We start from the raw sequence: 133,579 nt of genomic DNA, 5'->3' as shown, positions 1-133,579 counted from the left end.
CAATGTTCATGTAGGTTAAGCTGCTTCTTTTTATACTGCTGTTAAATCTGCCCATCAGGAAAACTGTTTTAGCATTTATTGGGAACTTGTAGGCCTGGCGGTACAGCTGGATCCTGCTTACATTTACACCCAAGTAAGCTCCAGTGCTTTCAAGCAGGGCATCTCGCTTAGCAAGTGTTTGGGCTCACCAAGCTGAAGGCCGGGATTCAAAGGGGACTTGGACTTCCCCTCTCTTAAGACCACACGATCCAGACCACTCAAAACCTGAAGGGGTTACAGCTCTCACTCCACAACATCTCTGTGATGGAATGGTGTTATGAAGGCCACGCTCAGGGAGATAAGCGTTTCCTTAGCCCTCAACAGGAGCGTGGGAAGTTTAAGACTGGCACCACCCTAAGGAATTCATGGTGTTGTGGCGGGCTGGCTTGGGAACTTAGGTTCAGTCTGGAGAGATTTCTGTCTTGAGGTGAAGCTAATAAACGCAATAGAACTGTATTGCACTGTCTCGTGGAGTTCTTTGGGCTGAACCTGACAATCTCAGATACAACCAAAGCTGCTGAAGTTTAAGAGTTTCAGAAGGGTTAGAATTTTGTTCTCATTTTAGGTAAAGAATTGCAATATAAATAATGGACATGCTTGCTCTGATCTTCACAAGAGTCATAGAAATATATCCAGTGTGTCATTTATTCTCTTTATGTTCTACTACCTACAGGTATAGCGTACTAGCTCAGTGCAGGTGGGCTGGCACCCCAGAAGTGGGAATAACATCAGCCATTATAAAGTAACGGAGGAGGCTTTGGGCTCTTCCTCAACTTTGGCCCAGTCATCAGCTCCTTAAAGAAAATGCAAAACCTTGGCTCCAGAAATGTCACAACTGAGCACGTGAACTCCCATTTCCATTCTGCTATTCAGTGTAAACCAAAACAGGTCATGTGGAACTGTGTTAAACGGAATGGGATCCCTGAATGTGCAACCCACTGAGTGTGGCTATTGCTGGTTTTTAAATTGAAGTTTCAAACAGCCATGAACTTTCCGAAAGAAAAACTCAACAAAAGTGACTCCGATAAATCAGGTTTAAACTGCCTCACTTTTATTACCTAAAGCAGGGGGTAACAAAGGCTTCCCTTAGTCTTTGTGTGACATGATATTCTCAAACGCAGGTGGGCCCAGAAGTGGGAGGAGCAAGGCCAAAACTAAATTTAATTTACAATTATATTAAATTTAAATCTTCCATATAGCTAACAGGATTACTTCTCATGTTTTTAACCATTTCCCCCTTCTGACGTGTGTTGCGATAGCAACTTCCAAGGTCCTCAGTTTATACAACTCCCAACCTAAGGAACAGCATGGAGAAAAACGATGTGGTGCCACAGAGCTGGCATGGTGTGACGTGAGGTAAAAGCACTCACACAGACCTCTCATTGTAACATCCAGACAGCTCACAAGAACCAACATGCTGGTTTGGGGCAAAAGTTACTCTCTGCCACGTTTTCTTCCCCATCTTCCTACCTAACAATCACCCGCAGACACTGCTGTAGTTCTTTCCTAAGCTCCATCTGCATGGCAGCCACCTGGTGGCGATCGAGCGCTTTGTCGCAAGACTGGTAAACGAGCCTGTAGCACAGGCTGGTTTGTGCTGTGCCTGGGTGCTGAAAACTGTCAAGCAGCTGGGCAGACACAACCGTTTCCAAAGACACGCACCTGGCAATGGCATGAAACTGGGTTTCATTGAATGTTTCTGTTTCTGGAACCCAGAAGCTGATGTCATGCACGTAGGTTGGTGGATGGAGGGAAAAGTTCTGGAAAAGGCCTAAATGCCCCCCCGCAAACTGGTTTGCAAAACGTTCATCTGAAGTCCAGAGCATGCGCCAGTCAGAAATTCTACATATGCACATAGCCAGAAGATCAAGGTTCAAAGAAATGCAAACAATCTCTTGATTAACACTTGAAGGCTGCCATGGAATGGTACTTATTGTTCCAACACAAAGTTCCTTTATGCCAGAATCAAAGCCCTCGCAGCTCACAGTCACACCATATTTTGGTGTGTGCAGAAAGAGTTCTGAAGAAGATAGAAAGGTATTCTGTGGACTGGCTTCTGGCTCCTGGTTCAGAGAGTTCAACTTAAAACCTGATGATTGGAGTAAAGAGTTTAATGTATCTGTGAGGTTTTTTATCAGGAGCTGCGCATCCCCTAAGTCTTTCTTAACTGCACAGACAAAGATGGCCTCATGGAAGATGGGGGGAACGTGAGCAGAGAGCTTACATTTTTTAAAGGCCAGCCCACTGAGGGCCAACAAAGTCCGAGAAGAAAAGTCTGTCTGCTTTATAATAGAATGAAGAAAAATCAACAGGGAAGGTCGAAGATAATATTGTCCCAAGGTCCAACTCAAATCACGATCCTGATCAGTTCCTTCCCAGTTAGGGAAGCCTGAAGGAAGAAACATCTCTGTGTCACTTTTAGTAGCCATAGACTTAATTTTGGAGTGTCTTTTGGCAACCGGAACCATCCAAAGGATATCTGCTGCAGAAGGAGAAGCAGAACTGTGTTCGTATACCAAAGGAAGTGAAGAATTCACCTTCTGAACTGGGAAAGATCTGCCGAGCTCATCAATTAGTTTTTCATTTATAGTTCTTACAGGATGCTTCGAATTAATATCTAAGTAGTTCCTAGTTCAGATTATAAAATATGTTAGAAAACAGTAGTATTAAACAAGGCAAAACACTAACATCAGATGTTATATTTTGAAAAATAGCAAATTATTGATGGAGCAGTAAATGTGAAAGCGCATTATGATCTTTAGCCCGTTCATTGGTATTATTCTAGTTTCTCAGATGTCAGTCCAAAATGCATCCAGATACTAAAATAAAAGTAGACCTCTTAAATGTTCTTTTTAAGAGCACAATCATCAGCTGAGTGATTACATTATGCAGAGATTAGGTTCAAAGGATTTGGAAATTCTACTGCATACCTGTTTATCTTATCTAGAAATATCTGTGGAACTTGGCAGGGAACTATTTTGCCTTCTAGCTCCACTTCGCAAATCAAAGGTCTTGAATGCAGAAATGGCATACTCTGGGTGAATATGTGATTCACAGCTCCTTCTATGCAGAAAGCTTTATCCTGATTCCTACAAAGAAAGCAGATGTGCTTGGAGGCAAATGAATCAACGTTTTTCATTTGCACAAGAAAAATGAAGGTGAATTAGCTGAACCAATTGATGGCAAACAAATGGAACTGAAAATCCAGAAGGTAAATTTTTGGGTGACTGAAACACTAGGCAAGATTCATGGTGAAAGGTGTCAACAGTTACAAGAACCATTTTTGTGAGACAAAGGAACTGTAGACCAACATATACAAAAATCATTGTTACAGAAGGCTATATAGGTCTGATTCCTTTCCAACCTTTTTATAGGATTTTACTAGAAATTTAATCTTTTCCTTGTCTCAGCTTGCTCCCACAAAGGCTTGAGAACCAAAAGGGTCACAGCTCTCTTCTGTTAGAGGTAACAGAAGTTTAAATACCAGACTTCCTTAGTTTTATAAGAAATAAAAGTATATAAGTATGTGCAGATCTCACCTACTGAGCTTGCATGGTGCTTCTCAAGAGAGAGGAGCTTTTGGTAATAAGGAACTAACTTGGGCAACATCTAAAATAGCACCTGGGATGGGATCAGCTGCAGCTTACCTGTAGCCTGTACATTTATATCCACCAGCATCCCTGATATTAAATGGCTGAATGCCGCTCAAGATAAATCCTGCTTCTGCTGCCATCTCCACGACTTGCCAGCTGTTGTGCCACTCCCGCACAGGGTGGTCTGCAGGGGTCCCCCCTTGTCCTCTGCAAAGTGCCACGTGGATCTCTCCTTTCTCTGCCAGAACATCTGCACAGCTGGAGCAAAGAAAAGAGGTGGGTAGCGTTGTCCTACAGCTGATGTAGCAAGCTGTCAGTTTTCTAAGAAGTCTATTATCTTGTTTTTAATAATTGCAGGGAAGTGGAAGAAAGTGAAAGGTGTTCTTGAAGAGGAAGAATGCATAGTTATGGGGCTAACTTCACTTCATTTCTGCCCTTCTCAGAAGTTTTTTTTTAAGCAAAGGAAAAAAAAGTTCAGAGTGCTATTGAACACAAGTTCAACTATGTGCCTTTGGATAGGTATCTGATTGCCCATTATGGAAACAAATCAGAGCTAGATATGCCCTACATCTGATCCAGATACATGGTTTTTGCTCTTATGTAGTCTTATCGGTAGACTTCAGAAACATTGTTTTACGCAAACATTTTTGCTACTGGAAGTGGCTGAAAAAGTTGCATACAGGAATAGCAACACCAAGCACCAAAGCCACAGAAATCCTCAATTATATTTCCTCTGCCCATTCAATGTCCTGTCCTGCAGCCCATTGTGCAAAGCATTTAATGGTAACAAAGGCATGTCTGTTGGAGGGCCTAAAAGGTAGATCTATCTTCCTGACATTTATATTCTGAGGCTTCTAGTGCAATATATAATAGTCCTGAAAGAAGCAGATACACCCACAGAGTGGAACAGAAAGAAGTACACAGCCTTGCTTTGTCTCACCTACAGAAAAACTTGGCAAGAAGCTCCCTGTTCTTTTTTATTCCCGCCTTTTTTCCACAATGAGGGAAATTAAAATAAATACGGTCAAAATTCCTCACAGCTGGCAAGAAGTATTCCTTCAGTTTTGTGCAGTTGACAGAAAAGTAGACTTCAGCACCTGGATTATTGAAAGAAAAAAAATGCATAGTTTAGTAGACAATGTTTTGCTGGTGAAGAAAATATAAGGATAATAACAAAAACGTGATGATGATGATGATGATGATGATATTGCTTCCTACCCCCGTTTACCTTTGTCTCTCAGAAACTGTATGTTGGACTTGGCAAAAGCTTGTCCAGATAGAGACTCCTCACTACCATAGCAGGTTGCAGTAATATGGATCTCAGTGCCCCTTTCTTCATACAAATGGACCGAGAAGGAGAAGTTTCCTTCCCCGACCAGGAGGAAACGTGGTGGATGAGGCAAACCCTGCATGGAGGCAAGGCCTTCGCCCTCAACAGCCAGAGTTCGGACTGCGGAAGAGCACGGGCGGACTCCTCCTTCGGTCCGCCGCTCCTGGCGCGATCAGCTCCACCGTGTTAGGAGCAGGAAAGGAGGAGCCGCAGCCCCGGGTCTCCACGCGGGTTCCCAGACTCACCGGAGAACCTTGTTCCGCGGCAGAGAAGCAACCGAGCGTCTCTCAGCCCCAGCCGGCAGGGCCCATGGCCAGCCAGCGAGCCGTGCTCCAAAACTGGCAGGAAGCACCCGCGGGTGCTCCTGGGCTACAGAAGCGCCCGGTTCTTCGCCGGGCCTACCTCCGAGGCCGCCGCAGGAGCGAAGCCAAGGAGAGCAACGCTTCTGCCCGGCGCCCTGAGCTGCAACAGACTGAGGGCGTTCCGCCGCCTTCACTCAGCCACCCCCGCACCCCGGGGCCAACAGGGTCAGGGCGATATCCTTCCTGCGGGGAGGGGAGAAGAGGACAGACTGACGCCCGGCTGGGGATGATGGGCATGGCAAGGCCGGAACAGCGCCCACCCCTGGCGGGGGCCGTGACAACAACTACTCCATTTTTAACCCCCCGCCATTTCCCTTCTGACCGAGACAGCCCCCCCTTTTATAAAACAAATTCACGGGGGGGGGGGAAATATCGCAAATTACACAAACTTCGCCGTTAGCTTGCTCCTTCCCATCAACCCCCGCTCCCTCCCCGTTGCTTGGAAGCGCGGTCGAGCGTTTTACGCGTCACTTCCGTCATGAGCGTCCCTAGCTTCCGGGGCGTGGCTTCTGCGGTTGCCATAAGAACGGCTTCCTCCCTCCATCCCTCCTCCCTTCCCCTCCCCTCTGCGCTTTTCTTTGCGGCGGGGAAGGCGGAGGGGGCGCCGGGCCTCTTCGGTAGGTGGGAGGGGGGCGGTTTATTTATTTTTTAATTATTATTATTAGTAGTAGTATTGTTATTCTCGTTGCGGTTGGCGGCAACTCCTTGGGAAGAGTGAGAGGGTAGCTGCGGTGGAGCCTCCATGTTCAGAAGCAGTCTGCCGTCTCTTTCTCTCTCTTTCTCCTTTCGTTCTTTCTTGGACAATGTATTTCGAGGCCTGCCTGGAGCGATAGGAGAGCCGAGGCTTGCTTAGCTTAAATCGAGCGTTAAAAAAAGCGTGGCGGGCGTTTAAAAAAGAAAAAGGAGGGAGAGGGGCTTGGCCCCAAGACCCTCTCAGGGGTCCGCGAAATCAAAGTGATTTGCCAGCCCTTGTTGAAAAACATTGCAAGATAAAGTCCCATCAAACAATGGTGAGAAGCGGTAGCTGCAGCAAACGTGTCAGCTCTAATTTTTAATGTGTTAAATATTGATAAATATAACAATATAACCCTGTATTAACAAAAGCTCTTTCGGGGTCCTCCATAATTTTTAAAAGTCGGGAGGGGTCCTGGGAGAAAAATCCGCTGGAGATTTTCTCCCGGCGCTTCATCCAGATGTGCTTCTGATGTCCCGGGGGCCACGGGGTGGGGGGAGAGGGAGAGGCAGATGCTTTGCAGGGCACCGCTGGGGCCTTCCTGGAGAAGAAAACTTGGCCCCACCCAGGTTACCGAATTTTCCTCCACTTGGGACCGTCCCCGAAGGGCACTTTGGCTTTTTTTCAAATGAGGGAGCAGCTCTGCCCAAAACTTTATTGGAAAAGACAAAAATGTGTGCCTTGGAGCAGGTCGTTTATTTCTGACTGTCACTGATAGGGCATCCTCCTTGCATAGCAGGATTCTCTTCGAGCTCACCTTTGGGTAAACCTGCGGGGGTTTGTGTCTGTGGGGAAACACCATAATTTAAGATATTAAAATACACGTTACCAACTTCGGGAACAAAACAGTACTTGAGATTCGAAGGGGTGGTTGTTGGAAGGAGCATTGATGGTTCCAGATGTGAAGCCTCACTTTTGCACAAGAGCAAGTATTTAAAAGGTTAGTAGGAGTTCTACTTCTGTGTTATTCAGTGCGCTGGCTCCAAGTAAAGTCCACTTTTGTGGGAGTTTGAGCCCTTCCTCTGAAGGGAGCGCATTAAATTGCCTCTCTGGAGGTGCCCTTAGGGCTTTCCTCCACCCCACAGTGCTCTACCCATCAGCAGGATGGCAAAATATTTGCTGGCCCCTTTGCAATCCCTCTCCTGCTTCTGTCCCTGCCTTTGACCACTTTAACACAGGGACAGCTAAAGACAACTTAGGTGTCTGTCTCACTCATGGGTGGTGGGCAAGAGGAAGGCAACGTCATGGAGACACGGCAGACAAAAGACTGGGCATGGTTATGCCAAGTTGGTGGGCAAATGAGGAAAGGCTCTTAGTGCCTGACTGTCCTGTCAAGATGCAGTTGTAGCAGTTTGAAATAAAAGTCCCTTATCCCTTGGATGCTCTGAGGACAGTGACATCAGCCCTAGCTGATGATCAGGAAATTACATCACAAACTAGGCTAATCGGGTTTTTTGGCTGCCTACTCCAGTTCCTCACCCCAGCAAAGCCCTTGGCACTTTTAACACCCATTTATAGCTTTCACATCTACTCTATTGAGGTGTTCCATTTTTCTGAGTTCTTGAAACCCAGCTCCAACTGAGAACAGGAAAAGTAGCAAGAAAATGTGGGATGTGGACGAGACCAGTAGTTCATATACCACCACTACCACTTCTGAATCAGAGGTATTTCTTGCTTCCAGATTTCTGGCCATTCCATGCTGAAGCCTTTGGAAAATTCACCTTTTCCCTTAATTATTCTCTTGGCCATCAGTTTGCTACCATTTTATCCCTGGATTAAAATTGCTCCCAAAGGACTTGGGTTAAAACCTGATCTTTCAAAAGCTAGTAATGTTGGTGAGTGGGAAGAAGTCAGGTGGATTTTGATGTTGGAAAAGCACAGAAGAAGGGCTGAGTAGCTTTTTTGCAGGAATGCATAAGTAGTGACCAAGCTGTAAAATCTAAAAGATCTCTTGTAGAAGCATCATCATCATCAAATGTTCTTGTGGGGCCATTTTCTCCATTTAACAATGACATAATTCACTCATGATGTAAAGCCAGAGGTAATCTCCAGTGCTTTTGAGTTGGTATATTGAGAGCGCATTGTGGGGACTTGTGGCAAAAAAGGCCGACAGTGTGCATCATCAGTTACCCATTGATCAGGAAGCAAACTGGCAAGGCAGCTCCTCATCACCCCCTCTTGCCTCCAGGGAAGCACTCTACTGCTGCAGCTTACCTCTGCATCTTTTTCTGGGTAAATGGGCACATTTCCACATACTGTAAAGCCCTGGATGATAGCCAGCCTCCATTTTATTTTCTAACTTCCATTTAAAAGTTAGTGTTTTGCTCTGCAGATGCCAGCTTCCCAATCCTTCTTTCAAAATTAAAAGAAAAAAAAAAGGCCCGACATTTGAGTCAAATCTGTACAAATTTGCTCCAAGGTAGATAATCACTATGTTCAGTGTTTACTGTGCTCAATAGGCTTACTCCCTACAGCCTTGACTTTATGTTTAAGTTCTGTAAAGGACATAGGGATTTCTAACAGAATCCCCATTTTCTCCTTTCTAACTACACTCCGTAGGGAGTGTTTGGATACAAGGCATGATGAAGTGGCATAAAACAGATCTAGGTTTCTGACACAGCAACTGCTTTCTGTGATCTGCTATACAGTACTTGGCCTGTTTTTCCGTCTCTTCTCAGGCCATGTCCTTGTCTTGCTTCTTTAACCCTCATCATGGCTGTTTACTCCGTGCAAATGGCCACGGGGAAATATGGACAGATTGGAACAGCACATCGAAGTTCTTCCAGTATGGCTGGAGATGCACCACCAATGAAGACTCATATACCAATAAAACTCTCTTGGGGAACTGGAATGAGGAGCGTTACGATATCCAGAAAAGGAAGCAACTCAAACCTCTCCCTTCCCAGGTCAGAGTGTCCTTTCAACACAATCTTGCTTGCTAGATGGCCACAAGAAAGGGTCGTTATTGATTCTCAAGTGCTTTGGGTTTAATTCTTTTTATAATTTGCAAATGTCTGAAGCCCAGACTTCAGAGCTCATGTAGAGTTGGATGTGATTTGCATTTTTGGTCAGTGAGGAAACTCCCTGCATAACGTGGGGCCAGGCAGTGGCTGGTTTCATGCATTGTACCAATCCAATGCTTTTTTCAAGCCATGGTTTGTTGAATAATTTACCATGAATCATGATTTTTTCAAACCACTGTAGGTGGGGTTCATGTATCACTCATACAAAAACCAAAAAATCCACATTAAGGTTTTGTGCTCTATGAATTCTCTTTCAGCCTAACCTATCACATGATATGAATCAAATGTGGAGGAAAAAGCATTCGAACCAGCTCTCTGGTCCCCTTATAAGACATGGGGATTCCAGTATAACAAAGCAATGGCTGTGGTGATGATCTGTAAACATTCCTGGATCTGCACAGCCTCCTATCTAAATGAGAGGTCACTTAAGAAATCAAGCATCCTGAAGAGTCTCATGGAGGACGTTAGCTATTTCATTCTGCATTAGCTATTTCATTCTGCCTGTTCTTGTTTTGTCTTGTTTTCTCTCTTCAGTTAATGGTTTATTTTCATTGGACGCCACTTTGCACACATTTTTTGGCAGCAAACCTTATTGAACATAGCAAGGCTAACTTCTGAGTTCAGGAATTTGGAGTTAATCCCTTCATACTTCTTGTCTTCAGCTACGTCGAACTAGAGTTCTGTTGGGCTCTGAGCCAGAGTGTAAACCGGTTTGCTTTGGGGATAAGGGCTCTTCTGCTTGAAGGTTGCCATGATTGAATGAAACTGCTTTCTTAACTAAGCGTGCGCTGACTCTGGGTTTTCCCTTTCAGTATGCTCACTACTTCGAGTCCACCTATGTGACAGACTATTCCAAGGAAATGCCTCGCAGCTTAAGAAGTAGGTGCACAACACTAATATGCAGGAACAAAATTTAAGGGTAAACCAAGGGCTTTTATATGTTTCCAAAAGATTGCTAGCAGAGGAGATAAAATAAGACAAATACGAGCATTGATAGCATGTGACCTAAGATATCCGGAAGGGTCAGATCAGAGTCAATAAATAGCTACCGCAAGCAAAGACTCTGGGACTTCAGGTGCACCCCAGCAAAGGACTACTGTACAGACAAATCAGTGAAATGCCCCCAGATGTGCAAGTGAGCCATTCCTCCCCCCTCCTCCTCTCAAAGTTACCAGCTTGTTTGGAAACAGTTCTGTTTAGTAAATGATAGGTTTCAGGATTCCAGTTAAGCACTCTCGGGAATCCAAATCTCAGGCTGATACAAGGGTCCAGGTGTGATTTCCCAAAGCCAGGAAGGTGAAGAGGTTCACTGTCAGCCAAGTACCGAAATTCCTGCAAAGCAGGGCAGTGCTTTGGTCTTCCCTTCTGGACCCCTTCTGTTAGGAGAAGCCAAAGCCAGGGCTGCCTTGGGCTTCTGCAAAGGGAGTTCAGTGTGTGGGTTAAATTTTGCCTCCTCCTCCGTGCTTTGCTTTCCTGCCTTCCCTTGTCCTCTCTCTGCTCTTAGGGGTTATGCGAGAGCCTCACTGGTTTCCTGGACACCAGCCAGAGCTGGAGCCACCTCCGATCAAGCCCACCGCTCGGTCGTGCTACATGATCGATTACGAGCCTCCGCACAGCAGAGCAAAGCAACGCTCTTTGGGTGACGGGAAGCTCAAGGAAGCAGAGGGGACCCAGCTGAAGCAGTAGGCAGCTCCAGGGCCACCTGAGGGGTGGAAGGCTCTGCTGAGAAGGTCTCCTTTCCCTACCCAAATGGTTAGAAGCTCGGCTGCTGGGCAGCAGCTCCTTAAATAAAAGAAATGTGCACCAGGAGACTCTACCTCATTCATTTTTCAGTTCTGGTTCCTTCCTAGCTTTCTCTGTGGCTTTCTTAGCAGTTCCAAAACTCTATTAAACCATCAGTTCATGAGTCTTGTCTTATCTTAGATTTAATTTGCCAGGAAGATTGAGGAAAGAAGCTACCAACTGTTTATTTGTTAGTAAAGAAGCTCACTTGCCTATCTTTGCACAAATAAATAAGAGCCAATTTGTCATTTCTGTCCTATGGAAAGACTTTCTTCAGTATAAAACGGGCGGGTCTCCGGGAGCATCTATTTTCTTGGTCCTGGGAGGAGGGCAGATTTTTCTTCCCTTGTGACAGGGATGCTGCGCTCAGGAACTTGCTTGAGTTTCCTTGGTCCATTCACTGTCAGGACACCATCCGAGGAGAGGGAGGAGGTGATGGTGAGGGGGTCCACATCGGCTGGGATTCTGTACTTCCTGTTGAACTCACGGGCAATGAAACCCTGTTCATCCTTTGTGGGGGAGAGGGAGAAAAAGCACTGTCAGTTTGTGAATTGTCCTATGGGATAAGCAGCATCTTGCAATTGAAAAGCCCTGGGTTCAGCTTTCCAATTTAAGTTTCTGGAATACTGGGTTAAGGAACATCCTCTCCTTGAGAACTGGATGAGTCACCCCCAAACAGCCTGGGCAATACGAAGCTAGACAGGTTAATGGTAAATTAGCCTCAGCTCTGGCCTCCTCTGCTTTGAAATGAAAGAATTAAATTAAGTGGGCCTCCCCATTTCCACTGCCACAGGCATCACTTTGAGACCCTTCCAGGTGTGACAGATATTGTGGCTGTGTGACCTCTCCAGGGGGCAGCCCTCATTTTGTCCCCCATTGCTGTGCCAGGCAGGGTCATCCCAGATGAGACCAACCTGGCGCTCCTCATGCTTCCCCTGGACTTCAATCACGTCTCCCCAGACCTTGACCTTTAGCTCCTCAGGAGAGAAATGCTTCACATCCAGGTTCACGGAAAACTTGTTGTTGTCCAAGTGCATCTGCTGACAAACAGTTTGGGTTAGGACAGAAAGAACATTTCATGTTTATCAAGGGTCAGGAGATTCTAGACAGAAGACTTCAACGTGTTCGAGGCCTCATTGCAAGCTTTCAGTGAATTGACCATAAGTTATAATTTGATATTCTATCTCCCAAAATAAAAGTCAGTTCTACATGTTACCATCCTTGTAGCCTGAGGACAGAGAAGGTGCAGAAAAGGGTCATTAGAACTGTCAGGGAACTTAAACTTCTTCATTTGATGAAAAGGCTAAAGTGGTGTGTATTTCTAACTTATAAAAAAAGATATGTAAAATTATACACATGAAAATGATATTTTCTGCCTTACAAAGTTAGAAGGGCCATATAGCTGACTGGCAATAGATCACGCCCCACAGACAAAATGCCTTGTTGGCTTAACTCCTCAAACTGATGGGTGTTTCCAAATATCAGCAGTCAAGATGTATAGTGTGGCTAGTTTGCCTGTCCCACCCAATGGGCTTTCTCCAGGAAGAAAATAACAGCAGCAGAGGGAGGACAGGAGGACTACAAATGAAAGAGACGGTTCTCTGGACCCCTTGTAAAATTTGCAGAGGCATCACGTGGAAGTTACCATGGTTCTTTCTGTTCCCTCACTGGGTTGGGAATATGCTTAACTAGATCAGTGAAAAAGGAGCAGATGCATTCTCATGACATCATAATCTTCATTCACTTTATCTTTGGGTAGGGTTTTTTTGTGGGTTAGTGTAGTGTGTGAACCCAGCATCTCTGGTTAGCATACCGTGCAGTATATAGTCCAAACCCAGAAAATGGTTAGTATAGGCAGTCCCCGGATTATGAACAAGATCCGTTCCCAAGTCTGTCTTTAAATCGAATTTGTAGGCAAGTCAGAACAGGTACATACAGTTCTTATTTAGTATCAGTCAGTCAAATGTTTGTTTAGTATATAGTATATAAAATGGTGGATGGCATTCTCCTTCCTTGAGCCGACGAACTGCTGAAGCTGCGCAATGTTTTTGTGAGCATCACAAAGTAGTACATGTGTTTGTTATTACGAACCATTGTGTTTAACTCAAATTTTTAATATGAATAGGCTTTATGGCAGTCTGTCCGTAAGTACAAGTTGCGCATAAGTCAGAAATTCTTAACCTGGGGACTGCCTGTATCGCCCACTGAGCACTTCGCAGCTTTCTCCCCCTCTTCCATCAGACGATGAATTGCATTCCAGCCTTCTGCTTCTTTAAAGACTCTTGTTTGTGCTAATTTATCCCCCCCTTAATTTTACCTCCCTTTTTATTATGTCTGGTTCTCAGATTGCAAGTAGCAAGCAAAGTATTACTTGTAATTTTGGGGCAGTACCTAGCCCTTTTAGGCTGTGCCACGGAAAGGAGCAATGTGCCTATCAGCATCTGAACAGAAGATACAGAAACAGTGCCCACTTCACAAATAAGTGAATCATTGGTGCGATAGGAGAACTGGATTGTCAGCAGAAGTTCTGGCTTACCGCTTCCTGGCCACGCTAGCTCGGGTGATGGGAATTGTAGGTCAACTTGTCTAAAAAGGAACCATTGTTGACACCTGATTTAAGTTGTTTTTGTCATGTATCCTCACACCCTTGCTGTACTACATACAAAGCCCCACAAAGGAAGGAATAACAGGGCAAGGATAACAACAGTTGGCAGGTGCCCTCCACCCGGATTCAGGCATTTGAGCAAGAGGAAGGTTTACCTCTGGGAGTCCACTGTCCAGCCAGCCAGTGTTCCTGAAGGTGAACGGTCTCAGAAAGAAGGAGCTGAGAGGGAAGGTGCCAGCGAACAGTTCAGATTCCATGATGGGCTCCCCAAAATGTTGGCCGAAGATGCGGCTGGGTGACAGGCTAGGGAGCAGCCGTCTGCGGAAGAAGGGGTGGTGAATGGTGACATCCATCTCCCCGAAGGAAACGGCGGGTGGCAGTGCATGCTGGCAAGCCAAGTGCCCAGGCTTTATATGCTCCCTGGTGCCAGGCAGTGCCCTGGCTGAACCCTCTCGAACCATGATGTCAGACCTTTCATGATCCCTGCTTTTCCATCTGCATCACTTGGCAATTGGCTGTAGATTTGTATAGCCCTCTCAGCGCCCGCATGGCGGAGGGAAAAGAACACAGTGAAATTCTAGCTGGTCAGCACAAAACCTTCTCTTCCCCCTCCTTTCGCTGGAAAAGAAAAGAAAAGAAAGACTCAGTCAGCATGATCCGCATTCCTGCTCCTTCAGCCACCAGTGCAAATCGTGGCTTTACTATCTTTGTCTCGGAAAGAGCACAGAGAACCTGGCATCTCACTGGCATTCGGTCATTAGTTCCACAATGGCCTCCTTCCTCACCCTTGGGCTGAACTGCCACAGAAGGCGACTCAAGGCCTCTCACTCTCCCTGGTGGAATTGAATCATCACGGCCAGATGAAAGGGTTGGCAGATGAAATCACCACCATAAAACCTGGGGATGTTGGCTGTTGGGTTAGAGAGCTTAAGAAAAGAAAGAAAGAAAGAAATGTAGGATCACACTCCAAATATCTGACCTCTGTTCTGAATGTCACCAGCAAGAGGGTAAACAGACTTGGATTCCAGTCTTGGATAGGATGTGGCAAAGACCTTTGACTGATAGTAGTTAGATGTGGGATTCAGTGGATCCAAAAATATTTCCTTCCTTCCTTCCTTCCTTCCTTCCTTCCTTCCTTCCTTCCTTCCTTCCTTCCTTCCTTCCTTCCTTCCTTCCTTCCTTCCTTCCTTCCTTCCTTCCTTCCCCAAAGCCCCCCACTCCTGTTGGCCTCACCATAGGGCTTCAGACACAGCCTGTGTCATCCATTTCAGCCTTGGGGACCACAGACAATTTGCTTCCTTGATCTCACCGCTGAGCCAAACGTTTTTAATAGGATGGTGAGATAGAAGAGATGAATCATTTTCTCCACTGGGTTAAATTTAAAACTCTTTGCTCAGGCTGATGAAAGACTACGCAAGGCTCCTGCCAGTCACGACAGCACCTCCAGCTGAGCACGTAATGAATGTTGTCGGACCAGTTCCCAGTCCCTCTTTTGTTTCCTCTTTCTTCACCCCCATCTTTGCAAGGGTGTAACCACTGTACCCCAAGCCAAGAGTTTCCTCTTGCCAGATCTGAAGTTATACTTGTTGAGTCTAAGCCCCATAACAAGGACATGACAAAATTTCCAGACAGTGAGAAGGACCCCTGCAGGACAGCTAAATAAAGCTTCCTTTGTTAGTAGATGCTGGGGGACCGGGAACAATGGCCCCCCCTCTAACGCTCTGCAAACTTCCCAAGCAATTGGACTGATTCTTCCTGGAAATCAGACCCTGGGTTCATCAAAAAAGCCATGGGCATGTTGGTAGAGGACCTGTCCATGATTACGTGGAAGTATGACCTGTTCCCAAGTAGATTGCTGTCCTGGTGTGCTTTCATTAGACAGTGTCAGTTAACTCAAGGAACATCTGAGTAAGCATGGATCCAGTATCAGCAATATGTGCCTATTTATATGTAACAGTGATCTAAATAAACATGTATTGTGACTTTGTGAAAGGTTGAGTGGACATTTAGCACCAGTTTGGTCAGATTTTTACTGTGAAAAAAGAGTTTTCAAAACTTTATACGATATTAGTTCTAAAATTACCTTTCAGGAGCCCTTTAAAACAGGGTTCCTCAACCTTGGCAACTTTAAGATGGGTGGACTTCACCTCCCAGCATGTTGGCTGGGGAATTCTGGGAGTTGAAGTCCACCCATCTTCAAGTTGCCAAGGTTGAGAAACACTGCTCTGTTATCTATTACTCTATATATTATACTCTGTACCAGTGTTTCTCAACCTTGGCAGCTTTCAGACGAGTGGACTTCACCTCCCAGAATTCCCCAGCCAGCCTTGCTGGCTGGGGAATTCTGGGAGTTGAAGTCCATCCATCTTAAAGTCGCCACGGTTGAGGAACCCTGCTTTAAAATAAATAAAGGTATTGTGTTTTGTTGAAAAATGTTATGGCAATAATGTTATCCGCTAAGATTATTCCTAGATGCATAATACATTTCCAGACTTAGTAACTGGCTGTTAGTTGCAGCATGACCTACCGAGGTAAAGATAAGATGCACTATGTCTTCCAGTGCAGGAGGTTAAATCCTGAAGTTTATGGGTGCTACAGCTACATCTAAGATGCGCTGAGACCTAGGATGGCATGAAACTCAAAAACCTTGGTACGATCTTCCAGGACCAGCTTGTCATTTGTAATGTGTCAAGAAACTGGATTTGTTTTTGTTTTGTTTCTTAATAGCCAGGTAAAAGAAATTAACTCCAATTTAGTTTTCTGAGGATGGTATCCAGTGACTCCCTCAAATATGGCAACGAAAGAGCTGAGAGTTGGTGAGAATTACCTACAGACAGCGACCGTTCACAAAACAGAAAGGGAATACGACACAGATATTTCTTCTTCCGTTGGTGAGCTGATTAAAACAGGTAGGAGGAGGAATCTTGATCTCTGCTTAATCTGTTAGAATGGTTTCACGTGTTTCAATTCATTTTCGTTTCGCTGCTTCGGCCTTTGCAAATGTTTTGTGTTTTGGGGAGAGGTAGAAGGCGGGAGAGATGCATAACCCTTTTCTTGCCCAGTTTTCTGCTCCAAGTTGAGCAGCGAAGCTACTTTCCTGCCCATCGACAGATTTCAAAACGTTTGTGGGGACATGTGCCTGTTGCACCTGGTGAACGTTCCTGCGAATTCAGCATGGCTGCCTGGACCGAAACGTTCAGGACGATGCTTTACCGCAGCTCAGAATTTGGGGTTAGGAGCTGGAGGAAGATGACAGAGATAGGCAGGAAGCTTGGCAAGAGGGGCTGAAATGTTTTTTAAGTCCAGAGCAACGAGATCACCCAGAAGAGGCTTAGGGCAGACACCTCCCTGATTCACTGCAATATAAGAAGGAGGAGGAGCTGCAGCCCAGTCGGACTGGCAAGATTCTGCTATTATTGCCAAATCCATTAGAAGTAGTTTTAGCCTTCCTGTGGAGTTGACGTCCTGGTCTACCCAGCGGGGCTGACTGGAGAAGAATTCATGGCTGAAAGAAGTCTCATTGGCTGGGTTCATGCCACACGCTAACCCAGCGTTAACCGAGCTATAGCTTATGGAATGAACTCAATTTTCTGGTGTACGCAACCCAACCATCAGCCAGTCATAATGCTGGATTTGCGCAGTGCACTAGACTGAAATATGGTTGGTTAGTGCGTTGTTCCATGTGTTTTGCGAATGTACTTGCTGTGTAGCCCAAGGGCACGCACTGTCTCTGGGGCCATCCTGTGACAGCCCGGGCCAGATGCTGCTGAAGCCAGCAGAGCTTCTGAGCTGTGGGGCAGAGGAAGTGGGGCAAGAGCGCTCTGCAGCGGCTTCAGCCGGCAAGGTAGACAGACAGGCTCCAATCTCCGGTTTCACTCAGTGTAAACAAGGAGGCATCTGTTGCCCCAGAGGATGTGCAGGAAGTCTCTGGTTTCTGAATGTCAATATCTTTAAAAGTACACACGGTGTAAAAATTCATATTAAATATGTTCTATATATTTATAGACATGATTAATTTGTAATTAGTATAGAATTAACCGTATATACTATATACCACATTCAGTGGTTTATAATGTGTACGGTACTATCTACGCACACAGGCACGCGGACAGTAACTTTGCCTGCCCAGTTTGGGACCTCTTTCTGCCTCCTGTTCTCTTTCCTTCACTCTCCTTTAGCTCTTCTGCGTTCTGCGTCACCAGCCTGTGCGCAGACGGCCGGCATGTTTGTCTGAGGCGAAGAGGCCTTGGCCAGGCCGCTCTGCGAAAGCAGAATTCCCCTGCGAGGCCAGCGGTTGTGAATTTGCACAAAGCCATAATGGGTTGGGTTGGTTTTTCCTTCCACATTTTGTGATTTATTCAACTAATTGTGGTGAAGGGAGCCATGGCTTCAGATGATGTGCAAACCCAATCCGTCTCTCTGCACGGTTACAGATGGCTGTCCATCAAGGACTTATTTGTGGCCACGGGAAACCAACCGTTGCACATGTCTTGGAGGTCAGGTCCAGCGCATTTGGGAAGCGCTGCAAGACGCCGAAGAGGGAGGCAGCCCAGCCTGAAGGATTGGCTGTCCCTCACCTCAAGTTGTGCGTTAAAGATACACGGGGCTTTGCACACTTCTGCAGGGTGCGAGTTTCCTAATGAAGCAGCCCCTTTGCCATGGCAACCTGGACAGGGACAGCAAACGCAGCCGTAATGAGACCAGCGGGGCAGCGTCGTCTCCTCTGGGAGCAGCTGCTGTCAGATTTGAAATCCAGGCGCCCCGTTAGAGTGCCCTGTTCCCCCAAGACGTTGCTGGTCCAAGAGGTTTGCAGGCACCTGACACACATTGTCAGGGGCGTCTCCCACCGCCTTCCAGTAGCAAAAGGATGTCTCTTGTGGGGAGCAGAGCCAGGAGCCTCCTGGTCCTCCCTGGGGGCTCAGCATTCCAGGCCCCGCCTGTCTATTTCGGTCCATCTTTTATCGCTTCCTCCTCCCGGCGGAATTTGCCTGATCCTGACGTCCAGGCTGGCCGCAGGCTTCCCAGGGAGCAGGCGTTTCAAGACAGCCATGGCTCAGCAGCACAGCATCCCACACGCCTACCCCATGAGCGCAGAATACGAGTTTGCCAACCCCAGCAAGATTTACGACCAGAACTTTGGAGAAGGTAAGGGGGAGGGGGCTGCCCCGCTTTCCCTTCCGGGCTGCCAGTTTCTTATCGTTCCAACGGTTGGCAGACGTTTCCAGCTCTGTGACTGAGAGACCTTTCTGAAATAGTTAATCTGGAATACAATTGCCCCCCACAATCCAGTATGCTAAAAAGATGCTTCATGAGCCTTGTATGGCTGGAGCCCTATTCTTATCAGGCCTTTGCTATGTGGGTTGTGTCAACGGAAAGATGGAGACCAGATTTGGACCAGCAGTGGCCCTGATGGAGACGTGGGGGAGCCCTGTGTTGGAGAAGGACTGTCTTCCTGAGCACCGTTGGTTGGAGGAAGCCCCGCTCAGCATCCTACCCATTGTCAATGCCCGGGGAGGGGGGGGAGAGGGGCAAGGGAGAGGGGACACCTCATTCTGGGGGTCCCAGCCTTGCGAGGTGTGCCAGTTGCCCCTGAGGAACTCAGTCTGTAGATGTTTGGACATACGTAGATCCTCCCACTTTGCTGTAGAGTCTGTGGTACAAGCATTTTCATCGTGCTGCTGGTTGTGTTTCATAGGATCATAGGATGGGGGAAACTTAGCCTCCCTGGCTGCCCCCCCCCCCGTCTAGCCTCTGCTTGTACATGAAGGAGAACTCACTGCCTGCTCGTTCCCTGTTGAATTCCTCACGGCAGCCAGGTTGCTTGCCGGCCTGCCTTCCTGCGGTTGGTTTTGCTGCCACTTAGGATTTTGTGGCCACATTCTTTAATCAGGAGTATCGCCTTTTTTCTTATTACTTGACTTAGGCGCCACCCAACTCTGAACAACTTGCGACAGCTCACAATACAGTAAAAATGCAATATGAAGAGGAACGAGGTAACTAAAAGACAAACTAAAATAACTCGTCTGAGAATAAGCCTCAGGATGATGAAAATTTGACCACGAGGGTCCACGGGTTTTACTTCTCCTTTGCGAGAAGCTAATAATAATTGCTGTCTGGCTGCAGACAAGGAGGTGTTTCTGCCCAGCCCTCCCCTCCCCTCCCGCCAGTCCTCCCCCCTCCATGGCACTAGCAGAGCTTGTGGAATGCGCTGGCAAGACGGGGCTTTAGGGAAATGCTGCTGGCCAGAGACACTGGGAAGCCCACTTAAGCGCTGGCAAGCCAAGCTGGCACGCGAGAGAGGCCCGGCTGAGACGCCCCTGGAAGGAATGTGGGAGGCAGCAGTCAGCTATGCTGCCCCCTTTGAGCCCCAACCAGCAGCCTGGAGTGGGTGGGGCTCTTGGCGTGAACCGGTTGAACAACCACAACTGTCTTGCCCAAGGAGGGTGGGCTCTTTGTGACCCCACTGACCGTCCCACGGCCGCCTGATCTTGGAAGCCTAACCAGGAGGGAGCCATGCTTTGGGGAGGCTGGCAAGGGGAGAAGAGCTGGGCAGAAGACAGAAGGCTGAAGATCTTGGGGCTCTACAGGGGGGAGAGAGATGGTTCCTCCTCCCCCACAGAGACCCCCAAAGCCAAGAGGTGGCAACGCATGGAATAGATGGCTGCTTTATTCGCAGTGTAGGTCCTTCTCCTCTTGGCAGCAGGTGGGCATCTTTCTCGGCTCTGCCAAGCTGCATCTCTAGTGGGAGATGCTGGGCACCGACTGAGAACCTTTTGCAAACAGGTGGTCTGCAACTGAGCTATAGTTTCTCCTCGAACGAAGAAAACCTTCTCTACCAGCAGCTCCACTGGAGCTATTGAAGAAGATGGTGGCTTTTCAGGTGGTTGCAAATGGCACGGGATCAGTTTCTTTGCTCCCCTCTTCCAGCGCTTCTGGGGAAACAGGCTTTGCAGGTTTTGAAAACAAGGACCAGCGTTCTGCAAAATATCTTGATTAGCCACGGAGGCAATGGTGGGCTTGAAGGAGCAAGTCAAGAGCACGGGGCTTGGTTTCATACTGCTGCTTCCCACCTGCAGAAATTAAAATCCTTTGATTTTCTCATGGGATCCTTTTTCTGCTCAAAGTTGTCCCCCGCCCCCCCGCATCACTGCTTTTTCAGCCATAGGATGAAAGGTAGAGAAATGGGCTAATGTAGAGGATGAAAATATAATCAGATCTGCTGACTTCTGGGGTTGCTTTTGCTTCGTTCTAAGAAGGAATATAAGAAATGTGCAAAGGGTAATGTAAAGTTTGACATTAAGCCTAACCTTTTCAATGTGACGCCATTCCTATCAGGCTGAAATCAGATTGTTTAGGACTTTCTGAAGTTCTACAAAAAATTGGTTTTGCCATGACTTTGTGACCTGATTCACCTGTCATGCTAAGCCATTGCTTCTTCAACCATGGTTTATAGAATAAACCATAATATATGCTAAGCCATGACCCTTGTTTCTTATAGGCATTTCCCCTACAGATATTCTGGCTCCAACCTTGTACCATGGTTACTATATCAGGCCTCGGATTAACAAACAGTTGGAACGAGGGATTTCAGAGGTCACCCTCAATGAACACAAATTCCAGGTGTTCCTTGATGTCTGCCATTTCACCCCCGACGAAATTGCTGTCCGCACTGTGGACAACCTCCTGGAGGTGACGGCACAGCATCCTCAGAAGGTTGACCGACATGGATTCATCTCCCGCGAATTCACCCGGACCTACATCCTCCCCTCGGATGCCGATCCCTTGTTGGTCAAAGCCACTGTGACCCATGATGGCATCCTGAGCATTGAAGTCCGGCGGACAGGGAAGGAAGTGAGGGCCAAAGTCAATGAGGTGAAAGTAACATGCCAAGAACCACCTGAAAGGAAAGGAGAAAGTTCAGGGGAGACATCGGATCCCTAAAACATCCTTCTAGTATGGCACAATTTGGCCAGAGTGAATAGGTGAATCTGAAAAGGGTCTTTCATGACCACCAAAGGCCATGTCTGGTTAATCTAATTGGCCTCATCTTCTCTTCCCCAGACATATAGGGTTTTTATTTCAAGAAGCCTTCTCCCACAGGACCCTCAGAACTGCAGCTTATTGGAATGCCACGGATGATCTTTTCAGATATCTCCTAACCTTCTTTCATCAAGATATAACTGAAGACAGTAAAGGCTATTGCACCAGTTTGAAGCCTGTGATATGGGTAAACCCAATTCTTTTTTTCATTTTAAATTAAAATGCTATAATTCCTACCATTTTTCAGCCAGCCTGGTAGGCTGATGGGAGCTGTGGTCCAACCCATTTGGAAGATCAATAGGTTGGGGAAGGCAGCGCTCAAAATATGGCTGGCATTGGACAGTCACCAATGGTTCAATCCTGTTTTCTTCACCAGAGCTAGCTGCCCTTTTGAGGTCGGCTTAGTTTGACAACCCATCATAATTCCTACTATTTTCAAAGTGATCAACCATTATTATTTCAGAATACTATAAATCTATTTACTGCCCTTTCTTTTGTTCCTGACTGCTTTTACTCATCTGTTGATGATGAAATGAGACTTTAAAATTAAAAAAAAAAATTAAAGCGAGGAACCTGTTTTCAGAACTATTGATGAATCGTATCTTGGGACAGGAAAGAAAGTAATTAAATGCAAACAGTTAAACGCAAAAAACCCACATCAACCTAACCATAAGCTAGTTGTCCAAACTTTTCATCCAAGCCTTTCCCTTTGTATGATTACTGGCACTGAGCAATTTTTTTCTGCCTCTTTTAATAGTAAAGTTGGAGTAACTGCATTTACGCAACTTGATTATGGTTATCGAATCCGCTGAATCATAAGCCGTACAAATTAGATTTGGACAGCCCACCAGGTTAAAATGTGGCTAGCCAGTTCGCAGCTCCCAGTTTCAGGTGAACACAGTCAGTCTCTGGGTTCATAGAGAAGTTTTAAGAAAGTAATTGTGGAAATTGTGTTCTTGTGAGCTCAAGTGCCTTGGGCTTGCCGACACTGTGCCTCGGTATCCTCAACTGTGATCTGGGTTTTTCTCTGTGTTGAGCCAACTGCGACCACAGACCCAAATGTTTGAATGGCTTGGTGCCGATGCTCAAGGGAATTCAAGAGCCACCACAGTATTTCTGCAGGGTTTCCAACCTTTTCTTTCCCAGCTCCAATGGGGTGAAAGCATTCTTTAGCACTGGAAGGCCCATCCAACTCACAGATGTTTGTGTTTTAGTGCTGTGAGAAACACCCAGCCATAAAACCACAACTGAAAAGAAAGCACATGTGGGTTGCATCCACTGACCCACATCATTTGGAAGGCTCATGAAATAACAACTTAGGCTGTGTGAAACATGTCCGCAGCGCTGCATTCTAATTATTTTTGTGTTTTTTAAACACGTTTTTAAAGCAAGCTTGTCTGTTTTTTGGACTTTCTGGATAGGGGGTTAAGCACAACCCCTACTGGAGTTCAAGTGGGCCTCTGATTGTGGGAGCATCTTCAGAAGAACTTTTCCTGGAGATCTGAATGGCTGGCAGGTTGAAAGCTGGAAGACCCTCAAGTTGTTTCCATAAGTTTATAAATTACTAGGATCACCCTCATCCCATTTTATTCCAAGAGCAATATGCCCGCAGGCTCCCCGTCCCACATTGGCCCTCACAAAACCTTGGCAGGGAGAATTTGGGGAAACATGGCGATTGGATTGCCAGGCAGTGAATTATGTGGGCCAAGTGAAGATTTAAACCCTGGTCTCCCAGTTAAAATTCAACATGTTATTCATAATAACGGCATTTAGGATAGTGCCACAGATTTGCACTGCTAGTTGATCTATTCACCTGTTGCGGAAGTTGGACTTTGCTACCCCTGAACTCCCAAAACTTTCTTGACCCCGGAAATCCTTATGAACTTCCCTGGCTGGACATGGCCCCCTCTCCAGCATGATTGCTGACCTCTCTTCTCCCACCTGGACCTTTTCCTGCCCCCCACCCCCAAGCTCAGGACTTACCTCTGAATGCCCACACAGGCTGGATTTTGTCAGGAAAGCAGAAAAGGCGCCCAAAGGCACTCTTAAGCCCAGGCCCCTTTTGTGCCCACAGATGTGTTACGAAAAGGGAATGTGAACAGGCAGCCAAGACTGGCTTGGCAGGGAGGGACAGGCTGTTGGGAGCGCCTTTCTCTTTCTGCAGTCAAGCTGAAAGGCGACTGCAGCCACGCAGGTCCAGAGTGGGCCCGAGAGGAGCGGGCTTGCAAAACCCGGTGTTGGTTTGCGTTTTCGAGTCTGGGCCCAGCTGTCCAAAACACACGGAGATGCCCGGCAGCCAAGGCCACTTCTGGGCCTACATTCATGGCTTGTGAAAGGGGTGTCGGGAGCCGATGTCCCATTCCTGTGCGGCTTGCATGGTGGTTCTGTGGTGCCAGTCAGAGCAGGAAGGTCTGTGTCGGTTTGTGCCAGGAGAAGCAGCCACGTCTCCTGTTGCAGCTTAAGATCTTCCATTTGATGGAAGCATTTATGCATGTCTCCTCTGAGGCTTCTGCCATCCTTTGTTCACCTGGCAGCTGCCAGAATCCTCTTTCTTCCTGTTAGCAAAGGATTATCCTCTTTAAAAAAAAACCTGGCAGGTGCTCTGTCTCCTTCCACATCCTCCATCTCCTGCCGCCTCGTCAAGAGCCAAATTATGGCGCTGTGATGAAGGACAGGCTGAGCGCCTGCTTTCTGGGCGTCCTTTCCAAACTGTCTAGGTCTAGGTTCGGGCTCAAGTGGAAGGGGCCACCTGTTAGTTTTCTTGGAACAGCCCCCCCCCTTAACAGCTGCACACAGTGCAGCGAGCCGCAATCCAGCTGGGTTTGCTCTCCCTCTGCAAAGCACAAACTTGATTGCTGACCGCCCTACTTTTTTCCTTTCCCTCATGATCAGGGGATTAAAAACAAAAGACGAGGAAGAGAGCTTGGAGGAATTGGGCACGTTGGCCTTGAGAAAGTGACTGGGGGGGATAGATGGGTAGGAGAGGATAGGGATCTTCATGGACCCGAAATGGGGTTGCTGCTCCCCTTCTTGCGGTCATGGAAGGGGCTCGGTTGCAGGAAGGCGATTCTGATGGGGAAATTCCCAGCAAGGGGAGCCACTCAGCTGTGGAGAAGACACTTGTCAGGTAACCTCACCTGCTAAGCCACACTTTGCTTTAGCCCTGGTGTGCACTGTGCAGGGGTTGGGCTAGGTGGCCTCAAGAGCCCTTTCTCACTTTAAGATTCATCCAGGCCACAAGTCAAGCATGTGAACTGACCCCAAAACTCTGGCCCCACTTAAAGGACCTCTTTGTATTGGGGAATAAAAGTTTGCCCGTCCAAACTTTTGGGTATGGCTTCTTCCTTGGGAGCGTGTCATCAGCAGGGGTGTCTGTACGTGGTCAAAAAAGTCAAAATGGCAGTCACAGCTGGAACTTCGATGGCAGCGTTGTGCCCACCAGCACGCCTTTTCTAACCCATCCTGTGGACACCCCGGTGCCACGTTTCTCACCCATCCTGGCCATGGCCGGGACAGCCCCGCGTCGCCAGTCCCCAAATCAGCCCTCCCAGCTGGCACTTTCCGGACCGACAAGGCCTCCCCGCCCAGCGGCCGAAAGGTTGCGGATGATGGGAATGAAAGCCCCGCGCGTCCAGGGGGAGCAGGTTGGGGTCGTCGCCGAGGGTGGCCCGCTTCGAGGCGCGCAAGCAGCCGGATCGCGCGAACGCGCAGCCCGCGGGGCCAGGCCGGACCAACGCCGCCGCGCGCTCGCGCGGAGCCCGGACCGTGGGAACCGGCGCCCGCCAGCCCCGGGAGCGCCAGCAGAGGGCGGCCGGGGCTCGGCGGCTCCTCGCGAGGAAACCTGACACCTCCGCCCGGCCCTCCCTCGCCCTCGCTCGGTTGCGATCCTCGGGGCCGAGCCGGGACCAGGAAGCGCTCGGTCCGGCCAAGCCGCGGAGGGCGCCGGCGGGCGAGATGGGGAACCGCTGCGGCTGCTGCGCCGGCGGGTGAGTCCGGACCGGCGGAGGGGGCGCGGCGGCTCCCGGCGGGGTGGGCGGGACGGTAGACTGCCTCGGGAGGAGGGGGCTCCCGGGCCGGCCCTGCACTGGAGGCGCGGAGGGGCACCCCGCCCCCCCTGCGCCACAGCCCCGCCCTGGAAACGGGGTAGACTCTGGTCATGCACAGAGTGCCTCGCCCGGAGGCGGCAACTCTGTTTCCAGAGCCGCCCCTCCTCGTCCCGCCCGCACCACGGCGACCCTTGGCTTGTTTGGGGGCTCCGGGCTGTGCGCTTTGGGGTTGGATCTGGGGCGTCAACGCGGGCGGCTGGCGAACGCCCTGGGTCGGGGGCGGGGTAACTCCGGGTTCGGCACTGTCCGAATGCAGCGGCGGAGCCCGGGGAGCGGAGCGGAGCGGAGCGGAGGGGGGCGCCTGCCCCTCCGCCGGGTGGAGGGGCTGCCAACGTATTGGCGGGGTTCTGCTCCTGGGCCACCCCCGCAAGTCGTCCTGCAGGCTTGGGCGACGGGTGTTTCAGTGTCTCCAAGAGCTGATGGGTGAGAGGTTAAGGGAACAGGTTTCTGGGGAGTGGCACTCGGGTCAGTTGGCGCTTCTCACTGGCGTGCACGCAGGCACACTGGCAGACACACTCCCGCCCGCACTCCCGCCGCTGCCCGGGAAGGAGACTCGAACTGGGGACTCCCAGCTGACTCTCTCTGGGAACAGCCGAGGGGAGCCCCGTTTGCCTGCAGAAAAATGCCTTTAGCTTAATTTAAAAGCAGTCCTGCTTTTAATGGGATGTGGCCAGACGGTGCCGGAACAGAGAAACAGCATCATCTACCGGAGTGAGAGATGGGCTGATTCTCCGAAGTGTTGTACTGGTGGGGAGGGGCTGTTAAATTCAGCAATTAACCTGGGGGGGGGGGAGCATTGCACCCCCCTTCCTCTGTTGTCATCTGGAATCCTCAGGAAGTTGACAACATTTTCGGTAGTCCTAGCTCAGTGTTTCTCAACCTTGGCCACTTTAAAGTGTGTGGACTTCAACTCCCAGAATTCCCCAGCCAGCCTTGCTGGCTGGGGAATTCTGGGAGTTGAAGTCCACACACCTTAAAGTGGCCAAGGTTGAGAAACATTGTGACCTAGCTAAACCCTCCACTCCTATCTATGCAACTCTGGAGAATGTTTTCTGTCCAAGTATTTATTTAAAAAATAAGAACCCAGGGCTTGCTGGTTATCTCAGCAGAACCTTCCCCTGTACTGTGAGTGCATTGGACCACAAGTTCCATAACCCTGAGGTTTGGGTGATGATGGGCAGTGTAGTCCAGCCAGTCCCGAGAGTGCCAGTTTGCAGAAGACCTGCCTTCCAGGACCTTGGCCCCCTTGGGTTCTAACAGCACCCAAGAAAGATCTCATGGGCAGAAGGCTTCCCTTGCCTTCTCTGTCCATCCAAGACGGATCGAGCTAATTTTCCAAACCGCAAATGAAGAAGAGACTGCCTCATCTGAGGAGGGAAAGCGGGTGGCGTGGGAGCCATGCTTGCAAATAACAATTAAAATCAACATTTCCCCAATCTCTAGAGCCCTAGACAACATATCCGTGTTGGCTGGAACATAAATTCAGCTTACTAATGGGTCTTTTCCATTTCCGTGCTCCGCTGCCAGGAATCTTCCCCAGTTTTGGTGGCGGGTTAGGGAATCCCGCAGTCTGCATTTGATTAATCGATTATAGGTTAACGGATTCAAAAGTGGTCCCAGAACTAAAAAGGAGTCTCAGTTAATGCGACAGCGGATTGAAGACTGCCTTTGTATTGGATTGGAGGTAGACCAAGCTAACGTGGCATTTATTTCCCAATGAAATCGGCGGGCCTTACTTCACTCATCCTCACCTTGTTCCAGTTGCAGAGCAATGACATGCTGTCCAATCGGAAAAGTCAGGGGATTTTTATTTCAATTTTTTTAAAGAAAAACGTCAGCAAAACATCTTGTTATAACATTTACACATTACGTAACAAAACTCTGCTAAAGCAGACTGGACTTCTTTAGGGAACCAAGGTATATTTCTACGGATGCGTTTCTCTCTTCGGCTTTATAGTCATCTGCTGGAGTCGTGGTTTGCACAGAGCCCTCCCTCTCCAGTGCCTGTCTCGTAAAAACAACCCCGCGAGAGAGGCTGAGGGAGGGCAACTGGCCCAGTTTCCCCAGAGAGCTGCAATAGCTGAGGATGGACTGAAACCTGGTTTCCCTGGTCATAGTCCAGCGACGTAACTGCCGCACTGGCTATTTATAGACGATGTTTGTAGCTGTCGCGCTGTTAATTTAAACCACGGGGCTGGGTTGTTTTGAAATCGTATTGACGCGGAATCTGTGTTTTTCTTGCTGCTGTTGCTGTGAAATGAGAACAGCGGAAGAGTCCTGCGGGGTCAGATCAAGGCCCCCTAATCCAGCCTTCTAGGTCTCACAGTGGCCTCCTGGAGGTCTGGGATGCTCACCAACCTGGAATGATGAGGGGCGGGGGTGAGATTCCCTTCCCACCATTTCCCGCAAGGAAAGCAGGAAGTAGCTAACCATCATCAGGATTAGTGGCTCTCGATCACCCATCTTCTGTGGACTGGTCTGGTCCCTTCCAAATGGGCTGCCATCCCCACATCGGGTGGGCGAGAATTCTACACACTGAGGGCAGAAGTATTTCCTGAATCTCCCTTCATTGGGTTTCCACGGATGACCCTGAGTTCTAGGAGAGGGGGAGAAAAGCTTTTTTGCCTCCCCAAGCATTGTTTCCTCTTCCTATCTGTCAGCCCAAGAACGTAGACCAGACTAAGGAAGCAATGCCATATAGGTCAGGAGTACTTTGGAACAGGTCTAGTGACAGAATCATGCAAGTCTGAATGTGCTTCCCCCTCCCTCCCTTCAGCTTTGTGTACACCAGGGAGAGGCTTGTCTGAGAGTTTTCTCACCTTATTTCCTTGGCCAGGGCTCAAGCCCCGCTTATCTGACTGTTGCCTTGGTAGCGGCTCTTCCCCCTGTCCTTCAAGGCCATTCCCTACATCCTCTACGCTATCCCATCTTCCTCCTCCTCCTTCATTCCAACCTAGAGTTGCAACAGGGTCTTCCCACGAGGAGTTGCTTCAGTCCCCTGACAATTCGAGTTCCCTTTTTCTAGCTCAGTACAATGCTTTTTTTAAGGAGTGATGACCAGAACTTACACATCACACTGTATGAATTCTCACCATAGGTGTGTTTATCAGGACACGGTTCCAGCAGCAGCTTTCTATTTGCTTCTTAATGATTCCCACATATCAATTCCATGGTTGGAGAACGGAGTGAGTGAAAAAGGGATTTCCTTCTTTTGGCCCAGAATCTTCCTGCGTTTCATTTCAGTGGAACTTCTCTCTCTGTGTTCTTTACGTGGTGCATAATTTTATATGCCTCTGTTGTCTCTCTTCCATTTTAAACAAGAGAGCCCCAGCTGCTATAGTTTTTTTCCAGCCTACTAGTTTGGTTGCCCAGTTTCTGCTCCTTGTCTAGATCTACCATAGCCTCCTTAAAGTGCAGGGATCATAACCAAATGAGGTCCCACCGTAGGTTTGCACCATCGTATCATCAGGTCTATTTTCTGTTACCTTCCTAATGATTTCAGACATGCAACTTGCCTCTTTGATAATGGATGCACACCGCTTCCGTCTCGGATCCAGTTAATTTATGGATTAATTTCATCTATTTATTTAATTAAATGTATTGTAGCTGCCCACTCCAGCAGTCTCTGGGCGGCACGCAGACTCTAATGAAATGTGTAAACACACGTGTGCCCCCCAACATGCATCGCTTCACATTTGTTGACATGACGCATTGCTATGATGATGATATTTTCTTTTGCAAATTCAGTAAAGGAAAAGCTTAAAGCTGGAGCATTACCCAAGAGCATCCATGGGAGGGGTCAAAAAAGTCAAGACGGCAGGTTCGACCGGGGATTGAAACCCGCCCCTTTGTTTATGTTCGTGGCATCTCTGTGCTTACCACTGAAGGATATTGCAATCTGTGGAAAACCCTGGTCTAGCTGAGCAGCATCCCACGGGTAAGATGAGCGTGCCAAAAGGGTGTGCACGTCTGCGCACAGCAGTAAGCCTCAAAGGGGCAGAGAACATTGTGCGTTGCATTCAGAGCAGGAGCAGCCAGAGCCCCTCTCTGCTTTCTGTCACAACTCTAGCTGGTCTCACTGGGGTGGTGGGATGGGGGCCGGAGTGGGCCTGCGGTCTGTCTCTTGCCTCGCTCTGCCTTCCAACCCAACACAAAGGGAAGAGCAAGCTGGAAAACTGATCCAGGCCGTTGTATTTCTTTGCAAACAGGCTTGAGATGCCAACGATTGTATTTAAGGCTGAGCTATTTAAAGCCCCCTGCTGCCCCCCTTGGCACGGACCTCCCTGCCGTTCTCTGCCCATCCCCAGTTCCTGTTTCCTAAAGGGCAACACGTTTCTTTGTCTTTCCCAGGAGATGGAGATGGCTGCGGGGAATTCTCTGCCAGCCCAGGGCCCCCCTCCCTCCACGCCAGCCAGGCAGGGTGGAGATGTCCCTGGAAGGGACAGAAATGGGGGGAGGGTCCGAGCTCCCAACCACCAAGGAAGCTAGAGAACAGCTCGCCCGGTTTAGAGGAGAGCTGACCCCTCTCTCGGCCTCAGCAGCCAGGAGTTCTTGCTCTCCCTTTTGGGCATCTGGCCGTGACCTGCTTGTTGCCAGCTGCTTCTGGATCCCCCGCCCTTCTTCTGGGTGGGGGGGCTCCTGGCCACAGTTACTAGAACTGGGTGTTTGTTTCCGTAGAAGGTCACCGAGCTGCTGCGTTGACTCGCTGCCCAGCTGCCCTTGGCATTTTGTGAAAGAAGGGGTGTTTGGATGGGGGACTTCGCAACACTGTCCCCATTCTCCTGCCTCCTCCCCTCCAAGACCCCTCTGTGGCTTTTTGCAAGCAGCTGAACACGACACGGCTCCAACACCTTAAATAGCCAAGCCACTGGTGTGTACCTTCTTGTCCTCAGTCCCTCTTCCTTTGCCAGGGCGTGGCGGCGGCGGCAGGCAACCAGGAGGTTGGAGGCAGAGCCTGAACACCCGTAGCCCTCTGGCAAGGAGGCTCAGAGCATCCGAAACAGGGTGGAGATTGTCAAAGGCCCTGTAAATAAGAGCGCTGCAGTGGGTCGCTACTTCTGGGTTAACAGCAACGCCAACGACAGAGCGGAGCAAGCGAGGCGTTTTTAAAAAACACTTTATTTAAAGCTATCCCATTTCAAATGAGCGTCCATCTCTCAGAAAGGACGGCTTTTGGCCAAGGAGAGCAAGGATTCCCTGAACTGTTTAACTTCTTGGAATCTCAGATCGTTCCACCCAAGTAGAGTTCATCCCCGAGAGGACACTGTTTCTCTCTCGCCTGCACAGAGCTGGTCTTCTCCTTGGCCTGGTGCCGTCCTTACATTCCAGGTTGTTTCACTGTCGGAGAGGACAGCCATCTTTGGAAAGAAAAAAAGATGGTGCCCGCAGGCAGGAGTCAGGAAACAAGAGCTTCCTTGAACCATCGTTGACTTTTTTCTTTCTACACACGCTGCGCCAAAGAACCAGCCTGTTGCTCCTGCATCAAATCTTCCTCTGCTTTTTGAGGATTAATCATATATAGCTTGATCCTAATTGCATTCCTTTGGTCTTCAGTCCTGCTGACTTTGTGATGCAAATGATCTGGCTTCTATTTTTGTTCTTCTAATCCTGTTTTCCTGTTCCTGGGAAACTCGAAACAGTTTATAGAGTTGAAAGTGAAACTCAACATGCAGCTATCCAGAAAGCCACCAGTTATGACCCAAGCTGCTGCTAAGTCCCAGGGCTGAATGTAGGGAGACTGAATATTGTAAGGGGGCGGGGGCGGGTAGAAAACTGGAAAATCCAAAAGGGGAAGGGAAAGACTGGAAGGATGAGCAGGAGAATTTCCTCACCGACAACACTTGGCAGCATGGCCAGCTCGCCAGCTTTCATATATATTTTTGCAAACTAGTGATGAAACAGCTGTCAGAAGTTGAATCATCTCAAATTCATTCATGCATCTTCTCTCTTTTGTGATAGGAACTGCCCTTCGCTATTCAAGAGAAAAAAAGAGCCCGGTAAGCAATATTGATGTATTGATTAATTTATCCCATTGACACGCCAAAGCGAGTCTGGGCGGCCAGCATAAAATGAGAACAGAGCAATAACTCTGTCATTGCCGTATGTTTGAGGTGGTTGGACAGACTTGACAGGGATTTGGGGGCGCAGCTGATGGGAGGACTGTGCAGGTATTCCTGACCAAAAGAAAGAAAAGGCAGAATCTCCAAGCTTGCTTCCAATTAGCTGCTGTGGGAGATGTGTCTTGCGATTTATGTATTTATTCCATTTGTACAGCCGCCCTTCTCACATACGTGGCTCTGGGCAGCTCACAACGGTTAAAAGCAACAGCAAGAGCCATTAAAAAATGTAAATAAAAACAACAACCGTACAACCGCCGTGAAAAGCTCAAGTTAAACACAAAACATAATCACCATCAGGTAAATACAATCAAGAAGCACTGTTTCTTAAATGAAGATCAGGACCCGGCCTGTTATTGGGTATCTGGAGTCTTGGGGAGCAGGTGGGGGTGGAACACCCATGACAGTTCCCTGCTGGCCCTTTGGGGCTCTCCATGTCCTAATCTTGGAGGACAGAGCCACCCAACCTATACCTCCAGCCCCCGAGGGACGAGGGGGGAGTTTGACCCTGGCACGGTTGAAAGATGGCCCAGATCCCAGCCCATAATGGGAAGCGTCCTTGTGCCCTTTGTCTTGGGCAGCAAAAGATGTGGGGCACGTGGGCCATCGTTCAGACCATCCTGGTTCTCAGGTAAACAGCTGAGCTGTTCTCCAGTCACGATCACTCGCCACTGACTCACATAGCTTATCAAGTAAGATAAACAGGGCCGGGGAGGGGGTGCATATACAGATGGGACAACGTTTCGGGGGCGAAGGAGCATCCGAGTTCAGCCTGTCTGCTCAGGCATCGTTTTCCGAAGAGGAAATAAGAGCTGCCTGGGGGAACCGATTCTTGCAGAGCACCTTTGGTGACCAGCAGGAGTGTTTGTGGAGAAAAGCAGAACGTCCCCACATTCTTGGGATCCTTCTGCTGGACTGAACGTTACCATGGGCCCTGTAGTCCAGGACACCCTGCGGCTTCGTGGGAAACGGCCCGCCAAAGGGAGGGGTCGGGGCCTTCTCAGGAAAGCGAGTTAAAAATTGGCAAAGGGCACAGGGAAGGCTCCTGGCACTCAGCTGAGGATTACCACAGCACCAGCAGCCCCATTAATCTCCACAGCCATCGGCTGTTGTTTTAAGTGGTTTTCTTTTTTCGTTGGGTTTACTTCGTTCGCCCTGAGAATTTTAGCTAGGGGGCAATTCTCTCTCTCTCTTTTTGTCGCTTAGAAACAAACGAGCAGCTATGAGTCTCCATTCACACAAAAGAATGCCTAATATATGACTTGAAAACTTGTATTCTGAGAACAACCAACAACACAATTTTGCATAATTTGCAGTCAGTCAAGGATTTTGAACCCCGAGATCCTTGGTCTCAGGGCATAGGGTCCAGGTGGCAAGATATGTTTCTGGGTTTAAATAAAGATATTCTTCTCCGGGTAATCTGTGGAAACTTCACTCTGCCCTCCTATTTTCCCAGATTTCACTAAACTCATGAGAATAGAAACTAACTGATTTCCTTCAATACGAAGCCTGCCACGTTCCCTTGGGGTTTTCCCATTCTATTCAGGTCGAAGGCTCCGTGTGATTTCTTCTCCGTGAGCTATGTTACTTCTGCCGTGATCAGCTCTTTTTCCCCTACAGGTACAAGAATCAGTAAGCGGAGTATACAGAGCCCGGAGATCAATAAGGTAAATTCCCTTCTCCTTTTTGTTTTATAATTAATTTTAATTGAAAAAACATTTGCAGGATGAGAACGTTTAAAGGGAAACGAAAATAAAGGAAGCAGAAGTTGTGAGAAGAGAATAGAGAAAGGAGAGAAACAGAAAAGAAAAAGAAAGGAAGTCAGAATGTAAAGAAAGGGCCTCCAATCTTCTTTACGGGGGTTATAAATGTGTTCGAATTTTATCCTCCCTCCCTAAGATTACATCATAGCTCCCAGAGAGAGACTTCCAACTGCAAGAAGTCGTTTCTCGTTTTGAAAGGCAGGGTGCTGACTCACTGCCGTATCAGCGAGTGGTTTCCTTGGGGTGAAAAATGCTCTCTGGCAGATCAGCTTTCCACCATTGCTCGCAGCCTTAATCCAGACGTTCAGAGTGCCACATGGATACTGACCGATTATAGCCGGTTAGAGGTGGCTGCATCCATCCGCCCCTTTTGCAAGTAGCGACCTGTTTTTTAGCCACACCTGTGCAGGGCTGCTCTTCCAGGGCATAGATGTTTTCTGTCTTGGGCACTTGTGCGTGGATAACCCTAAGGGACGGTTTTGAGAGGAGCAGATATGCCAGTTTCCTGGAGTGAAAATAACAAAGGGCCACGGGGCATTTGAAGAAGTGGAATGCAGTCCACTCAAGCTTATGCCACCCTCCCTAAACCTGGTGGTCCCCCCAGGTGCATTCCAACCCAAACTTTCCCATCCTAGCCATCTCTGGTCCCAACAAATTTGGCTTTTAAGATCCTGCAGGATTTGTTGTTTTCACAAGACATTCTGGAGAATTTAATCTGGAATGTCTGTCCTATGGAGCGCAAACCGTCTTCCTTTTCCCGGAGGGCAGAGTCTTCCCCAGTGTTTTGTGCTCCTGTTAACGAGCAGACAGTGAGTGCCAGTTGGTTTTCCACCTACTTCCACCTAAATGCTTGGCATGAACCTAAGTGATTTGATATTTCTCTGTGTAAGGGACTTGACGCTGCCCCAGTGTACGATGACGTGTCCGAGTTCCCAGTCTACGCCACCGTGAGCAAGCCCAAGAATATGAAGCATGATGAAAGCAGCGTGCACTACGCGGACATCCAGGTCTTCACTAAAATCCGGGAACGTTCAGCTGAGGAGGTGAAAAATCTCCAGTCGCAGAATGCCACGGAGTATGCCACCCTCAACTTCCCCCGAGCCACCCTGAAGTATGACAACAAGAACGGGACTCTGGTGTAAAACCCAAAGTCTCTCTCGCTATCCTACAGGAAAATTATGTCAAGAACTGCAGATGCTCGGCTGTTTTGCTTGGGAATGCTCAGAAAGACTGCCATCTGGGTCAGGTCAGAATGGACTCATGGGAGCAAGATATTTTCTTGGGTGTGCCAAGAAAATTAGCACTTCGGGCAGAGTAAGAAGTGGTGTGTCAGAGGAAAAATGGCTTCTTGTATCATGTTACCAAGCAAGATTGTGGGGAGACCATGCTGGAGGATGAAGCACAACTGAAACTGGAAAGGACATAATGTTTTGTAAGATTTTTAAAAGCTTTCCATAAGCAATAATTGCAGGATTTTGTTATATCAAGAGGGGTTGCTCTGAAAATAGAGTCCCCCCCCCCCTTGGGGGAAAAAGCACACTACAAAAACATTTTGAGCTGTCTTAACTTAGACATTTACTCCCATTGGCAGCAAGAGGATTATTCCCTGGGAAAGACTGTGTGAAATTTTGTGTGTGTTGGAAATTCAGGGCATACTTCCATCTGTGTGGAAGAAATGGGTACGAATTTTCTTTGTCAGTGTAAGAAGTGGATAATTCCTTTGGCAGCTTAGCTCGTGAAAAAACAATTATCCATTTTCTCTGATGGAAGCACCAGGCTGAAATAGCAACCCTGGCCCTGATTGCCCAGGGTTATTGTGGAATGGTCTGTGAGGCAGGTTTTGAAAGAGAGAGAATTCCCAGCACGGTTTCCGCGCAGTTAAATTGATCCAGGAAAAGGGCAATTATGATGTAAAACTGCGGGTTCCCCACATCCTAAAATTAGCTTATTTTCAAGTAAAAGATGATCAGTGCACCCTCCTGCTGTCTTGCAGCGTGCATTTTTGGAAAGGAAATGTTTTGGAGAAGATGTGGGGTGAGGGCTTTGGCGGAAGATCTGAGCTGTTCATCTTTCTTCTGTTCTTTTACATGGTGAGGTAATTGACATATAATTCTTTGAAGTCTCATCATTGCAGAGGCCACAAGGTTCTCCTTGGCCTCGTAACATCTGGGACACAAGGAAAGGCTGGCGTTAGAGGTTGGCATCATCAGAGCTGCCACCGCTCCAACCTGGAGCTTCATCACTGCCCTGCTCACCCAGCCTCCCCGCTGTTGCCTGTTTGCCATCCTCCTCTGTCTCATTTTCTGGCTCATAGGCCGAACATTCTCCCAAACAGGGCTCAGAGCCCAACAAGGCAGGCTAGTCCACTAGAAGGACAAACTTTGGGCAGTCCTTCTACAGCCTTCTGGCCTGAAGACAGCCTGCTCTTCAACCTCTGAGGACAGCTGTCCTGTAGTTCTCTTGTACCTCACCTGTGCAGGAGTTTCAGCCTATGGAAATGAAGTGCATCCATCATCTTGCAAGGGCAGGGCCAAAGAATGACCTACTGGGCTCCTGCGTCAACAAGAGAATGACAATATCTGGCCAATATTGTCTGTGGTTTGCTGTCCAAGGTCCTGCTTTCTCTTTGTATTGTTGTCTCCCAAGCCATCCTGCTTCCTCTAGGGCTCCATGCTCATTGTGGAAGCAGGACCAAGTTTAGGAGAACAAGCATCATTTTATCTTGATCCATCATGGGTTTCCTGGTTGAGAAGAAGAAAAAATGTTGAGTTAGAGCATAGTCATGTCCCTGGAGAAAACTGATGATGCTAATCAAGGTATCAATGGCCAGGCTTCAGTGCTACAGCTAGCAATCCTATAAATACGATAGGAGGACATATTAGCTCAGCATTCGTGTGCCCCAGCTGCCAAGGGTTAGACAAAGGGCACCAGTTTGCCCACGTTAGGTGCTGGTTGGCCTGCCTGGAGACCCCAAGAATTCCCTCCAGGGCCTTCCTGCTCTTTGGAAGAGACTAATGTCTGCTCCCCAGCATCCAATAGCCATGTGGGATCTGGGGAGGGTCCTATTCAGAATGGCCTGGGGAGAGACTCCATCTCCTCCTTGAAGCTACTACTGCTCAGAGACTCATCTTTGACTTGACTTGTACATTCACTCTCTCTCTCTCTCTGAACTGGTGTGGATCAGGCAATGGTGGTAGAGCCAAACAAATGGTAGTGGTGAAAGGAGAGGTCAGCAGAGAAGGGTGACCACTGGAGACATAGACACAAGGGGTAATCCTGTGGTCATTGTGCTTACAAAAAGAAATGGGAGCCCTCTGGACCACTCTCCATCCCTTGCTAAGCCAGAGAATAGACCCATCAGCACTCCCCAACTCCTCTAGAGCTGTGGGATTAAAACTCTCCAACATTTGGAGGACATTCAGTTGGAGAAGTATAGCCTAGTAGGTATGGTAGATGCCAAAAAGACTTGCAATGTAGAAGAGCGAAACAGCACAAAAAAATAACTTCATACTGTATCGCTTTGCTGTTGGATACACACTACTGTTTAACTTCAAAATATTGTCACAAATAAGTTGGTTTGTCAGGTTTGTTTGTTTTTACAGCTAGTGGAACTAGGAATGGGAGGTGTGAAATTTGCTTTCCAGCTCCAACATTGGATCCTGTTGAATAAATAGGGATTTGAGATCCATCGGTCTACCTACTGTGGAAGGTAGAACAAGAAAAGTTTTCCATGGTCCATATTTTATCTGCAGTCACCCACAGAACTCTTAGCCTGCAAAGGGGTCTAGTTTACATGTTTGGCTTTGGAGGTACAACATATTGAACAGATAATCAAATGCGTTGTGACGAAACAGAAATAAATTGCTCTAAGTATCGGCGGTATTAACATTTTTAGCAGGCACTAAATAGAAGAAACATGATCACTGAATGTGTTCTGAAATTGTTTTCCCCAGTAACGTGTGTTTATTATTTACACTGAATTTTATCAGTCATGAAGACAAGTTTTCTGTGTTTATTTATTGAACTGGAATGAGAACAGGTTAGAAATTGGGATGTGATCTCTCAATGCTTGACAGGCTCGAATATTGTTTTAAAATGATCACAGCGCTAGCCCTCAAGGCAGCAGAAAGAATCTAGAAGATATTGCAAAGGGCTGTTTTTTAAATTGCTATTTATGGCTTTAAGAGGTTTACTCAGGATTTTGAATATTGGGATTCCCAGTGACAAGGCGATAGTTACATTTAATTTTAAAATAATTTGGTGACCAGATAGGGCATTTTGGTGCAATGCAAATGAAATACTGGAGAAGACATAGAGCTGCAGAAGCTGAGGTATGAGGAACTCCCCCAACTTAAGATAAACTACCAGTTTGTTTAATGCGCTTTTACTCAATGTAGTTATTTTGGAGCATGAACATAAAAATAGAGCACCAACTCCTTGGAAGAGCATCGCAACTAAATGTGGGAATATCACACGCAATTCAGTGAATACTCTTTTTCCAGCACTGAATCCCACTTTAAGGTTGCTGATTGTTTTCAAGCCAGTTTATGCAACGGGGTTGCAGAAACAGCACAAATAGGTCCCTTTCCAGAGAATTAGGCCCTGTAAACCATACGAATTCTATGTTAATGCAAGCAGGCCAATCCGTAGTTAACGTCAGCTTAGGAAAGGTAACCATGCAATAATTATCCTTCAAGGTTAGGGTTAATCTTTAGCCAGCCGTACTGGCGTGTTATGAATTGCTCAAAAGTACTTCAGCTTGAATGGCCCTCTGAGCTCCGTGGTGAATGTATGTGGGTGAAATGTTTTTCTAGGACATCAGAAGGGATGTTAACTTTCATTTGATGTGGCCCCGTTGTTCTTGCTCGTGTTTACTTTCACACATGCTTTTCCTAACAAACAATTCTGGATCTCAGCACAAGCTGTTTTCTCTTGCAAATACGTCGGAGGAGCTCTGGACAGTTTCCACCGGCAAAACGTAATAACACGGAGCAGTTACTCTGTTAAACATTATATGAAGGAAATGGGTTCCTGGATCATTTTCAGCCGCTGCGAAGCTGGAAAGTAGTGAAATCTGTATATCCCCTCCTTCTAATCCTCAATATTTGTATAATGAATAGTGGAATAACATTAGAAGTCATGCTAAGAGGAACATTTTCTGGAAAGTATGTCTGTGTCTTGCAAGGTACGTGTTCCTCCTCCTCCTCTCAGTGTTTATAGAATTATTGGAAGTAGTTAATAATTTCCTGGCTCCTGGTGCGGGAGCTGCACTTTTTATTACAGAGGAATAAATATTTTTATAGTTAACCCTGGAGGCTGCGCTGGTTTCATTGTGGGGCGGGGGGGGGAACGCCCTCCGCCCTGCGCTGTTCATTTGAACCTCGCCATCGGGGGGGGGGTCGGCCGTCGGGTCCACCCCTCCGCTCCTCTCTCTGCCTGTCTTAGGACCCGATGTGAGGGCTCAGAAGGGCGCCGTGGGCACCGGCCAGGCCGACCGCCAGGCTCCGCCCGGCCTTGCGGACGCGGGTCAGCAGCTTGCCCCGTCGAGAGGGCCTGGCGCGCCGGCCCCGCCGCTGACCTCCCCTCCCTCCCCTCCCGCTCTCCCCGCGACGCCTCCGCGACCCTCTCCCTCCGCTGCTTCGCGGCCTGGCAGATGCCGAGCAGCGCTTCGGGTCGGGGGCTGCCCGAGGAACGGCCCCGGCCCCGGCCCGCGCTCAGGCGGAGACAGCCCCGCTTCTTTGCGCCTGCGAGGGGGGACGGCCGCGCGGTCTGCCCCGCTGGCCGCGCTGGGGGGCAAAAGGCTCCCTCCCGCCCGCTGTGGGTGTGTGTGTGTGTGTGTGTGTGTGTGCAACCACAGACAAGGGGCTGAGCCTTCTGGGCACGCAAACCCGGGCAAGCCGGAGGGGCGGCTCCGGAGCGGGCATCGCCAACCCGCTCGCGCCCTGCAGCTTCGGGCGCGCCGGACGGGGGCGCGCGCACAGCCCGTCCCCGATCGGCGCCGCGCAGTCATCCTCGCGGTGATGCGCGCCCAGGCAGCCTGCCTGCCGGCTGAGCGTCAGAGCGGGGCGGGGGGGCGGGGGGGGCAGTCTGAACTCGGGGGGCTTTCCGGAACGAGCCCACCCTGGGGCCACCAGCCCCATCATCCCCAGCCACCTAGCCGGCCGGCGGCGGGGAGGAGGGGGTTGCGGTTCAGCCTCCCCGGGCCGCCAGGGGGGGCCGCGGCGCCCGTCTCCAAGGCAACGGGAACGCGCTGGGATGGCGGGCCGCTCCCGGGAGGCGACGCAGCCCCTGCGGGCCGGACGTCGCTTGGCCGCCGGCGGGGAGTCCCCGAAGGTGGGTCCGGGGAAGCGCCTCCGCCCGGCGGGCCAGCGCCGGGTGCCCGGGCCGGGCCCCCAAGCCTGGCACCCGCGTGCCCCGGCTCTTCCCCTGCGGGGGCAAGCCGCTTTTGGGAGAAGGGGGGCTGCTTTTGCAAAATTGCAAAAGTTCGGGGGCCCCAGCAGGGAACGGATGGTGCAATATTGCAAATGCAGAAACTTAAACGCAGATCCTCAAAAAGTTGTTTCGTTGGGCAGTGGATGTAAAGGTGAAACGAAGGTGTTGGGTGGGGGTGCTCTTTTGGGGGAGGTGGATAGTTTGGGACTGGCGATGTTGTGTAACCGGATTTGGTGCGGCAGATGTTTCTGCTTTTTTCCCCCGTTGCAGAATGTCATGCTTTTGTTATATTTCATTTTTCGGTGTTGACCGAGTGGATTTCTGTGCAGGTCTTCCAGTGGGAAGCTTTTCAAAACGGCTCCTATGAATAATTGGGGGAAAACGTGGGTACAGTATTAGGAAACTTAAGGATGACAAATGCACGTGTGTTGCTGGGCAAGTTAGTCCTTCCTATTTATTTTTATTCCCCTGATAGGGAGCATTTTAGCTCAGGAAGCATCAGCATTTGACGCCTCCAATTAAAGTGTAATTATGAATTATTAAACTGTTAAATTTAGGGCTTTCATATCAGCGTGGAGAATAGCCTGCAATATGTCAGGGTTATTATTTAGGCTTTTAATTTATATATTTTTTCTTTTCTGTAGAAAGCAGCCCTTAAGGGAGGCTCCCTGCATAGAAACAGCCCTGCATAGAAACAGCAAAGGGCCAGAGATAAGCTGTTGAATAAGGCATAAGCTAACTTTTACAGATGCAATTCTAATTTTTTTCATGATGGTGGAATATAACTTCAAAGATGGAAAAGGAGTCCTGTATGCAACAGATAAAGGACACAAGTTAGGGAAGTGATGCTGCCTTAAAGATCTCCTGTAAAACAGCGGTGCTAGATAAGATTTGAAATTTAGGGGCAATTTTTCAGGGGCCTCCCATATTCTCAAAGGAAGAACGAGTTTTTGTCAATGTACAATCTGGCCGTAAATATAAGGATCTAGTAGCACAGATCCTGTGTATGTAAATATAAGGATCTGGTAAACATAAGGATCTGTAAATATAAGAATCTGGTAACACAGTGTTTCTCAACCTTGGCCACTTGAAGATGTGTGGACTTCAACTCCCAGAATTCCCCAGCCAGCTGTGCTGGCTGGAGAATTCTGGGAGTTGAAGTCCACACATCTTCAAGTGGCCAAGGTTGAGAAACACTGTGGTAACCTCACCTTCTCAGACTAACCTATGTTATTAAAGGGATCAGCTTCACAGGGGTCTTCGTGAGCTGCAGTTCACGAAGCTTCTGCCTTTTAACCAAACTGGTTACTCTGAAAAAATGATGCCACCAGAGTCTTCCTGAGGTTCTGCCACCATAGACTAACACGGTTCTCCTGCAACATCTGCACTTCACACGCCTGCTTTTTATTTGTTGCAGGTGGCATGGACAACTCAAAGTCTTTAAGACTGAAAATGTACCTCTGCTTGCTAGGGCAGCGCTGCATCCTTGCTCGTCCAGGTGTCTGAGGACCAACATGGAGACCCCAGGTGGGGAAGGCAGAGCTTGTAATCCATCACAGCCCAGGGAAACTTCTGTAAGTCTTCCAACAATTAAGAAATGAAAGGTTTGAAGGATAATGATAATACTTTATTAAACGTCTATGCCCCCCAACTCTCAACAACGGTGGGTGACTCACAACAAAGAAAGAGATAACAATATAATCAATAAAACATAGAAAATAAAGATAAGATTATGGTTGAGGCTCACCTGTTTCCTGGCTTCCTACTGATGGGGACTCTTGGTGCCTCGTGATACCTAAGTGAGTCTCCTCTGTGCCAAGTCAGTATATCTCGAGAGCAACCCGCTGATGCGCACCCACAAACACCTCACCAGATATTGGTTTGGAGCAGAATATTGCCTGGTCTCACAAGGCAACTCTTAAATTCTTACAACCAGACTGTGTATTTCAGTTTCTAAGATAACAGACAGAAGATTCGGAGTGATTGCTGAAAGTACCCATTGCACAGACTGTGTCTGAACAGGGAAACGAAGATGCTTGGTAAGGGCTTGGTGGCAGAAGGATATATTTTATTAGCCAGCAGAGGTCATTATCCCCCAGTTGTAATTTTATATTTTAGGTCACAGGTAGCCAGTCCCTGGTGTAGTAAAACCACTGCTTGATTTCCTTCATTTCTACTTATTTGTGGCTGCATGAACCGGTATCTCTGTCAGTGTAACTTTTACAGGAGTACTTTTAGCTGAATCTTTGAAGTTTTTTTTAATTGGAATGGATAAGATACTATTTGGAAGGAGGAGGCGTGGCCCTTATGTGGAATTTTTTAAAAAAGCATTTACTCTCTAAAGGAACACACAGTTAGGGTCTTCTGAGCTTCTCCTACCTACAGCTTCATCTGCAAATTCAAGTTCTGGATATGTTTTGACCAAGATCATAACTGTATTAACCGTGGATGTAATGGATTCCTGTCCAGAGCCAGAGGTTGGACCAGATCATCTCTAAGATCTCCTCCAACCCTTAATTCCATGATTCAATGCTTTTTTCATCCCGTGTTGAATTTTCAGATTCTTCCACCATGAAGAAGAAGAAGAGCCAAGAGCTTATCTCCTTGGGTTCTTTTCAAAATGGGTTCATGTTCTTTGCATAGAAGAACACGTGCTTTTAAGGCCTAAAATCTGTGTAATACGTGAAGGAGTCCTGAAGGTGCCAGAAGGTTCATTCTCATTCTAATCCATTTTAATTCTAATCCAGATGGTGTCTTAGCTTGGCAGGCTGCCTGAGAAACAGCCATAGGGATCAGTTGTTTAGGGCTCTGATTCCTAAATGGGGTGAATACCCACGATTTAACATTGACCTAGAACAGTGTTTCTCAACCTTGATAACTTTAAGATGTATGGACTTCAACTCCCAGAATTCCCTAGCCAGTTATGCTATGCTAGGGAATTCTGGGAGTTGAAGTCCACACATCTTAAAGCTGCCATGGTTGAGAAACACTGACATAGAAGATGGCTCTAGACTTTGCTCTCTTCCACATGGGATGCTGCCATGCTTAGTGTTCTTACATCTCTTGTGAAACAGCAGGAAAGTCATACCTGTGACTGTCTTCATGCCAGTTCCTGCTCAATAAGGTTTTCGGAGTGGCCTCATGCTAGGACTGGGGTTTAATATTTTCAATTATTTTATGGCCTTGCCCATTCCCGTTGACACAGATCTCTTTCCTAAGCTGGCTAGAGTAGCTTTGCTCCAATGACCTCATTTATTATGACTTCTGGAGATGAATGAAAGGTTGCATTGTCCCCTGTAACTTAGTGGCAGAACCAGCTCTCCAGAAAAGGTCTGTTTTTGTTTGCAAAGAGCAGGGCCCAATGATATCTCACCTAGCAGATGCCGAGACCCGTTTTTCAGCTTCTGCATCTTAAAACCAACTTCAGATTTCAGGGCTTGATCCAAGGCTACGTCTTAAGACCTTTGAAATCTCAGCCTGGCTGAGGAAACACCAATTTGAAGGAAGCAAATCATTTGGGGAAAATTGGAGTGTAATTCTGATAAGGCTTGTTTTAATGGGATGATAAGAGAGGGAAGAGAGGAGAGCTCTGTTGGTTTTTGGAGGGACGTCTGCCGGTCTGCCTCAAATCAGCAGCAAGTTTGATATACCACAGTTCTGGAACGATAGGCTTACGAGGTCAGATATAGGAGGTTAAGAAAGGCAGTAGCTGGTGAACCGTCCACAATATTGTTCAGCTCCCGTGTAGTGAGAACCTCCATGCATCTTATTTTTCAGTGAACGCATCATCCTAGTTGATTCTGCTCCCCAATGGTAAAAATGCCCCAGTCTTCTTTCTGTATGGAATCACATTTTCAGAAAAAGAGTTGTTTAGGAGTTAGTCCTCATCTTCAAGTGACATCATAAGCATCCTCGCGGGGAGTCAGTTAATGAGATGTGCGTTATGACATCATGAAGCAAACACCATGACTTCATGATATTGGAATGGGTGGGGTTTGCATCACGGCTTCGCTGCATGCCTCTTGTCGTTTTGATGTGCTCTTGGGTTTGGTGTAAACATCTGGGAGTGATGGAGAGCCCTAAACTGACATCATACTTTGAGAGCAGTTTAGTTCATTTTCTTCGGGGCCTAAATGTAAAACCTCAGAGCACGTCAGCTCATCAATATTGCCTAGCCTGCTCTGTTGTGTCTACAGCAAGAATCTTGAAGGATTTCAGAATTTATGGGGGGGAAAATAACCATTTTTAAGTGCTAACCCACCTAAGTGCTAAGAACTAGAGATGACTTGAGAGACAGCTGTCCCCTGTTTACACAGATAATTCCCTGGTGTCTTGTACTAATACGTTCAATTTGGTTTCATTAGCTACGACTCCCTTTCCCCCAGATTGTATTAGAAGGGGGACTTTTGACATGCTGGAGTTGTTAATGTTTCAGTGTTGGGTTTTGTGGACATTTTTACTAGACGATAACAACATCCTTTTGTAATATGATACAGGCTTTTGTGGGAGGTTGTTTCATCCAAACATCATAATTTCACAAATGGTGAAAATTGTTTTCTCTCTCCTGAGACCGCTAGCTCACATTTATTTCATGAGAAAAGATTGTGAATAAATGTTCAAGCATCCTAATTTCAGAAATGATGAAAATTGTGTCTAAATGTTCACCCCTGGTTCATTGAGACATCAGAAGTTAAGGAATGGAGATCTGATAGGTTTATTTTATAATATTTTATGAAGTTACTGGAGTCCACGTTGCACACAGACACGCGTGCATAGATATGTAAAGAATTAAGATCTATCGGTTCAGTACTTGGTCATAATAATAGTTCTGCATATTGATTTTAGGCAATAGTTTAAAATGCAGGAGTGAAGAATCCCAGATTTCATTTTTTAAAAATCAATTTCTAGTCCTTCTGTTGTCAGAAGAACTCCTTGAAAGTTGACCACCGATTCTGCTAAAAGTTGCCAAAGATACCATCGATGAGGATCGACAATCCCTTCACATGGCCTCATTTCACTAACCCTTATTAGAGTAATCAGAATAAACAAAGTGAGGCCAACATGTGGAAAAGTGTAGAATTTATGCAATCCTGTGTAAGTCCTGGACCTTTCTGATATGATAAAAGTTTGGATGGCGTGAACAATAAAATGTATTGCCTTTATTCCAGAGGCATGGGGGGGTTCAGAAATCAAGATAGTGGCCACAACAGTGCAGTTGGACCCCACCCCACCCGTTTTCTACATGCATTGCATGTGCGCTGCCGGTGAGGAAGAGGCTGCACAATCCTTACCATTATCTTGACTTTTTTTTAACTCCATCCTGCGGACTCCCCTGATTTATTAGTTTCCCCCCCAGTTCTGTGTAGCTTCTTCTCTTTGAGGGTCTGTCAGGAAGCATACTGGAGAGCGAAGCCTCTTGACTTCATTGAGTCTTTCTTTGAAGCAGCCCTGGGTCGGCTCAGACTGGAACACAGAGAAAGGCTCTCCTGGGGTTGGCGGATTGAAAAAAATGTACCGTCAGCCTCACATGGCGAAATGATTAACCAGCCCCTTCAGTGGCTCTGCACAGGATTATTCCAGGGCTGCCCCTGATAATTCCCCATCTGTTTTTTCAACCTTCCAGGCAGCGCTGAGAGTCCCCCCCCCGGCCCCCAGCCCATTTTGTTAACAAAAGAGAAGCAAAGCAAGTCATTCCCTGGGCGGAATAGAAGTTTCTCTGCATTCTCACATTTTCAGGCCACCAGTGGCTCCAAAATGTGGCTAAGAGGCTGGTTGGATCTCCTTTTACTTCCTGAGTCTTGCTACGTCCCACTTTGGTTACTGTCCCATCTCTGTACGGAGGAACAAACAAACGCTTTTCTACGTGGAGTTACATTTATTAGCACCATGTAGCCTCCACTCTGATCTTTTGGTTCAGTTCTGTTTTTTAAGCGTTCCAGAAAAGGAAGCGTGTTACTTAGGAAATGTGCAGGAAGAGTTAACAGGACAATATTGCCCCAAACCATTTCCTACTCTATTTCTGTGGGTTTTACTATCAGGATACACAAAAGTAATATCCAAGCCTGAATCCTTTCTGGAACGTGATGGAAAGGGGCAAGGAGGCCAATGGCAGAACGGCCCCTGATTTGTTCTGCTCTCTTTGCTGAATGGCGATTTCCAAATCTGAACTAGGGAATATGTACAGAACCATAGTTGGCCAAGGAGCGCCCTATAACTAACTCTTGCATTATATACAGGTAGGTCACAATTAGTGCAAGTTCCAATAATGCAATATTCGATGTAGTGCAAATTGTAAATTGATACCAGCTCGTGTTTAATGCGACCTAAAATTCAGTTAACACAAGGCTAGTCCGTGCATGGTTGCAGTTGGGGTTTTAGACACTGCTAATCTTTGTGTGTGCAGAATGGAGGAAAAAAAGATTCTGTCAGAGGAAAATAGTACAAGTTTTAAAAAGAGGCTTGTTATGACATTAGAGCAAAAATTTGATGTAATGGAGTGACATGAACGTGGTCATAGCAATGCCAAAATAGGATGAGATGTTAGAATGCCTGAATCTGTGGCAGAACTTAAAATAAAATTTATTTAAAATAAGTAAATAAAATGTATTCATTTAGCACATTTCTATGGTCGCCCATCTCACTAAACGTGACTGGCTGGCGTACAACCAATAATTAAAACAATATCACATCTATTAAAACACTTTAAAAATAAATAAAAACAAGTTGAATAAGGTAAGAAAAACAAGGCTGCGGGAGAACACCCATCTAAACACAATACAACCATCACGCAGACTCCCAGGAGATCCCACGCCTAATTTTGCTTTCTCTAACTACTCTGTGACTTTGTTAACCGTAAATTTAAATTATAAGTATGTTCTTGTTATCCCTTACTGTAAGAGTTCATTAATATACATAGCCAAAACGATGTACACAATTCTTCATTGCCTATTTCGGTCAAGCTGGAACGGATTCCCCGGTTTTCCATAGAAATATCACTTGGAAGAGAGTGCATTCAAATCATGAGACCTGCCTGTCACGCGTCCTGAAGTTCAAGAGGTGTTGATCAAGGAGGCATATCTTCTGCTCCTTGCGTCTGCACCGGGGCTAACTTTCAGCTTTTTGTTCCGGAGTTTCAAAGTTGGAAGTCACGTTAACCTTCTGGCAATTTAATTTTTTTTTTACTACATTCTCTTCTTGGGCAAGGCTGTTTGGACCTTCCCCCCTTCCCCTCCCCTCTTTCCTTTAAGTGCTCGCAGCCTCCTTGCGTCAGATGGAGAGGCCGGCTTCTGGAAATAAGTTGCAGATATTTTCCCCGTCCAGTTCCTGGACTGGGCAGGATACACTGGAGGGTTTTTACAGGAACAGATTGGGGCGACATCTCCCCGGCTGCTGCCCCCGTGGCTCCCGCCGGAGCATGCCCAGTGCAAGCCTTGACTTGGGGTCCAGCATCCCGTTTGCAGTCTGGGGCTGCCCCTAAGGGACCGTGGAGGAGGCTTCGGCCAGCTGCAAGTCTTTGTCTCGGGGAGAAGGAGCAAAAGGGGGTGGTCTCCAAGGCAGCAGGATTTGCTCTGCATGATCCAAGAACTCAACCCTTTGTGGGGGGGGTCTTTCTGAAACATGCTCGCCGGCCTGGCCCGGGGAACGTTGTGGGATGTCGTGCACGAGAGCTTCACGGAGGTAAAGGATACTTGGGCTTCGCTGCCCGGCAGAGCTCAGTTCCTCTGGGGCTGGAAGGGGGGTGGGATGTGGGGTGGGGGGAGAAGTCAGAGGAGGGGGGATTAGAGGGCTGGAGTGGAAATGCTGAGCAGCTTCACCAGCGCTTTGCAAGGTATCATTCATTTGGTGAGGTTGTTTAAATCAGTGTTTCTCAACCTCAGTAACTTTAAGATGTGTGGACTTCATCTCCCAGAATTCCCCAGCCAGCATAGCTGGCTGGGGAATTCTGGGAGATGAAGTCCACACATCTTAAAGTTGCTGAGGTTGAGAACCATTGGCTTAAGTAATTCCCAGGAAGCTGAACATTCTTTGCTGTTAGGTTCAGTGCTTATTTTTGGGGTTGCACCAGCAGAAAACTGGTGTAAGAGAACGGGCAAGTTCTCACCAGCATTGATTGGTGTTTGATTTGGGACTGATAATGCTTCAAGTCTTTGTTTTCCCAAGCCAGCAGCATCCTTAGAAAACATTCCTCTAGAAATATGTCCACGGATATTATTAGCTGATTCACATCCATATCCTGAGCCTGGTTTGCTCACGAAGAGGTGCCTATCGTATTGGTTGGTGGCCAAAGCAACTTTTGGACATCCACCTCTTGTCCTGTTTGCGTGCCTGATTGTCTGAAGGGGATTCCTGTCTGGTTCCTAGGTTTAACGAGTTGGAGTTGCACGGTCTCTCCGTGACAAAAAGCCATAGGTTGAGGACAGGACCGTTTCCTCCACAGAAATACCGAAAACCCCATTTGGCATCCCAGCAAGATAGGAGGAACGGTTACGGTCAGTTGCCCGGAACTGTGCTTAGCAAAGTCATGATGAAGATGGAACCTCCAGGAGATCTAACTTTCAGTTGACTTTGTTATCCCTGCTGCTAAAAGGCGCAGAGGCAGCTGATGAACCTCATTATAAATCTGCTCTGTTTCCAGGTTTTGGGGTTTTTGGTTAAGCCCCTCCATGTTATCAGGTCATGTACTTTGGACCCCACAGGCTCACCCTTCACTGATTTCTGAAGCGTTTGACTTCACTTTACAATTCCTTCACTTTACAGCAGATACCACAGTTAGTTTGGCTTGTTCTGAAAAGAATGTTTTCCTCCATTTCTGTTGTAAGAACTTCAAGTAAGGGGTAGGAAATAGGATAAAGATGTTTCTGGTCTAGCTTGTTCCAGCCTTCAGAGCGTGTTTCCTGTGGAGAACCATGAGCTCCTACGCCTTGCATTCCCGGATTTTCTGCTCGTTCCATAAAATCAGCCCAGACATCTTCAAAGCTTTGGGCTAAGTGTGGAGTTTTACTCTGGGTGCAGCACGGACATCCTTGGGGTGTGAGGATAGACTTGCCCATCTTTTCTTCAGTTGCTGGGGATTAATGGGAGTTCACTTTGTCAGGGTGTTTTAAGCAACATGGGAGAAGTGCTCCGAACCCATTGAGTCAATCCTGAAGGCTAGAAACGTAGGACTTAGTAAGAAGGCACACCATTAATCATGGTGACGGAAAAAGTGCTTAAGTGCGTTGTACGGCAAGGAACATATGGCTCCTTGAATAATCCCCATCTTGTGTTTTCATTCATTCCAGCCAAAATGCATTTAGGGCCCTAGGAAATTTGGCAGCCCATCTGTGGCTGAACTTGGGAAGGCTGATGGGCCAATTCCCTTTGTTCCTACTCCTTCCTGCCTTCTGGTGGCCGTGGGCTCCGAGCCCACCCTCGTTAACCCACAGGGGGGGCGGTCACAGAGCAAAAGAGAAAAGGGGTCTCCTTGCCTTGTCAGAGGGGGGTTCGTTTTGCAGCTCCAGGACCTTATTTTCAGGATGAAGAGGGCAACTACACCTTACATCATGCCCATGTTTTAGAAAGTGGGCTTACTGATGTCACTGTTCTGGGCTGTGATGCCCAGAGAGGTGGGCAAGAAGGAGGAGGTGGAGGTTACTAGTAGTTGTACCCTGAGCAAAACAGGAAAAATCCTAACACGGTGTAAACAATTTAACAATATAATAATTTACAATATTAGGGTTAATTCTGGCAATGCCATTATTTAAAGCAGCGTTGATAATGTCACTAAAAAGAAATGTTCTTCCAGCTTCCTAAAAATGCTGAATTTATAAATATTTCAAAGGTGGTTTAAACCCAAGGAGATTGGGCTCAAAATATAGTTGATTCCAAAGAGAAGGAGCTGGATGGGAGAAAGCTCTGAAAAACAAGGTGGAAATTGAGATTTTCTGTAGCATCTCAGCCCTGTTTGGCCCTGTTAGAATTTTGTTCACTTTATGTGTGGTTTAAAGATGCTTTCCTGCCTTGAGTGTTTTGCACTTGTAAGTTCACACAATGCCATGTAGATGCTTTGCCATCCGTTAGAAAAGAAGGTTTTGCATGCACAGATTTATGCCAGATAGATTGAGGATCTTTTTAATGTATTGGGAGCGCGTGTGTGGATGGATGAAGGACTTGACTGGGATCTGTAGGTTCTGCGTTCAAATCTTTCGCTTTCGAGAAAGGAAGAGATGTGAATGTGGAAAAACTAGTAACCCTATGGAAGCTTCCCATTGCAGGCGAGCAGAGGTCTGAGAGATGAAGGGTGAATTGTGAAGCTGCTGATTATATTTATCATGATCTTGTGACTTGGGCATACACAGAAGAAGGGGGAAGAAATTATTTCTTTTCCTTGAAGGAAGGAGAAGCCCTAGATAACAAACATGGGATTGAATAGGCGCTTAAATGGCCTTTTTGTTTTGCTTTTAACTTTTTTTTTTTTTTGGAGATTATGGAATTGGTTGAGATTTCTGGAAAAAAGCACCCCCTTTAATGATTTCCAGTATTTGGAGTATGGAAATAGTTCTGAAGTCTGAGAATGAATTGGTTGATAGCAAAACCAGACGTCCCCTTTTTAAAAGCTCATTCTCCCTCCAAGTCTGTAAAACTAGCTGGATGGAAAGGTTTTGATGAGATGAGATTTATCATGTGGAAGAAGCTTTTTAATAAATGAAGTTGTCCTGCTTTGGGACATTTCAACTTGTTTGACCACTAAGGTTATATATCTTAGTCTGTTGGAGTTGGGCAGCCAATTCATTTAAATAAATAAACAAACAAACAAATAGCTTGCAGGCTGAATTCAGCTTGTGGTTCAACAGGCACAGATTGATAGAGGTAGAAGACACAGACCTTTCTAGAGGTTTTGTGGAGTTAAATTTTTAAAGACCTGATCTGACATTTCTCATGCTTGAGAATCTCTCCAATTTTCTAAAGTGAATGCAAGAACCCCATTCATAATGTCCTTTACCGACTTCAAGAGGTTAATTGCTGAATTCGACAGCTGAACCTTAGTTAAACCTGCCGCTGATTGTCTCTCCTTGGAAACAGGCTAAAAGTCAGAGAGAAAATGTGCCAGCTATTTTTAAATTTGCAGAACCTGTTGCTAGGCACTGGTGCGTGCAAGGTGGTCTGGTTGGGCAGTGGGAAGCATCACGGATGGCGAGAGTAAAGGATTCCCTTTGCTCTCCCCACAGCCATTATGCCACGGAAATAAGACCCAGAGCATGAATTGGAGCATGAATGCTTCCAGAGAGCTTTTGTACAGCAGAGATCATCCAGGACACGTTCTTTCTCTTTAGAATAGGTAGACCTATAACCAATTTTTTAAAAAATGATATATTGTCAAAATAATATAGGAAATAGATCATAAATCAAAGAACCAAATACAGGCAGTGAAGTACAGGTAATTATAACCAGTTTTAATGAGCATTGGCACTTGTAGTTCCTCAGGCTAAATGTTTGGGAATCAGGAACATTTGCTAACCTTCTGCACGCAACTCAGAGTTTCATAGTCTTTTGCTATCGTTTGGACTTTCCAAATTCCAGTATGATGGGGGAGTCTGGAAGTGGATGTGTGTGCAAGCAAGGAGCGTCCAGAACACGAATCTTGGACTCTCCAAGGCTCATCCCTGTTACGCCTATTTATACATGGCAGGGTTAGATTTGAAAGAGTCCATAATGGCTCACCTAAGTTTGGAAAGCAGATTGTGACTAGTTCACAGCTGGGGCTCTCCACTGCCATGTCAGAGGTGCTGAATGGCCAACCTTGGCAACTTTCAGTTGCATAGACTTCAACTCCCAGGATTCCTCAGCCAGCCAACCCTGAGCAGTTGCATTGCTGGAGGCAACAGTGAACATGAACCCATCAGAGGCAGGGGAGGTGATCCGCCTCTTAAAGAGGAGCTTCAAGCGTTCATTTATGATAGACAAAACAGTAAGCGAGAGGACAGATGCATCGTGAGATGTGCCTGATATGAGGATTCCAGTCCTCAGTAAGGTTATACCTATGGTTGCTTGATATCCATGCAAGGTTGGATGAAAATGAGTCTGTCATACAGACTAAGATGTCCAAAGTCAAGGTAGAAAAGTGGAACATGCAAAGAAAGGCTGGCAGTAGATCCAGTAGGCTACAAATCCTTGTCATTCCTCTGCACTGTTTTCTTGGGATGCTATTTCCACATCACCTTGTACCTGCTAAGATTAGTGGCGTGCACACGGAACATGCGATTGGCCTTGTGCATGGGGAAAGAATTGGTGCCGATGTCCACTATAAAGATGAAAAAAGAAATCTAGAACCCTTAAAAGGATAGCATTCGGATCTACATGTTGGTGGGTTTCACGTAAAATAATTAATGGCGGAGAATTAAAATACTGGCCTGAAGGTATTACAAGATCCTAAAAACCAGCTGTGCAAGACAGGCCTTCTGGGAGATTCATATTCCCCACCATAAAAAGAACAACAGGCAAAGTTTTAGACGGAAGCTACAGATTAGTTCTGCAGAGAAATCTTCCCCGGGGGAGAAAAATGATGAGATCCAGGCTAGACGCAAACTGACATGATTCCGCTTTCACTTGTCTGCAGAGGTCTCTGAATCGTATAATGTTCCTTATCTTCATTAATAATCCCCATTATGGGTGTGCCTCTTTCCTTTTATCCTTCTCGGTTTCCTGTGATTTCCATGCAGAGGGGCTAACCAGAATGGAACATCTTGGTCATGGTTTAATGTACAAAAGAAATCTGTAATTAAAAATGTCAAGGAAGTACGCAATTTAAACTAATTCATTAAAAATGCATGGGAGAGATTTACATTCGCGTGTAAACGTTAGATGAAAAGCTTGCAAATTTGACCTGATTTGCTGGCAGACAGGACTATCTCGGTAATTAAGGCTCTTAGACCAAAGGCAGTGACGGAGGCATTGCCATTATTACCGAAAACCGAACTGCAATATTTTTCTCTTTTTGGATGTCAGACCTGAGCAATGACATCTTGAGCAGCTTGGTCAAATCCAGCCACGCCAGCTGTGTGGGAAAAGGATGGGATGTGCCATTTCTTCGTCATCTGCTTGGAGTGGGAGGAACAGGATGGCAACATCAGTGCTTACGGAATGCAAGATACATTTTATTTTCAACAAAGATCCAGCCAGCCTTTTATTCTGCTCCAGGGAGCATATGGAAGCGTTCTTTCCGCTATATTAACACACTTACAGTTTGAGATGTGCAGAAGTTATAAATAAAGAAGCAATTGCCCTAAATTCTGGTTTTTTTTTCCCCGCATCTCAGAAATCTGGTGGTCTTTCCAGTATCATGTGGTTTTCTCCTATCTGCGCATTTAACACCACTCTGCTATTCTTTCTGCATTAAACTTTAATGTCTTCTTATTTCTGTCGCTTGTGAATCTCTCAGCTGTCACCGATGACAGATAGCTGTTCCAGTAGGAATTTAAAATCTCCATACCGTCTGGCAAAAATACTGTAAATGCTGAGAGTTTTCTGCACTCATAATAAACTAGAAAGTGCTGCAGGAAGTCTTATTCTGTGAAGCAGGGTGAATCTCAAACTATTAATTAAAGTCTGCATCAACTTTATGAGATGAGTCTCTTTAAAAAAAGAAGGCTATGGAAATAAGGGAGAGGTGGCTTTTAAAAAGTTGGATTTGTGGTGTAATAGAAAACAAAAAGTATTTTAATAAACATGTGGATTTATTTTTCCACAGTGCAAATACATTTTAAAATCAGTGGGTCAAAGCCTTTTGTTTAGAAGTTACTAACGTCAGCAGGAAGAGGAACACAGTACAAATGGTGTTTATTTAAAAATAAGTCAGAGTTATTTGGTATAAAATGTGTCCTAATGATTTCACCGAGTAGCCTATTTATTTACTGTATTTGTTTAACCCAGTGTTTTTCAAACATGGGAAGTTTAAGGTGTGTGGACTTCAACTCCCAGAATTGAAGCTGGCTAGGGAACTCGGGGAGCTGAAGTCCATACATCTTAATCTTGCTGAGTTTGAGAAACACTGGGTTAATCCATAATGCTAGTTGTTCCTGCAAAGAACCTTGAAGCAGTGTAAAAATCTAATCAAAACCAGAATTAAAAACCATCAGAAGAAACACATGTGGAGGGGAGTTAATGGCTGGGGAAGGCCAACTCTACCAGGGTAGATTCTTAAGGTCCCTCAGATGCCTCAGCATTGGAGTCTGGGAACTGCTTGTAGAAATCAAAGGCAATTTCCTGGGTGGCCACACCCTTTCAATGGACGCTTCTTCTGGAGACAGGCTCCATCCAAGTCCCTTGGCTTGTAGGAAGCTTTAAAAACTAACACCGACGTCTTGAACTGAGCCCCAAATTAATGTATTAACCTTTGATGTTGCTTTAATACTGATACAACCTGCTGGTCCAAAGGGCTGTTGCATAGCTTCAAAGGTATTCTCTCCTTCCTTCCGTCACATGGATATTGCAATACGGCTCTGCGTGGTCATCCTCCACGAGACGCCAGTTCTCTAGTTCCTGGGTTTTCTGCATTGCAATGCTTTGCATCAGTTTGCCATGTCTCAGCTTCTGGATCCTCCGCTCCCTCCTGTTGAGGGTCTCCAGCAGATCCCAATGGCTAGAGAGTAGTTTTCTGAATGGGGCTGAGACTAACCCTCCTGACCTTATGACCAAAGTTCAGTTTCGCAAGGGTGTATTGATGTGCTGCTGCTGTCTCCAAGTTGGGGGGACGCAGGCAGTGCTATGTTGGCATGCAAAGCAGTCTCAAGATAGAGTTCCTAGGTTGCGCAGAACAGTACATGCCCAGGATACAGCTGGGTTTGAGTTGTGCTTATGGCCTACGAGCAAAAATAGATTGGAGGGATAGCATGTCAGCATGGATATGGGGTTTTGGACTGGATGTTTTTAAACTTTTGTTCTTGATGTAAAGAATAGGGGTTTCCTTATGGTCCTCTTAAACAGTGCCTACTGCAGGTCATTAGCTTGCAAACTCCTACAAGGAAACAGAGCATGCCACCCATTCTTTGCCAGTTTGCTCCCCTGCCTATGCAGAACTCCATGCGCTGTCCTGCATGTGAGTCCCGTATTTTTGCCATTAGGCTAATGCTTACACTACATTTGGTAAATCATGGTGGCCTTACTCCTTTTTTCCAGCAACAGTTGCAGTCCTACATCGCCTGGGTGAATTCACAGCTAAAGAAGAAGCCAGCAGTTAAACCAGTGCAGGATTTGAGACGCGACCTCCGAGATGGCGTGGTCCTTGCCTCTCTCATTGAGGTTGTAGGTGAGTAGCAATGTTGCAAAGATATTCTGATGGTTTTCAACTGCCCCTTCCACTGGATCAAGTGGGCGGAACAGAGAAACCGTGCAGGAGAGAAGGGTACTCATAACCGTTCACCTCCCACTCACGCTGGCCGGGGAATACTGGAGGTTGAAGACCACACATCTTAAAGTTGCCAAGTTTGAGAAACACTGTACTAGCTTTTCGATGCTCCCAGAGGAGAACAAAATATATTTTATACTCACAGTGGCATCCTAAGCCAAGGGGTGGCCAAGGCTGGCCATTATCCCCCTGGTAAACTCCGAATTTGCAGGGAAGTCTTGCCCTAAAATTTTGCTGCTTCTCCTTTGCAGCTGGAGAGAAACTGAGTGGCGTGGAGGTCACACCCACCAACCAGCAGGCAATGAAGGAGAATGTGGAAAAAGTCTTACAGTTTGTGGCATCGAAAAAGATCCGCATGCACCAGACATCAGCTAAAGGTGAACCCCAACCATAAGCTGGTGACCTTGAAGGGCCTGGATCTTGTCCTTGTGCTTCTCTTGCTGAGGATAATGAAATGTGGGTGCCAGAGAGAGATGAAAGCCGTGTGCTTTTCCACTGTGCCTGCGGCCATCTCATGATTCGCGAGGAACGTTTTGGCTTTCAGACTTGAAGTTCTAGCTGCCTTGGGCCCTGGGGTGTAGGAAGGGAGGCATGATGGTGTCAGTGAAATCAGGGAGGGTGTGACTCCCTGCTTCTTCCAGGGGTAGAAGAGTACTGCCTTGCAGGTTTAGAGGCATCAGCTGGACATCTCATGAGCATCAGGGGGAACCAGTGGTTCCTTGAAAGCATTTCTTGTCTTGCTCAGTGAGGATGTGTGCAAGAATGTAGGTGTCAGCCTCGTCAGAGCTCTCACATGCCTCAGAAAACAAGTGACGTTGTGCACTCCTACAATGAGCAGGGCTCAGCTCTTTGAGGATCTCTCAATGACTGTATTCTTTGGGGGCTTATCCCAATGGTTGGTGAGCACCGTATTAAGCCTGTGCAAGAGAAAAAAGAAGTCTGGATGGAGTGCAGCAAACTAGCTTCCAACGTTTTCCCGGTGCCTTGCAATTGTCTTGCACGTGCGCGCACACACCCACCCGCCCTGGCTGTATTTGTTTTCATGATCAGGGGGAAAAAAGCTTAGTTGAAGCCTAACAAAGTGATGGAAAAGCCACAATGGCCTCTTAATTTCTACTTTTGAGGTTTAAATGAACATAGTGGGCCTACAGCAGTGTTTCTCAACCTCAACAACTTTAAGATGTGTGGACTTCAACTCCCAGAATTCCCCAGCCAGCATGGGGAATTCTGGGAGTTGAAGTCCACACATCTTAAAGTTGCTGAGGTTGAGAAACACTGGCCTAAAGTGTCTTGATTTCAGCAAGGAGAGCTGAGGAGCTAGGAGGAGAACAGAATTATGGGTGGTGGCTCAGACATTAATGCTGTAGACTTGGCCAGTGGCCCTTTCCTCCTGTGCTGCAGCTGAGCTGGAAGTTAATGAGCTCATGTGCAGAAGGGTTAACAGAAGTCCCATGAGTCCTGGAATGTCCTTGGTCGAGGTCCCAATGCATAGCCTCGTACCAGATGTGTAGCAAGGTGCAAGGCGAATATTTCTCCCAGCTTTGGATAAGGCAGGTGGAGAGAGGGGCCTGGAAGTTGCAACAGAAAGACAAAAAGCAGGTGGGTTTGCTCATGGCCGACCCCAGCGTTCTCTGTGAATGGGCAAAGAGGTGCTTAAGATAAACAACTTTCCCCATGCATCCAACTGTGTCCCGGTTGGCATGAGAACAGTATCCCATAAATTCCTGGCAGCCATCGAGAGGGCCTGATGCCATGTTGTTAAACGTCTTCCCTGTATGTAGAAACCCATAGTTTCGTTTCAGGCTCTTCCTTCGGTTGTGCTCACCGAACATTGATAGGGGGCACAGAGATGTTACAAAGCACATGGGGCTGACCTAAAAATACCAGCTGTAGACCAAGCTCCCTCGTTTCCTGCACTCCTCCAATAGTATTTGATTCAACTCTACTGTGTCCTGATAGCACGGGACCAATTTTGCAGAGCCATTTGGCTTGACTGGATGCCAAGGGAGAAGGAAGCATGGATTGGTATCAACACACAGGATGGTGTGTGTCTTTGTGCACTAAAGAATAAACGAGAGGGTGAGAAGGTATCCTAGCGTGGCTCCATCATGGGGGGGAACATACTGTAGTGCCTCTGTGCTGCCCTTCGTGAGTTGAATGACAGCTTCAGATTCCTGACTTTGGCTAGGTAACTGCCATTTTGGTATGGTTTCATTTTCTAGACATTGTTGATGGGAACCTGAAATGCATCATGAGGCTGATCCTTGCTTTAGCCGCTCATTTTAAGCCTGGCTCCAGCAAGATCACTTTGTCGAGCACCACAGAGAAGAACTCTGGGGGAACTGGAACGTTGTCGGCCTGTCACAGGCCTTACTCGGCTGTGGCTGTCGCCCAAGGTGCGGTGGCCGCCCTGGCAGAGGTGCGCCAGGATGTCTCCAGACTGGGTCGTGATGTCTTCCAGCACCGTCAGAGGTAGGTGTTCTGCCTGGGCTTGCAGCAACAGTAGGCTTTCCTGGTGGGGTTTCGCCAGTATTTATTATATCTGAGGACCAGAAGCCTGGTGAGCTAGGGGTTTTTGGTTCCTCTAGGAAGTGTAGTGTCTGGAGAGCTAGGTTCCTCAGATACTTTCCTGGAGAGCACCTGTTTTAGACTGGGCAGGAGACCCTCCTGTGCAGGAGAGGGAATTCACCTCAGTTAGTAGAGGGGAGAATTCCTCAGTTAACAGAAAGAAGTCAGTCGTAATGATCACCCCCACGATCCTGAAGGATTTGCTAATTTTGGTCCATAGGTAGTTTAACTGCAGAGGAGGCACCGCTACATTTTAAAAACTCCTCTTTTGAGACAAACCACCGGATGCAAGGGAAAGAATGCAGCGGGGCATGGTTGTCATCTTCGATTGACCTTTTTGACTCTTCTTGCACCTCTTCACGGTGCAATCCTTCTCTTTAGGAACAGCAGCCTGGAAGGAGAGATTGAGCGACCGCACTGGAGTGTTCGCGCGCTCGTCCAGCAGTATGAGGGACAGCAGAGTGGCCCTTCAGAATCCTGTTCCTCCAGGTAAGAGATGGGCTCCTTCTTTGCTCACTCCTTTATCACCCTCGAGGTCCTGAACTAATTTCTGAAGATGAGCAAGGCGGCTTGTGTGCACTCCGCGAGCTGCAGCCTCTCGAGATGGAATCACCATGTTGCATCTTTAGAACCTCTGCTTCTGTTCTTCCCTTTCTCGTGAATAAATAAATACACGTTTGACAAAGGTCACTTGTTTACTGAAACAAAAGAGGCACATCTTTCCACAAATCACATTGGGAGACTTCTGTTTCTCCGCGCCTCATTCCCCTCAGCTTTCAGCCTCACATATTCCCTACTTTGGTGTCTTCATGCCCTTTGTTTCCTCAGATGGTTCTAGAGATAGTTGTGAACCTGCACAGAAGGTCTTTGTTCAAATGACTGTTCCCTGGGATTTTAAACTGGGAGATCCTGTGATTCTGTTGGCTGGAATTCAGCAGTTTTCCTAGAATTCCTTGGCTTCTGTACCAGAACATGGGGAAGCTCTTGACCCTGATTGGTGTTCTCATCATTCCCGCCCGCCGTCACTCACCTCTGCTACTTTGTTGGGGTGCCCGTTGCTTTAAAGCCCTTGTTGAAATCCTTATTCAGTCATATCTTCTGAACCCAGATTGTTACTCTTGAGTCGGTTTGCCAATTTGCATCCTGTGTTGGTCTCTCGGCACTTTTCTCTGTAGGCCAGGTCTGGGTTTCCATGATATGTGGATTCCCGTTTTTTGGGGAGGGCATACAATTCACCAGCAGGTTTTTAGAAGAGCTCCTACAAGGGACTTATTTTGCTCTGGGAATCATGAAGTGGGGGGAAAAATCAGGAGGAGGCTGGTAGCATCTTTTCTGACGCACCCCATTTGATAGAAAGGCAAAGGCAAGGGAGAAAAAGAGTTTTTGTTGTTGTCATGGAAAGCATCTGGGGCTTTAACCATTGTTCACGCTGCCATGATGTCCTCATCTGTAGCCTTTCTTCAGACTGTGGCACATCCTGATCTCCATCTCATGTGAATTTGCCCTTCCCGGGCTGCTAAACGCTCAGATCTGCTCAATTTCCTCGAAGCCCCAAAGTTCTCATCATCCCTTCGTGATAGAAAAATGAGAGCTCCCCACAGACTTTGTAAGCAGGCCTCTTGCCTTGGGGTATTGGGGCTTAGGGCCAGTGAGTAAAAACTGCTTTTGCGTAGGAATGGCCTTGCTTTTGTGGCTGTGGGTTCAGCGGAACTGGGATGGTAATTGAGGGTTGCGCCAGGGATGTGGGAGAGAGAGACAGACCCCTGGCGCAGGAGATTGCAGGATGTGGTCGTGGGGTGTAATTGTGGCTTTTGGCTACAAAGGCCCGGCCGAGAGGGCTGGAGGACATTCGGTGTGCTTTTGGACAGGAAAAACAATGTCTTGTTTCTCTTAATGGCTGGTAGGACTGCATGGCTGTTATGCAAATCTCATGGATCAGCGGCACATCTGAATTGCACGAGAGCCAGTTAGAGAGAGCTTAGCTTGTGCATGCATGTGGTGCAGCCTTGGGATCAGTATCCTGCAAGCAGTCCTGTCGCAGCCTTTCCCGCACTGCATTGCGCTCGCTGGAGATGTTCAGGTGCCTGCTTTTTCCCCTCGCTTGGGATACATAGACATGGCCACTGATCCTGAAAGATGGTGGGTCAGTTAAGGTCGTTAAAGAGATGGGGCCAGTAATGTTGCAAAAGCCAGTTAGATCATGTTAACACCATCAGTGTACATCAACGTTTCTTTAAGCCGTTTTAAAGAGCAAGATGTGGCCTGTGGTTGGGAGAGTAGAAATGGGTCTTAGGTCTGTCCATCTTCCTCATGGCAAGGGAAAAAGGAACAATTTGAGACTTTGCTGCTTGCCTAATGCTAAGACAAAAGAAGGTGAGGTGATGGAGTTGTAAATGGAGTGCACTTTTAAGACAGGCATCCTTTAAAATCTTCCAGGAGATCAAGTGGATTAACACCTCTGCAAAACTAGAACTTCTCTCGCATAGCCCAACAATATCAGCTTCTCAGATCATGGAGAGGCAGGAAATAGAGCGTGTTGGTTACTGCAGAAGCCCAGGAAGATACTTTTCACCCAGTGGTGTGGGAATGATTTGCCAAAATACTTGTGTTTTGCCCCAGGACTTTGATTTAGCATCCCTGGGCTAACGAGAGCCTGTGTTGACAGATATACCCTTCCGAGGGGGCAGAGATGGTGTCTGGGCACAGGAGCTCATTAAAAATGGCATGGTGCATTTCACGGGAATTAAAGGGAGTGGTCCAGAGCCCTGGCTCCAATCCCGGTTGGATAATTACAATTTCCCCCCCCACTGTTCCCTCTGCTGTTCTAATTGGCAACTCTTCTGCTCCTCTTTTTCTACCCTAAACCCTGCCAGAGCATTGGTAAACAGCGAGGGAGAATCTCAGTAGCCAGCAATGTAGCGTTTCTGGTGTCTTGGGTACTTTGCAAAGGAGATGGTGGGTTTCCCTGTCCCCCAGAGCTGTTTTGGTGTGTTTCTGTTTTTCCCAGAATGTGACATGAATCGCATTTCTTAATCCTTTGCGTAACAGAGATGATACCCTGTTTGTGCGCTGTTGAACTCTTGCCTTGATTGTGTGTTTGGGGACTGTGAACGAGGAGTTCCATAAGGATGGCTTTATGAGCTCAGTGTAACTCTCAGGGTGGCCTGGAAGGTCTCCTAAGCACAATGCATCTCCTGTAATCCATCGTTCCCAGCTTTCCCTGTTCAGGGTTAATCTGCCTCTGCCCTTAAGGTTCCTATGCAGCATAAGTAAATGCGTTGACAACATACCTGCAATTTATGTATTTCTTTGTTAGATTTATAATCTGCCTTTTCTCCAGGAACTTAAAACAACCCTGATGGTTTTCCCTCATCCATTTTTTTACTCCTAATAACGACTCTTTGAGGTAGCAAGAATAGTTGGCCCAACATAATCCAGGGATCAAGAGGGAATTTGAGCCTTCGTCTTCCCAGATCTAGACCAACATCTCCACCAATACTTTCCCTTGACTCTTTCGTTGTAGCTATTCCACCATTCAGGAATCTCCTACCTACTGGCTTCAACCCACTCTGTGCCTTGGCCCTGGAGCAGCAGTGGGAGAAGAGGAACACATCGTTTTTTTCATGTTGTGTAGTGACTTGTCTTGGCTACACAAACAGGGAGAAACTCTGGGTCAAGAGGAAACTAGTGGTGACTTACAATCTCAGATGGTCTGAGGTTCCCCAGGATTTGGGGGAGCTTTGTGGAGTCTTCCTCTCAAGCACTTTGCTCAGGATTGACAGGTTTGATCCCAACTGCAAATTTCCTAGAGTTTTCCTGATCTTCCAGGGTTGAGGAGCAGGTGGAAAGGCTGATGGCCCATTAGGAAGTAGGTTGGAGATTGTGTCAAACTGGAGTAAAGACCTTGTTAATTAAACCACCCAGTGTTGGTGGCATATAAACAATAATAATTCCTCTTCTTCTTCCCCCCTCCTCCTCCTTCGTCTCCTCCTCCCTGGAATTGTACATGCCACGTAATTAGATTTTAACGTGGTATCTCTAGAATGGGAGATATCTCTCATCAGTTAAAGAGTTGGGAGAGGCACTTGGGATGTCACTTTTCCCAAAGTTGTGGTCTTGCCCTCCCCCCCCCCCCCAGTGATCTTTTTTAAAGGCTCAGCCAATTCTCTTGGCAGGTAGAGATGTGGGCCACCATTAGCTCACAATATCAGTCGTCATAAAAATCATTTGGATGGCAAGATGAACATTTCTTACGGCTGTCTTTCTTTTTGCTCGGATGTCCCAGACCTCCTTTTGCCTTGATGGGCAGCGTGGCATTTCTGCTGGTCTGGCCCAGCCACCCCTCTTTTTTTGTGGGGGTGGGGGAGGTCTTAGGAATGACCAGTGCTGGCAGTTGCCAGTGGGGAATGAGGAACGGAGCGTAGCTGCAGACGCAGGTTATTTCATTTCTCTCCAGCCTTGCTTTACCCAGCTGTAAAACGTGGACGGGGCATCTCATTGGGACTTCGAGCCTGCTGGGCTTGAAGAAACCTTGGGTGCAGCCTCACAGCAAGGACTAACGGAAGGAGAAGCTTGCAGGGCGGGAGGGGGGGCAGTTTCTGCAGAGTCCATTCCAGCACCTGATGCCGCTTTGCATCGAGATGCCAGCTTTTCAAATGACGTTGCACTCGGATTCAGTGTGGGTTGCTGTTTATGATACCACAGGTCTGTCTGTCTGTGCAGAAAGAGGCCGTCTGCACTTCCTGCTTCCCAAATGGATGTGTCTTTCTCCTCCCCCAGGAGAAAATAACCCAACTCTGGCAAATAAGTGGCTGGAAAGGGCGTGTCTGAAATGGAGAAGTGCTCCATCTGTTTTGCATCCGCGCAGGGGCTTTGATTCTCTGGGCCCGCCCCGGACGGGGAGGTGGGTGCAGAGCAGACCCTTTGCACCTCAAGAACACGGCGCACGCGGCGCGTATCTCCCCATCCTGTTATTCCACACGGACGCCTAAATGTTTTCTTGGTGTTGGCGTTTCAAGGAAGGGGAGGCAGCAGACGTGACTCACGGAAGCGTTGGCCAAATCCTGCTGCTTTTCCCATGCAGCTCCCTCCCTTGCCCCCTCCCATCGGCCGTCCCTCTTCCCCACCCTGGGCTTAGACATCTCCGAGAAGCGCCGCTGCCTTGCACAGCCCCAGTGACAGCAGGAAGGAGAGCCGCGGAGAGCAAAGCCCAAAGCCGCACACGCACACGCGTTCCTGCGGGTGTGTGCCCTCACGCCCCCCGGGGCTGGCTAATTGCCACCCGACCCGTGCTTGAGCCAGAGATTCCACCTCTGAATTTGGGCTCTTTTGCGCGGCGGCTGAGAACGGGATTGGCCCAGGATGGGATGAGAAGAAGACCGCTCTCTTGCTGCCAGACCGAATTTGGGCATGCGTCAGACCCACAACGCAACAGTGCAAAACAAACAACAACGCAGCGGCCCCGTTTTGGGTTTCTCTCTCCCTGGCACACTGGCGGGGGCACGCTGATTTCCACCCGCTCCTTCTCAAGAAGTGGGGCTGCTGCATTCCGTCTGCCCGCCACGTCTCGGTTCCCACGAAGAAACCTGGCAAAGGTTTCTCCGTCAGGTTGGCCCCAGCCAACCTCCCTGGCGCAGAAGGGCCAGGCTGGTGGAGGGATGTGGCATGTGAAGACCGAGGCTCGCCAGGAGACGGGCTCTGGGCCAGAGCCAAAGCGGGAACATGGGAGGGAAGCCGGTGAAATGGTGAGCCCCCCCGGCACTGCTGTTTTAATGGGGGTGGGGGGAGGACGGACGGCAGGGGTGAACGGATGGCCGGGGGAGCAGGTCGCTTGTGAAAATTGGCGAGGGGGGCTTGGTGGCCCTCCCTCAGCTGCTGTTCTGGACCGTTTTAAAAATTCAGCAGCCAAGCTACTCTACGGGATTAAGCAGGGCTGTTCCTTATGCCGTAAATTGTGCTGAAAATGATTTCATTTCCTGCTTTCTCTGCATTTTTAGCCCTGGATGATGAATTTCTTTTTTCCCCGAGAGATAAATGGCAAAAGCCTCTTGCCCCCCGCCCGCCCCCCCAGGGCAGTGATGCAAGGACCTTGGCTTTCCCTCCTCCTAACCATTTGGTGGCAGGAGGAGCGGTGATGGATGCATGCAAGGGCTTGAGCTTCAGGTGTGGCGGCTTTGGGGAGGCCAGCGGTCAGTGGTGGCACGGGCAGAAGTCCTGGGGAGCCAGGTTGGTATCGGGAGCAGGTGTGCCATGGGGGTGTTTCTATAGTCTTGTGGTGGCTGCGTGTTTTGCTGAGAATTCTCTCCAGGTCTCGGTGGAAGAGGAGTGGGATTTCGGTGGGCGAGCGGTACCAGAGGTCTTCCATCCTGCCTGTTGAGGATGGAAGACCTCTTTTTTTTTCCCCTTTCGCTTTATTTTCACCTGCTGGAAATGGCTAACCCCTCCGGCAGCTGTATTGCTGTGGCTTCTGGCAGACTGTTGTGCAGAAATGAAGCTTACATACTCGATCTTTTCTTTCCTGTTAACGCAAAACGGGGAGGGGGGAGCTGGTGGTCTTTGCTGACCTTTTAAAAATCTCTTTCCTCTAGACTAGGGTACTATGGACACGGCATTGTTGCAGAAGGAGAGATGTAAAACCTTCAAGGTATTTGCGTCTCAGAGCATCAGAAAAAATCTGTTTCCAGGGGTAGCTATGGCCCTGAAAACTCGCGGGCAAAGTATATGCTGCACCTGTGGGAGAAGGTCCCATTTACCTGGGTGTCAGCTGTACTTTCTGAGGGTCCCCGAGATTGTCTGCTGCTTCCTAGTTCCCATTGCGCTGAAGATAGCAGCCTGCAGCTTAGTCCAAACGAGGGGGGGTTCCAGGGGTTGATGTGTAGAGTGCAAGAACTTGGTGTGGCCTCTTTTGAGTTGCAATTTCTGGCCTTTGGAGCTTGGTATGTAGAGAGCTGGGCTGCTAGTGTGGGAAACTGGGTGTAAACCACTGGAGGCAGGTGATCTGTAAGGGAGACAGCTGCGTGAGATGACTTTTTGAACTACAGAATTTGAGCCCTGAAAAATGTGTCGCTTTTTCACTTAGAATGGGACATTCTAACAACCGGCCATCCTCATCGCCCTGAAGGGGTGAGATGCTTTGTATATTGTTCTAGCATGTGTATGTGCTAGGAGGCCCACACACAACACACGCCCGCTCACGCTCCTCCAGAGCTCAGCCGTGGGAGCCAACTCTCACTCTTGGGAAGACCAGGAAAGAGCTGGGAAAGTATTTTTTATCTTTGTTTCTCGCCTCTTTCGTTTTGTTAATCCCTTTTTCTCCCCTTTTTCTTTTGTTTGGGGTACCTTTGTTTCTCTGTCTGGGAAAATGGTACATTAACTCTTGCTCACACTTGCAAGGAGGAATTCTTTGGGGACGCATTAAATGGGTCAGTGCATTTCAGATGCCTCTCGCTGTTGTCTGGGAGATGCATGCTCAAAGAACCCTAGGGTGGGGAAGAGAGGTGGAGGGTGGGCTGCTCCTCTGGAGTAAGCCCCTGGAAATACTGTCCCCCTCTCTCTCCATTTATTTATTTTAAGCCTACGTTCAAGGCGAAGGAGAGGTAGGAGTAGAAATGGCATTGCTGATCCAGCTGAGTGTATGCATGGGGAGCAGGGGGCTTGACTGGCAGGCCTGAGCACCACGGAAGGAGACAAATGGGAGAGCGATCTCCTGGAAGACAGTCCTCTTGGAAAGCCCTCCTGTGCCCTTCCCCAGCTCCCAGTCCATGAGCTTCAGACTGCTTTGACCCCTTATGAAAGGAGGAGGTTAAAAGGAAGAGTTTCCCGTGAGCCTGGCTTGGATTCCTGGGGACGTGTCCGTATTATTTTCTTGGCAGCTGTTCACCGTTTCCTTCTGCCGGGTGTTTCGTGTGACTCCCCCCCCCGCACCCCTGTGTCTTCCTGGTGGTCTTCCATTCCAGTCTCTCCAGGCCTGACCACTGAGCCTTTGGGGAGTCCACCCAAGGTCACTTGAGGACTGCCAGCTCCTGGGAGGAGGAGGGGGTCTCAGGGTAAAGTTTCCTGCTTGTATTGGGTGAACCTGTTGACCGGAGGGTGGTCTTTGTCTTAACTGAGCTTTTTTTGCACGATGCTATGATTTCAGGTCCAGGAAGGTGATACATTCAAATGGAATTGGTGTGCATGGAAATAAAAACCCCAGTAACCCTCTTTTTTGTGTGGTCCCCACAGCCTCACCTCCCCCAGCCCTATCAATAGTGCAAAGAGCGAGTCCGGCACTACACCTTCCGAGGAGAAGGCAGGATTTGACATTGGCCGTGAAGAAGAAGATGGAGAAGAAAAAGCAGGAAGAAGAACAGGTAGGGGAGAGGATTGTCCTAACTAGAAATCGGGGGGTTAAAATCATTTATTTATTATTTCGATTGATACGGCCGCCCATCTCACATACGTGACTCTGGGTGGCTAACCACCGTTAAAAAACTATATAAAAAACAAAAAACACATAAAAACCATACCAACACTAATCAACAACTTAGATGGCTTTTCCATCATTTATTCCGGCGCTCTTTCCTGGTCTGGATAAGAATGTTGACTAGCTGAATAAGGTGAGCCCGTTTAAAAATGCTTAGTCGACTGAAAGTGGTTCCCCCTTGATCTGGCAGCGCGCTTTTAAAAACAGATACGGTCAATAGCACGAGCATTTATTGGAACTGGATCTGAAGGCGTTTCTTTCCTCTCCAACAAGCGGAGATGCCTGCTGGGCAGCAGATGCGTCCCACCAGAACAGAAGAAGAACCTTCCGAGCGATTGATTCTACTTAAAGATATATTTAATATCTTAGGGCTCCGGCGTGCCTTTTATCGGGTGATAAAGCCAAGCGAAGTTAGGCTGGCTGACACTTTAGGGACGATAACCCACGATGCTTTCCCAGGCCTGCAATCATCTACTGTGGACAGAGCATGCAGTTGGTTTAGAGAAATGTCTCTTTCCTTCTTATGAACACAATTAACATCCACGGTGGATGCTTTCAAGGCTTTCAGTTTTCCTGATGTTGTCCTTCAGAAATAACCCGACTTTCTCTTGGCACTGACAGATTTTGTAGGGGGGAGCTGGGTTAGTCTGTGGTAGCACCTTTTCTAGCTCACCAATTCATTCAAAGGCAGAAGCTTTTGTGAGCTACAGCTCACGTCACAAGATGCATAGAGATTCGCTTCTTCCCCAGACCCCATTTGACTTCTGGCATGGCTGGGAATCGAGCCGTTTCTCCTGATCCCACGATCTCTGAGGAAGAATGGGGGGTTCTGGGAGTTGAAGTCCACACATCTTAAAAGGGCTGAGGTTGAGAAACACTGTTATAGACAACTGCATCAAGGTCCAAATCTTCTTTGGTTTTCAGTCCAAACTCACAGTGATCAAGGAGGTGGCTGAACTGCCTGCAAGGAGACTCATTGGTTGAAGCCGTGGAAAGGAAAAAAAATTGTCCCCCATGTGAAACACAGAGGGGGAGGCCCTCAAAGACAAGGCTGAACTCCCCCCCCCGCCCACATCTGAATGAGTCTGAATTTGCCATGCTCTGAAGCTAGAATGGAGCCTGAAATGGAAAAGTTGGTTGGAGGTATTGGAGAAGAAAATGGTTTCAAGTGGGATGTTGAAGCCATTTTCTGCAGAATTGCTCTCGTTCTTAAGGGGAGCTTTCAAGCTGTTTACTGCTTTGTTCCACTGACTTTACAACATCCCTGTGAGGCATGCTTTTTTCATGAAGGGACTGGCTGGGAGAAGCTGAGAGATCATTGTTTGGTTGGGGGCATGTAGTGAGCTGATGGTTGCATTGTAGGCTAAACCATGAACTTCTGGACAAGCCGTTTGCACTCTTACAGAGCAGCCTTGCATACGTGTTCCTGGAAGTAAGTCCACTGACCTCAGTGGGGTTTGTTCCTGAGTAATTGCGCATGGGATCCCAACACTGGGCGCTGCAACTCTCTGCGTAGGCCGCTGGTGGACCAGCTTTGGATCTAAGAACGTTTTAGGGTTCCTAGAGAACTGATGCTTGGCTGGCATGATTTGACCTGAGGGATCCATCTCATATTCTTCTGTTGATGATTTCCATTTCTGTAGCACTACTAAGTGAGTATATTAGCTGTAATTATCACTGCAGCTCTAATCTCTCAACCCGGTGGGGTGGGCCAGCAGGAGTCCCATTTTACAGACAGAGATCTGAGAAGATGGCTGTCCCCGAGAACAGAAGGCAGTTTTTATCCATGTCCCTGAGATCAAGCCAAGTGTCTAATTGTCTGAGCATGGAATAGCTAGCCAATTTACTAATGTACATTTTACTAGTGTAATACATTTTTACTAATGCCATATCGCAGCTGTAGCCTCTTTGCATTTTAAGAGGAAGACAAGAGAGGGAGGAAAAAAATTGGGATATTGGTGGTAAATCAGGTACAAAGGTGGTGGACTGTAAAATGAATACACATGAAAATAAAGATATCTAAGGACTGAAGCACAAATCTGTGATCTACTTCTCTCTCTCTCCCCCGCCTCCCCGTTCTTCCTCTGCTCCCCAGAGATCTGGAGCCATGCTTTTCCAGAGTTAGACCACCGACATGTTGTTTCCCTTGTAGAAGAAAATGGCTCTCGGTTGCCTGCTGAATGGTCGCCAAAGTGTCCTGCCCCAAGTCTGGAAACTTCATGGGAGGACCACCTCTTGGAGCAGCAGGATCACTTAGAGAAAGAAATGGAAGAAGCCAAAAAGATGATTTCTGGATTGCAGGTATCTGCCCCTTCCTTTCTTCCTTCCTGGCTGCCTCCTTCCCATAAGATGGCCCCACAGATTCAGAGCCTGGCTGGATGAACCCTCTTGGCCATTTTTAAAAGGGACTTGCACCCACCCCTGAAATAGATAGTTCGAGAAAGAGAGATGATTTGGAGAGAGCAGACGGGCTTGTTGTTCTTTGAATATCGATGCTGAGTCTCTCTCTCTCGGACACCCGTCCACTTGCTGCAAAATAAACATTCCCAAAGGGATGCTGACTTGCACGCTGAAGGATCTTTGTACTTCCTTGCACCACGAGATGTGCATGACGGTTTCCCAACTCCCTTCTGTACATCCCGCACAAATAATAACTGGTTGTACTCTTTGCGGGTGAACTATAATCTCTATAGAGGAAACAACGTCTTTATACCAGGGCTGCCATCTTGCTGAAGAAGCTCGGACTTGCGTGTCAAACGGGTGCCACGTCCAGGTTGCTCTGCTAAAAAAGAGCAACAACGACAACAGTAAAAGTGACAAACTGAAGGCTCTGCGGAGTGTACAAGATGAAACCCTTGTCCAGTCAATAGCTGATGAGTGCCCTGGAATTCAAAGGGTTGCCTGCTGGGTTTTTAAGGAGCCTGAAGCGGCCGAGCCTGTTTCCAAACTGTGGAGCCCTCTTAGGTGCCTCCCTGGGAGCCTGGCCCGGCGTGGCTCCCGCTGGAGAGCAGGCGCTCTGCTCCTACTTGTAGCAGAGGCCCCACACAATCTGAACAGTCTCCGCTGGTTTTGAACTGTACACGCTGATGCCCAAGGCGGCAGGCACAGGGTACGCAGGAGAAGAGACCCTTTCCAGAGGCATCCACAGGAGACGTTACAGGCTGAAAACAGAAGACAGGGCTCTTGGACGTCTGGGTAAAACCGGACTGCGAAGTGCCCTCTGAGATCATGCCTCCTTCTCCTCGGACGGCTGAGGGAGGCTCCATGGCATCATTGCCCCTTATCTCCCAGAAGAGGCGACTGATCCTGCTGCCCAGGAAACGGGGGGTGAATAGCCAGCCTCCCTGCCACACCTCAGATCAGTCAGAATTTGAGGGCAGTTCCAGGGCTCAGCATGTCCCTTTGAGAATCTTGACAGGCTGCCGTCCTTCGTTGGCTTTCCCGCTGGGAAATGCCAGGCCTTCTTGGCAACGGAGGATACAAATGGGTCTGCCCATGTGGCATGCTGCCAGTATCGCCCTTCCCTGAGCTGCAATTCAGATACTCCAGAGGGTGGCCTTTGTGTTGATCAGCTGCATTGGACTGGCCAAGGAACAGAAGTTTGCATTTTTGTTGCAACGTTGGTTCAATCTGTAAATTCAAGGCAACCTGTTGCTTTTCATTGTCTTCTTCTGGCCTCCTTTTTCTTGTCTCTGGAATACAGGGAGTCCTTGAGTTATGACCATTTGTTCAGTGACCGCTCAAAGTTACAATGGTAGTGAAGGGATTTACGATCGGTCCTCATAGTTCCAACCGTTGCAGCACCCCCATGGTCATGTGAACAAAATTCAGGTGCTCGGCAACCAGCTCACACATATGACTGGTTGCAGCGTCCCGCGGTCATGTGATCACCATTTGTGACTTTCCCAGGGGGCTTTCCACAAGGAAAGTCAATGGGGAAGCTGGCAGGGAAGGATGCAAGTCACTTGGGTAAATCTCCCCCTACCTTTCTTCGCTCACATGCACCACGGCCTCCTTCCCCCCTGCGCTCACATGCACCCCGCGCCCTCTATCCCCAGCCTTCCTGAGCTTATGCTGCACTGCAGCACCCCGCTATTCCAACTGGTGTCCAGGCTGTACCAGGCCTCCCAGGGCCTCCCCCACCCCCCTGTGGCACCCCCGCGCTCTTTGCCTGGGACTCCTGCTGCTTCCCACTTAATGACTCATGCATCTTGGGTTACCACAACAGCAGGGACTGCCAGTATTGCCATTGCTAAGCGATGCAGTCATGTGACATCGTGCTTACAACTGCATCACTTAGTGACGGCAATCCCGGTCCTAATTGCTGTTGCAACCTGAAGACTACCTGCAAGGCTGATCTAGCTCAGTGTTTCTCAACCTCAGTAACTTTAAGATGTATGGACTTTATCTCCCAGAAGTCCCCAGCCAGGATGGTGATGGACAAGGCAGTCGCGAGCCACCTTTATATCATTTCTTTGCACTAGTGCTTCCCAGTCTTGCAGCTTTAAGATTTATGGACTTCATCTCCCTGAATTCCCTAGTCAGCATATTGTCTGGGGAATTCTGGGAGATGAAGTCCACACATCTTAAAAGTTGCTAAGGTTGAGAAACACTGATCTAGCTGATACTGTGGACTATGAGCTCTCTTTCTGAGAGGAATTGCAGAGTGTGGATCCTTATGGATCTTAGGTGGGAAGTCCTCCCCCCATTAGGAGGACTGAATGCACTCAGTCATCCCAGAATTCTGATTGATGGGAAGGGAGATGGAATGGCAGATGCTGGAGGAGGGACTGACTGGCTAACCAGGAATGTTCTATGTTGCAACTTGTGGTTGCAGGACCCTCTTGTAATAAGTTAAAGGCGGTCGCCTTCAGTGTATTTGCCCTGACATTGGTGGCTGAGCTGCAGCTGTTAACCTGGAGTGTTTGTGAACATTCCAACTGTTTGCAAAATGGGAGGAGCTTCAGCCAAAGGATTGCGTAACAAGATAGGGAAGTCAGAGGACCATCTGGCGTGGAGGAGTCCTTTCAGTGGTGGCCCCTGTCTTACAGAACAACATTCTTCCTCTCCTACGGTTGGCCCCAACCCTCCTGGCCTTTGGAGTGATGCGTTGGAGCCCCGATTGGACAATGTGTGGTGGAAGACTTGAGTGAGGAGGTCCAAGGTCACTGGGAGTCGGAAAGGAACCTCAAGCATCTCCTCAGCCCGCAACCTGAGTGTGTCAAAACTAAGAGGATGAGACTGGCACCACCCTAAGGAATGCAGAGTGTTTAGTTGTGGTCATTGGGGGTTAGAGTTAGTCTGGCGAGATTCTGTCTAGCAGGTGTAAGCTAATAAAGTAACTGAACTGTTCCTGAATTGTCTCGCTAAGTTTCTTGGGCTGAACCGGACACAATGGTGTTATTCCATTTGGATGGCCATTGCATTATTTTAGTATTGTTGATTGGTTTATGTACTGCGGTTTTGTATTTTTTCTGTTAGGTTCCGTTGAGCTTTGGTTGAGTTGAGTCACTTTGGTTGAACTGGGCAGCCTAACAAATGTTTTAAATTAGTAAATAACTGAAGGAACATATCAAGTGTCTTAGACACGCTCCTGGAACTCTCCCTGATGCTAAGGAAGATGTAGGTATTCTGCCGCCTGAAATTGCTCCGTCGGCCACCCAAAGAGCGCACATACCATCTGGGTGAAGGCCGTGGCCTTGATCCTCCCACCAGCAAACTCATGATGCTTTAGGAACTACATGTATGCTTTTGAAATGGAGATTTATAGTCACTTCTTGGTCACGTGGGTTTCCTATAGATGCTTGGAGTGAGCATGATGTTCTTCTGCATGAAAAGCATGTTGTCTGCTATGAAGCTTCAGTATCTCCATGTTTATCACTTTGGACCATCAGGTTAATTATTATCCAGTTTTTAGATGGTTGCACCACTGCTTACTGCCTTAGAAGCCCCTGGCTGTACCACCTTCCATTGTACCACTTCCTCCTACTTCCACATGTAAAAACAGTTAATACTTTGGAGGGTCTCCATTTATGATGAAGGTAGTTCTCTCCTGGATAATTCTCAGACTTGATTCCAGAAGACCCTTGCTTGCAGAGGTTCTGTCTGGTGCTTTCCTTGCTCAGTTTTGATTTTGAAACTGCTTCGGAAGACGGAATCCACTTTTACGCCTCTGGGTCTTCCAGAGAAGGTTGAATTTCTCTTGGATGCATTTCCATGGAGGTGTCTGGCTAAGCCTCTCGCTCTTCGCCCTTGTTGTCCTGCCAGGCGTTGCTGCTCAATGGGTCGCTGCCTGAGGATGAGCAAGAAAGATCACTGGTCCTTTGTGAACAGGAAGCCTCTCCTGAAGAGCAGCTGGTGAGCCTTTTCTCCCGAACCTCCTTCCTCAGACCGTGGCTGGGAAGGCGCTGGGAAATAACTGCTTCTTTTGGTCTTCAGATCATAATCCGGAGCCGCCTGGATCAGAGCTTGGAGGAGAATCAGGACCTGAAGGTGAGAGGCACCTGGAGATGGAAAATGCGTCTTGGGCTCCTGGAATGTTAGGAGACTGCTGTGTCCAGATGTGCCAGTTTTTGGAGATAGCGGGGAAACTGTTTAGAGTTGGCCTTTGTAACTCAGAGGCTAATGCTTGGTGGAAGAAGATGGGAGGGGTAGGATCCATAAGAATAACGAATGGCAAAGGGGGTCATGAGGAACAGGAGAGGGTCAAAACTTCTGAATTCTTCTGTGGGCCTGACAGATATAAATCTTAACAAAGAAATGCCATTTGGGGGTTGCAGGGGAGGGGAAACGAGAAATTCCCTTTGCTGGCCTTTTAAGATTCTCAGTGGAGCATCGCAAAGAGAAGAATTTGGGGCTCCAGCCTGGAAGCAGAAGCTGCGGGAGCAGCGAGATCCAGTGCTGTGAGACAGCCCTGCCTGCCCCAGTGACCTTCACTGATGCAGAGAGGAAGGAGGGGTCGCTGTAGTGAAAGCAGCCCCCCCCCCCCAGGTTCAATGGGAGGCGGATCTGCAGTATTCGATCTCCTCCAGGGAGTGTGCAGATATTGACCGCAAGCCCAGAACCGTCTCACGCTGGGCGTTCTTGGCATCTGGCCTAAAGGGCAAAGTGGGGATGGGGGGCGGGATTGAATGCAACCAGGATTGCAACCAGAATCAAATGCAACCAGGGGAAAGGGGCTGACCACCGCCTCCTTCCTTTGGCTTCATTGCAGAAGGAACTGCAGAAATACAAGCAAGAAAGCCGGAACCTGCAGGGCGTGAAGGTGAGAAAGAAAGCTTGCAATGGAGAATGTGGGGGTGGAGAAGGAAGCAGGCGGTCTTTGGGGTCTTCACCTGCCAAGAAGCCCTTGAGAGGCCCTCCCTGGGTCTGCCCTGCCAGGGAAGGTGGGCAGAAGATGTCAAGGCCTTTTGGTGGTAGTGGCCCTGCCATGGCCCCTTCTCCTCAGAGATGTTGGCATGGTTCTCCTCTGTAGCAAGCACCTTGCACAGATTCAGAATCCTGTTCCCCCCCCCCTTTTAATATTTGAATTGTGTTTTAAACCTGGATCTGCTGGGCGTTACTGCTTCGTCAACCCTGTACGCCGTCCAGAGCGTGTTGCTTTGGGGCTGCTCATAAATGAAGTACAGAAGCCAAACAGATAGCAGGGGGTGGGGTGGGGTGGGGTGGGGTGGGGGGGCGCACTTACCGATGCTCTTTGCAAATTCCATCTCTTGGCCCAGAAACAGCAACATAAAAGCTCTGTCTGGAAAGTAGCTGTTGCAGCTTCTAGCGCAGGACTTCTCAACCTCCTCAACTTGAAGACCGATGGACTTGAAGTTGAAGTCCACCCGTCTTCAAGTTGAGGAGGTTGAGAAGTACTGTTCCACGGTCTTCTGAGCAAAGCCTTTTGCATCTTGTGGGAAGGTCGCCTTAAATATCATCTCTGAGGATTCCCAACCTCCTTTCTGCTCATGAGAAATCCAGGATATTGGGAGCAAGAGATTGCAGGTCTTAAAAGTTTGGGTCTTTTTCTGGACCACCCTTTCCAGAGGGCTGATGTGACTCTGCGTGAGGTGTGTTTAAGCCCCCTTCTTTTTCTCCATTCGGGAAGAATCAGAGTCCTTTCTGGGTTTAGTGAGTGAAAGAAAAGGTTCACTACTTGTAAGAAACTCCACAGCGTAAATACGCAGGAAGATCAGCAGCTTTTCTCCGGTCTGACATCTTGTCTTAGCATCTCTGAGTCTTTTGCTCATGCGTAGCTCTCTACAATCCTCTGCTGCTTGGTGCCTTGGCTTTTTCTAATCAGTGGTGTCATCCAGGGCAAAATTCGAGTGACAGGCTAGAAATCGAAGAAATAAGTAAATAAAACCAAGCCAGTCTAATTGAACTTGCTGGGGTCACCTCTTAAAAAAAATAAATAACAGCCCTAGACAAAGAGATCAAAATGGGTCAGTGAAAACCACAGGAAAAGGGGCAAGTGGGCAACCCTTTAGCGTGGATAATGGGGGCGCTTGGAGCCTTGAAAGTGGTTCATTTATTTTCCCAGGATGCCCTGCAGCAGCGCCTGGCCCAGGAGGACACTCTGATGCTTCAGATGAAGCAGGAGCTGCTGAGAGCGAACCTGGACAAGGAGGAGTTGCACAGCCAGAACGTGAGTGCGTCCTTTGGTCTGCCCGCCAGGCCTGCTGATGGAGGGTGAGGGCTGCTTCTGCTGAAGATGGAGGGTCTGGGGCACAGGAGAGGGCTGCTTTGCACGGAGGTCTTCCCAGGTTCGGGTCCGGGCATCTCCAGGGGGAGGAGAAGGGAGGCAAGGCTCCGTTTCACAGCTGAGCTCCTCCTGTGGAGGGTTTGGGAGGGGCAGCGTTGCCCCCCACCGGTGCTGGGCCAGGGAGCAGAAAGGCAGGCTTGGGATCTGTGCCCGGGTTCTCCAGCCTGGGGTTGCGAGCTGCGTTCCCAACTCAGCGTTCACATCTTGCTTGTGCAGGCTGATCTCCAGAGGAAGGTGGAAGAGCGGAACCGGCTTCTGGCAGAGTATAAAGTAAGGGGGTCTTCCTCTCTTCCAGGGCTGAGGGAGGGTCTTGGGAGCCTGCAACTTCCAGGGGACCAGGGAATCCCTTCCTTCCAGCTTGCTGAGTTTCAGGCCAGAGAGGGCTCCCCACCAAGATGGCCAGGCGCAGAAGTCATGCTGCTGCAGTGGAAACCCTTGGCAGCCTCTCACTCAACCTTCCTGCGCAGTCTGTCTTTCATGCCTTCTGGGTCGCAGCTTCTGCCCCCTGGAACAGCCCCCCTCCCCCAAGATAGGCCTGGCTTGCCCCTGACCACGTTCAGAGGAGCTCCGAAACCCTGTCCCCTCCCCAGGCCTTGCGTTAGAGGGGGCGGTGTGTCTGATCGCCTTGTGAAGGTTGCTTTCCATGGGGGTCTTTCTGTCTGGGTTGTTTGCTTTTCATTGTATTTCATGGTCCTTCTCACGGTACGCTCTCCAGCGTCGTCATCAGATGCATGCATTTCTAAAAGAAAGAAAGAAATGCAGTCAAATCCAGCCCCATTGGCCCCGAACCACTTTCCCTTCAGCAGCATTGTCCACTTCTGGTTGCTGTGCTTAAAACAGCTGATCTCCTGCCCTTCAGCTAGTGATCTTGGTCCATGTTCTGCCCCCCCCCACCGTGCTGGGGTAGCCCCCCAACAGCGTATGGAGGGCTGAGCAGCGAAGGACCCAAGGCAGCTCCTTTGCACTGAGCGCAGCTCCAGACGCTGCTCCCTCCGAGGTGAGCCTCCTTCCCGTGCTGTCGGCCCCAATCCTCGCTCTCTTGCAGAAGGAGCTAAGTCAGAAAGACAGGCACCTGCACCAGCACCAGGCCAAGATGGAGGAAATGCTGCGCCAGCTCTCCGAGGCAGGCTATCAGCAGGTATGGGCTGCCCCCACCTCCCCGTTCCCTCCTTCCCCCTCCAGTAGTGCCCGTTTGCTGATCGGCATCTTCCCTCCTAGGCCGAGCTGGAACGAGAACTGGAGCACAAGGAGGCCCTGCTTGCTCGCTGCCTGAAGAAGGACGTGGAGGAGGTTCGTAGTGCTCTGATGTGACCCGGGTTTGCTTTTGCACCAACCTCTAATTGTGCAGCGCGCTATAAAAGGGCAAGTCACAGTGACTCCGTCAGTGCTGATCCCCTCGGTTTCCCTCTCGGAAAGGACAGGTGTGCAGGCCAGCAAAGACGTAGCTTGTTCACGAAGGAGGGTCATATCTTGAATTATTTGGGAGAGGGGTGTTCCTTGCAGAACGGAATTGCAGAGGGGCCTCGAAATCCGCGCTGCTCCTCTAAAAGCATCCTTTGGTCACACCAGGTCACCTGCAGAATGTGGTGACAGACAACGCTGGGCCTGCCGGCCATATATAGCTCCTTAGCTAGCTTGAGAACTTCTGCTAGCGGGAGGCCCTTGCGACCCAGGTTCTCTCCTCTCTCGCAAAGCAGGTGATCGTGTATGGCAACCATGGGTCTCAGAGCAACGGCTTCCTCCAGACATTGGGAAAAGGAACGGCTTCCACAGCGCACCGAGGGGTATGTTATGCTCTGACTTTGAAGCCTGGCGGGGGTCCTTTCCCAGGGCTTGTGAGAGCCCCTTTGGCTTTGCAAGCTTTGGGGGTGGGCGAGGTCTCAGAGCCTTGGGGTGGGTGGCGTCTACCACCGCCTGCTTCTTTCGGATCTCTCCTGGCAGACCAGTGACCTGCAGCTGGTGCGCGAGGCCCTGCGCAGTTTGCGGAACAGCTTCAGCGGCCACGACCCCCAGCACCACACCATCGACAGCCTGGAGCAGGGCATCTCCAGCTTGATGGAGAGGCTGCACCGCATGGAGGTGCAGAAGCGGCAGGAGAAGAGGGTAAGGGGCCTCTCCGGGTCAGCTCGATGTGTTTTGGCCTTCCTGCCCCTGAGGAACGCGTAATTTGCGTGTCTTCCCAGAAGCAGCCCTTACTCTGGGCTTAGGTGGGCTCCGTGAATGTCCTTGCGGTCTAGAGTGCCTTCTCCTGCCATGGAGGTGGGTGTGAGGTCTGCTTGAAGTGCACACCCGTGTGGAGGGCCTGTCACGTAAAAGAGTCTCTGCTCTTGGCTTGCAGGACTGGTCTGCCAGCCGCTTGGCCTCGGATGGACCTCTTGGCTTTTCCCACCGGATTTTCCTCCTCCTGGAGCTGTGAAGACAGCTCAGCTCCTGTCTGGCATCAGGGGCTCAGAGGAGCTACTGGGCTTGCTTTCCCCCTAATGCCCCCTGTTTTGCTCCTTGGGGTGGCTGCGGGTGGTCACTTTTAGCAGAGCTGGGTGGATGTCACAACCCTACGTGGCGCCTTTGTTTCAAGCAAAGTCCTTGAATCAGGCCAACCCGTCCATCAGGCCACCCATCTTCTCTCCAGTGGCCCCATGTTGGGAGACCCTCTTGTGTTTCATCAGAGGGCACCCCGGAAGAACCACCCCAAGTCCTGATAACCCTTCATTTTAATCCAGAGTGCCGGGGACTTGCCATTCCCCAAATTTCCAGTCAGCCTGTGGTTACAGCCTCACGGTGGCTCCCTTTGGTGGGTCCCAGGGGATGGGCCTTCTCTGCCGTGTCACCCGCCTTGTGGGATCTTCTCCCCCCAGAAGTGAGGTTCGCCCCATCCCTCTCACCCTCCCGCACGTCCCTCAAGACCTGGCTATGGGATCAGGCCTGGGGATCCCAGGGAACTGGGGAGATTTTGCGATGGCTCCCTTCTCAATACGATCCCCTCCTGTTTTGTGTGCTTTTACGGTTATTTTTACTTGCGATTGGTGTTTTATGTATTTATTCTTTTTAATGGTTGTACGCCGCCCAGAGTTGCTTTTATGTGAGATGGGCGGCGATAGAAATAGGGTAAATACAATAAAATAAATAAATGAATGTAGCTGGGGGCTTCTAGGTGGCTCTGGGAGCGCCAGGTCTTGGTTCAAGCAGCGAGAACCCAGTCGCTGGCCAGGCCTCGCGCACCTCCGGCAGGAGCAGGGCTTTGGTTGCATGGTTGTGGGCGCCGTCTTGACATTTTTGACCCCCCTCCGGTACTTCTTGGGCTCCACTCAGGCCTGAGCGTTCCTCTGTCTGTCCCTCATCCCTCTCGCTTTCCTTGTGCAGGTCCGGGGGAAGTCGCCCGCAGGCCATGCGGTGAATGAATACCGGGAATCCTGGCCTTCCAATTCCAGTGAGTGCACTTGGGAGGGTCCCGTACTCCTCTGGGAAGCGCCTGGCTTCAGGAGCCCCACGGGCATCGCCACTTTCGGAAAACGGGGCAGGCTTTCCTGCTCCCCTCGGCCAGCCAGCCGGCCGTAGCCTCCCTCTTTCTTAAATCGTGCATGCTTGCTTTTAGCAGCCTGCCTGGATCCTGCGATGAGCACAAAGGGATCTGCCACATCTTTGGGTATTACGGCCTCCTGAACACCTAGTATGCCCTGCCGGTCTTCCAATGACTCTGGGCGGTTTACAGGTGGTTAAAAACATTTAAAAGGAAGGAAACAATACCAAACAATTTTAATGTTTAATTTAATTTTGTTTCTTAATTGAAAAAGAAGCAGGTAGCCGTCGGCTATTCTGAAAGGGGGCTGCAAAGTGGGTTTCCGAAAATAAGCTGCCACCTAGTGGCCCTGGGCGGGAGTGCAGCCTCTGCTTGCCTCCCCTTGTGGTTGCAAGCGAAGGATATTGATTTCTTTCTAGCTCAGCCTTCCCATTTAAAAAACCAAAAAACAAAAAACAAAACCCCACATTATCTGCACCCAAACTGCTCATTTTACGATTCCTTTTTCAGCCCCGAACGGAATTTCAAAATGTGGCGAACTACAGAAATGACCGCTGCGCTCTGCTCCCTCTCGTAGTCCAGGGGGAACAAGTCTGGGCTGCCTGCTCAGAAAGGCTGCAGAAATGAACAGTGTGCAGCCGGAAGAGAAGCGGCCTCTTGCTGCCCTGTGGCTCAGTCTGTCTTCCTCTCTTGGCAGAACTGCCTCATTCTCACAGCACCCCTGCCGTGGGCAACAGCGCCTGCACCAAAGTGCTGTACTTCACGGATCGCTCCCTCACCCCCTTCATGGTCAGCATCCCAAAGAGGTGAGCCAGCCACCCCTCAACCCCAGGATCCCCTCCCTGGGACCCCAGAATTGGCACCCCTGTGGGATTCCCCTCCCAGCACCCAGGCGGACACCCAGCCTGGTAGCAGCCTTCCTCTCCTCTTGCGCCTTGCAGATTAGGAGAGGTGACGCTGAGGGACTTCAAAGCAGCGATCGATCGGGACGGGACACACCGGTACCACTTCAAAGCCCTGGATCCGGAGTTTGGCACCGTCAAAGAGGAGGTAAGGGGGCACCTCGGACCAGCCCCTTCTGGACGGGCTGTGGAAGTTGCCCGGCACTGGGGGATGTTTCTTCCCCTGTAAGTGCTTGTGCTTGGCTCTCACCAATGGCGTGAAAGCCAAGGGGCAGGAAAGTGTGTGTGTCTGTGCATCTGTGAGCACAAAGAATCATACCTTGCAGCACTGAAAAACAAGAACTTTGCAACAAGCTAGAAAAGCGGGCCAGCTCTGTCTTTCCCTCCAGAGAGCTGCAGTGCTGTGAGTCTTGAATCAGCGTGGATCGCGTTAGGAGTGAGATTCTGTTTCACAAGAATTGTGGCAACAACCCCAGTGCCTGTCCTAGAGAGGGAAGGATTAAGGAGAGATTTCAGGCCAGTTCCCAGTTAGTGGCCGGTGGCCGTGGGCTGCTCCGCATAATGGTCTGTTGACTCAGGTCCTTCTTGCTCTTCCTGTAGGTTTTCCACGATGATGATCTTATTCCCGGGTGGGAGGGGAAGATTGTGGCGTGGGTGGAAGAGGACCACGGGGAGAACTAAAATCTTCGCTGGCTGCTGCTGGACGTGCCAGATGCTGACCCAAAAAAACCCACACAAGTGTTGATACGTGTGATTCAAACTGCCAAAAGAAAGGAACAGGGATGAGCTGTGGCCTCGAGCAAGGACGTCCAGCGCATGACAGCCACACGCTGTCCCGTTCAGTGCTTTCAGTGCGCCACCTCTGTATTCGGTCAGGGATGGACCTAAAAGATGTGAGTCTTTGCGGTTCCATCCTGCTGCTTTTGATAATCTGGAGAAGTTCCGTCGGCGATGGACAGTATTACAAGAAGATTTGCACGTTTGCGATGGCCAAAACTAGAAACTGTTTTCCAGCGCTGTTGTAGCTCCTGCCAGCAATTTTTTCCAAGGAACTCTGTGCCCAGGAGCCTCTCCTGCAACATCAGGCACCAGCAAGATCTCCTCCAGAGGACAAATAGCTTGTGGTCCAGATCAAAGAGGATCTACTTGACAGCACTGTGTTGGAGGGGGCAGGATTATTACTTCGGCTTTTATTGTTTTGCATTCTGGTCTTGAAACTGTCCTTACTTTGTTTGAGGGTCTGTGTGAAAAATGTGGTTACCCTTTGCTTCACCGCCCACGTTCCCCTTCTGGTTTTGCATTGGGAAGAAGACCCCAAGCTCCACATCTCTGTTTTGACAGGGACCGGTTGGCACAACACGATGTTCTCTGTCCTCTTTTCCCTCTGGGGGGTTTTTTGATTAAGTCATCACCACCAGCATTGGGGGGAAGGCAGGCATCTCTGGTTTTCCATAGCTTGGTTTGAATCCATAACATTGATTTTTGCACCCAGTAGCTAATTTCTTTTCCCATCGGCCTTATCAACCGAGATGGGCAGCTAAGAGGTGTGGTGTATGTTAAACTTTCATCAGATAAACTTCCACAAGGGCATTACAACAAGATTTCTAGAAGGTCTGTGATCTGAAGCTGTTGCACACAACCCCAGCAATTGTAGGGTGGCTTTTTGCCCTGCTGGCTCTTCTGCTTACAGAAAATAACTCATCTGCCTTGTTTGCCTCAAGCAGAATATTAGTTTTGCCCACCAGTGCTCCACCCCCCCCCCCCCGTTTGCAATGGTGTGCAAAACTGGGGGTTTAGCTTCAGGAATCAGCCAGCTGGTGACCTGAGCTACTCCAGGAGCTATAAGCAGAGAACTGCACCAGCCAGACCTCAGACATGAAAAGTACAGAACACGTGCTTTGTGGATAACTAGAGTTTGTACAGAGTTTGGAGATACATGATCCAGTATTCCTTGTCAGCTTCGTAGGAAAGCATGCCTGGACAGATGGAGTGTTTGGGGGGAATGTTTGGATACACGGAGCGTTTGCAATTATTCTGTACAAGCCTCAATTACCGTAGTTTCTTATGAGCCAGTCAGTAGACCGAAGTCATCACAAGCTTAGACTCTGTAAGAGGCCATTGTGACGTCATGCGTGTGACATGACCTGCCCACCCCGTGCAGAAGCCGTGACGGCACGGTACTTTTCCTTCAGTACTCTCTGCCTGTTTTGGGGTCTAAAAGGCTGAACCAGGAATGGGGAAGTACCCTGTTTTCACATCCTCGGCCCTGCTTGAATGAAAAGCCAGCGGGGCCCAGCGAACCCCGGAATTCGCTTTAGGCACCCCAGCGTGTCGCCGCATTGGTTGCTTGCCGCTCCACCCTCCCGAACGCCGCGGCCCCAGGTCCCGAAGCCCGCGTGGCTGCTGGCATGCCCCGGCCGTCGGGATGAGCGCCCGCCTGTCCAGCAGCCTGTGACCTTTTTGCGGGAGGCTGAAACTGAAAAAAGAAATGGTGTCTTTGATCATTTTATAGATTTGAACATGTCCTTTGGGTAAACTTGTTCCTGTTTCTTGGAATCATTTTGTATTGGTTTACATCATTGTTGAACAAGGACAGTGTCTATTTTTATACCTGTGCGAGTGTTTTTTTCCCTGTATATTTCCGCACATTGTATTTTATCCATTTTTCTAGGAAATGCAAAAAGGCTTTATATGGGCTTCCTGTTCATGCCAACTCGTATGGCTCCCATAATTAGCTTTATTTTGCTATGAAGGTATGTTACGTCCCCGGTGGTTTTCTATTTTGCCTGTTGTTTATTGTAGAGACAAGGTGTATATGCTTGTCCTCCGTGTACAGAAGAGCAGTAGTGCCTTTTGAATGCCTGCGTTCGTTACCCTCTGTACCTGCGTTAAGCCTTTGAGTCCGATCCTTGCTGTTCAAAATAGGAACTTTAAAGCTGGCTTTTGGGAGTGACAGTTTATCAGTGGGCAGGGGGATGTTATTCCTGAAAAAATACTTCTTTGTGACTGGTTTTGCTGTTGCATGAATTTAGTGGGTTGCAAAGAGATAGCATGGAGTCACTGTTACTTTAAAAAAAGTTTATTTCAGCAAGAGATGTGCTTTAAGGTCAAAACTGTACCTTTTTTAAAAGAACATATTTTATTTAAGTTTAAATTGAATTAGTACTTCCTTATCCTGTGGCTTATTGCCAGAAAGGGGAAAATAGGGGGAAAAGAATTGGAAAGGTGTTTTATGACCAAATTTGCATCTTTTATTTCCATAAAACGAAACTCATTTTCTTTAATCTGTGTCTCTGAACTTTGTTCCTGAAATAACACAAACAGTGCCGCGTGACTGGTTTCGCATCATTGGCTCTCCCTTGGCACCATCCCCAACCTGTCTGTCCTCGAGATGGGTTGGACTGGAACGAATCTTAATCCTTGGGCCAACCCGGCTGAGAATGATGGGCTTTTTATCCAGCAGGAGAGCAGGCTTAGGGAGTGGGCCTTGCAGCCTCGAGTGCCTTCCCCAGTTTTGTTCATTTGCTAAGCTGGCAGGGGCGGGGAGGGAGAGACCAGCACATCTGGAGGCCAAACAGTCGGGGAAGCCCAGAGAGGGAACCCCAAAAAGGGGGCTTACCACTCTACTGCAGTAGGCTGGGGAATTCTGGGAGTTGAAGTCCACCCGTCTTAAAGCGGCCAAGGTTGAGGAACCCCGCGCTAGCCATCTTGGCAGCCTGGGGAATCCTGGGAGTTGAGGTCCAGATGTCTGAAAGTCGCCCGGGTTGGGAACCGATCCCATGGTCTTTTCAGCCCCTACTCCGACTACAGTTCCCAGAATTCCTCGGGCAAAGCCCTAACAGCTGGCTCTAAATCCGATGCACCACCCCGTGGGACAATTCCCAGGCGGCAGAAAAGTGCAAAATAAACAGGAACAAAACGGCCCGCCATCGGAAGGCTTCGTTGCGCGAAGCCGCCCGGCCGCCCAGCGCCGCAAAGGCAGCCGCAGCCGCCGCCGCCGGGGAGGGCGCCACGAACGGCCTGGGGAGCAGAGCGCGTGCGCGGCCGGGGAAGGCGGCACGGGCGGGCTCGGGAGCAGAGCGCGTGCGCGGCGAGGGAGGTCGCCTCGGGTCAGGCCGCGCCGGCCGAAGCCCCGCCCCCGCGCGGCTTGACGGCCGTTTTGCGGCCCCGTCGCGCGACGCCCCGCCCCTCGGCGCCGCACGGCACGGCGCTGCCCGCCCGGGGGGGAAAAGGGAGGTCATTCGCTTGCCCGCCCGCCCGCCTGACAGGACCGGGCAGCCGCCGCCTTCCTGCTGGTCTGCGCCGCTCGGGCCGGGATGTGGCGCGTGCCGGCCAGGCGCGTGCTGGCGCTGCAGGGCGCGGCCCCGCGGGGGGCCCGGCTGCCGGGGGCGCGCGCGGAGGGGCCTCCGCGGCCTCGGCGGGCCCGCGCCTGGGGCAGCTGGGCCGCCGCCGCCGCCCCCTCCTGGGGGGCCCACGGAGGAGGACGAGGCGGGGGCGCCCCGCTGCTGCCCCCCCGCGCCCGGCCCCCCGCGCCCCCCCGCCGCCACTGGTGCAGCCACCCGCCCCACCAAAAGGTGAGGCGACGACCCCGCCCCCGCCCGCCCCCTCCCCATTTGGCTCCGAGCGGCTTCTCTCAGCCTCCGCCGCGGGTGTCTCCGCAGGGGCCGTCCCGGCTTCCTCTCCGGGGGTCCCGCCCCGTGAGGAGCCCCTCCGCCTGCCGTGCCCCCGGCCCCCGGGCGTCCGTCGCCCTGCCGGTGCCCGCCGTGCCGCGGCCCTTCCTGAGAGAGCGGAGGGGCGTCTCCGTGCCTGGGCTCTTCCCCCCGGGGGCCGCAGCTGCTTCGGAGGGAGACTCGAGCCGAAGCTCTTGCGGGACGCGGCCCCCCCGGGAAGGGCTGCGCCTGATCCTCGCTGCCCCCTCCTAGGTGCCTCTGCCTGCCCTCTCCCCCACGATGCAGATGGGGACGATCGCCCGCTGGGAGAAGAAGGAAGGGGACAAGATCAGCGAGGGAGACCTGATCGCAGAGGTAGGTGGGGACCCAGAGCCCGAAGCTTCCAAGCCAGCCGATGAGCGGGGCCGGAGCTTGGCCCTGGCACCCTTTTAATGAGAGAGCATCGCTAATGCCGCTTTGCTGAGCGCCTCTGAATCGGCCTTTGGTTGTGGAGGAGAGCCTGTTTTTCACTTTCCTGATGTTTTCTTCTTACCGTTTATGGCTGAAGTGGGAACTCGACTTAGACTTGGACAGGTTTGGTTATAATGTGGAGTTGTGAAACATAATTCAAGGGAATTGTTGTGTGTGTCTTAAAGGTAGAGACAGACAAAGCAACCGTGGGGTTTGAGAGCCTGGAAGAATGCTATCTGGCCAAGATACTGGTACCTGAAGGAACACGGGATGTTCCAATAGGATCCATAATCTGCATCACTGTGGACAAGTGAGTCAAAGTGCAAATGTTTCCGATATCTTTTTTTTTCTCCTTTCATTTTTCTTTACCTCCTGTAGCATTTTTGTTAAATTATTCCAGTTTAGAATAACCTCCCTGCAACTTCTCCCTTTAAGGGTGCCCATTTTTCTATTGATTTAATATTCTTTTTCAACAGCAAAACATTTCCTGGACCTCTTGTGTCCTTGCCTCCCATCTTCCAGGTTTAAGGCTTGAGGGGGGTCCTGGTTACGTTGTTAGTGGTATGTCACCCCTTTACGTTGGCTTAAGGTCCCTTCCTTCTTTTAGGCCTGAACTTATCGATGCCTTTAAGGATTATACGTTGGATTCAGCAGCTGCCGCCCCATCAGCCTCAGCACCACCTCTGCCTCCTCCAGCAGCTCCCCCAGCACCAGCAACTCAGCCATCTGCACAAGCTCCGGGCAGCTCCTACCCTCCCCATATGCAGGTATGATGCAGATCCCAGTTTTTATTCTTTTCTCTCCCACTGTCCTTGTGGTTTGTTTTTTTTTAATTTCCCTTTTAGCTTTAGACCCATAGCTAGGCTCCAGACTCAGTGCCAGCCATGAGCCGCATTTGCTGTGGGAGCAGGGGAACAAATGAGCTGTTTTGATGGACTCTGGTGGAAACAGAGAATGAAAGGCTGCTGTCCAAACCTGGATGGAACTAGCAATATCCATTGAATTTCTTTGATTCCTGCCATGAAAACTGAAACTCAGAATTCAGCTGTGTTGGTTATATAATTAGAATGTTCCCTTGCATGATGCTCATGTCTGTTTCTCGTCTTCAGAGGAATTTCCTGTTCAGTTAAATGCCTGCAGTACATTTTATCTCTTAGTTGTTGTTTTTTAACAGACGCAAGGAGGACAGATATTGGGCAGTAGTGCTGGGTTTTTAAAGTATGTAACAACAAAGCAGCTGCACTTTCCACTCTCCTAGATTCTTCTTCCTGCCCTCTCTCCTACTATGACAATGGGCACCGTTCAGAGGTGGGAAAAGAAGGTTGGTGAAAAGCTGAGTGAAGGAGACTTACTGGCTGAAATTGAGACGGACAAAGCAACAATAGGTAAGAATTTCTCCATCCTAGACCACCAAATTTTTGAGGGTAAAGGGCACACACCATGGACAAGATCCCCTTTTTCATCCTTACAACATCAGCTAACACAGCACTGGATAATACTGCCATAGCGATATTTGAAACACTACTCACCTGCCTCACAGGGTTAGATATTTGCCCCCCACCCAAAAAAAAGAATTCCAGATTGTTTGCCTCGTGGATGGCATCTCCAAATTTCCTAATTTAAAGGATAGTTTGCCAATGATAATATTTTCTGGAATGTCTGAGTTGGTGCAGAGCGGACTTACTCCATCTCTAAGACTGGTTTAAGCGGTTCTTTTCCTCTCCAAACTGCATATTTCTCTCTCCTTTTAAGGCTTTGAAGTGCAAGAAGAAGGTTACTTAGCAAAGATCTTGATACCCGAAGGCACCAGAGATGTCCCCTTGGGAACCGCACTCTGCATCATTGTGGAGAAGGAATCTGACATTCCTGCTTTCGCAGACTACAGAGATGCTGGGATGGCCGATATCAAGCCTCCTGTGTTGCCACCTCCGTTGCCACCAAGCCCTGTACGGACAACCTCCAGAAGGCTACATCGGGAGGGAAAGCAAAGTGTGGGGGATGCCAGGTTGATTTCTCAGAGCCCCAAAGAGATTTCCGCTTCAGTTCCTCTTGTGCAAGAGGCTTTCTTAGCTGGAAGTGGCCTCTAGTCTTGGTGCAGAGCAGATCCTTACAAGGATTGTTCCTATGCTTTCTTTTCCTTCCTAAAGAGAAAGAAATCATCTTTCTAAATGCTACCAAATAAAAAAGCTACCTATCCACTCAAAAAAAATGTTCATAGCAGGGGGGTGTTGAGGCTTTTGTTGAGAGGCGGAGACACTTTTAGAGAATTTAGACTGAATAAGCAGGCTTTTGTGGCTTGCTCCCATTAGCATTCTGAGTTCTGGCTATGTTTGTGTGAACACAGTTCTGACAGGCTGTCGTATATTGGACTAAAGGACTAATGCTCGATCCCAGACATACGCTCATGGTGCAGCAGAGTCAAATAAACTTTGGGATGGTGGGGAATTTCCAAAACGGTCCATCTTCTGAACTCTGCCTTTTTCCCTTTCCCAAGATGACTGTGGCAGCTGCTTCGTCCCAGGCTGCGGCCCCTCCAGTCAAGACACCTGCCCATAAAGGGAGAGTAATAGTGAGCCCTCTAGCAAAGAAAATAGCAGCAGAGAAAGGAATTGATCTGTCACAGGTGAAAGGTGAGTGATGTCTTTTCTGAGGTCTCATCAGCCGTCCTCTAAAATGGTTCGCTTACCTGTTGTGTAAGAGGTTTTTCCTTGCCCGTCTCATCAGGTACGGGACCAGATGGACGGATCACAAAGAAGGACATTGACTCATTTGTGCCATCTAAAGTTGCCCCAGTGAGTAGCCCATTGTTTGTACCGACCTCCACGTATAGCAGGAGCTTATCCGCAGAGTGTTACCTGGGCTAGGATTTAATTTGGAGAAGCTTCATCCTTGGGGCATGTGAGAGAATCCAGCAGTGGTGCCACCTCCTGTCTTGAGCTGGCGTTCTTTCAGAGAACCTTCAGTAGGAACATGATGCAGACACAATCTTTTGCCTGACTTTCCAAATGGAGCCAGGTGGAGTTATATACTAGTAAATCTGCCAAGGATTTGCCTGTTGTATCTCCATTACTTTTTTACAAGAGGGTGCGGGAACACGTGAAGGTCCGCAAGCTGTAGGGCAAGATCTGGCTAGAGCAAAAATCAGGCCAGCTTTTTCACTGTCATCGCCAGTTGTGATGCCTTTTTTTGCCTCCCCCTTCCACCAATCTCCCAAGTTCCTGTCTGTCTTCTTTTTTTCAACTGCACTGAGTTTCTTCTGCTGAAAACCTGCTGTCAAGTGCACGAATGGGCTTTAGGGGATTTGATGAAGCAGAGGGGAGAGTTAGAAGCATCTTGTAAACTTGAGAGTGAGGAAGCAGCAAGGGGTCTTTGGTACAACTTTAAAGCTCTCCTGAATTATGTATTTATATATATTTATGTTTTTAACGTTTGTTGTGAGTGGCCCAAGTTCCCACATTGGGGGGAGATGGGTGGGCGAAAAATTTAATAAATAAATAAATAAAAAAAAATCAAATAACATGGAACATCCCAAGCTCTCCCTCCATTCTGCCAGCCGGCCCTTTGGCTTCTTCATTGGCATGCTTGTATTCCCACAGGCCCAAGCAGCAGATGTACCAGCTCCTCCAGCTGCACGAGCAGTGGCTCCATCTGTCCCCACAGGTGTTTTTACCGATATTCCCATTAGTAATATTCGCAAGGTAAGTCAGGCCCTTGGTGCTTCTCATCGTGGGTGGGTGGGTGGATGGATGGATGGATGGATCGGCAGGCCTTGAAATCAGTGCTGACTCCTGGCAACTGCCTGGACAAGTCTCTGCAGTTTTCTTGGTAAGGTTTTTCAGAAGTGGTTTGCCATTGCCTCCTTCCTAGGGCTGAGAGAGGGACTGGCCCAAAGTCACCCAGCTGGCTTTGTGCCTAAGGCAGGAGTAGAACTCATGGTCTCCCAGTTTCTAGCCTGGTGCCTTAACCACTACACCAAATTGTCACTTCCTTGGTTAATAGCAGTCCTTTTAAGTGAGACCCGAAAGGACTTTGGGATCACTTCTGTTCAGTCCTTGTAGAGGCTGGGGCCAGGTTAACACAGGAAAGTTTTAACTTGGGGGGATTTCCAAGGGCTTGCTTTGGAGCTGCTAACGGGAGGGAAATTGTTATAATCAGACAGCCCCCCCCTCCTTTTTGGGCATTTGCATTCAAAATGTTAATCAGGCCTAAACAGGACAGGAAAAACAGAAGTAAGAATTAGCCTGAAGTGATTAGACAAAGCTGAGATCAGATACCAAGTATTTGGAGGTAATTCTTGACTGATAGTTGGAAGTTAGCTTTTCTGGGCATTTAAAAATGCTGCATTAAGGTTCCCAGCTTTAGCATGGCCCTGCTTTTGAGAGAACAATGTTAAAAGCAGTTAACTTCATTTTAGGTAATGTTAGCTTCTTACGCAAATCCTGCTGTCTTTGCTTACAGGTGATTGCCCAGCGTTTGATACAGTCTAAGCAAACAATACCTCACTATTATCTCTCTATCGATATAGACGTGGGAGAAATATTGGTGCTGAGAAAAGAACTCAATCAGGTAACGTGCTGTGTGGAGAGGTGTGCTGCTTTAGCTCGTTAGGATAGCAACAGATGGCTGTTCCTTGGTTTGCCTGAAAATAAGCTGATTCACGAAGCAAACTGGAAGATTATGTGCATCTAACTCTCCATCCTTCCAAATAGCTAGCTGTGGATATTCCCACAGGTCTGCATTTCTAGGAATCTGTAATCTGAGATTTGGAGAGTGTAAGGGAAAGATAATTGATTCAGGGCTAATTCCATAGGAAGACACAAGTTTTATAAGTAGAAGCAGGGGCAAGTAATACTTACTAATAGCATAAATCAAATTAAGCCCTTGGGCTTAACAGTAAAACAAAATCATTCCTTTCTAGCAACTTGGCTTTGAGAAAAATGTGCGCATTCAATTTGGAAAGCATGGGAACAGAAAGAATGAATGGAGTGCTATAGTTTTCTCGGCTCAGTAATTCTGGTTGCGTAATCACAATTATTGTACTTCTGGTGGCAACACGATTATGTACATCTGGCTGTTGGTGTTCTTGACTTGGGTGCCTTCTGGTTGTGAGGACTTCCAGCTGGGACATTGCTGAAAATCCTGGGAGTTGAAGCCTATGTTTCTGGAGGTTCCCCAGGCTGGGGACAGTGGTTCTTTGATGACTTTGTGGATTGATCAATTTGACCAGTGTTTCTTCCTTTGGCTGTTCCTCTGCAGGAGATGCCACAGAATACCAAGCTTTCTGTCAATGATTTCATTATTAAAGCTTCAGCTCTGGCTTGCTTAAAGGTGCCTGAAGCGAATTCTTCATGGTTGGATACAGTCATTAGGCAGTAAGTGCACTGGGGTGAAGGTTTGGCTCCTCGTAGGAGGCCGGTTGGAACGTTGTTACAAGAAGCATCTTGCAGTATTTGCTCAGCCTGATTTTGTGAGGGTTTGCGGATTGTTAGAGATGGACGCCCTTTCTGTCTTTCAGAAATCACGTAGTTGATGTGAGTGTTGCGGTCAGTACTCCAGCAGGACTTATAACGCCAATTGTATTTAATGCGCACACAAAGGGGTTGGCTTCGATTAACCAAGACGTTGTAGTGTTAGCAAGCAAAGCACGGGAAGGCAAGCTTCAGCCCCACGAGTTCCAGGTGAGCAGCCTTCCTTAAACTCCTCACTGCCCTCGGGCATTTCGAAGGAAACGTTTTGTAGACTTGATTATGATGGCATTTTTCAGGGTGATGCTTTTTCCTTTCCCGGTTCACAACCCGCAACGCCAGTGATTTGTAAAGCAGCCTTAAGGTGTGTGTTTCTTTACAGGGAGGAACCTTTACAGTCTCAAATTTAGGAATGTATGGCATTAAGAATTTTTCGGCTATAATCAACCCACCACAGGCTTGTATTTTGGCAGTTGGTGCATCTGAGAAAAGGCTGGTCCCAGCAGATAATGAAAAAGGGTAAATATTTCTTTTTACAAATATTTCAGTGGGAAGTCAGCATCTGATGAAAAGGGGGATATTTATCAAAACGTGGAGGAGAAAATACTAAACATAATAAGCAGCTGCTTTGGTAATTATAACTTGCACTTTACTTAATATTTAAGAGGGTTTTTCCCCCCCAACTCCAGTTGTGAAAGGGACAGATGTTTTAATGAATAATGAATTTAAGACCAGAGATAGGAAAACCTCAGGCTTGTGAAATCAAGTTAAGTTTTTATGAAACTTTAGCTCAAGCTTAAAGGAATGCACCATATTCAAATTAGTAGCGTGCAAAACATTTCAACTCTGAAATATTCTTGAATTTGAAACAATGGTTACAACCTGACCTGAAGTGTTCAAACTATTGTAGAAGTGTTCTGAGCTCAAAACAGCCATTTCAAAGCTAGAAAATTTCTGGAAAGCCTTTGTGAATTCAGAAACTTTGCCCACCTTTAATTAGAAGGGGTAATACTCTTTTTATTATTGTTACTGTTAAAACAGGTGGCTAGTATGAATGCAAGTTTGTTTAAAAATAAGTAAAATAATGAATTATAATTGGTTGGCTGAAGTCAAAAGTACACACACAGATTTAGGCTTTTTTGTAGTATTTGTTTTAAATGTTTTGATGTTTATGTCTTTGATTAAATCAGGAACAGAGAAGCGTGGCACCAAATCAGCGAAGTGGACCTAATAGCCACCAAATGGAATTGGTTCAAAGAATAGGAACGCCAGCCTAATGTTCTTTATTAGGAAAATATGAATTATTTATTTTCAGATTCTTGGAAGTGTCTTGTTTTTCTACTTTTCTGAAAACATATGTCAGTCCAGTTTTGCCTTTCTGGCAAGGATACGCTTTTAGGGTCTTTTCCCCTCTTCCCACAGGTTTGATGTGGCCAACGTCATGTCTGTGACACTCAGCTGTGACCACCGTGTTGTGGACGGAGCAGTTGGAGCCCAGTGGCTTGCAGAGTTCAAGAGGTTCCTGGAAAAGCCAGTCACGATGCTGCTATAATTTCTCAAGGCAACTAGACTTTGGCGACCTAGTCACTTCATTCTAAAGAAGCTATTTATATATCTAAGGGTTAGACTTTTAAAGAAATGTTTCCTTCTTTATTTTTTAAAAGAAGCCTCTAAGTCAATCTATAAACAGTGGCTGGTAATTTTTATTACCGGTTATAGAGATTTAAATGTTCTGCAGGTGGCCTTCTGAAGCCAAGTCCAGCTATACAGTAGATGAATTTGCAAACTTTCCCCAGCTGTCGAAAATCATGTGGATGTGCTTCTGATCACGATGTCGCAGGGTATCGCGGCCTCCCCCCCCCCTCCCCCCGCAGCAGCTAGATGGCTCGTTCTCCATGTTCAGTAAACCAGGGATTTGAGATTAGGAGAGCCAAGAAAATAAAACATGAGCCATAGGTTTGTGAGAGTTTAAATTTTCAGCAGAAAAACATTGACCCTCTGTGAGTGTGCTCTGCTACTGCAAAAAAGACGGTATCACCCGGGATGGAGTAGAGCAGCTGACATTCCAACATGGCAAAATTCAGCTGTTAGTCAGGCTTTCTAACAACAGGAATCCTTTTAGTGTGCTGCGATAGAAAATGGACATTTCAGTCAGACCACCTAAACTGAATAGTAGTTTCTCTCTGAAAACCTTCTGATGATTTGCCTGCTGTGAGTTTCCGTAATTTAAGCATGTGTTGTTTTGCTTCCTTTCTAGGTCAGTAAATGCTGTTTTACTCCAAGCAGAAGTCATTTGTTAAGGGAACTGGTGAAACTGGGTTCAGTTAAAGATAGGCAACATATGGACTTGTTACAGATTCTACCATAGGTTCCTCCTTGCCCTTCTTAATGGTCTGGCCAGGGCAGTCTGGGACGGTCCTCTCACTGAAAGGAATGTGAGGGCACAATTCCATCATTTAAGCACGGATTGTGTGCAGGAATGTGAAAAATCTTTCCTTTCTAACAAGTTTGAGTGTGCGCTTTTGTGAAATGCCCTGTCCCGTATGTGAAACTGCTGTTTTGAGTGCAAAATGGGCTGACTTAAGCTTGAAACACTCCAGAAATTCTCAAAATCAAACCATATTGCAGCTGCACCCTGCCTCCAGCAGTCTTGCATCTGAAATGGGGTGTTTAACTCAGAATAGCTGAAACGAAACATTTTGCACACTTCTAATTGTGTGAAAGAAGGAAAACCCTGATGGCTTGTGAACACTAGCCCAACCAGTTGTGAATTAATTGTGCTTGAGTTCCACTGAAATCAAGGGGATAATTAGGCACAACTGTTTCAAATTCAAAGGAATTACAACAACCTTCTGCAGGATCTGGCTGCTATTCTGGAACAGCTTTGCTTTCTTGTCCATCCCAGGCTCAAAAGAAACAGAATTTCATCAGTCATGTAAATATATAAAAAGCTTTGCTAGAAGTGGGATTTCTTCAAAACACTGCCCAGTCACATCTATAATTGTGCCCAAGGTGCAGAGAGGCACTAATGGGAAATGCCTCTTTTGCTTTCCAATTTTAAAAAGTGGATCATGTAATTGCTAAGTGATGTGACCTGAATAGCCAAGTAGGCCATTAACCAGTACGCCCTGTGTTATTCTGTATCGCCAGCACTTCATTGTCTCTTGTCAACTTGCGCTACCAAATCCACTACAGATATATACATACAATTAAATATTTTTCTGAGAACTAATTTGTTGATTTGGTTGTAATTCAACCTTTTGGTAAGAAAAGTTGTGCTTAAAGAGTCTTAATTTGGTTACACGTTGGCTTGTTAAGCCAGCTGAATTCAATTAAAAGTTTGTTGTTCATTAGACTGCTCTTCCTTTTCCCGACTACTCCTTTTTTGCTTAACTGTATGTGGATATTGAGTATAATAGTTTATGGGCAAAAATGGATAAATGCCGTTATCCTGCCAAGTGGGAAGACACTTGGCATTTCAGTTCTGGAAGGCCTGTGCCACTAACTCTGGAGTCATTTTGAATGTTTTTAGCTATTTTTAAACCCAAGTGAACTAAAAGCTAGGAAACTCTGTTCCTTTCTAATATTCCAAAACTCAAATGAGTCTTTTGTAAGGAGTATCTCCTTTCAGGAGTGTCTGCAGGGTATAGTAAAAAAAAGTCAATATGGCAGCCATGATAATGTGATCAAAGTTATGCCCATTTTTACGGGATGTGCAGCTTCAATCATAAACTCGCAGCTGTGGTCTTGAAATTTTTATCCACACCTTGCAGATACCATTGACTCCTTTTAAGTATTCTTTAAATATTGAAGGTATATTTATGTTAAAATGGCAAAACAACATGGATGGCTTAAAACAATACTGTAAGCAGTTACAGAAACAAGTTGGCTTTGGATTCAAAAGATCAGTGTTCTAAATGTGTTCTTTTTTAAACCACCCATATAGTATTTCCCCTGGTTCTCTAAGAAAATGTAAGCTGAGCACTGGGACTACAGAAAGTTCTCAGAACTGTTAAGAAATAATTTAAATCCAGAAATGATTGAAAACAATAGTTTTTCCTTTATTGTTTCAGTTAATGGGGGAATTATTCAAGATATAAAGTTCATTTCTTTGTTAATCAACAGTTACACTGCAGTAGAAACTCTGCCTTCAAAACAATGTTCAGAGTAAATGTTAAAACATGTACTTAGGAGTGCATTTTTCTCCAGACCATGCTCCCAGTTTTTGTATCCCCAAAGGACAGCAAGAATTTCAGCCTTAAAACTCAGAAGTGTAAAATACAGGCATGAAACCAGTACACTTAATATTAACCTGCACAAAATGTTGAATAGGAAGTGCTGAATGAGGACATGTAAGTGTATCAAGAGAAGTGGGGTGTGTATGTATTCGCACACAATGGATTGGCTAATGTCATTTTCCCTTGTACACAGGCATTGTGATGAGCAAGACCCCCTTCTTCTTATAAAAAGTTGCTGAGGTGGTTTCTTCATCCACAGGCTCTGGAAGATCCACCTGCAGTCTGTATTTTTCAAGGCACTCAATCAGGACATCATCCTGAAATGGAAAAGGAGATTCAGGGAGGCGCTTGAGAGTCACACGGGGCTGACTGGCAAAAGGGGGGATAACATGCAATTTGTAGTTGCCTCACCTTAGAAACACTCAGGTTACACTCAGACACACAGCAAACGTCTGGCAATTCAATTTTTAGTTCAATTTCTAGGGGCTTCTCATTTGCATCCTTCTTGGTAGTGATTTCATAGGCAGGCTTGTACACCTCTGGCCTGTTTGTAGTGGAAATCTCTTCAATTAGATGCTTTTTGGAAGATGCGGGGTTCTCCAGTGGCAGAATAAGGCCACTGTTGTCCTCTGCCATGAGGCTTCTCAGTTGGCTGAGTGTCACTTCTTCCAAAGATGATTTTCAGAGACGAGTTCAGACAAATAAATGGATCATATTGTTATGGAACGAAAGGGTCAATTAAATGCCCTGCCTGTTCTCCCACTTCAGGGTGGCTTTTGGAAAAGCAACTCCCAAGAGGGCAAAAATCTGTCTCCCTTTGTTTGCACAGTGGTCTAGTCACGGTTCAGTAGAATTGTTAACTGACAAAATGAAAGCTGCCACAATTGCACAGTTCATAAAATAAGGGAATACAGCACACTTCCGTATAATGTATATGCACACTTCGACGCTCTCTCTAGAGAAAGCCATTCTCATCTGTTTCAAATAAAGATGATGCCTCTTAAGGTAATACTTGCTAACTGCAATATTTTATAAATACTTGTATTATTTTTCGGATTTCTATACTGCCCTCTCATAAGACTCAGGTGACATCTAGAAACAAATTCAGTGAAGTCATTTCTGTTAAAATCAGTATCAATTCACTCGATTCATTAAAACATTAATATTTGCCCAATGTAAATTGTCGGGTATCAACTGCTCATTTAAAAAGGATGGTTTTCAGTGCCTTATGAAACGCTGGAGCTAGATGCCTTCGGGAGGCAGCGTATCCATGCAGTGGGGACTGCTACGGGGAAGGCCTACCCCCTAGTCCGTGTCCCTCTTCTCATGGGGACAGAATCCCCAGAAGGTCCCCTCTGAATACGTAAGATGGGCAGAATCAGGCTGGATAAGGCTGTCACCCCCGGTTCCCCCCACCCCCCTGGTATGCCTTGGAGCAGCATCTTGAGCGTTACTTACCTTTGTTGGAGTCCTTCTGGGACAAAGCCAACGGGGGCTGTTCTCTTCTCAAGCTTTCCCTCATCCTTTCAAGGCTTCCTTTCAGTTTAAATTTTGCCACACTACAGGGGTGGGACAAAGTGATGTTATAATGTTCCTCAATGTACGTGAGTGACATGTTTATCAACCGATCCTTCTCTGGTGGGTCATCCTTGACTCGCTCAAGAACAGATGGATTGTACGCAATATCAAGGATGCTGTAGATCTCTACAAGAAAAGCAAGCACAATTATTCCTTCCCCAGTATATCCTGCCTTAGTTTACTATTCTGCTAGTTGCATCATGTAAGTTTCATTCCTGACATCTCACTCCTGTCCGTTCCCAATATCTCTTTGAAAGGGACAGAGCAATATAATACCCTCAAATAAACCTTCTGTAGAAATAACTGCAGTATGTGCAAGCTAGCTAAAATTGTGTAATAAAGATTACCTGAATTATCCGATAGTGCCTCCATTTTGCCGGGACTCAACAGAACTGGCTCTGATGATGATTTGGGAGCAGGGATCCTATTCCAACTGCATAGATTTATGAACAGGCAGGTTCTGGTAGGCTCCTATGAGAAAAGAACCAAGCAAGCAAAAAGCTACATGATTTATTAAAGCAGACAAATTCATATAACCATCAATCAGATATTCAAGCAATCTCTCCTTTACCACTTCATCGACTGAAAAGATGATAGTGCATCTGGAATATTTCAACTGTCTTATCAATTCCTGATGCAAAAAGAAAAATAGTAAATTCTGAAGTTGTAACAGACAAGAGAACACGTATCAAATGCGCATGTACAGCTAGCATGCTGTGCATTATTTTCAAGTCAAAGGAAGGTTTGGCATTCTGCTAAGGGCAGAAATGGTATCTGACCCAGTTGCTCAACTGGATACTGACGTACCAAGATGCAGGTCTTCAGGCACATACATGGCTCTGGGGGAGCGTAATACTGCTTTGCATCCTTTAGTTGCTGCTGCATGAACTGGTGATAACTTTCAGGGTTGTTCTCGGCCATGTCATCCAGCATTGCCCACAGCTGAGTCGCTGTTGTAACCATCTCCTCTGAGCTGCAAAAGGCTTCCATGGTTGCTCCTTAATAGCGAAAAGATGTTGCTGTAGAGGCTGTACAGGTAATTGAAAGTATTTCAATCCAAAGGTCTTCAGTGATGCTGCAGGTCCTCTGTTGGTGGCGTCAAACCTAATTGAATAAAGACAAACATGGTTCTCCTGCCCCCCTCAAGGCTTTCATCATTAGCCTCTAATGTAACTGCGTGTGCGTGAATGAATTGGGCCAAGCAGGCTGCCTGCTATGTGTTGTTCTGGTGGGCCTCCTGGTCTAGTTAAAACCTCACCAGACTGTACAGAAATGGGAGCTTTATTTTCCCCTATTTATCAAATACATGCTTTGCCTCTACCATGCTTGATGCAGCTACGAAGGCCACGAAATAAAACCGTAACACCACAATTAACCCTCTGAAAGGCAACCACCATGAAAAAACTCATGAAAGACGCTAAGGGGCTTTCTGGCGCTGAGTGGACTTCTGGAAGGGCCCGGTTCCCGAATCTGGAAGTCCACTCCTCTTAAAGTTGCCAAGGTTGAAAACGCTGCTCCGGAGCCTTAAAAAGCTTGATTTGGGCATCATCCAGTGGCTCTGGGCCTGGTGCCCCGGTTGCCAGAGCTTTGTGCAAGCCCCGCACTCTTCTGGCAAGGGTGCGACCGCGGGCCACCTGTTGAAGAAGGAGGGGCGGCAACCGGAGGCGGCGGCGACTGGATTGGCTTTTCGGACCCCTTTTCTCCCGGCAGGTCCTAGGAATGGCGGGGGGATGTGTGTAGCTTGGAGAAAGCATCTCTTTAGGCCCTCGCCCAGCCCTCCCCCGCTTCAGCCCGTCCCGGCCACGGATGATGGGAACTGCCCTCCTAGCCGTCTGCAAGGCGCCGACTCGGCCAGGGGTCGAAGGCGCGCGAGAGGTGGGGACTTCGCCCCCATCATCCCCAGCCGAAGACGGATTATGGGAGAGCCGTCCGGGCCGCCGCGAGAGCGCCGTGGCGCGAAAGACCCACCCGCGCTGGCGTTGCCAGGCGGCCACCCGTCGCCATGGCAACCCCGGAAGCGGCCTCGCCGGAAGTGGCGCCGCTGCCGCCTTCCGCCGGCCCGCTCGTTCGGCCGCGCTCGCGGGTTCCGGGGCCTGGGCGAGCCACGGTGGCGGGACGGTGTGAGGCACGCTCCCGTCCCGGGGCCGGCGGGGAGGGCGCGTGAAGGGGCGCCGGCCGCGACGCGGGGCCTGGGCGGAGCCGCGGCTTCCCGCCGGTGCTGGGTGGCCTCCCGTCCCTCGGGTCCCCCGCCCGACAACCCCGCGAGGTAGGTCCAAGCGGAAGCCCCCGGGGCCGGTCCCGTCGCTCGCGGCCCCGCAAGGCGGATTCGGGGACCGGGCCCTCGCACCGCTCGGCGGGCCACAGAGCCACGGCCTGCCCTTCCCGGCCCGCTGGAATCTCCGCTCCGCGGGGTCCCTTGGCCGGGCCTTCCCGCCTCCTGCCGGAGAGGAGACTCGCCGCTCCAGACCGGGGCACCGGACGGCCCTCCCCGCTTCCGTCCTTCTCCTCCCTTCCCTTCTTTTCCTCCCTCCCTCCCTCTTCTTTCTTCCTTTCTTCCTTCCTCCCCTTCCAATTCCCTTCCCCTTCCCCCCTTCCCCTTCCCTTCCTTCCTGGCTGCCCTGCCCCTCTCCTTCTTTCCTCCCTCATTTCCCCCTTTCCTTCCTTGCAGGGCATTTGTTCGCCACCCTTTTGGCGCGGAAAGGATGTCCCGCATCCCTTTGGGAAAAGTCCTCTTGCGGAATGTCATTCGCCACACGGACGCGCACAACAAGGTAAGGCAACAGGTGCCGGCTTCCTCCTAACGGTTCCCGTAAAAAAGCAGCCCGACTTGTGCCTGTCCTCAGTGGGTTTCTTTGCCCACCTCAGATTCAGGAAGAGTCAGAAATGTGGAAGATACGGGAGATGGAAAAGCAGAGCCAAGAGATACACGAGAGGACTCTTCCGAATAGTTCCAGGTAGGGTCTTGGCACGCTGGTAAATGATCCCTCTGCTCTGAAACATCATTAAAGCTGTGTCGCTCACAGAACACTGGCAGATCCTCTCTGCATCCCCTCCTTGGTCCTGCTTGCTCTGTGCTTGCTTTTATTTGGGGGAAGCCTGGCCCAGCCTTCCCATTTGCTCTTCGGCTGCTGCCTCTGTCCCTAAAGCGGAAGAGAGTCTGGCCGTTTGAGCCCTCTGCCTTGTGGAATTGGGAAGGGCAGAACTCCTGTTTTCTCTAAGGTGGAAACTTTTTTAAAACAGTAGAGCTGCCTCTGGGTCAAAAGGTGGCAGTCCTGGCTTAGGGAAGAACGCCAGCTTCAGGGAGAAGTTTTTTAGTTCGGCCCAAGCTGCTCTGGTGGTCCCTTGGCTTATTCAACTGGATGTCTGTAGGGCAGCCAAGGTGGGTGTGCTATTTGGTGGACCTTGTTTCTGACGCCTCCTGCTAGAGAAGCTTCCCCCACAAACTTACAAACCCAACTCTCCTTGTCTCTGCGGCAGCCGGATGCGTAGCGATGGGTTTGATGAGGAGAGCCAGCAGGCCACCTGGAGGGCAAGGAACGTGCCGGTTATGGCAGTGACCATTGAAGATGACCTTCGCCACGCCCGGTACTGGAACAAGAAACTCTACGAATGCGAAGCCAACATGCCAGACAGGTACTGTCCCACAAGTGGGAGGTTTCCTGAGAAAAATAGTAATTAAGATGACACAGGCCTCTGTCTCAGTGCAAAATGTTACTGGAGGCAATGGTGGAGGGTTTTTTCATGTTGAGGCGCTCCCTGGGTGGAAATTGCTTCAGTAATCAAAACTGAGGCAGCTCTGCAAAGTGAGGCTGCGTACTTCGCGTGCTGCCTACAGGACACCGCTTGGCAATAGCTTCCCCAGGTGGAAGGACGTCTCTTTGCCAGCCTTACCTGGAGATGTTGCAGACTGAATGCAAATGGGATTCCATCATTTTTCTGTATGTCTTTTCCCAGGCCATGTTTCCCTGGAGAGCAACACATGAGCACTGTTCCACTTCTGTTGCTCTTTCCATCGGCAAACCCCTTTTTGCCTTCACAGCAATACAAATAGGAGTGCAGTCACATAACATTCACTACCACCATCTGCAGCCTAAAGAGGTGGAGTCCAGTAAAGTGGTGTCATATGACTTGCTTGCAAAATAGGCTATGTGTAATCTTCATGTGCTTGGTCCTTTTTTTTTTTTTTTTTAACAGATGGGGCCACAGTGGCTATAAAGAGTTGTATCCAGAAGAATTTGATACAGACAGGTAAAGCACGAGTTTGCCTTCAAAATACCAAAGTCCTGAGTGGTTCCCTTTGGACATTAAAATGGTCCAGGCCTTAGATTTCTGCATTCTGTCTGCCCCTTTCTTTACGTGGCACAGTCAGAAATGTCTGCTTCTACACTAAATACCTAAATTTCCCCATCCCACCCTGGAGGAAAATGGGTTAGTTCAAATGATCCAGGTTCAGACTCTGGTTTTTGGCTTTGTTTTGTCCACTAATTAAAATTTCTGGGATAGAGGAGCATGTGAGTTCATGGACATAACCTTCTGTACACAAAGCCTCCCCGAATCTCTTCTTCAGTTGCCAGAATAGGGCAGAGACACCTGAAATATACCACAAATGGTTTGATAAAGCTACTTCACCTCGTTTTGTCCAATATGGTCTCCAGCTTCTTGAAACTGAGCTGTATCAGAGGGAAGAAATGCCACTATGAAGTGTTAATTGGGCTTAAATATTTGCAGTCATGGTTCAGCTAAAAGAAGCTCAGGAACCTTTTTTTAAAAAAAACATGATTGCTATTTTTTCCAGTTATTAACTTTCAAATAAGATGCCCCAAACTGAAACATATCTTGGTTGTGTTTTGCAGTGACCAGGAGCCAGATGAACAAAACTCTGTGAATGGGAAAAGAAAAACTCAGTCAGACAAACAGTCTTCTGTGAAGCTGCATAAAAGGAAAAAGGCCAAAAAGTCGCACAAGAAGAAGCAGAAAAAGAAATCTCACAAGAAGAAAAAGAAGAGGAGACGAGAGCCACTAAGCACGGTGGCAGGTTCTTCCCAGGAGTCTGAATGTTCGGAGGGAGAGCCCACCAAGGGGAGGAAGCAGCGCCACACAAAGGGCAAGAAGGCGTCAGCCGAGCCTCCCGCCTCCTCCCTGGGGCCAGGCAGCGGCTCTAGCAAAGTTAGCAGCTGCTGCTCCAGCCATTCCAGGGACAGTGACTCAGAGAAGGAGCCGGCAAAGAAGAGGAGGAAACGTCACGCTTCCCTGTCCGAAAGAGCGGGGGAAAGGGCGCCGGAGAAGCGCAGCAAGAGGAAGAACTGGAAAGTGGCGGCTGATGAGAATTCCGAGGACAGCTCAGAGGAGGATTAGGACCAAGCACGGGGCAGGCTGATTGGCTCTGAGACAGAGCTTTCCTCCAGACACAGCCCTGCTTGGAACGAACTTGGATTTGGTTCCACCGGCAGGGGCGGGGGGTCATTTTGGTTTCCCACGGGCCAGAAAACAGAGGCTTAGATTCCTTTGGCCCACCCCGGATTCCACCCGGACAGTCCTTTTGTTCACATCAGGATGAACCTTTCAATTGCAAAGTTCTGCTCTTGAAGATGGCAGGAACAGTGGATGATTTCGGCTCCACTTTTCCTTTAAAAAACACCTGGAATTTATTTTTTAATTGCTAAGATCTACAGTTGAATTGCAATAAAGCATGAGGGAGGGAGGTGAGATGTCCCCCAAGCAGGCAGGCAGATATTGCTCTCTGATTTGAACGTGTCCTCTCCTGTAGAGAGCTACATGGTAAGGGACAGACTGGTTCAGAGAAAACCACACACCCCACTGTAACGGACTAGTCATCTTGTGAAGAAATGGAGACTACTGCCTCTCCATACCTGGAAGAATGCTGGTCATCCTATCCATTAACTTGCCATTGTTACTAGATCATGGTCTCCAAGCATCCCTCCTTGTTTTGGCTGGATGAGTCCTCTTCTTAAATTATCTCTTGCTGCAAGAAGTTAATGCCAGAGAAAACGGAGCGAAGGCAGAGGGCTCGGCTTCTTGTAGCCATTGCTTATGCAGTGAATAGGATGAGCAGCGGGAGAGGAACTATTATCTTTTGTGTGCAGTATCACTAGATTAACATTTAAGATACAGAATTGCAGCCTTAAAGAGTTATGTTGTGGGTTGGATTTTTTTTTTTTTTTTGCAAAGCTCTTCATGGCTCTCTAATGCCTGTTAGGTGGCCATAAGAGGGCCGTGGAAGGACTCACTAAAGTACACTCCCAGCGTGTAGCCCAAATCACACCTGCTTCCTACCTCCCCAGATACTGCTGTGAATTGCAGTTCTGCAAAAGAGACGGGGCTCCCTGGCAGAGTCCAAAGCTTCCTTAACACACTGTACTTCACAAAATATGGGGGAAGCCATGCACTTCACAAAGTAAGAAATTTGCTATATAATGCCTTTACTCATCAAAAAGTATGCTAAGCAGGACTGTTGAAAACCTACCGCAGAACTGTTCCCTGTTGCTGCCCATCCCTATTTTTCCTTCAAAGTGTCATAAAATACTTCAACATTCTGCCAGAGCTTTGTTTTTAACATTTTTTTTTCCTGGTCTCCCCAAACAAAATTGTCCATCATCAAATGGCCATGAAATGATCCTGTTCTAAAGGTTAGAATGACATGCTTTTGGGGTTTTTTTTTGTCCTTTATGGCACAGGGATATAAAATGTATTTTTGGAAATAATTTGTTGCTATGAGAAGCAAAGCCATTGAAGTTATTTCTATGAAAATCAAAAAACCTATTTTTTTATACATGAAAAATACTGGCATGAATCAGTTTAAATGGCCTGCAAGAATAAACAATGTTGATTTTAGCCAAAAAGGCAGGCAGTCTTCAACTGCATTTCTGATTTGGGTGGGGAAAACAAAGGTTCTCGGGTTACATTCAAAGGAAGCGCATCTGGCATAGAAAAGAACAAATCCAAAGGACAAGCAGTTCCACAGCGTGGATTTCTTTGTATCTTTCATCAGCCCTTTGAAAAGGCAGCATTTGACCTGTTACTCTGACTGAAAACAGCAGGTGGCTTTGCACAGCACTATAGGCTGAAGTGCAGTTTTCCAGTCTGTTGTGTGAATTTAGTCCATATGGTTAGTTTATGGGTTGATCAATTGTGCGAAGCCAGGCAATGAGATTTATTCAATAAACGGTTGCTCATTTAATTGCGGATCATCACATTGTACAAACATAGCCGGTGGCGGGATGAAGTAAACGCCTGACTGACATTCCCCAGCGCGACTGTAAGGCTGGATCAGAACAGAACTGGCTTGTGCTAAAACCTTAACGGAGAATAAATTACATCTTTCTTGGACTGATACCAACGGCGACTTCAGACCCAGCCAAACCACCCTGTGCCGCGTTACTGGATCGGATCTTTACATCCCCGTGGGAAGAACAGACGGGTTGCCATTATCTCCTTTAATTTTATCAGCGGGCTCATCCAGCCCCCGGGTGCCTTTACTCCCGCTCTCCCGCCGCCGTAGAAAAGAAGTCGCCGCGCCGAGTCCGCTCGCCCGGACGAGCCTCCTGCTCTCAGCCGGCGCGCGCAGTCCGCGAAGCCCGCCGCCCCGCCGGCCGCCCCTTGGCGGGCAGGGCCCCCGCGAGCCCGGCGGGTCAGTGGCCGCCCTTCTGCATGAGCTGCGCGAAGCGGCTGGTGACGGACAGGGTGGTGTCGATGAAGCGGTTGACGCAGTTGGCCAGGCAGGTTTCCGTCCGGGAGTCGAGCCTGGAGCCGGGCTTGTCCACGCACTTCTCCCAGCAGACCTCCATGAAGCTGTGGACCTGCGAGGGGAGACCGCGCCTCGGTCAACCGCCCGCCGCCCGCCCCCTGCCCGGGCCCGCCCCGGCCCCTACGCCCGGCCGACCTCGGGCGCCCGGGCCCCCACGCACCTGGGCGGTGAGGCGCGCCCGCTGCTCCTCGGCCGCCACCAGCCGCTGCAGCTCCGCGGCCTCGGCCTCCTGCCCCAGCTCGGCTGCCATGAGGAAACCGCCGCCTCCGCCGCCCAGCCAGGAAGTCCCGCCTCCTGCGCGGAGCTTCCGCTTCCGGGCGGGCCGATGCCCTTGTTCGCCTCGGGCAGGATGGCGGCGGCGCTCTGGCTGTGGCGCGCTGGGCTGGGCAGGCCTCGGGGCGGGCGCGCCGCGGCCGGTGAGTGGGAGTCGGGGCGGGCCGCCCGGCGGGCTTCCCTTCCGACGGGCGCGGGAGCCCGAGCTCCTGCTCCTGGCCGCCAAGGGCCGTCCTGGGGGTGGGGGGGTAGAAGGGCGTCGCGTCACGCTCCCCAACCGGGCGCCCGCGCTGCTGCCCATCCGAGGCCTGTGGGACGGCCTTCGGGTGGGGCCGCTTCTCCTTCCCTTTGGCCGACCTGGCTGGAGCTGAAGGGGGCTCCTGTGAATGGGACCCTTCTCGCGGCCCTGGCGGGACGCCTCTCCCCCCCCCCGCCTTTGACCCATCTGGAGTCACGGCTGCGTTTCCCGCTCCCCTCCCTGCTGCTTCCCAGCTCGGTGACCCAGGAACCCCCCTCGAGCCAGGATGCGCGTCGCTGCTTCCTCAGTGAAGCAGCAGGGAGGAGAGGCTGAGCGTCTTTGGAGGGAGGCCGAAAGATACGGGCAAAAGACGGTTGCAGATCAGGTGCTCCCGCAAGCCCCCCGAGGGGGGCCTGCACCGTGAACAGGGGTCGTATTTTAAGCCAGTGTTTCTCAACCTTGGCCGCTTTCAGATGTGCGGTTTTCCTTGCTGGCTGGGGAATTCTTGGAGGCCACATATAAGTCCACATATCTGAAAGCAGCCGAGGGCGAGAAACGCTGTTTTAAGCCAACGGAGCCTCAAGCCATGAAAGATCCTGGGTGCCTCTGCCAACTCCCTGTTTGCTGTGTGGTGCTGCATTAGCTTAAAGCTGCTGCAACCTTGGCAGGTGTTGACCTTGAGCAAAGGGGAGGTTTGTCAGGAATCTGCCTCAGGAGGAGTCAGAATTCATCCCTCTAGTTTGGCCCTGCCCAGATAGACTTCAGGCAGCAGCTTTGCCTAACTGGAGTTGAGCCAAGGGTTATACCTTGGAAGTTTAGCATGCAAAGAACGAGCTGCCTTGCTGCCCTATGTGTGGTTAACATGGATCTGCATGAGCCTAATCATTATTTTTCCTGCTCACGTGCAACAAATTTCTTCTCTGGAAGGAAGAGTACAATACAAACGTGCAGTAAGTGTACTGCAAAGAATCAGTTCACGTACAGATTCTGTCACCTAACGCACTGAACCATAAACTAATTACTGCAATCACATTTTAGTGTTGCATGGTGTGTGAACCCAACCCATTTGTTCAGTGTATGGTTTGGTGTGTTGTGCAAACCTAGAAGATTGGGCTAAATTCAGTGAGCTGAGATTTAGTTAATCAGGGCTAAATGTGTAGAAACCCAGTCTATGACATCCTCCTGCAGCCTGGTGCTGTTCAAATGTGTTGAGTGTGTGACCCCAAGGATTCCATTCAACACGGCCAAGGCCACATTGGCAAGGTCTTAGGTGCACTTTTCCATCACCTAACAGTTTGGGAAGACTGCTCTGTGGTGTTGGAATGCTTCCAGAGTTACCGCAGAATTGGAATTTGAAGGACATCCAGTTTTGTCTGTTACCTATCTTCGCTACTTGTCTCCATTAACTTATGGGCTGCTTCACACTTTCATGTTCAAGTGATGATATATAGATTTGGGGCACTCTTTTCTACACTGAAGTAGTCCTTAGAGGATCCGTGGTGCTATCAAGGCTGCTTGATGCTTCTGGAACCCATGTTTCTGTTTGAAGAAGGCATGCTTCAGTAGATAGGCAAGCTGCGGTTTCTTCGCTGCATCAAAGCTGGTTTTTGATTCCTACACTCTACAGCTCTGTCAAAGGGCTTTTTTTATATTTTAAGGATTGTGGTAATGTGTTTTCATAGTGGGTAATAGGCGTTAGTGGGATGTGGAGATCAGAGTGTTCTTATTTACAGAATGAAATGCATCTATTCTGTCCACAGTTCTCCTGAACAAGTTTCTCTTGGCCAGACCAGTTGCTGCTTTGACTACACCAACTGAGGACTATCATCATCAACATCATCATTATCATCAGACATGTAAATTTCACACGTCTCCCAGGAGTTTTGGTAGGTCTCTATTCCTTTTTTGTGTGTTTGCTTATTAGTATCATGGTTCATTGACCCCCCTCTCAGAGGGTGGGAAAAGAAACAGGAACTTCATAAATATATACACTCTTCTTCTCTGTGTTACGGTGATGTTTATTGTTATAGTACTTTTCAAGTATATAACCTGTGCTTATTTCTAACATATCTCTGTAGCTTAACAAACTATATAAACATTTCTTTATAGAGCTCTTTAGCAGTGCCTTAACTGTCTGGGGGTCTCCCTGATTCACACAGGTGTTCTTTGTCACAGTTTTGATATACTCAGTTGATACAGGTAGTCCTTGACTTACGGTAATTGGGACTGGAATTTCTATCGCTAAGCAATGTGGTTGTAAAGCGCGATGTCATCTAACCACATTGCTTAGCGACAGCAATCCTGGAACTCCCTGGTGCTATTGTTAATTGAATTCCACTGGTCATTAGTCGAGGACCCAATCCAAGCCATTCTGGGCTTGGTCCCTCCCAGCCCTGAGCCTTGGTAAGGTAAGGGACTGCCTCTTGTTCAACTCTTCCCACCTGCCTATCTCCCCCCACCGTCTCTGCCGTTTTGGCCGTCCTGCACCCTGCCTTGCGGGGCAGCAAGCAGCCCCAGAACTGTGCAGCTCTGGGGCTGCTTGCCACATTGTGGCTCAGGGGCTTCTTGGCATGCTGTGGCTCTGGGGCTGTAAGAAGCCCCTGAGCTGCAGTGCAAAGCCCTTGGAAGCCTCAGCCACCCCAGCCCAGCACCACAGCACAGAGCCACAGCACCTCAGGAAGCCCCAGCTATCTCAGCAGCGCGGTGTTAAGCTGCAGCCACCCCAACCTAGTCCCAGCTACAGTCGCCCTCGCCACCCTGCACTCTGCCACCCCAGCTGACCTTTGCCGTCTTCTTGCTCCCACTGTTGATGAAGCGTGCCCGCCCTGCCCCTTCGTGAGGCAGCTGCTGGCCACATGGGGCTATCTTCCCCAGGTCTCGTGAGGAAACCACCATGCACGGCCTGGGGAAGAAAGCCTTGTGCGGCCAGCAGCTGCCTCACGAAGGGCCAGGCAGGGCATGCTTGGTCAGTGGGAGCAAGAAGATGGTGAAGGTCAGCTGGGGCGACAGGAGCCACCGAGTACAGACAGCCAAAAGGGCAAAGATGGGGGGAGATGGGTGGGGGGAGTTGAAGCACCCCTACAGTTGTAAGTGCGGGCGGGCTGCTAAGTGCCTGAATTTTGATCACATGACCACGGAGGCGCTGCAGTGACCATAACTTTGGAGACCAGTCGTAATTCCCTTTGTTCAGTGCCGCCATAACTTCAAATGGTCACTGAATTAACGGTCATATGTCGAGGACCACCTGTAGACAGCTTTAGTACTTTCACTGCTTGGGGTCACTTTTAGCCCAGAGAAGAGGATGGAAAGAGGGAACAATAACGTTTTGCTCAGCTTCTTGGAATTCAATCACTGTTGTCAAGCTGTCCTTGTTTCTCTGGTCTCTCCGTTCAAATGCAGCAGTCTGGTCCACTGGGCTTCTTTGTTGCTCCTGCTTGTTCCTGCTAGGTCCTCCAGCTACTCCTTGATACACACAAACCTCCAGTCCATGCAGTACAAATGCTACCTCTTCCGTTGCCTAACAGATCCATCCCTTTTATATACTTTCAGCCAAAGGCACCTGCTATTCTCAGGCGTCCTCATTAGTCAGAAAGCTTCTAAGGGTCTACACTTTGCATGGTTTTGGCAACTAGGAAAAAAAAGGTTTCACTTTGTGACTGTTTCACGAATTTGTCCCAGTTGGGGTATCTGCCACACATGCCTCCTCCAACTCCTTGGTATTTTTTGCTGGAGTTAAAAACAATAACAACATCACCTCATTCTGGCAGGGAGAAGATTGAGATATGCTGGAGCCAAAATTCTTTAAAAATTGGGCTGACCAAGTATTTATCTGTATTATTCTTTTAGACTTTCTCCTATCCTTTCCTGCAGCCTTGGGCAGGTTCAGGTCTATGAAAAGAAGAGAGTAATCGTATAAGAGTCAGTGGCAGCCTTTAGACACCTCCAAAAATGGGCTGCTGGGGAAAAAGACTAGCCCTGTGTTGGATTAGGGTTCTTCCAGAGGCAGCTGGGAGCAGAACCCTGCACCGTTAGGACCCTGGTCTGGTTCTGCAGAATTGTTTTCCATACTTAAGACAGACAAACCCAGAGTTTCCAATCACACAGCAATGCATTGTAGTCCTCATAATCGCAGAAGACAGCTTGGGAATGTAAAGCAGGAATCTAAAAGACCAGGAAATTAGAGAGGAACAGTTTGATACAATTTCAATCTTCTGCTGTCTCTTACTCTTCTTCTGCCAGCCTCTCTTCTTTTTGTTCCAAATCCTCATTAGTAAAATCTGTTTTTTTAAAAGTCCTCCATTTAGCTAAGGTGTATGTGATATTGTTGTGCAGACGGTGTTCTCTGATTTTATGCCTGCCTGCTAAGTTAGCATCTTTTGATTCTGAACTCAGACTGTGTGGCAGACAAACACAGGGCATGCTGAACAATAACCCTGAAGGTTATGGATTCAGGCCTCAGTCATTGATTCAACAGAAAATCGCCATTTACTGTTCTGTGTTGTGAAAAGAAATCCATTTCATGTCTTCTCTGTTTGAGATTCGGTGTTCAATTTTTTTTGCTGCTTGGGATATTAAATAAGTGTTTGTTACAAGGTTTTAAATTAATGAGTCTCTCTCTCTCTCTCTCTCTCTCTCTTTTAATGTCAGGAGGGGCTGTATTTAAAGCTTACCAGGATTCCATGAGGCCTTATAATGTAATTGTTCGATAATAGCAACATGAACAATAACAATAATATAATTCTTGTATGTCGCCCAGTTTTCAGCAACTCTGGGCAACTCATAACCATCAAAGAAATTACAATAAAATCAATAAAAGATAAAGATAAAAGATGGCAAGTGTGATGATGGGAGAGGTCTCACGCTCCCTGGCCAAAGGCCCGGGTGAAGAAGCAGGTCTTCACAGCTCTTCTAAACAACAGCAGGGCAGGGGCCATCCGGATCTCAGGGGGAACCTTGTTCTGGAGGTTTAAATTAAAGGCCTTTTGTCTAGCAATGAAAGCCTGGTGTGCTGGCTCACGGTATCGATTCTTGGAAATCTCAGACATTATTTTGTTTACTATAAAGAAATAAAAAAGCAAGTTTCTAGTCCTCATGACTATGGACATAAGTTTGGGAGTTTTGGCACATACAGGCTGGGCAGGCAAAAGCTTCCAACAGTCAGAAGGCCAAGTTTCTAGAGTCCCCTTTTGAAGGCCGTCTGCCCCTCTTTTTTTTGAGCTCCAATTATGGTTTTTTACCAAAACACTCTCAAGTGTCCCTCTTTTGGTCGTACATTTATGCTTAACTGTCAGCTCCCTACAACACCCAAACGAGGTATGCAAATATCCACTCCTTGGATTCAGAATATGCCTGCGGCCAGGTGATGAGCCATTTCCATCAACTGTTGTCATCTTCACAATTTGGGCTTCTGATTTCCTGGTGGGGTCAGGCAGGGAATGTTTTTGCTGTGGGCAATATCGCTGCCCGCCCTTGTCAGCTTTGGATGTCTCTGCAGCAAGGCTGGGCTCGCACATCGTGGTTGGTTTGGGCGTAGCATTTGTATGGTAGCGTGTCAGTTGTGATTTAAAACCTAGTATGCCACGGGAACCCGGCCGTGATTTTTGTCTGGCGGAAGTTGTCCTCACCCAGCCGTTTTAATAACGGTGGTTATTTTCAGCTCCACTGAACAACTGTGCTTTGTGGCTTAGTGCAGCGGATGAACCGAATCCACCGTTGTGTGAAGCTAGGCCTCGCAGTGGGGTTCTCCCCAGAGGCGGGCTGTGGGCTCTGGCTAAGCCTGTTTCGCAGAGTCTGCTCAGCCTCAGGATGTGGAGAATCGCTGGGCTCTCTCGGTTTCAGCTTTTTGGTCCTGCACTTGGGGAGGCTCAGTCAGTTTAACCCTCTGTGCGTGAGGCTTCAGCGTGTTTCATTTTAATAGGAGGGGGACCTATTAATTTGCTCCATGCATTCTTACATTTGCACACTTGGAGCGTTACTCCTAGCTCTCAAGCCAGCCGTTTCTTGGGCATTAAAGTGCTGCATCTGTCTGCAGCTGGTTCAAAGGCCGCCTCTCTACACTGGACCAGCGAGCGAGCAGTCAGCATCCTCCTGCTTGGACTCCTGCCAGCAGCCTATCTGTATCCTGGAGTGGCTGTGGACTACTCCCTGGCGGCAACTCTCACACTCCATGGTCACTGGTAAGTCGGGAGTGAAGCAGGCCCACCAGACAGCTGCCTGCCGTCTCTTCAGTCCGGAGGGTGGGGAGTTCCAAGAGAGGAGCTGTCCTATGGAAAGGGCTGAGCCGGGGGTGGGGTGGCGGGGATAGTCTAGTGGATTTCTTTAACATCTGCTGGATGTACCTTTTTCTGGTCAGTTCCCCCAAGACACCATCATTAAAACTTTGGAGAGTTACAATTTCTAAAATTGCTATAAACTCAGCAGTAAAGCAGCCATCTTATAAATTATGATCTGCAACCAGCAGTGAAAGGATGTGAATTTAGTGAATTTGTTTTAGAGAAGTTGTTACAAGAGAGACGAGATAACACAGATTTTCCTGGGAAGGGGTGTAATTTCACTTACAGGGCAGTGTCCTGCCTCTTCCTTCAGAAAGCAAATATATTTGGCTTTTGCTAGAATAAATATTTGCTAAGATCTTGTACCATGTAGAATTAGTGGGTTCTGGGTCATCTGTGTGCCCTTGGTTGACACTACGTTAGCACCATGTTTGACACCGGGCATTTGGAGAACTGGCCTCTCTTAGGATTGTAGAACTTAAAAACATGAGAGTCATTCTGCAGGCTCAAGATGATTATGCAGAATTTCAGGGGATTGAGTTTCAGAGTTTCGCTGGCTCTTTGTTTCCCCTTTCGACCAGCAGAAGTGTGTGGTTTGTGGGGGTGAGATTAAAGAATACAGGCATAGTTGAATGCATCTGAAGTTACCAGCTGTGCTCTAATACATTTCTTAGCATTGTGCTCCTGAATCTTAGACAGGGAGGAAATGATGTGAAAGCTCCCTCTTGGCTTTCAACAGTGCAACCCCAGTCATTTGTGCAGGAGAGAGCTTGTAGGGGTCATCCTCTAAAACAATTTTTTTTTCAAACTTGGCAAGTTTGAAAAACACTGATCTAAAAAATAGCGGATAAGGCTGCAAAGATCCATTTTGTTCACACTTCCATTTAATTAGTTAAATGCATTTTCTCTGCAGTTGTAATCATTTTCCCCTTCTGCCACATGGAACATTTCAGTCTGGTAACCTCTTGAAGCAGTCAGCCAGTGCTGTGCCCAGGGCATTTCAGGGCACAAGCTTCCCAAGGATTTAAGGTTATTCTCCTCTGGCTAGAGTCGGGGGTAGGCGGGGAGAGCAGCCTCTTTAGGGCAGCCCCTTTCGTGTCCCTTCAGGCTGCTCCCTGTGTCCAGCAGCAGTGGGAAAAGAATTTAGGCCTGGAAATTGTGAAGAGGAAGATCTTGAAGGCAGGTCCTTCCCACAAAGGCTGTTGCAATACATTCCTTCCTCTGCTCAGTGTTAGCCCCAAATTCAATCTGGGTTCCTGGAAAGGGTAATGCCTTTTTGTGTGTGGGCAAGAAAATTTCATTCTCAATGGGGAACAAGAGAACAGTGACTCAGTTGGCCTTTTGCCATATTTTGACGCCTGGGGCTGCCAAAAGTGAGTTAAGACTTTCAGAAACAAATGGTTTGGGTTTCTGCTTTCCCCCTTGCAGGTTTCCCTGCCTTGTTTTTGGAAAGCCCTTTGTTTCTTCTACAGTGTCCCCTTGCTTGAGCAGGAAAATCTACCCCCTTCCCACAAAGCAGGGGGTTCTTCTTCTGTTCCCTTTGATCGTTTTAATCCCCTTGTTTGTGAGCTGCATTTGAAGAGAGGCCTTTAGGGTCTTCATCCCAGAACGTAGAGGTTGCAGGCCAGCAGGACTGGTCCCACGGGAGGCTCAGGGCGGGCCTCACGTTCAGTCAGGTAACCGAACAGCAGGCTGCTTGCTCCAGGCATTTTTAACATTCGTTTGGAAATCTGCCTGCCAGTAACTGAAATAGGTTGTTTCGTAGTCTGTCCTCTGGGATGACCAAGAAAATGTTGTCCTCCACTTGTCTGCTTCTTATCACATCCCCCCTCAGTCAACTTCTCAAGGCTAAATGTGACCAGCAGCTTCAATAGGACTCAGTTTCTAGTCCCTGGTATTCATCCTGCTGGCACTTCTCAGCATTTCTTCTACTTTTGCCTGAATCCTTTTACAATGTGGTACCCAGAAGTGGACACGCTCCCCAAGATGCAATTTAAGTACGATCACACCCTGTGATTTACAAACAATATGTGTACTGATGCAACCAAAAATTAAGTTTGCTTTTTCTGCAGCTGCATCACGCTGTTCCCTGAAGTTCACAGCCACTCTTTTCCAGTTACATAATTTCTTTCCCTTTCTCTGTTGACTGGCATTGCATTTCATCATTGTTTACATTCACACTGTCTGCTGTTACAGCAGGGGAATACCCAGCTCCTCCCTCAAAGTAGGGTTTTTTCCCCCTTCTGTAGACTAATGTTTGGTATATTGTTAAATTTATTTCTTTATTTTAAATTTTTTGGCTGTCCAACTCCAGTGGAGTATAGTGGTGAAGGCGCCAGGCTAGAAAGGAGATGGTGAGTTTTAGTCCTGCCTTAGGCATGGAAGCCAGCTGGGTGACTTTGGACCAGTCCCTCTCTCTCAGCCCAACCCACCTCACAGGGTGGTTGTTGTGGGGAAAATAGGAGGAGGGAGGAGTATGTTTGCTGCCTTGAGTTACATATAAAAAAGGTGGGAATAATAATAATAATGTATTGAATCTAGCTAGGACATTTCTAACACTGATTTTTAGCAAGCAAATGCTCTGGGGCATATGCCTGACTTCATGGTTCTGACTTACAAATTAATGTATATGTTCATGGATAAGCCCATCCTCAGATAAGCCAACTCTCAAATTTTTAACCAAAATACCATGAAAAATGTGCCATCTGCAGGTAAGCCAACTCGCATTTTTCATGGTATTTTGGTTAAAAATTCAAGGGTCAGCTTATCTGCATATGAGCTTATCCATGAGTATATATGGGAAATACAGGTACTTTTAAAAAGTATTACCAAGTATACTCGCAGATAAGGCCATTCGCAGATAAGCTGAACCCAATTTGGGGGGTGTATTTTGGCATGTAAAATTCTTGGCTTATCCATGAGTATATACAGTAGCTTTTTTGCCTAGCAAGTAAATTTCATGGTGGTTCCACCTTGCCTCCCTTTTTCTCCACGCAGAATGATTCATGGTCGCACCTTGTAACCTTCCTTGCTCAGGTTTGGACAGAAAGCGTCCACCCGCATAGCTTCTTAGCCAGGCCTTTGTCTTCAGTTAACAGGACAGGGAATGTCTGTACCCCAGAAGGTCCCAGACTCGCCCTTTGGCACCTTTAGGCCAAAGGGGTATGTAGTATTACTATGTCATCATCACCACCACCACCACGTTCTTGCTCATTAAAACATTTTGCCACCAGTGCTTAGGTTCTTTCCTCGCCTAAGGGTGTCCAGATTCCAGTTCCAGCTCAGGCGAACAACTGAGAGATAGAAAAATAGAACAGCCATGAGGTTCTTGTGGTGATTGCGCTGATATTTCTTGAGGCTCGGCTACAGTAGAAGATGAATCAACTGCCTGATGGTTTGTCCTGCCGTCAGGCTATGATCTGTTTCTAAGTTCCGTCAGTAGCTAGAATAATGGGGCTTAAGGAGAAATGGAAGGTAACAGTGATTACCCCTTTCAGGTGGGGTCCTTCATCAATGTCGCCTGAACCCAGTCTGTCCCAGTTACATGTAGTGACTTAAGGACCAAGCAGATTCCTGTACCTGGTACAGCGCCCTGACTCAGTTGTGCTGCCCTGTACGGCTCTAGTGAACCTCATACTTGTGTTGCAGAAGCTAGGTCCCCATCCTGGTCTTTTACCACAGCTGTATTTAACAAGGTTGGCACCTTTAGTCCTCTCCCTGGCTTCCTGAAAATTCCCTTTGACTTCTTGTTGCTTAGAGGAGAGTTGGTCCTCCCCCATTATCCCCCATTATCCTTGAGGACTTAACTCCTCAAGCTCCAAAGAACTCCCATACCTGAGAGTGGGGGTTGAGTTGGGGGTGAATTGGAGCGCAGTAACATTTGGAGGCAATCACGCCTCTTTGGACCCATGTTCAAGATTCTGATCTTGCATGCGTCATTCTCCATGGACTCAATGTGAACTTTTCAGCCCTCCGCTGAAGAAATAGGCAAAAATCAAATGAAAAACCCTTTAGGAGAAGTGAGAGTACATACTTCCACAGTGAGCTTTCTCACTGCCTTCTGAGTAATGTGAAAAGCGACTGCAAGTTATGCTAATTTGGGACTCAGCCAGGGTCAGTTCTGAAGATATTTGGAAGGATTTGAATGTGTTTTCCGCCCGCTTCCTATCCTTTTTCTTTTTCTCCCTTCCTTGCAGGGGCCTTGGGCAACTTGTAACTGACTACGTCCATGGAGAGACCTCCATTAAACTGGCCAACGCTGGCCTCTACCTGCTTTCAGCAGTCACCTTTGCTGGCCTCTGCTACTTCAACTACCATGACGTGGGCATCTGCAGGGCTGTGGCTATGCTGTGGAGCCTCTGAGCCCCGCCAACAGAATCCAGCCATTGTTCACTGCTGCCTCTGCTTCTTTACGTTATTATTGAGTCTTTGAGTGTGGGGAAGAGAGCCACAAAGGGTTTGCTCTGCATGTAGCAGCATGGCTCGAGGGAAACACCCATAGCCATGTCCATAGCTGTAGCCATTCAGAAAATCTGGGATTTCTTGCTAAGGAGAGAATTAAATCTGAAACAGGCCAGGATCAGGGAAGAGCACCCAGGCAAAGCTTTGGCATGTATTGGGAGCCACTGCAGATGGATTGCTGTTTCCCTGTTGAACAGCAGCCTGGGTGCAGCATCACTCATTTTGATACTGTCTCATGTTTTTGGCCCTCTTGTTGCAATGAATGACGTACGTTATGCGGCAACTTGTGCAATGCAGAAGGGAAGACTTTTTTGTTTAAACCATGTACAATAAAGGATTTATACAACCCATAACTGTTTGATTCTGAAATCCAGGCGTTACCCCTTCAGTTGTCTCTGAAGGTTTCAAGTTTTGTTCGGCGGATTTATCATCTATGCTTCATTTTGATGGTTGAGCGGAGTTGGAAAAAAATAGCATTTAAAAAAGAAAACAGTACGAGTAGTTTTATTTAAGTTTATATCGCCTTACATTCCTAAAAAAAGTAAAAGGTTTTGGATATATTTATACTCTACCCCCCCAAACTAGGTAACAAAATAAACATACAGTACAAAGTACAACTTGATACATCATTATCATCAACTAAAAATTAGATCGACACAGAACCCATATGGGCAGGTTTGGAAAACAGCCTTGTTTGGACATGTCCTTGCATGTCAGGCGCTTTCACACATCAGAAAAGAGGGAAAGTACCTTTCATGGCCCGCAAAACAGATTGTGGTTTAACTGGAACCCTTCAGCTCATTATGCATCTCAGCTTCAGTGTGGCACTCAAGTGTCTCAAACCGAAGTCATGTGCGCATTTAGGCCACAGAATCAGGTCTTACCCAAAGCCGGTCCAGCTTCTGCGCATCCTTCGTGAGGATGAACTTAGCGTGGGCCGGGTACACAATGTCTGAAGTGCCGTATGCACTCTGTGGAGCTTAGAAACAACCGCCTTTGTATTCCTTTTCAGTCACAAGATCTAGAAACTTGCTTTAAAAGTAAACGGATTTCCAGAACTGCTCTCGTGTTCTGAGGTTCACCCTTTTGTCTTGCTTTCTCTGATTTCTCCACAAGGGACGGTTTGACTTCTCGATGCTGAGATTGCAACTGGATTGTCTTAGCTCCAGACCAAAAAAATCTCAGTCTTTGTTTAAGAGGAGGTGATGCTGATCTTGGCCGTTAGTTTTGATACAGTATTTGAAGAAAGTCTATCTTGCTGTTAGTCATTTTGGGGAGGGGGTATTACTTCTGGTGCCCTTCCTCTGTGCAGATCTATTTTCTGATTACAGTGTGGGAGTTTCCCTGCATTTTGAAATGTTCTGTTTATAATAGCAGGCTAGAAGAATATATCATTTGAAAAAAGCAAGAAGTACAGTTATTAGTAAACTTATGCACAACTAGAATTGGTTATCAAAATAATTTATCCATAACAGTTTTGTTTAAAAAAAACAATGGGTAACTTAAATTTGCCAAATCATAATCTGTGTTCATTTGCAAGTGCAGAAATGAACTTCATCGCCTTGGCAAGGCAGATTTTTCTTGAGAAGAAAGCTCGTTGTTTATGTTCTTTCTGCGAGGCAGTTACTTTTCAAGGAAGCTTTAGTTTTAAGACCTGACCTACTTCAAACTTGACATTCAGCTGTGAATATTTGCTTTTACTGCTCTTTTTACTGCTTCTCAAGGGTGGAGATTTGGTCATATAACTGAGTCATTAAGAGAATGTAATCAGTTTATTTACATCCTGCACTTCATCTGAATGCTGTAAAATTAGTGCAAAGTACAAAAATACTTCCAAGAAATAGTAAGAAAAAACGTTTGGATTTATTTTAATTTTTATTAAAAATATAAAATCTCAATTTAAAAAATATTCCATTAGACTAAGCATAGACAAGAATGTTAAAATGTTGACTGTTTAGGTATTATCTAATTTTCATTTATTGCTAATTGATTGGGATCAGAATTCCTTGCAAAGCTATAGGTATTTGTATAGCTTTCCTTAGTACAATGATTTTTAATTTACATCACCAAATTACTCCTTTAACATCTTCACTTTTCTACTGCTTGCAGCCAGGTTTATTTTTTACTTGTGTTTCCTTGTCAGAGCGGTGGGGCGTGGTGCAGCTTTATTGATTCATCCACTTCGTCCACAACTTCTATTTTCTTTGCAACCAGTTTGGTTGCATGGCTGTCTTGGTCCCACTCAAAGGCCAGGAAGTAGCCACGTTCCAGGGCAGATTCAAATCTGAAAAACTGCCTGCTGCCATCGGAAAACCGTGTTTTGATGAAGATCATGTTGCTGGTGTCTCCTTCGATGTATTGGGGAATGCCTCCTTTCTGAAATGGAGACCAGACCATCCTGAAGGGAGACCAGCATGGCGGGAATAGAGTCTTAAAGAGGGAGAACCCTGGCTGGGATTCCCGTGCCCCCTTGGGAAGGGTCTGAGAGCCCATGATTGGGCTAAGGAGCTGGTTTGGTGCTGTAATTGTCTGATGGGGGAGAGGCTTCTTTGCGTTTAACCAATTCTGCGTTTTTGTTAGTTAAGCTCCGTCTAAAACTCCAATCCATGCAAGTGGTTTGGGTCTTTTATACTTGTTGGGGGAGGTGCAATTAATTGGGAGCAATCGAAACAGTGACTTCTCCAAAATAGTTCTACCTATGGCAGGGGAAAGGAGATGATTTTTCATTCAGGGACCAGTTTGGCCTCTTTGGACCCCAATGGCTATTATTACTGTGGACTTTACTCACCCAGTGTGCTGAGTGCACAGCCACCAAACCAGGACCTAATATCTAGTTTGAGAATTTAATTTGCACAGATTGTTTGGTTAGGTAAATCCAGAAGCCACACAGTTCGTGATCTGAACTCTTAACAATAGTTAATATAAAGTTCAGTTTGACATTACCTCTGAACCAATCTTAATAAATATGATAAACAGGTCTTTGGATGTGATTAAGTCTATTGAATTCTTTTTAAATTCAGGTTTTCCAAATGCATCCAGGCTATCTTAGAACTTTTAAGTGTGCCTGTCCAACAAACAAAATATTGCCTGTCTCTGCTGTAACCAAAGCTAGCACTGAATTTTATAGTCAGGTTTATAGTTCCAGGTCTCTCTTGTCTCTAGAATGTTTTGCATTCTCAACTAAGGAGATTATCAATAATGCAGCAAGTGCAGAACTTACAAAATAGTGCTGATTGTGGGTGCACAGTGATTCAGAAATAATTCAGTGCACATGGGATCACAAATGTAACCCCTGCCTGCAGCTCTTTAAAACAGTTGCATCTTTTCCCAAGATCACGTGGCAGTTAGGGCAGCCATGGTGAGTCCAGAAAAGACACAGCTGTTTTAAACAGTAACGGGGTCACAAAGCTCTGCTTCTGAATAACTTCTGGAGTGCTGTACAGTCCTAGCATTTTTATTCATTTAAATAATTTACGTGGCTGCCCATCTCACAGCAGTGACTGTAGACTGTGTTCCAACAATAATTACACCAACCATCCAGATAGCTGATGTCTAAGGTCACAGAAATCATTCCCAACTTACAGTAGGCAAAGCAACAATAAAAACCAACCAACCAACCTCTTGGCCCAGCTGCAGTTAGCAATGGCATACCTTAAATTTCACCTTCATTTTGCTCTCTCTCTTCTCCACGTACATATGGTAAATCTGGTGGTTCCATTCTACGGTGAAGGCCACCGACAGTCCTTTTGGCTTAGAGTCTTGGTAACTGTGGATGTCAAATTTGATTCCTGGTACTGCAGGCAAAGAAGTTTGGTCAGATTTCTTCTTGTAAGCGGCCAGCAGTAGATAAGAAAACCCCAAACCTGGCTCCCATCACCTTCTTCTATGAAAATCTCCATGAAGACTTCTCAGTCCAAAAACTACTCAATGTATACACCAAGAAATCTTAATAGCTTGTTCCATCACAGATTTTTTTTTTTTAAATCATTTGGCTAGAAGAATCAAAGAAGTGGGCTTGCTGTGTTCTTGAATCAACATTTCAAGAAAGCAAACTGTAGCTCTTTGCTTAAGGCAAAAAAGGATTGTGATGGAGTTGAATGCTGAGAAAAAAATACCTGCAATTAATCATTGGTGAAACACCTTTGCTGAAGAATCCAGTGTACCTTACATGCTTGGCACTAATGTACTGAATGATCAGTACATTGTCTGGAAAAGGCAGCTGTAGAATTTCAACAGACTTTGTGAATCATTTAAACATTTTTGTGGCCTTAAGAATTGTTCTGAAAATCTATGAAGAAAGGGGTTTCACCGTCCCCTGCCTGTTCCAATAGTAAACACTTGCGACACACAAAAAATAATTTCCTAATGTATTATCTACCTGCATCGTTTTTTCAAAGCTACTTTCAGTCCCGACTGCAGTGATTGGCCTGCGGTTGATTCTCCACTTCCAAAGTTCTTTGCCAGGTGCATGAAAATATAGTGGGGACCCCTATAACCTGTTCAGACATGAGGAGGTGCGGCACGGTTACTGTACCTTTCAGAATTTCCTGATCTGTTATGTGTTCAAAGACTGCTTGGAGATCTTCATGAGACGGATGCGCCACAAGAACATGATTATTATGGTTTCGGAAGATTTGGGAGGATTCACATTTTCCAGATCTTTTCCAGCTGTCTGTTTCTAGAACTTAGAGGAAGATGATAAATCTGGCGTGAGAATGGACTATATTTTCTCTTCCAGAGTGTTCTTACACTCTGATTTTTTTAAAAAATATGTTTCATAGCTCAGTTCTTTGTCTTTGAAAAGAACTATATTTTAAATAGGCGGAAATGTAAAGAAGAAGAAAGAAACCAAATGCTCTTTCTGTCTGTTCCCATAACCTGGCAACTGACTTGGTGACCTAATACTTTCCTTCACCTCAGTGATTCTGTAATCCTTTATAGTGAAGCAAATAAAAACGAAACAATCAGAAACTTCTTTGCAGTTCAGGAGATTAAGTTACAGATCCCCCATTCAGTCAAACCATAATAGAAGTCAGTGTATACGTTACATTGGTGGGATGTAAGGATTGGGCATGGGGTCACTAGGCTTGTTCTTGGCCTGTTTTTAAATAATTAATCACATCTGGACTAGGCCCTTCTATTTAACAAATGTTACAACATATCTCTTGATTTTTAAGCAGTCATTTGCATCTACTGTATTCTTTGAGGTACAGGTAGTCCTCGACTTACGACTACATTTGGGACCAGAAGTTCCATCGCTAAGCAATGCGGTCATTGAGTGAGTCGCACCTGGTTTTACAACCTTTTTTGCCATGGTCATTAAGCAAATCCAGCTTCCTCCACTGACTTTGCTTGTCAGAAGCCGCCCTGGGAAAGTCGCAAATGGCAGTCATGTGACCCCAGGATGCTGCATCCTTCGTAAATACATGTTGGTTGCCAAATGCCCAAATTTTGATTATTTATTTATTTATTTATTTATTTATTATTTAATTTATATGCCACCCATCTCCCCCAGATCATGCGAGTGTGGGGATGCTTCAACAGTCCTAAGTGCAAGGACTGGTCATAAGTCACTTTTTTCAGTGCTGCTGTAACTTCAAACAGTTGTTAAATGATTGTAAGTCAAGGACTACCTGTAATGTTAAATCTAGAATTAATTTTAATTCAGTTCTGACGCTTTATTTACTTTTATTGCTCTTCTCAGATTGTATAAATCTTTCACCATACTATATACATATTTGCGCCCTGATGTTCAGTTGGGTTAGTGAAATGTGATCTTTTCATATGACTCGTTACTGAAACCACAGATGACAGTGGGGGAAAAATAGTTCCACACATTTTGTTGTTTCTTTGTGGGTCTGAGGATATAATGCTACCTTATGAAATAGCAATTTGATAGAAAAGTGGGACATTTTAAGAGTCAGACCTGCTGTAAGCCAGCATTTCAGATGCAGTTTGTGCTTACCTTGTTCTTTGTTCCAATAGCAGACGGGGGAGGGGGGGGGAGAAAAGGGGGGGAGGAAATACTAAGTCAGTGTCTGAATTCAGGCAGGTGATCATTTTGCCCGCCCTTCCTATGCCCAGAATGAGACAGGATCCACTTCTTTAGGCCCCCCTCCTTCCCTGGTGCCAGCTGGTTTGGATCCAGAGAAACTGCCACTGGAATTGTGATGTTAACAGAAATGTATGAGTTTCATTAAAAAAAACCCCAAAACAGCACCCAAGCACATTTTTCAACTTCAGAGGCTGCAGACCGCCCAGCCAACCACGCTTCCTCATTCCATGGCACTCCCAGGCTTGGTTGGCTCCCTTGGCAGGAGCAAGCGCTGAGCTCAGCCAACCCCCGCCCCCGCGCAAAGGGCTCCTCTTTCCCAGGGCTAACGGCATGACTGACCCTCCTCTGGGAAGCCGCCCAGAGTTACCTTCGAAGTAGAGGATCCCCTCTTCATCCAGATGCACCGGATGCATGGAGACCAGCTCGGTGCACATCTCTGCTCTCTAGGAGACAAGATGATCGCAGCGGTGAGCAGCGGCGCCGGATCTTCCCGCTCGGCGCATCGGGAGGAGGTGCCGGGCCAGCCCGGAGGACGCGGGGACTATCACCTCTGGCCGTTCCAGGTCTGCCGCCTCCGGCTCGGAGATCGGGCGGCGGCCCCAGGGCCCGAGGGATGCTGACCGCCCCGGTTCCCTGGCGGGAGAGCGCGCCGCTGGAGCCCCGCTCCCTCCGCCTGCGGGCCGACCCGCGCCGGAGGGCGCTTCCCGGGCTTCCAGCTCGCTCCTCCGCCCACCGACCCAGGAGACTCGTCCGGGCTGCGGGCCGGGCCCGGAGGAGCACCTGGGCAGGCCGGCTGAGGGCGCCCGGCTCCCGGGGGCGCTCGGCTCGCCCTGGAGAGCGCGCGCTGCCGCGCTACAAGCGGAACCCGGGGGGACTGGCGGGGGCGCCCCGCGGGCTGCCCGGGGGTCGCTGGGCGCCGCAGCCCCCTCGCCGCGCCTCCCGCTCCCCCGCCAAGCGCCCCACCTGCCTGCCACAGCCCCGGAGCTCGACGTCGAGGGTAGCGCGCCACGAGCAGAGGGCGACGGAGTGTGCACCGACCGGCCGGCCGGGAAGGGAAGGGAAGGGAAGGGAAGGGAAGGGAAGGGAAGGGCGAGCCCCGCCTCGCCTCGCCTCGCCCCGCCCCCCCGCCGCCAAAGGGGTTTCCCGTGGGGACCCGGGCCAGCGCCTCCGGGGATGCCCGCCGGCTGGCCTCTGGCCGCGGTCACCTCTCGCCGGCACCGAAACGGCTTCTTGCCCAGGCGCATTCCTGCTCCTGCTCCTGCTCGTCCCGCTTCTCGGAAGGGCAACGAACCGAGGGAGCGTGAGAGAATCGGGTCGGCGGGGAATGCGCCCCCGGCTCGCTGGGATCTGCTTGGCCTCGCTTGGCTGGCGAGGAGCCGGGCAGCGGCGGAGCGCCGAGCGCGAAGAGCCGTCCTGCCCCGCACACCTGTTCAGCCGGGAGCAGCCGGGAGCCCGGCTTTGCAGGGAGGCCTCCGCCTTCTCCCGCCCGCGCAGAGGGCAGGGGCCCCCGCTCAGAAACCCTGCCCGGCGCTTCGCTCAGCGGCCCGGCCCGAGGGGAGAAGGGAAGGCGAAAGCCCCGAGCGCTGCAGCGGGCAGCCCTCCTTCGAGGGGCCGGCCCGCCTGCCCGCCTGCCCTCCCTGCCTCCCCGAAGGGCGAACGCCTCGCCTTGGTCAGGACTCGGCCGGCGGCGGCCCGGGCACCGGCGCCTGCGGGGTAGACCCACCTTCCTCTCCCGCGACCGCTCGCTCCACTTGCCGGGACTCGGCGGCTGGGTGAAGCACCGCGGAGCGTCTTTTTGCAGCGAAAGCGGTTCAGCGAAAGCGGTTCCTCTTCGCCAGTTCCGCTGCGCGCGGGGGGAAAGGCAGGGTCTGAGACCGCGGGCGCCAGGAGGGGCTGGAGAGCGGGGGCGGCCGGCCTCGTCCCTTGGCTGCCCCGCGGGGGGCGGGGGAGGAGGAGAGCGGCGCAGGTCGGGCTGGGAACCGAAGCGTCGGAGCGGTCCAGAGAAGGAGCTGGCCGAAGGAAGGGGAGCCTGTCAGGGTGGCTCCTGCTGCCTCCGGTCCGGGCAACTCGGTTAGCCCGGGGGGGCAGAGCGCTTCTGGCCGGTCAGGAGGCAGCCTTGGAGGAACGCTCCCTTCCCGCCGGGACTGATGGAGGGGAAGACTGAAAGGGTGGCCGTTTCCCCTCCAGGTGGAATAGCTGCACCCGGGAGCTGAGGGTGCTGTATTTTCAGGAGACCCCCACCCCACCGCATCCCCACATACATTAGGTTCAGTGTTGTGGTTGCTCCCGTGGGATAGTCTGTTTATTTGCTCAAAAGCTGGTGTTCCTTTCCTGCAGTGTTTCTTTTTTATCCATAGATTAGTAAAATGCCAGACGGTTCACCTGCACAGCTACTAAAATGTTTTCAAAAGCATCTTGAAAATGCTGGGAGCTGTTTTACAGTAATACTAAGTCTGTAAATTAATTTAAAATGCCCCATTCATATTCACATCTTAACAAGAATTACTTCCCATCTGATGAACTTGTCTGAACCAGATAAAGTGGCTGATCCTTCTTTGGGAGCTGCTGACAGAATTCAGGCAAGATCCAGGTTGACTATTCTTCCCACTGGCAAGCCTTCTTAAGAATTTTATTAAATTAAATTTCATTAAATTTATTTTAAATTTTATTAAATTAAATTTTTGTTTGCAAAAAAGCCTGAATAAATACCACTTGCTAGCCCATTAATAGCTTTTTATACACACTCTAACACTGCTGATTTGTCAGTTGTATTCTTCCTAACTGGTTTACAAGGGACTGAAGATTGTTGGGAGATTAACCTATAATCTTAGTAGAAATGAATGAATACAAATAAAATTTAGGCATAAATTAATTTGAAAAATTGATGCATGACACTCTTAACATAGAGTAGAAACTTAGGGAGAATTCTCCTGTAGCTGGACACAACCAAGCAAAATATAGTTTTCTATTTGTTTGAAGGCTTGGGTGTCCCTGAGAAAACAACTCTGTCCAACTGAATGCACAGATGGATCAGATCAGAGCTTACTTAAGGGCTCATGTATACCTTTTTTGTTTTGCAATAGAAGAAAGATGTGTAAATAAAGAAAGAATCTCAGAAAAAGTTTGAAATGGCACAGATTCCCTCTCCGAAGGACTTCAGTCAAGGGAGAAATCATTGTTCTGGCCTTAAGTGCTTCCATACATTTCATTCATTTAAACATAATCTTCTCTAGAAGGCATCTCCAGGAGTGCAAGCCCCGCCCCCCCAAGCCTATCCTGTCTTGAATCCATAGCCCTGGCCTTCCCAGACATTTATCCTTTTGGGGAATTGTATCCAAACCTCACTTGGGCTAAAGATGGGACTGTCCAATTCCCTTCTTTGAATCCTTTTCTCCAGGGCAGGGGTATGCCTAGTGCCCACTCACAGTTCTCCTTCATTCATTGGCACTTGAAGGACCGTCTTTTATTTATTTATTTATTTATTTGCTATCTTCTCCGCCAATTCTTTCTGCTGCTTGGGGCCAACACAAAGAGAAAGGAAGAGAGAGCAGTTTGATTTTTCCAGGGTTGCACATGTGTGGCAAATAATAATAAGTTTTTTGCTATTCTGGAATGGGTTGTCTGGAACATTGTGGACCCAAAGATCTGGATTCTTGGCGCAGCTGGATTCATTTTGAAGGCTATCTTGACTTCTCCTGGAAGCCTCCTGAAACATTTTGGAGAAGCCACTAAATTCTATTTTTATAGCCCACTAAAGTGTCTTGTCTCCAACTCTTTGATTGAGTAACATCAGTAGAATCATGCTTGCTGTTTTTCTTTAAAGAATTGCAACACTTGAACCTATTTAGACTTCTGTATTTTGCTATTTCCCATTCTTCTGACACATTTGTTTCCTGAAGGGTTGCTTTGCCTGTTTTCCTGAACACTGGGTCAGTCACCTTGTGAAATAATTTGAAAATCTCTCCACCCATGTTTGATCTTCCCTTGCCCCATAAGCACCTAAAGGCCGGCTGAGCACCCTCCCCCCCCCTCCTCCTCGTCCTCGCCCCTTGTGCTGGTGTTGCCTAGAAACTCAGGCACTCCGAGTGGCGTGGAGCTGAAGGAACCTATTTCCCTGAATTTGGGAGAGAAAAGCACTTTTACCTTTTGCAAAAGTGGCTGTTTCGCCCCTACCCAACAATACGAATCACAAGGATTTCAGGCAAAGTGAAAAGCGTTTATTAAGGGGAGTCGAGTCTTTTTATGGGGTACAGAAACAAAGGATACACACATTTGGTATATGCGATATGTCAAAAAGCAACTAATCAAACAATAAAAGACACTGATTACACGTGAGAGTTGAACAATAGAAAACTTTGATTACAAATGACATTCCACAAGTGGCAAATGTATGGGTTAGGTCACTCCCTTTCCCAGCCGAGTTGGTATCTTTCTTAAAACCTGCAAGTGTATTTAAGGATTTCCAGAATATACTCCCTATTGTTTAGTTGCTGAAAAAGCTAGTTTTTGCACTTAAAAGAAAGAAGTGGCTTTGGCTATAAGGAAAACATGGTTTCCTGAACTTCAGAAGGAGGCATGGATGCCATGCTAAAATGCTAATATCACCTTTATTAAAAAGCTAATAATGAAGCCTAAAATTCCAGGTAACAGTGGGATGACTAATAAACTTATGGGTCCAAAGAGCCATTAACAGGTGATCAGGACTCTCTGCCGTGCACCCTGGCCAGATGGGACAAGGAGCTATCGGCAGTGGCTGGGGAGAGGTCTTCTGGGGGGAGAGGCGGCAGGTGGGTGGAGATCCCCAGGGGAAAAAGCGGAGGGAGGCAGGGCTGAAGCACCATGGTGCAACAAACTGGTTTCCTGCCTGGGTGGATGTCGGTCTCTGTTCAGACCTTGGATTCTTGTTACATAGACTTTTAGGCTTCATTATTACTATGGCATCTGTGACTCCTTTTGAAGTTTAGGAAATGCCACGCTAAAATGCTAACATCACCTTTATTAAAAAGCTAATAATGAAGCCTAAAATTCCAGGTAACAGTTCACACACACTAGGTCGTAAACCCTGGCTTAGGAACGCCAGTGGCTGGATTTGCCCAACATGCTTGATAGATGCCAACCAAACCTAGCACATTATGAGTTAGCACAATCACAGCAGCCTGGTGGAATCCACCATGGCATCCTGCCTGTTTGGTTATTGGCATGAGGATGCCCTGAGGTGCATGGCGTTGTTACCTGGAATTTGGGGCTTCATTATTAGCATTTTAAAAAGGTATTATTAGCATTTTTTAACATGGCAGTCTGGGCCTCTTTTCTAACTTTAGGAAAACATGTTTTTTTCTGGGCCAAGGCCATTTCTTTGGGTATATTTGAGAACTTGCTTTTTCAGCAACTAAACAATAGAGAGCGTATTCTGAAAGTCCTTGAATACACTTTTAAGTTTTAAAGACACAAACCCGGCTGGGAAAGGGAGTGACACAGCCATACATTTGCCACTTGTGGAATATTATCTGGAATCCATGTTTTCTACTGTTCAATTCTCATATGTAATCAATGTATTTTATTGTTCGATTAGTTGCTTTCTGATGTATCATACATACTGAATGTGTATATCCTTTGTTTCTGTACCCTATAAAAAGACGACCCCCCCCTTAATAAAGGCTTTTTGCTTTGCCTGAATTCCTGGATGGTTCGTATTTTCAGGTGGCTACGAGGCCACCTTTGCAAAGGTAGGAGTGCTTTTCTCTCCTGGACTCAGGGAAGAGTCTTCGGCTCCAGGCCACTCGGGGCGCCTGAGTTTTAAAGGCAGCAGCATCGCGGGCCCCCTCCCCTGTGGGCAGAAAGGGGTTCACCTGCTGGCTGCATGGCCCCTTTGCTGGGGCGGGCGGTTGGTCTAGGCCAGTATTTCTCAACCTTGGCACTTGAAGATGGGGGACTTCAACTCCCAGAATCCCCCAGCCCATACGCTGGGGCCAGCAGTCAAGCATGCTGGCTGGGGGATTCTGGGAGTTGGAGTCCCCCCATCCTCAGGTGCCAAGGTTGAAAAACACTGCCCTCACCTATGATAAGCCCCCCCAAATTATGGACACAACGTTGCTTAGAAGTATTGGAGGATCAGGTTAGGCCTCCCGCTGCTCCCCAAAACATATGGGGCAGTGTTTCTCAACCGTGGCAGCTTGAAGATGGGGGGCTTCAACTCCAGAATCCCCCAGCCAGCATGCCTTCCCCGCGATCCACAGCCAGCGTGACTGACGCATCCCCACTTTGCAGGGAGGGGCACCCACGACACGAGGGATCCTAGCCTGGTTCTCACGCTCATCCGTCCAACCAGAGGGACGCCCGGCCAGGCGTCTCCAACTTGGCGCCCTCGAGAAGCTCTGCGCGCCACGTGGGAGTTTCCCGCCAAAACGCCTGCCCCCCCTCCCCTCCCCTCCCCGGCGTGAGATGGCGGGTAACGGTTTCCCGGCAGGGTGGCGCATGCGCACTGGCGTCACCCTATGAGCCTCAGGGAGGAGGCGGCGGCGGTGGGGTCACTGTGAGGCGCGTTCGCACGAGGCAGGGCCGGGAGGGGTCTTCCCCGTGGCCCCTCCCCCGAAGCGCGTGCTGCTGTTTTCAGAGAGCCGAGCTTGCCCCGCCGCGGATTCCCACGGGTCTAGGCGCCGCGTGCAGCGAAAGAAAGGCCCCCAGCAGCCCCCCCACCCAGGTTAACCTGGTCTGGGTTCAGCAGGGGCTGCTCGGCCCGCCGGGGGGCGATTTGGGGCCCGGGCCAGGCCCGGCGCCGCCCGGACGTGGGGGAGTGGGGCTCCCATCATCCCCAGCCGGGGGGTTTACGAACCTAGGCTTTACTTTGGGACGGTGGGGCTGAAACAGAAACGCCCCCTCCCCCGCTCTGCCAGGGCTGGCTTGCGTATTTTATTTTATTATTTCATCACGATACTGTTTTGTTTTTCTTTTATTTCGTTTTTTAGTTTGTAGGCTGCCTGACTCCCATACGACTCTGGGCAGTTAGCAGCTAGGAACCAAAATCTATTTTAAAAAGACATAAAAGATGGACAGTCCTCAGCTAGGATTGGGGGGGGGCTGCTGGGTTCACCCCCCCCCCACACACACTGGGCTGCCAGTTCTGCAGGAACGTCGCCTTGTGGCTGGCTCAGCAAACCACGGTTTAAGGGGGCCCAGCAGCGTGGTGGTCTGGAGGTCCCCCCCCGTATTTCTTGAAGGCTGGTGGGTGGAAGATGCTGCCCAGCTCCCCTCCTCTAGAGTAAATCCCCCTCACTTCATTTTGAGAGGACACACTGAGGAATGCACAGTGGTGTTGTGGTCCTAAACGTGCTGAGAATAAATCGCCTCGGGGGGATTCTGACAACTCTCACAACACCATTAATGTTGCATTATCAAATAATAATGATCCCTGACCACAAAGCCGGGATCCCAAATTGAATAGCATAAGAAAATAAATAATCTCCCACTTAGATAGCATAAAGCAGTGGATAAATCAGGGTTTAATAGCCTTTCCTGTTGTGCAAGTTATTTTGTCATCTTTTTCTGAGATGGCTGTCTTCATTTGGCTGCATCAGGACAGCCTGGTGACCTTAGTTTGTGCTTAATACTGTTTTTATGTGCTGTTATCTTGTGTTCCACTGAGATTTTTTTCCCCTCAAATATGGCCTTGCATTTTTTAATCAGGTAACAATGACAAGTACCCCAGTAAAGTCAGATGAAAATAAAAATAAGCGTAAAAAGGAAGCAAAGGTGAGCAGTTTTAACTACGTAGCATCGTCATTGTTTAAATTACAGTAACTTCCTTTTCACTTTTGTTCTGTGTATTTAAAATCTTGTGAGGCATATACAATCTATGAGGTGGCTGTGGAAATCCATGTATGTGGAATTCTCTGCAGTAATGCTAGTTTTTTTCAACCTTCACTCTTTGTTTTCTGTGTATAGAATGAAGCTTCAGGAAATACACAGTTGTGTTTTTTTGAAAAAAATGATGGGACTCCATCTGAAAGCTCCCAGGAATTTCACAAAACTGATACTTTGGAAACAATTTTAAAGGGTAATATTTTGAAAAGGATATCAACCATTCTTCTTGCTTAAATTTACATCCAGATTTTAATTAAACAAATATTTGTATTAACAGATACAGGCAAAGAAATCAATGATCTGTTATCAAAGTATGCACATATTTTGAGGCAAGTAAATTATTTTATTTTTGACATTTTAAAATTTCTTTTTTGAACACGTATTCAGCTGTTGGTGTTTCCAGAATTGTGTTTTAGTCATTTTTATTCATGATAAAGCAAAAACAAATGAACTGTTTGCTTTGCACATTGTCACAAAATGCTTTCAGCTAGAAAAACAGATTAAAATACATGGCAGGATCTAAAATTCTTCAGTCTGTGTCCTGGGAGCCAAGCTGTACTCTTGACTATGCCCATTGCAGTAGTAAAATTCAATTAAGTTGTTTTGCTGAATGGCCTCTGTCAGCTCCAGATGTGAGTAGGAAAAGAAAACTCTCCATTGTCCAAATGGACTGTCACAATAATGACTTTCACCCAAGGTGTTCAAAGCAAAACACCAATCTCCCCACATACTGATATTACAAGTGGCCACATTTTATATAGGCAGGGCACTGCTATAATTACTTTGAGTTCAGTATTTTTTAACTAGAGTGTTGCATTTATAAATGAGAAAATATTCTTTAATACGTTCTTAACAGCTTACCTTCATTATTTTAAAACGCTTGGCAAGTGAACTGAATTGAAAACACTGATAGAAATTCTAGTTTTCTATGTAGTGGTTTTAACTACAGTTGTTTCTTTTCTTCCTTTTTGTGAATAAAGCGAGAGAGCAGCAATGGATGCTTCATATGTAGAGGAGCTTGAAGGAATCCTGAAAGAAGCTTGTTCTATAGAACATCACTTGAAGTTGAAAAGAGAGAATCTAAGGCACAGTTTTGCAGCAATTGCAGGCCCTCTACAAAATGAAGAAGGATTATCTGGCAAATGATTAAGGCACACACTTATTTGTTCTGTTGTGCACAAATAAGGGGGAAAGTCCTTTCAGCTACCATGATTCTTGTACTTCCTTTTTTATTGATTCAGAAAGTAGCCCAAAATTTCAAAACAGTATAACTTTACTTAAAAGGAGCATCAGTAATTATAATTAAATTGTAATTAAGATGCTGGTTTAGAACAGTTATATAGAATTGTTTTTCTATGGAAAGGCCTGTCAACCTTTCTCTTGAATGACAGAATGAAGGCAAATCTGGTGTGCTTCATGTAAAGCAGGTCGTTTCCAGTGAGTAGGATAATACCATACACATGGCTTATTTTGACAGATACCCAAATCACATTACATTCATTTCAATTTCTTTCATTTCCGTAGGAGAGAGTTATATGGCTGAGTCACGGTGAAACCTTGGCACATAAACCTTTAATTTTGCTTGAGTTGTATATATTATACTTTGGTAAACTTCATATAAGACTGAAAACTTGTTTTCTCTAAATAGTTTTGGGAAGTCGTGTTTTTCTTTCCTTATATTTTATTATTTTGTTCTTTTTCCTTTAGCACATTTTAGAATTTTGGTGATTTCAGCAAATGAAAATAAAATAGAAAGGAAGCAAAATAATTCTAATAATGTTCTTATTTTGCTTGTGCATAATAGGCCGCCTTATCCCAAAATAAAATCATGATTTCTTACTGATCTTCAGAAATGGGAGGATTACTTTATACAATTTGCATAGGCATTATGATTAAACGGTTCATTATATTTTCCATCTCTAATGGAGTGCACTTGTTTTTCATTGCCCTTGAAGACCTAGCTGCTACTTTTCTTCCCATAATCTGCTTTCATGTGTTAGTGGGTTAGGACTGAACATTCATTAAACTGGAAGCTGCAATATCTGATCAGAAGAGCTTAGCCGTAATTCCTTATCTTCAAATCTTTCCTATTCTGTTTAACAACATCCCTAGTGAAGCATCCCTAATAGATTAGAAAAGTTGCTCCAGTTTTCACAGTCCAGTGGTTGACAACAACCTTAGATAAAATGTGCTGGATATTGTTGCCTAACCATGTGGGGTTAACAAGGGTTTTGATAGCTGTAAGCCGCCCAGAGTCCCCCATTGTGGGGAGATGGGCGGGGACAAGTCTATTAAATTAAATTAAATTAAATAAAAATAGTGCCCCCCCGCCCCCGTGTCTATGAAATGCCCTGTAATCAGTTCCATACAATACAAGGGTCAGGCGGTTGGTTTTTCCTTTTCTCTTCTCGTTGGAGGGATTTTCGTTGCTGTAGGGCAGTGTTCTCTCCTGTTTCTCAGGATTTCAAATTGCAGAAGTGCAGACAAACACGCATTGCCTTCAAACTGCTTCGGAGAATTTGGGGAGTGACAATATGGAAGTGCCTGTATCAGACTCTTGTCGCTTAAAGAGACAGCGATTGATTATATGTCCATGAATCTTAGTAATATGAATTGATTAATTAGCCCACAATCTTGTGGAGCTTTGAGACAATTTGCTACTTCCTGCTTATCTTCTCTCTGCACTTCTGGCAAATTAGAGCTGTATGTAGAATTTTAAAGAGGAACACGTTCACCTCTTCCTGAGCGGCTTTTTTCTGCAGCACAGCTGGCCGGTTAACAAGCTCAGCTCTGTGACCTTAATTAGTTGATTTGAACCCTCCTGCCACTGTATCTGCTGCCTGAAACTGACCAGACCTTAATCAGTTTCACACTGAATGCTTTTATTGTCAGGCCTTGTGCATTGGTGGAAAATGATTTTTTTATTATGTCATATTTACGAATCATCGCTAACCCTGGTAGTCACTAGACAAGGGGTGGCTGTAGTCCATGTCGAAACATCAGGGGAGAAGCTCCCTCAGCTTCTTTTGAGCAAGAATCCAAGACTCTAACCCGGTACACCCAAACTTGGATCAAGGCAAACAGAAGGGCTTCTGTCCCCATCTAGCACGTACTTTACAGCAGACAAGAAAGCCTTTGAAGGAGAGGCTCCTCAGAGTATGATGCTTTCAGCTGCGTGAAATGGGAGGAGGGAGTGCAACATATGCCCCCCTGAGCTCCTGAACAAAAGGCAGGGTATAAATCTAACAAGTTTTGCCCTTAGTTTATTAATGTCCCAGCTCTGGCAATACTGAGGTTTAGCTGCAATAAACACGGAAAAGAAGGGAGAGAGTTGAGGGAAGGCTTAGGGAGGATAAAGGACATGAACGGTTTGGGGAAGAAGTTCCAAATGTTAGTTCCTGTTGGTCCTGGTCTGCTCTAACAGACTAGAAGAGAAGGAGCCCTGGGCAAAAGTAAAGATGGGGATTGCAGCCTGAGAGAGCTCAAACAGCAACATTTTTCCCCTCCAGGCATTATTTTTAAGTGCTCTGCTTGCCTCAAGGAATGCTTTACCCACACCAGAAGCAAACTAAGAGAACTGCTTTGATGTTCGTCGGAGGAAAGTTAGATGCTCACTGACTTAGCATAGTAGACAACGATACTCCACAGGTTGGTGGCTTTCTTCAGGAACTTTTCACTGGCCAACTAAACCAGTTACCCTGTGGGTTAACAGGGAACATTTGTTTACAAGTTACACCATACTGCAAACTAGCCTGCTGCACTTGAGTCTAGTGCCTGGGCACACCCAGCATGAGTGGTTAGTTAATAATTGAGTATGATATGACCAGTAATATTGAATTAATTCAATAAATCATGGTGAACGATGAGGCAAATAGAGGTGGAGTCTGAAGGTGGAGTCATCTGAAGTTGGCTTCATGTCTACACAGAAGTTTACCTTTCTTAGGCGCACCTGACACGGGCTGGAGAGAAGTTTCAGCTGGACCCGTTGCACAAGACTGCCGAAGCAGCCATGCAGCAAGGGGAATCGGAGCCTCCAGGACCCCCACCCCAGCTTTAGACCTTTGCCTGCAGATGAGCTAGTTGTCTGCTTTTAAAAATGGAAGGAAAAGTCTCTTCCATAAAATATAGTGAGCTTTAATTTTTTTGGATATTTTTCTAATTCATAACCAATCTCATTGGAAGTCTCTCAATTTAGGTATACAATAATTCTGTTTCTCCTCCCCCCAAAGGTGATTTGTACAAGCTCGACATGAGAGATCCTCCGCCCACCGACTCAGTTTTGTGCAACCTTATCCCTCCCAATCTTGCTCAGTCCTGAAAGGGGGAGGCGGGCTTTTATTGTGAAATGTTGCGCTTGGCCAATGTACATTCCACCCGTGCCCTGCACCTCTTTGGCACAAACAGCCATCTCTGGCGATTGGGGACTTGCTATTTTCTCTGAGCTCAGCATTGTGGAAATGCTTTCCCACGTCTTTTCTTTTGTTGGCTTCCTGCTTCAGAATGTGACTCTTGCCCTTTGGTCTTTGCTCCAGTATATCCCAGGTAAGACAGTTTTCTTCCAATCTCCTGCTAGTGGTAGTTTAAAAGACAAAGAGGTCCTCGAGTTGGGCTTGAATTGTGATGATTCATGCAGTCGTCTTGGGAGCAACATGGAAGTGGCACATGGCCTCCATCTGGGTGGTTCCCCCCGCCCCCCCCCCACACTTCCTAGTTGATCTGACAGTCTTGGAATTAGCTTTTTCAGGATC

General features: G+C 47.9%; 11 protein-coding genes and 1 long non-coding RNA gene across 33 annotated transcripts in view; 8 read left to right on the top strand and 4 right to left on the bottom strand.

Annotated features, from left to right (window-relative positions):
• The first annotated feature begins 3,737 nt into the window (after positions 1–3,737).
• CFAP68 (cilia and flagella associated protein 68) lies at positions 3,738–10,846 on the top strand. 3 transcript variants are annotated; one of them, XM_088138952.1, is made up of 4 exons: positions 3,738–3,908; positions 8,736–8,963; positions 9,893–9,959; positions 10,585–10,846. In XM_088138952.1, exons 1-4 carry the CDS (start codon positions 3,738–3,740, stop codon positions 10,764–10,766), a joined length of 648 nt encoding a protein of 215 aa, XP_087995078.1. In that variant the 3' UTR covers positions 10,767–10,846. The 3 variants fall into 3 exon arrangements, with proteins under 3 accessions (XP_087995078.1, XP_007422668.1, XP_087995079.1); XM_007422606.4 differs by lacking the exon at positions 3,738–3,908 and adding an exon at positions 5,815–5,941; XM_088138953.1 differs by lacking the exon at positions 3,738–3,908 and adding an exon at positions 6,004–6,997.
• Positions 10,847–10,987: 141 nt separating this feature from the next.
• Positions 10,988–14,821, bottom strand: CRYAB (crystallin alpha B). 5 transcript variants are annotated; one of them, XM_025162946.2, is made up of 5 exons: positions 14,701–14,818; positions 13,939–14,085; positions 13,623–13,785; positions 11,777–11,902; positions 10,988–11,371 (listed from the first exon to the last, which is right to left on the bottom strand). In XM_025162946.2, exons 3-5 carry the CDS (start codon positions 13,722–13,724, stop codon positions 11,168–11,170), a joined length of 432 nt encoding a protein of 143 aa, XP_025018714.1. In that variant the 5' UTR covers positions 13,725–13,785; positions 13,939–14,085; positions 14,701–14,818; the 3' UTR covers positions 10,988–11,167. The 5 variants fall into 5 exon arrangements, with proteins under 5 accessions (XP_025018714.1, XP_007422666.1, XP_007422667.1 ...); XM_007422604.4 differs by having other exon boundaries at positions 13,623–14,085; positions 14,701–14,821; XM_007422605.4 differs by having other exon boundaries at positions 11,777–11,899; positions 13,623–14,085; positions 14,701–14,819.
• Positions 14,822–18,436: 3,615 nt separating this feature from the next.
• HSPB2 (heat shock protein family B (small) member 2) lies at positions 18,437–22,092 on the top strand. Its single transcript, XM_007422607.3, has 2 exons — positions 18,437–18,612; positions 20,966–22,092. The coding sequence occupies exons 1-2, from the start codon at positions 18,516–18,518 to the stop codon at positions 21,406–21,408; spliced, it is 540 nt and encodes a 179-aa protein (XP_007422669.1). The 5' UTR covers positions 18,437–18,515; the 3' UTR covers positions 21,409–22,092.
• A 328-nt stretch (positions 22,093–22,420) lies between these two features.
• LOC103052420 (uncharacterized protein C11orf52 homolog) lies at positions 22,421–35,471 on the top strand. Its single transcript, XR_015795825.1, has 4 exons — positions 22,421–25,493; positions 31,572–31,609; positions 33,350–33,396; positions 34,383–35,471. It is a non-coding gene; the product is annotated as an uncharacterized protein C11orf52 homolog (long non-coding RNA).
• A 4,140-nt stretch (positions 35,472–39,611) lies between these two features.
• Positions 39,612–82,880, top strand: DIXDC1 (DIX domain containing 1). Of its 10 annotated transcripts, none has more exons than XM_088138939.1 (21): positions 39,614–39,825; positions 41,342–41,498; positions 55,078–55,207; positions 55,558–55,683; positions 57,529–57,778; positions 58,256–58,363; positions 66,098–66,225; positions 68,491–68,639; positions 72,606–72,695; positions 72,777–72,830; positions 73,552–73,602; positions 74,866–74,970; positions 75,304–75,357; positions 76,133–76,225; positions 76,306–76,377; positions 76,782–76,871; positions 77,029–77,190; positions 78,448–78,514; positions 79,302–79,410; positions 79,546–79,654; positions 80,107–82,879. In XM_088138939.1, exons 2-21 carry the CDS (start codon positions 41,439–41,441, stop codon positions 80,185–80,187), a joined length of 2,088 nt encoding a protein of 695 aa, XP_087995065.1. In that variant the 5' UTR covers positions 39,614–39,825; positions 41,342–41,438; the 3' UTR covers positions 80,188–82,879. The 10 variants fall into 10 exon arrangements, with proteins under 10 accessions (XP_087995064.1, XP_087995067.1, XP_087995068.1 ...); XM_088138937.1 differs by having other exon boundaries at positions 39,616–39,825; positions 68,434–68,639; positions 76,785–76,871; positions 80,107–82,878; XM_088138938.1 differs by lacking the exon at positions 73,552–73,602 and having other exon boundaries at positions 39,612–39,825; positions 68,434–68,639; positions 80,107–82,880.
• Positions 82,881–83,683: 803 nt separating this feature from the next.
• DLAT (dihydrolipoamide S-acetyltransferase) lies at positions 83,684–93,444 on the top strand. Of its 3 annotated transcripts, none has more exons than XR_015795824.1 (15): positions 83,684–84,080; positions 84,429–84,534; positions 84,816–84,936; positions 85,234–85,393; positions 85,885–86,011; positions 86,379–86,572; positions 87,121–87,256; positions 87,351–87,418; positions 88,223–88,324; positions 89,085–89,192; positions 89,883–89,998; positions 90,142–90,304; positions 90,474–90,610; positions 91,514–91,712; positions 92,349–93,444. XR_015795824.1 is itself a non-coding variant. In XM_088138944.1 (15 exons), the coding sequence occupies exons 1-14, from the start codon at positions 83,823–83,825 to the stop codon at positions 91,641–91,643; spliced, it is 1,926 nt and encodes a 641-aa protein (XP_087995070.1). In that variant the 5' UTR covers positions 83,684–83,822; the 3' UTR covers positions 91,644–91,652; positions 92,349–93,444. The 3 variants fall into 3 exon arrangements, 2 of the variants coding, with proteins under 2 accessions (XP_087995070.1, XP_087995069.1); XM_088138944.1 differs by having other exon boundaries at positions 91,514–91,652; XM_088138943.1 differs by having other exon boundaries at positions 91,514–92,373.
• Positions 93,445–93,592: 148 nt separating this feature from the next.
• PIH1D2 (PIH1 domain containing 2) lies at positions 93,593–98,010 on the bottom strand. 2 transcript variants are annotated; one of them, XM_025162957.2, is made up of 6 exons: positions 97,876–98,010; positions 96,715–97,011; positions 96,255–96,378; positions 95,788–96,033; positions 94,741–94,994; positions 93,593–94,646 (listed from the first exon to the last, which is right to left on the bottom strand). In XM_025162957.2, exons 2-6 carry the CDS (start codon positions 96,895–96,897, stop codon positions 94,503–94,505), a joined length of 951 nt encoding a protein of 316 aa, XP_025018725.1. In that variant the 5' UTR covers positions 96,898–97,011; positions 97,876–98,010; the 3' UTR covers positions 93,593–94,502. The 2 variants fall into 2 exon arrangements, with proteins under 2 accessions (XP_025018725.1, XP_087995072.1); XM_088138946.1 differs by lacking the exon at positions 97,876–98,010 and adding an exon at positions 97,542–97,654.
• NKAPD1 (NKAP domain containing 1) lies at positions 97,638–102,875 on the top strand. The gene is made up of 6 exons (XM_088138945.1): positions 97,638–98,173; positions 98,576–98,678; positions 98,773–98,861; positions 99,385–99,540; positions 100,102–100,155; positions 100,761–102,875. Exons 1-6 carry the CDS (start codon positions 97,638–97,640, stop codon positions 101,260–101,262), a joined length of 1,440 nt encoding a protein of 479 aa, XP_087995071.1. The 3' UTR covers positions 101,263–102,875.
• A 202-nt stretch (positions 102,876–103,077) lies between these two features.
• On the bottom strand, positions 103,078–103,957 carry TIMM8B (translocase of inner mitochondrial membrane 8 homolog B). The gene is made up of 2 exons (XM_088138950.1): positions 103,833–103,957; positions 103,078–103,724 (listed from the first exon to the last, which is right to left on the bottom strand). Exons 1-2 carry the CDS (start codon positions 103,920–103,922, stop codon positions 103,557–103,559), a joined length of 258 nt encoding a protein of 85 aa, XP_087995076.1. The 5' UTR covers positions 103,923–103,957; the 3' UTR covers positions 103,078–103,556.
• SDHD (succinate dehydrogenase complex subunit D) lies at positions 103,932–115,269 on the top strand. Its single transcript, XM_088138951.1, has 4 exons — positions 103,932–104,088; positions 105,944–106,069; positions 110,215–110,359; positions 114,652–115,269. Exons 1-4 carry the CDS (start codon positions 103,998–104,000, stop codon positions 114,815–114,817), a joined length of 528 nt encoding a protein of 175 aa, XP_087995077.1. The 5' UTR covers positions 103,932–103,997; the 3' UTR covers positions 114,818–115,269.
• A 1,488-nt stretch (positions 115,270–116,757) lies between these two features.
• Positions 116,758–122,748, bottom strand: LOC103051323 (interleukin-18). Of its 3 annotated transcripts, none has more exons than XM_088138948.1 (5): positions 122,695–122,748; positions 121,339–121,414; positions 119,451–119,600; positions 118,568–118,710; positions 116,758–117,292 (listed from the first exon to the last, which is right to left on the bottom strand). In XM_088138948.1, the coding sequence occupies exons 2-5, from the start codon at positions 121,403–121,405 to the stop codon at positions 117,056–117,058; spliced, it is 597 nt and encodes a 198-aa protein (XP_087995074.1). In that variant the 5' UTR covers positions 121,406–121,414; positions 122,695–122,748; the 3' UTR covers positions 116,758–117,055. The 3 variants fall into 3 exon arrangements, with proteins under 3 accessions (XP_087995074.1, XP_087995075.1, XP_087995073.1); XM_088138949.1 differs by lacking the exon at positions 122,695–122,748 and adding an exon at positions 121,935–121,949 and having other exon boundaries at positions 116,758–117,314; XM_088138947.1 differs by lacking the exon at positions 122,695–122,748 and adding an exon at positions 121,935–121,949.
• A 10,009-nt stretch (positions 122,749–132,757) lies between these two features.
• BCO2 (beta-carotene oxygenase 2) overlaps positions 132,758–133,579 on the top strand; it is a 10,759-nt gene continuing 9,937 nt past the window's right edge. Inside the window, exons 1-2 of one of the 2 annotated variants that reach the window (XM_007422619.4) lie at positions 132,758–132,958; positions 133,061–133,373. In XM_007422619.4, the coding sequence (XP_007422681.3) occupies positions 133,193–133,373 (181 nt within the window). In that variant the 5' untranslated portion in view covers positions 132,758–132,958; positions 133,061–133,192. Of the gene's footprint in view, positions 132,959–133,060; positions 133,374–133,579 lie in introns of those variants that run through there. The other variant, XM_025162954.2, reaches the window with a different exon arrangement.

This window comes from Python bivittatus, unplaced genomic scaffold, assembly GCF_059951505.1.
Source record: "Python bivittatus isolate LINGU-HERP-01145 unplaced genomic scaffold, Pbiv_v1 ctg000320_np1212, whole genome shotgun sequence".
NCBI lineage: Eukaryota > Metazoa > Chordata > Lepidosauria > Squamata > Pythonidae > Python > Python bivittatus.
The sequence above is the reverse complement of the archived record's forward strand: the minus strand, read 5'-3'. Positions and strand labels throughout refer to the sequence as shown.

Coding starts and splice junctions, on each gene's coding strand:
- CFAP68 (XM_088138952.1), top strand. CDS start 3,738: ATGCCGCTCAAGATAAATCCTGCTTCTGCTGCCATCTCCACGACTTGC. Junction 3,909..8,735: donor AGCTGGAGCAAAGAAAAGAG/GTGGGTAGCGTT, acceptor GTCTCTTCTCAG/GCCATGTCCTTGTCTTGCTT. Junction 9,960..10,584: donor AATGCCTCGCAGCTTAAGAA/GTAGGTGCACAA, acceptor CTCTGCTCTTAG/GGGTTATGCGAGAGCCTCAC.
- CRYAB (XM_007422604.4), bottom strand. CDS start 13,928: ATGGTTCGAGAGGGTTCAGCCAGGGCACTGCCTGGCACCAGGGAGCAT. Junction 11,903..13,622: donor TGGACAGTGGACTCCCAGAG/GTAAACCTTCCT, acceptor ACTGTTTGTCAG/CAGATGCACTTGGACAACAA. Junction 11,372..11,776: donor GGAAGCATGAGGAGCGCCAG/GTTGGTCTCATC, acceptor TCCCCCACAAAG/GATGAACAGGGTTTCATTGC.
- HSPB2 (XM_007422607.3), top strand. CDS start 18,516: ATGGCTCAGCAGCACAGCATCCCACACGCCTACCCCATGAGCGCAGAA. Junction 18,613..20,965: donor CGACCAGAACTTTGGAGAAG/GTAAGGGGGAGG, acceptor TGTTTCTTATAG/GCATTTCCCCTACAGATATT.
- DIXDC1 (XM_088138935.1), top strand. CDS start 41,439: ATGGAGACCCCAGGTGGGGAAGGCAGAGCTTGTAATCCATCACAGCCC. Junction 68,640..72,605: donor AGATGATTTCTGGATTGCAG/GTATCTGCCCCT, acceptor TTGTCCTGCCAG/GCGTTGCTGCTCAATGGGTC. Junction 72,696..72,776: donor CCTCTCCTGAAGAGCAGCTG/GTGAGCCTTTTC, acceptor TTTGGTCTTCAG/ATCATAATCCGGAGCCGCCT.
- DLAT (XM_088138944.1), top strand. CDS start 83,823: ATGTGGCGCGTGCCGGCCAGGCGCGTGCTGGCGCTGCAGGGCGCGGCC. Junction 88,325..89,084: donor CCATTAGTAATATTCGCAAG/GTAAGTCAGGCC, acceptor CTTTGCTTACAG/GTGATTGCCCAGCGTTTGAT. Junction 90,611..91,513: donor CCAGCAGATAATGAAAAAGG/GTAAATATTTCT, acceptor CTCTTCCCACAG/GTTTGATGTGGCCAACGTCA.
- PIH1D2 (XM_025162957.2), bottom strand. CDS start 96,897: ATGGAAGCCTTTTGCAGCTCAGAGGAGATGGTTACAACAGCGACTCAG. Junction 96,379..96,714: donor GCCTGAAGACCTGCATCTTG/GTACGTCAGTAT, acceptor CTTTTCTCATAG/GAGCCTACCAGAACCTGCCT. Junction 94,995..95,787: donor CCAGAAGGACTCCAACAAAG/GTAAGTAACGCT, acceptor CATCTTTGGAAG/AAGTGACACTCAGCCAACTG.
- NKAPD1 (XM_088138945.1), top strand. CDS start 97,638: ATGTGTGTAGCTTGGAGAAAGCATCTCTTTAGGCCCTCGCCCAGCCCT. Junction 98,174..98,575: donor CCGCCCGACAACCCCGCGAG/GTAGGTCCAAGC, acceptor CCTTCCTTGCAG/GGCATTTGTTCGCCACCCTT. Junction 98,862..99,384: donor ACTCTTCCGAATAGTTCCAG/GTAGGGTCTTGG, acceptor TCTCTGCGGCAG/CCGGATGCGTAGCGATGGGT.
- TIMM8B (XM_088138950.1), bottom strand. CDS start 103,922: ATGGCAGCCGAGCTGGGGCAGGAGGCCGAGGCCGCGGAGCTGCAGCGG. Junction 103,725..103,832: donor GGGCGCGCCTCACCGCCCAG/GTGCGTGGGGGC, acceptor CTCCCCTCGCAG/GTCCACAGCTTCATGGAGGT.
- SDHD (XM_088138951.1), top strand. CDS start 103,998: ATGCCCTTGTTCGCCTCGGGCAGGATGGCGGCGGCGCTCTGGCTGTGG. Junction 104,089..105,943: donor GGGCGGGCGCGCCGCGGCCG/GTGAGTGGGAGT, acceptor TTCTGTCCACAG/TTCTCCTGAACAAGTTTCTC. Junction 106,070..110,214: donor CACGTCTCCCAGGAGTTTTG/GTAGGTCTCTAT, acceptor ATCTGTCTGCAG/CTGGTTCAAAGGCCGCCTCT.
- LOC103051323 (XM_088138948.1), bottom strand. CDS start 121,405: ATGTGCACCGAGCTGGTCTCCATGCATCCGGTGCATCTGGATGAAGAG. Junction 118,711..119,450: donor AGATCAGGAAATTCTGAAAG/GTACAGTAACCG, acceptor CTTTGCCTGCAG/TACCAGGAATCAAATTTGAC. Junction 117,293..118,567: donor AAATGAAGGTGAAATTTAAG/GTATGCCATTGC, acceptor TCTCCATTTCAG/AAAGGAGGCATTCCCCAATA.